We start from the raw sequence: 143,028 nt of genomic DNA, 5'->3' as shown, positions 1-143,028 counted from the left end.
AGATGTTAGGAGGGTCTTTGCTATGTATTATCTAAAGAACAGAAAAATATTCATCTGGTGAATCTTAAATTGCATTAGTCAACTAAAAAATTGCATCACTTCAGGGACATGTTACACTTTCTTAGATACAAGCCCTACCAAATTACCTCAATTCTAATTTGGGGGGTTAGGGGGTTCCCTTTGTGCTTCATATCAGTAAGGATGCCGTCAAAGTTCCAAAACATGCACTGAAAACCTGATGCGCGCACGTGCACACACACACACACACACACAGAAAAGAGGGGTTATCTTGCATAACTTCTCTCACCTCAGTATTCAAGTTTAAATTTTTTGGAGTTACCCTGGCTCCAATCACAAAGGAACTTAGATGCCTAAGTCCCAGTTCTAGGCTCCACTCTGATCCACAAAACTCCTGCCAAACGTTGTAGGCATCTAATCTCACTCTGCACCTAAATTTCTGCCTGTGGGCATGCACATGGGCTCTAGGCTCAGCATCTAGTCAGCTATCTCCAACTTAAGCCCCAGAACAATTCTTGAAGCAGAGAGGACAGGTGTTCAGATGCCTAAGTAGCATGTGGGGCCTGATCTGGTAGGCATGTTCAGAGGTTGCCTACCAGCTCAGATCTAATTCAAAATCTGGCTGCTGGAAGAGGAGGACGTGCTGCTACTGCCTCATAACTTTTAGTCCTATGGTTAGAGCATTCATCTGGGATATGGGAGAGGCAGGTTCAATTCCTTTAATAGTCATTGGGCCAGAGAGAGAGAATGAGAATGATTTTGTAGCCCAGTGGTTGGGGCACCTAGCTGGGACACCTAGCGGCCAGTCCAAGGGCGTAGCCAGGTGGAGGGAATAGGGGGAGCAATAAAAAAAAAAGGCGCTACCCGCTGTGGCGCTTTTACTCACCCAGCGGCGCTCCAGGTCTTTGGCGGTGGGCCCTTCACTCACTCCGGGTGTCTTCGGCAGCACTGAAGGTCCGGCTGCCTAAATGTCATCGAAGACCCGGAGCGAGTGAAGGTCCCACCGCCAAAATGCTGCCAAAGACCCGGAGCACTTCTGGGCTAGTAAAATAAAAGCGCTACAGCAGGTGGTGCCTTTTCTTTTTATCCCCTCCCCGAGTGAGTACAAAGGCACCAAGAAATTGACAAGGCACCACTTGTGCTCAGTGGGGGAGCAGCCACTCCTCCGCTCCCGCCCTAGCTACGCTACTGGTCCAGTCCCCTGCTCCAATCATTTTTCCATTATTTAGCCACAGTGGAACAGCTTCAACAGGAGAGACTAAGGAACCATCACATTAGAATATCCTATATCCCAGTGGTTAGAGCGCTGTCTGAAGAGGTGGGAGTCCCCTCTTCAAATCCTTTGTTCCCTTCTGGCAGAGCAGGGGAAGTGAACCTACATCTCAGGTGAGTGCTCTAACCACTGGGATAAAAGCTATAAGATGGATGGCAGAACCATCTCCTCTGGCTATTTTGTGAGGAAACAAGGCAGGCACCTAACTCATTCCCACAAGAAATAGTTGACCCAGGCTCTGAGACTTGCTGCCGCAGGGATTTTTTTGCAGTGTAGACGTACCCCATGCTACCCAAGGCACACAACTCCAGTCAGCAGTTTCCCATTTGTGGCTCTCTAAGCAGAGACAGATGCCTCCCTGTAGCCCAGACTGAGAGTATGTTTACACTACAATTGCTACAGTGGCACAGTTGCAGCTCTGCCACTTTTAGCTCTGTTGTGTAGACACTTGCTACAGTGATGGAAGAGATTTTTCTGTCACTCTAGTAAACTCACCCCCTCCGAAGGCAGTAGCAAGAGTGACAGAAGAATTCTTGTGTCAACATAATGGTGTCGATGCCGGGGTTTAGGTTGACTTATCCACTTCCCTCGGGGGTGGAAATGTATCATACCCCTGAGAACATAACTAGCTTGGCCTAAGGCCTGGTCTACACTGGGAAATTAGCTCAATACAATTGTGTTGCTGAAGGGTGTGAAAAATCCATACCCAAGTGACAGAGATAAACCAACCTAGCCACCAGTGTAAACAGCACTAGGTCGATGGGAGAATACTCCTGTCAACCTCCCTGCTGGGAGGTGGATTACCTACATGGACAGGAAAACCCCTCCTGTTGGTGTAGGTAGTGTCTTCATTGAAGCTCTACAATGGTGCAGCTGCAGCGGTGCCGCAGTGCCATTATTGTGGTTTATGTGTAGATAAGCTCTAAATTGTGTGGACTTGGCCTAAGGGTATGTGATCAATCTATCAGGGATCAATGTATCATGTCTTGTCTAGACACAATACATCAATCCCCAAACGCGCTCCCTGTTGACTTCAGAACTCCACCAGGGCAAGAGGCAGAAGGAGAGTCGACAGGGGAGCGGCAGCCGTCGATCCCACGCCACGAGGATTCAAAGTAAGTCAAGCTAAGTCAATCTAAGATACGTCAACTTCAGCTACGCTATTCTCGTAGCTGAAGTTGTGCATCTTAGATCTACCCCCCCACCCCCAGTGTAGAGCAGGTCTTAGACATGTATCACCAAGAGAGGAAGGGGCTTAGGACACACCCTTCTCATCAGAATCTCCAACTGGCTAGCTTAGACTGGCCCCTGCCTAGCATGTTGGCTTTTGTGGATCACATTCTAAGGCATCTGTGTCCCCCCATTCATTATACAGGGAGCCTAAGGGCCTAACTCAGGCTCTGTGGATCACCATGTCATTCCTGTGATTTTCTAAGCACCTAAAAGTTAGGTGCTATAACTCTCAGCATTGCAACATCTAAGTCCCTTTGTGGATCTAGGCACTTGTGCCTGCATTTCACATTGATTTTACTATTCCTCCCCTCCCCTACACACATTTCACTGCCAGGGGCATTTGTACTTGAAGGCATGTGTTTCAGGTAAAAAAATCTGCTTTCTAGGAAATTCAGAAAATCTGAATGATCTCTTCCTGAACTCAGTTGGGAACCTTTCTGATCACTTATTTTCAGACCTCTCTAGGTTAATAGTGTGGGAGGGGGGCAGTAATGAGGCATAAAAAACAAGGTGAGGGGGGAGAAAAACTGTGTGCACATAAAAAAACCCCAGAGAATTTTCCACTTCACAGAGATTGTGATACTGCTGTATCTCCTATTCCATGCTTAGGAAGATATTATGGTTACTGCATGGGATGGTGAATGTTAAGTTCTATACCTGTCCACTTTATGTGATTAGTGTGGCATATGTAGTCATGAACTGTGATACTCTTCTCTTTCCTCTATACTGCACCTTTACGTTTCTAAGTTCTCTCCCTGGGTGCACAGTTTAGCAATCATTTTGTTATCAGGGTTCAGTCTGTCTGAAAAGTCCCGGTGTGTGCTCTCACATAGACACTTTGTTCTTGTTGGTTCTTGTTTTGCTGTTCTTAATCTAAAATAAAGGTCATTCTGATTAAAATTATGTTTCTCCATTCACAAAGAGCAAGCAGATATTTTTGGTTTGTCATGCATCCTGAATTATTAAGCACCTGACTACATGTATTGTAGTTTTAATAATGAGCTCAACATTGTTCTCTTTGTCACTTTGAAACACAGCAATGTATCAGTGAATGTTTGCATTAACTTTATTTTCACCTTTGTTTCTGGAGAAGGGCAACTTCATAGGAAAATGTCTGCTACTGTGTATCCAAATTACAAAGTCACTTTCAAAGATCAGTCACTCATAATTCAACCTCCCATGTTCCTAGAGAACCTAAAACCAAAGCCCTTAGGCTAAATTCAGTTTCACCAGATCTTTGAAGTTTCTTAATAGAAGAGTATCTCCACAATATCTATTAAAATAAAGTTTCAGAGTGGTAGCCATGTTAGTCTGTATCAGCAAAATAGACAAGAAGTCCTTGTGGCACCTTAAAGACTAACACATTTATGTGGGCATAAGCTTTTGTGGGCTAAAACCCACTTCATCAGATCAATGGAGTGAAAAATACAGTAAGCAGTATAAATATTACAGCATGTGAAAAGATGGGAGTTGCCTTACCAAGTGTGGGGGGGAGTCAGTGCTAACAAAGCCAATTCAATTAAGATGAAAGCGAATTCAATTGGCCTTGTTGACACTGACCCCCCCAACTTGGACAAGGACTCATTAAAATAAAGTTGGCTACTCATTGATCAGTTGGCTGCAATACCCACATCCTGCAATTCTGCTGCAGTCATGCTGTTAGTCAGCAGCAATCACTTGGTGGCGCTGCTTTCTTTTTCCATTTGTTTAGCTACACATACAGGCATCAAACCCTGGGGCTATATTACGATGACAGTATACTGATGGCAATTTATAACATGTGTGTTACTTTTAAGGACTTAAATCTAAATCCGAAGATTACATCCTACCCTGTTGTATGCTATTTCAAATGGTTTAGTACAGAATATAGTGCATTGTGTACAGTAAGCATGTTACCAGCACGTGAAATTTAGTTATAACTGTGTCAAAGACTAAGCTTATGTCTACACTACAGTCTATGTCGACAAAAATTACGTTACTCAGCGATGTGAATATTCCATCCCCCTGAGCATGCTACGTCAACATAAGCATTCATGTACACAGAGCTATGTCAGTGGGAGGTAGATTTTTTATGCCGACAGGAGACCTCTCTCCTGTCGGCACAGAGCTGCTTCACTAGATATGCTGCAGCGGCACAGCTGTGCCACTGCAGCGCTGTACAGATAAATATACCCTAAGTGGAGTACTAGAATAATTTAGTCACATTTAACAGTCCATCAGTCCCCACACTTTTCCACTCTTTCAGGAAAGCAGAGTACATGAAGATCATCATTTTGTTAATTAACTTTTATAGAGATAGCTGGATTTTCTTTTTTTTAATAGAAAATACATTTACCAAAAAAAACCCCAAATTTTTTACCAGAAAACTTTAAATTATGTTAAAATCCTAAAATCCTTTGGTTTATGTTTCTTCTTTATTTTCCTCTCCTTTCTTTAAAAGTAAAATTTTATCAATTTTTCTCATCAAAAACTAATTCTGATTTTTAACTTTCAGGGTGGAAGGAATCAAACCTTTTTTTTTTTTAAGCACTCCGGCACTTTTATGTTCGTTAGTGTTTTGTTTCAGTGGTAGAGCATTCACAGTGCAAAGGGTATTTATTCCCCGGAACAATAGCTATTGCAAGTGTTCATTTGCTTTACTTTTCCTATGAGGCCTTCAGAGGTTCCCAGAAAACACAAAGATGAACATGCATGTCAACAACTTCAGGATTAAAAGCAAACGCGTCTTCAATTCCTTGGCTTCGTAGGGTTACCAGCCTTCCCGGATTGTCCTGGAGTCTCCAATAATTAAAGATTAATCTTTAATTAAAGATTATGTCATGTGATGAAATCCTCAGCTCAGTAACATTTCTTCGGCATTCTGGATCCAGGGAAAGCGAGACGGGCAGATTGTGGTTTCTTTGGCGGTGCTTGGATTGCAGCGGACCCGATAAACACCTCGATACCCTGGCGAGAACCTCCATGTGCAGAGCAACAAACGCTGGGCTGGGCGGATGGATCAGCCGCTCCAGGAGGGGTTGCGAGGCTCGGATGCGTGGGCGGATGGATCAGGCGCTTCAGGCAGGGCGCCCACAGAAGCCAATGAACAGGGGCGCTGCGGTCACGTTGCTGCAGCACGCGAGACCCGAGCTCGCCTCCGTCCGCCTCCCGAGGCGGTAGTTGCCAAGCCTGCGCGCGACGCGGGCCGGCATGCAGGAGGGGGGGACTACAAGCCCCAGCATGCAGCGCGACTGGCCCGGCAGCAGGATTGTAGTAACTACGCTTCTGTGGGGGAGGGGACCCGGGCCGCGTGGAGCGTCCGTTCGTGCGTGGGGTGAGAGGTCAGAGCAGTGACGGCAAGATGGCGGCCCCCAGGAAAGCAGAGAGCGGCCAGGTGGCTCCGGCGTCCAAGGGCCGGAGCAGAAAGAAAGCAGGTAAAGGGGAGCCTCGCGGCGGGATCCGAGCGGGAGTCGTGTGTGGCGGAGCGGTTAGACGGCTCGGCCCGGGCTCCGCGCGCGCCTAGGGGGGCGCGGTGCCGCTGCTGCATCCGCAGCCGCCGCCTTGTTCTGGGGGCCTGCGCGCGTTTGCCCCCCCTGGGCTGCGGGGAGGGCTGTGCTCGCGCTCATCCCTGTGAGCACGAGACCTGCTGTAAGGCAGTTGGTGCGGTTGGGGTGAGCTGCACATGGCGACCTGAAAACTAACACCCGCCCCCCACCCCCGATGTGCAACCCGAGCCGTGTGCGAAGTGCAACCTGCGTACCTGGCCTGTGCTGCTCTGGGACCGCTCCTGAGCACCAGCGGTGCGATGCCACGTGTTGTGCCCTACTCGTGGGACGCAGGTGAAGATTCAGTGGGCGGGAACAATGTAGTAGACGCCTAGTAGCAATATTTCGGTGCTCTTTCGCTATGTTGCCTCCAAGTGGCTGTTGCTTTTAAGGGGAATATTGTCTGACCAAAGCGGTGTGAAGAGTTAAGGGTGTTTCACCTTGGTGGGTGTGGGAACCCCAAGTCTTGGGCAGAATGGGGCAGGGGAGCCCCTTGTGGGTAAACAGGCTGAGTGAGCCTAACTGCTGGGGACAAGCTGAGGATGCTCCTTCTGTCAGCTTCATGCTCCACCCTGGCAAGGGATGGCACTGTGTGCAGCCTGCAATGGGGAGGGGAGAGAGAGGGAAAGGGGTGGTTCCTAGCATGAACAGTAGAGAGACCCCACAGGGTAGTGGCCTGGGGAGTGGGGGGTCACCTGGCCCCCCACTGCAAAACAGTACAGTCCCACAGTCCGCCACTCACAACCGAAATGAAGGGAACAGTTCAGTCCCTGATACTCCCCACTGCAGTATAGCAATTCTCTGCTGCTCACAAGCCATAAGCTGAGGAAGGGAGGAAATCTATCTGTGTCTGTGCTTCCCTGCTCTCATTTCTCCCCTGCCCCCCATCCTCTCTTTCAGACCTTCCCCCTTGCACATGCTCTCCATGCAGGCTCTGTCAGGCAGGACAAGTGGACAGGGCTGTGTACTTGGAGCTGTGCTGAAGGGCCAGGTGAGGAGGGGAGTGGAAAGATGCAGTTTTGGGGGGGCAACACCTCTATATGCCTCTGCATCTCCCCCCTGGATGTGACATCACAGCATCACAAATGTTGGTCTTATGCGGCAGTTATGTTACTGTTACCAACTGGACAATTCACAGTAGGGAAAATGTTTCCAGGGGAAATGTTGCTTGTAAGCAGTGGTTGCTCTTACGAAGTGTTAGTACAAACAAGTGTCTACTCTACATCCATTTGGGGCAAGTGTAAGCCAGAGTCACAGTGGCACTACACTTCTGTAGTCATGCCAGGAATGGGACATGACATAGAATGAGTGTGCACAGTGATTTGCTAGTAGTGGGTGTGGTAATGATACAAGGCTATAACTGGTCCAGGGTGGGTGGCTAGTAGGGATGCTCAGTGTTTGGTGGGCGTGGATGGCTTCCTGTTTTTGTTTCTTCCCCCCCCCCCCAAAAAAAAAGATAAACAGAATAAAATCAAAATGTGCAGCTGAATCCCTTCACCCCAGTTGCTTCTCACACAGACATCCCCAGATAACATTTATAGTGACTGACCCTTGTCCAGGGTCAGGCGCCAGGGGTGTGTCGCAGACCATGTCTACATTTAGGCAGCCTGTGTTTACATTTATCTCTACATATGTAGCTCCAGAAAGGGTTTCCAGATGTACTAACTGGAGACCAAAAGCCCAGTTACTGCGGGGGGCTGGCAGGTCATGAACTCATGCCAACCCCTGCTCAACCAGGGTTGCCTCCCCCAGAGCAGAGGGGATTCAGCTGGTGGGAGAGGAAGGAAAGTAGAGAGCAGCGAGCAATATGGGGAGGGGAGAGGAGTGAGCAGAAGGCAAGGCCTCGGGGGGCAGGGTTGTGGCCTTGGTGAAGGGGCAATAACTTAGTGGAGAAGCGGGATTGGAGGGGGGGGGGGTCTGATTTTCAAAAATCAGTAAGTTGGGAATCCTAACTACACACTGCAGTGAAAGGCTCTGGCGGGGGGAAGCAGTGCTGCCTCTCCCCTGCCAGAGCCTTTCACTGTGGTGGGTAAAGGCTCTGGCAGCAAGGAGGTGACAGGACACTACACAGATATGTCTATACTGCTATTCTTGGGATGCACTGTTGGGGCACATAGAGAGCCTTGTAGGGTACATACACTGAGGGTTCAGGCATACAGGGCATTCTGCTTGCTGAAGCTGTGCCTCGCCATCTCCCCTGCCATTTATACCTGTGCTAGCTGGGTGTGCTGTGTCTGTATTCTGCATACCACTGCAAGTATAGATATACCTTCAGATCATATCTAACACCAATAGTTGGTTACAGAGAAAGGAAGCAGGATGGGGACATAGAGACTAATGGATTTTGTGTCTTTCAAATACTTCCTTGTTACTTGTAAGCAAATAATACCAAGAATTTCAGATGTAAATGGGCCAAGAATTATCCAGTCCTCTGTAAACTAAATGTTAGGTGTGAAGGGCTGTCTTTAGTTATTTTTTATTACTGTCTGCTTTGTGCTTTTCTCCCTCATTTATACCAATTATTTCCCACTCCCAGTGTGGTGGTGATCATCTTTGCCAAACATTTGGGAATACAGTTTGTTTTAAAACACTACGCTAAATAAAGGCCTAGTTTTGCAGACTTAGGGCAGATCTATACTAGAAGTGCTACATCGGCGTAGTTGCAGTGTGTCTTTGAAGACGTTCTGTGCCGTTCTATGTCAGCACACTTAGTCCACCCCTGCGAGAGGTAGAAGCTGTGTCAGTGGGAGAGCATCTCCTGCTGACATAGCGCAAGTGTGGACCGCACATACGTCTCTGTAACTTGCATTGCTCAGGGAGGTTTCTTTTCCACCCCCCTGAGTGACACATATTAGATCGACTTAAGTAGAAGTGTAGTCCTACCCTTAGTCACATATATAATATTAAGCAATTTGAGTATTCTCATTGCTATCAACAATAACAGGTTTGACTGCTAGAGTTCTGTTGCACCAATTGCTCCAGTTATGAGGAACTTTTGACAATGTTGGTATGAATTATTTTGTAACATTAAAGTGAGGTGCTTAAAGTCAGATTGTCCTTTCCACCGCCTCTCTAAACTACTCCAGATAGTAAAGAAATGTTACGTCACTCAGTTTGAATAACACACTAAATAATGTTATTGTGCATTCTCACTCCTCAGAGCTCACCCTAATGACTAAATAAAAATTAGCCCACAAATGTCTGTCACCAAATCTTATTTTCTTGTTTCCTGCACAGAAAAATGTCTAATAACTACACACCGTCATTAAACTTGTCTGCCCGGTAATCATTTGTTTTTATTATAATATCTGCTAAGCAGAACAAATGAAATCATCTGTGCAAACAAAATGAAACAGCTTAAATTTTTCATAATATTTTTATTAGAATTAATCATCATGGAAGTTGAATGGCTCAAGTGATTGTTAATGGTATGTGACATTTCTCTGCTCAGGCTCCAATTCAGCAAGGAGTACCACTTGAAAGCTGAAAGTTGTGTGGTGTCTTGTATGAAATGAATTATTAGGCTCAGTCCATTTTCTAAAGAGCAGGTGTCCACGTCAATGGAATCACTATCAGGGTTTATTAGTGTCCTTGTTGGCCTCCATGCCGAGACTGCCAAACACTGAAGTCTCTCTTATCCATGGGTCTGCATTGCTGCTGACCTTCCTTATCTGCTCCTTGAATAGAGGACTTTAAGACCTGCATTTCAATATTCTTGAACATCTACAGCTACTCCTGATTTCAGAGGGAGTTGTTGTTACTCAGCATGCCCCAAAAATCAGACACACCCACTCAAAGATTTAGGACTGTTAACCTAGTTCCTTTTTTAATCATTAAATGGGAAAAAAAACTAGTCATTGTTGAAGGGAAAAGCACTCTAAATCAAGTGATTTTTTTTTTTTGATTTTTTTTTTAAATTTGTAACAGTAAATGAGTCAGAACTTCTCACTGTTCCTGATGGATGGAAAGAACCAGCCTTTACAAGAGAAGATAATCCTAGAGGGCTTCTGGAAGAAAGCAGCTTTGCAACTCTGTTTCCGAAATACAGAGAAGCTTACTTGAAAGAGTGCTGGCCATTGGTGCAGAAAGCCTTGAATGAACATGTATGAGTAATTCCTAGATATATATTAAGTAAACTTATTTTATACCATTTCAAAGATTTATGACACCTAATGTTAATTATTTAAAGCAAAATCATAGAGGAAAATTCACTACTTTCACATTATTTAAAATATATATTTCTTAATATACTAACTCATATTTTAAGAATTTAGAATGGAATCCTGCACTCTTATTTGAATGTATTAAGTTGGCAATCAGTTTAGAAATCAAACCTGCACACAGCATAAAAATAGTAATGTTTTATTCTGACGATGTACTACGTGTGATTGACCATTATTTTTAATTTCTATATAAATATTGCAGCATGTGAATGCGACATTGGACTTAATTGAAGGTAGTATAACTGTCACCACAACTAAGAAGACTTTTGATCCATATGTGATCATCAGGGCAAGAGACTTAATAAAGCTTTTAGCAAGAAGTGTTCCATTTGAACAGGTTTGTAACTAAAGCCACTAATTTATATTAGCTATTTAGTAGGTCAACTTTAATACTGCATTTATCTATATTAAATTATGTTAATTTTACATTCCTATTTTTAAAGAAGTTTATGATTTTCAAATAAAAGTCAGTTGTGGAGAATAAAATACAATTTTCAAAAAAAAATACATCTGGGAATACTGAAACTGCTTAGATCAGAGTGTTCAGCTGACTTCCATTTAGTAATAAGTGATGAATTTGGGCTCACAATGACATAGTGCTGATTGCCTGTATGTTTGCTTCTCTCTTATTTCTAACATAGCTTTGATTTTCCTTTTTAGGCAGTACGCGTCCTTCAGGATGACACTGCATGTGACATCATTAAAATAGGATCTCTAGTCAGAAACAGAGAGAGATTTATAAAAAGAAGACAAAGACTCATTGGGCCAAAAGGATCCACTCTGAAGGTACATCTTACAAGTGTTATAATTAAGATCTTAATTGTGTGAAGTTGTTTATCTGAGCACCAATTTATACTTTTTATTCCCTTTTTTGTATAGGCTTTGGAACTGTTAACAAACTGTTATATCATGGTTCAGGGGAACACTGTTTCAGCTCTGGGACCTTTTAATGGGCTAAAAGAGGTGAGAGAGAGAGAGCTCACTAGCTTTTTTAACAGATCCCCTACCACCAGCCTTGCCCTGCCCCCCCTCCACCTCCACTTACCTTCCAGCTAGGATCCGGCTCCTACCCACCCCCGCTGCTAGCTAGCGCGTAGCTACTTCTGAGACAACTCCTCATCCCAACAACCTCAGCATTCTTTAAACCCTCCAGCACCCACCCACTTACTAACCAACCCAAGCATCCCTAGATAGCCTCCATCTGACCTACCCCAGTACTCACCCGTCTTCCATTGCTATCCCTGCCTTTACTTGGGGCATAGAGTGTTTAACCGTCAGGTGAAGTTGATAGTTATATTCAAATTATTTGTTGGCATGAACATTAACTCATTGAATAATTTGCATGACTGTCACACGTGGATCTGCACTCAACTTGATCCCTTGCTGTTTTTAGCGGTCTGATCACGGGAAAGGTAAGTGGGTCAACCTACATCATACACAGTAGGGGCAGAAACAATGCAGAAATACATGTGTTTCATGAGGATGGAAATATTGCTCTGAGACATTTGCTTATCAAGCTGACCAACACCGCCTCATTGTTTCTTTGTACTGCTTTGTCTTTCTCTCTGCATCCATCTATTGTCTCTTACTTAGAGTGTGAGCGCCTTGGGGCCATCCTTTTGTTCTCTGTTCAGCAACTAGCCCAGTGCACTCCTGGTCCGTGGCAGGGGCTGCTAGGTGCTACAGTAATACAGATGATGATAATAAATATAAAGGTATATGAGTACTAGTATTTTTCAGAGTCAGTGTAACTGGTTTCATTGTCAGATTGAGTGCTGTTTTGAGTTGCGAACTCTGCAAGAGAATGTTACAAGAAGTTGTTTCCACTGGAATTATAATACAATTCGCGGAAACCTTTCTGTTGATTGTGGGTGTTGTAAGCCATTTATTTGATAAAAATCTAAATATGGTGGTAAATTGTGCCTTTTTAAAATTGAAGATATCACTTAAAAATTTAAAAATCATATTTCTATCTGAAACTTACTTTTGTTATGGGGAACTACTAAGTAATTAGTTTTAAGATAACTAATTCAAAAAGGTTTAGAGAAAAATATTTCTCTAAAGTTCCACTTGTGCAAAGGAGTTTGAAGAAATCATTGTATATTTAGGATTTTCAGTTACAATAATTTAGAATATTGATTGTGTTTTCCCTTCCCCTTGCTTTTTTTTTTTTTTTTTTTTTTAAACCTAGGTTAGAAAAGTGGTCCTGGACACTATGAAGAATATTCATCCCATATATAACATAAAGGTCGGTGTGGTCTGGTGCATTATATTAAGGCTAGTGCATTACTGTGCATTTTGTAAGGGGTTGCATCTTTGTCTATTTTTCTCTATTAAGGTATGTTCCTTGTCACAAGGTACCTTAATTTATAAAAAGCTGTATCAATTAAGTATTCCTGTGATACTTTATTTTGAGGGTTTCTCCTATAATGCAGTTTTTTAAAGAAACATTTGCAGTATATTGCTTTTGATATACTTCTGTGTATTAGGGTACACAATCAGTGTAATCATAACAGTACCTGACAAAGCACCAAAGGAAAAGTGCATATTCGTCTGTGTGTCTCCATGATTAGCAGATTGATACTTATTAATATAATGTCAAGGCAGCTTCCCTGGTACTGTTAATGTCTCTGAGCCCTGTTAGAATGAACTCCTTGAGACATAATTACCTCGCATGTTTGACTGCTCCTGCTTAAACCACCGAATTTCCTTGTGAGTGTAAGTGATTCGCTATATATTTAAATAACTGGACTTAGGAAGTATGTCACTTATATGTTTTAAATAATATTTCTTTTTAATATTGTGAAATGATTGAAGACTCTCATGATTAAACGGGAGCTGTCAAAGGACCCTGAACTAAGAACACAAAGTTGGGAACGATTTTTGCCTCAGTTCAAACACAAGAACTTGAACAAACGCAAGGAGCCAAAGAAGAAAAGTGTTAAGAAGGAGTACACACCTTTCCCACCTCCGCAACCAGAAAACCAGGTCAGTCTAAGCCTTGTGTAATTCAGCAGGAAAGCTAAAAGGTCCTGAAATCTTGCTCATAAGGAATTGGGAACAGTAATCCGTTGATGCTGGATGCTTCCTCAGTATCAGTCTCTAACAAACAAATATGTGTTTTACAGATTGATAAAGAGTTGGCAAGTGGTGAATACTTCTTGAAAGAAAGCCAGAAGAAACGAAAGAGGGTGGAAGAGATAAAGGTAAGGCGGTTCTGATTTGTTTCAGCCTTCAGCAAAAAGAAAATGAGTTTGGTTTTTTTGGTCAGTACAGTTCTCATTTTGTCTGATGTGACTTAAGTCAAGTGTTAGACTTTTTTGTTTGTATTTTAGGCAAAACAAGCAGAAGCCGTTAGAAGGAGACAAGAGGAAAGAAATAAAGCTTTTATCCCTCCCAAGGAAAAGCGAGTTGTAAAACCTAAAAAAGGTAATGTTTGTTTCCTATCTCTAGAATCCTTTCTACTGCTTTTATTTAAAGCTACTTTCTTTTGGTTGGTGGCTATTTAGCTAACCGAGGTATATGGAGCATTAAGTATGAAATTCACCTTGTGGGTGAGGAGGTTCAGTGCAAGGCCCCCTCACTATTTAAATCCATGAGTGGAGCTGCATGAGGCAATGGAATAGATGAAGCAGCCCACAGCAGTGCTGCCTTTGAAAGTTTGGTGTAACAAAGTGTCGACTCTAGAGAGTGACTCTGGGAGAAAAGCCAGAGGGGGTCTACTGGATCATCAGGCATACAGAAGGTGCATTGGCTACTTTAGTCTGTGCGCTAGAATAGGAGCTATAAAGGTTATTTTTACACTTTAACAGTTTCTTTAAATTAAAAGAAAAGATGGTTGATGTTTGAAAATTAAAGGCAGTACTTGGAGCAGAGGTGGGTAAACTTTTTGGCCTGAGGACCACATCAGGGTTCCAAAATGATATGGAGGACTGGGTAGGGAAGGCTGTGCCTCCTCAAACAGCCTGGCCCCTGCCCCCATCCACTCTCTCCCACTTCCCTCCCCCTGACTGCTCCCCGCAGAATCGCTGACCTATCCAACCCCCCTGCTCCTTGTCCCTTGACTGCCCCCTCCTGGGACCCCTGCTCCTGACCGTCACCTCCCCCCCCCCAACCCCACTCCCTATCGGAATGCGGCCCTGCGAACATGGGCAGAGGACTCAGGAGGAGCAGGGGCAGCTGCACAGCTGGAGAGAAGCAGCAGTTTCCCTGGAGAGAAGCAGCGGGTTCACCGTGCTCCCGCCACCCACATCACCCGCCTGCTCCCCTGCCCCTGCAGTGCAGCCCCTCCCCCCCATGGGGGGGTGCGCTGGTGCTGAACTGCCTGAGTGCCCAGCCCTGTGCCAGGGCACTCTGTGTTCACTGGTAAATCTGCCCCTGAGCCATGCCACCAAGCTGGAGCCAGCCACGCTGCCGGCACAGCGAGCTGAGGCTGCAGGGGTAGGGGAACAGCAGGGGAGGGGCTGGGGCTAGCCTCCCTGGCCGGGAGCTCAAAGGCTGGGCCGGATGGACCCGCCATAGTTTGCCCACCTCTGACTTAGAGGGAAAAAATTGAGATGCTGTAAAAGTATCCCATCCTGAACTGGAACTAAAGGTCACACACTAACATTTTTTGCAAATCGACAAAAAATTGGTTGAGATCTATCAAAATGTTTGTTTCAATATTTTTGAAACTTTTACATTTCAATCTTCTTTATTTTTAACATTTTACTACGACGACTTAAATTGCTAAACAAAAAGTTGTTTTTGACTGAAAATCAGAATTTTTCACTTAGAAAATGTTGAAATGGGAATTTTTGGCAACTTTGAAACTTTTTTCAACAAAAAATGTAGAAACAAATTCATCAAAACCAACCCTTTTGCACAAACAGTTTTGGTTTTGACAAATCGGCATTTTTCTCATGCAAAAAGATTGTGTCAAAAAATTCTCTACCAGCTCTACTTTTACCCACTGTGTATACTTAATGTAAATCTCTCAGCCTTCCCAAATAAATTACAAAAACATTTTTGAAGTTAAAGAGAAGAACTGAGATCCAAAAATGTCAGCTCAATCCTATGCTCAAGTAGGAAGTCGCTTATGTGAGATAAGAACACTTGATCCTATCTCATGATTTCTGTCCAAGAAAGATAGGGGCAGGAAATCCCAAGTTTCTGGTTTATATGGATATTAAAATCCTTTTATTAAAATCACTGCTTGCAAAGGCCACTGGCTGGGGAGGACAAAAACCTCCCATCCCCCCCATCTCTTTCTTTCTGTGTTCACTGTTAGACAGCTCATTGTGTATAAACATGGAATCATTTTGTAGACTGTTTCCAGTAGATACTGGAAAAAAATCAAGAGGGATGTTTCTCATATTTGTATGTTGGTTTTTATTGTGTAGCTTCTACTGAAACAAAAATTGATATTGAAGCAATCAAGGAAAAGGTGAAGAAAGCAAAGAAAAAGAAGCTGGGAGCTCTTCCAGTGGAAGAAGTTAAATTAAAGATTGCAGCAGATGAAAAGAAAAAGAAGAAGAAGAAATGATTTGCCAGCTGGAACACTTGCATTTCTTTTACACTTGCCAAGGAACTGTTTTTGTACTTTGAAGATTTAAGACGTGGGGTTATCAGCGTTGCAATACTGCCAGTGAACACTGATGAAAAGATTCAAAAACGTGTTCATGACAGAGAGACTATGTTGGGGATTTATGGACCTAAGTAAGCAGTGTAAAATCTTTGGAGCTTGAAAAGAAAATCATTTGGTATCCTCACTGTCACATCATAAACAACTGAAAAGGTACAATAGTATCTTTTCACCATTCACGTCATACGTGTGAGAGCAATTAGGAGTTTTAAACCTTACATGAAGATTTTCAGTATTGCATAATACAAAAAGCAAGTTGGGGAAGGGGGTTTGGTACAGAACGCTAAACATCAGGCCATAAGAATTTGTGAGGAATATGTTAGGGGATTGTTTGTTTTGGGGTTTTTTGAAGAAATGTTTCTCTAACAGTATAACATACTTCAAATATGGAGATGTTATATCTGATTACTTTTGTAAAAGCCACCAGTTGTATTTTTATATATTATATGTCATTCTGTTTATCAGAGCTAATATTTATTTTTCATACGTGTGGTGTGTATTTCTTAACTATTTGTCTTCTACACATTATAATGTGACTGCAGTGTAAGTGACATTGTTTCCATGTAGGATATGCAGATACCTATCATAAGACACATGTTTAATTTCTTCAGTTTATGGAAGCAGATTTGAAACAAACGAAGCATTATGAAAGAATGCAAATTTCGGTGTGCGACACTGACATTTTATACCCTAACTCTGGGCCAAGGGAATAAAATACTGAAGGAGAAGTAACTGCTGAGAAACATACTAATAAAAACTGGCAAGCCCACATGGAACTCATTGAATAATAGAAGTACTTATGTATATATTTTTCTGTTAAAAATAAAAGAATTTTGGAACAATTATTAAGCTGATCAAATTTGAACAAGGATATGGCAGTATCAGAGCAGCATGTAACTAAAATTTAGTTCTTACCCTTACTAATTAACTCGTGAAAATTAATGGTTACCATTTAATTTATTTTTCTTAAGAGTAGCATGCCTACATCAGGCAACATATGGTGCCACCATCAGTACTGCCCTTTATTAAGTCTCAATCCTTAATTTAACTTTCTGAGTGAGTAGGTGTGACTGGTTGCTTTGAGGCCCTGATGACCCAGAGGGAATATCTATAAACATTAGAAAATCTTAATGTGGAGATTAAACCGATCATATGACTTGATCAGACTGAACTTGAAGGAGAACGAGACATGATGCAGAGATTTGGCCGTTGGAGTTCATTGCAAGGTAAGTACCTAATTTTTTGAGCCCTGGTTGTAGACAGTTATATATAAAGTATCTCAACTTTAATTTTTAAGCCATTTTACTCCATTTTTTTGCTATTTCTAAGGCCTGGTCTACACTGGAGTGAGGAGGGAATTGATCTAAGTTATGCAACTTCCGCTATGTGAATAACGTAGCTGAAGTCGAAGTACTTAACTGTGGTCGACTGCTGACGCTCCCCCTTCAACTCTGCCTGCACCTCTTGCCCCGGTGGAGTTGATGGGAGAGTGCTTGGCAGTCAATTCATCATGTCTTCACTAGATGCAATAAATTGACCCCTGCTGGATCGATTGCTCCGCAAGTAAGTGTAGATATCCCTAAGGGACAATAATATTCGATACATTTTCTTTCAGTAATGTATGTAGGCCTTTCTCTTAAACCTTTTTTTTTGTAAACATGTTCCGGACCTTTTTATTTTATTTCAGTAGATGGAGATTGTCAGAGAAAAACAGAGTTCTCACTCTCAGCTTGGGTGCAGCAAGTCAGATACTTTATTATCTCTAGCAATTGTGTGGAGGGAGAGAGCTAAACAGGTCTCTCTCCAGGTAAATAATTACAGCAAGCATTTATACTTTTGTTACATACAATAATGGGCAACAGCTGCATTTTGTTTATACATAGGTCTTCCTGATATCTTATTTTTCACAGTCTACATTCCATACTTATCTAACACAAGGTCACAACAACTTCTCTCACAGTTCTTTCCCACTCGCCTCACACAATCCTCGCTTCTACAAGTTTCACGTTACTAGGGTTACAGCTAGCCTGACTCTTGCTCACTGAGGGGACTGTTTGCATTGAAATTCCCTTCACGGCCCTGTCTATTCTTTCTCTACTTCCACAGGATTAACTAGAAATAAAACTCCCAGGAGTAACCAACTGGCTGGCATTCCATTCATACTCTTGAGATTTGTAGATTTTAAAGCTAGAGGTGAACATCATTTAGGGATCATTTAGTCTGGCCACCTACATATCACAAGTAATAGACCTCATAAAAGTATATTTCTCCCATGTCTGTGAAAGATGAGATGGGATTTAGACCCATGATTACTTGCATACAAAGTAAGAACCATTCTACTGGACCAGTGCTGCTCAACCTCTTCAGCTTGGTGACCCCTTATTTGAAATTGAACATTTTCACAGCTCCCTTGCATGAACACCTATACCCTGATATAACGCTGTCCTCAGGAGCCAAAAAATCTTACCGCATTATATCGAACTTGCTTTGATCTGGAGCACACAGCCCTGCCCCCCTGGAGTGCTGCTTTACTGCATTCTATCCTAATTCATGTTATATCAGGTCTTGTTATATCGAGGTAGAGGTGTACTTTAAAAGTAAGTATAAAACAATCAGTCATAATGATAAGTCTAAATTAGTTGCGTGTGTGTTGACATGACAGAATACCTGACTTGGAAGGGCAAGGATGTGGTAAGAATGGGAGTGAGATTTTCTTTGGTTTAGATTGTAATAAAACTTTTAATACCTTCCAACTTTGTGACTCTGACATTCTGGAGTGCAATCTAAACCAGTGAGGGGTTTTTACTACTTGCTGTGCAACCTGGGGGGCCTCAATTTTTTGCTGCTGTAGCTCCCACTGTGGAGCAGCCAAACAGCATGGAGGTTACACTTGGAGTGTCTGTGTATAGCTGCAGCCTGACAGCACACACTGGCTTCCACCAGCCTTGGTGACCACTTACAGGATGACCCCAACACATTCCCAGACCTGAGTTTTCACTCATAATATGTATTCTGCACCGTCCAGCCCTTTCCTGGACAATTCAGATATGTTAGGTCCATTGCCCCTGTAAGGGAACAATAGCCAACAGTTTGCTAATTTAAATGGAATTACTCAAACAATTCAATGGGAATGCCACACTGGCTTAGTTTTGATTAAAGAATAAAACAAGTTTATTTATGTAGAAAGTATGAGTTTAAATGAGTACAAGTACAAAGCATTACAGTCAGAAATGGTTACAAGAGAGAAAAAGATAAAATGCTTTCTAATGCTGAAGTGTAACAAACTAGACTTAATTCAAGAGAAAATTCTTACAACATGGTCCCTAGTACCAGGACTGACCATGGCTTTCTCTGGAGGATCTCATTACTACTTCAAGCATTATCTGTATGAGTTTACCAGAAAGTAACATGAGTCACTCCTCCCCCACAACACAACCTTGTAAAATAATTGTAATGAGAGGACTTACGCTGGCCTCCCTCAGAATCCCCAACCCATCCTGCTCCTTTCCCCCTCACCGTCCCCCAGAGGACCCTACCCCTGCTCCCCGACTGCCCCGCTGAGTCCTGACAGACCCGGAACGCCCATAATCCAACCCCCCCCCCATTTCTTGTCCCCTGACTAGCCCCCAACCTCTGCCCCCTCCCTGTTCCTGGGACTCCCTGCCCCTTAGCCAAGCCCCCTGGCCCCGGCCTCTTACCCCTGGCTTCCCCCCTCACCTGGAGCCTCAGCGCATCCAGCACCTTCCCTGGACAGAGGCAGCCTGTCTCCGGCGTGGCCCCTGAGCTTCGCCCCGCTCACTGCCGTGCAGTAAGGGGGCGGGGCTGTGAGCTCTAGGCTGAGTGGAGGAAGCTCAGGCCCTGCTGGAGCTTACAGCCCCACCCCCTGACCACATGGCCCTGAGCGGGCTGGAGCATTGCATTGCATACTGCTTTATGATTGTTGTATCCTTGTAAACATTTGATTGGCTTATATCAAATTGATTGCTTTAAAAACCATGTACTGTTTTTCTCTTAAAATATATGTGTGTTCATCAAGTCTTGGCTGGCTTTCTCTGTGGAATGTGAGAGTGTATGAGGTCCATCCAAACTTTGGCACAGTGAAGTTGACTCTCCTAGAGTAAAGACAGTATGTGAATACCCAAAGCTGAATAGTACCACTTTGTACAGCTGCAAAGGAATATGTAGTATTACTCCTGGGGCAATTCTGTGCCACAGCGCACGTGCGTATTTCCTGTGCTGCACATATTTTTGCAGAAAAGTTGTTGCAATTCTGCATTTTGCCCACCAGAGGTCATTTGGTGCTAGAATGAAGCAGCTGCACCTGGCCAGCCCCAGCTATGATAGGGAAGAGAAAGAGCCTGCTTTCTTCACAGCACCTGTTGGGCCAGATCAGGAGGAAGGGATTAGGGGAGACAGACATTGTGGGGCTGCTGGGCAGTCAAACGGGCTCATAAGGACTAGTGAAGGAGGACAGACTGGGATGGGCTCAATGGGAGTGGAGGCACAGGGCCAAAAGGGTGGGAGGGAGGTGCAGGGTCACATGCATAGAGGGGAAAGGGGTCCAGAGTTACAGGGGGAGAGGAAGATGGCTGAGTAGGGGCACAGAGACACGTAGGGACAGGGGTGCAGGAGTACATGGAGATGAGGGGAGAGGGCTGGCTGAGGAGGTGCAGGGACAGGGGGATGGTGAGACTGGGTATTTATGGGTGGGGTGGTGCAGGACACAGGGACAGGGGCAGCTGTGCCTGACTGAATGGGATAGGCTAGAGGTCAACCAGAGTCTGCATGGGGGAAGCTCCTTAACAATCTCCCCCTGCCCCGCCCCGTTCCATACTTTTCCCACCCATACCTAACAACTCTTCAAGTTCACACCCAGGCTCCTTCCTAGCAATTACTTTTTCTTCTCCCTCAGCTCCTCCATTACCCCTGACTCCCCAGGCCTTTGCACTGCTTCTGAGGGGTGCAGGAAATGCATTTCTGTATTGTAGTTTAAATGAATTATTATTCAGAATTCTGTGTTAATATGCCTAGTAAGGAATCTATTTGTCAAAATACATTTCCTGAATCTTTTTTGTTGTCTATATTGTTATACACATACTTGCTGATAGGTATTTTGAAAAAAATTATCAAAATAATTGAAACTGGCAAAATTTATATTGTGTTATTTTGACAAATAAAATATGGAGAATTTTAAAATATTGTGTGCAGGATTCCCCCAGGAGTAACATAGGTTGCAAGGCTGTGGAGAATCAGACCAGCTAAATACAGGACTGGGCCAGCTGGAATGAATTATTAAGTAATGTGCTCTGAGCAATTAGAGTCAGCAGTTAACAAACAGCTCTTTCCTTCTGGGAAAGGACATTGCTCATTTATAAAGGTCTTTTCAAGTGTTGCTGGTCTAAAACAATTACTTTTTGATTAACTTCACTTAGAAATCAGCCTTTTTTAAGATCCTGAGATGGGGTAAGCCTGTCTATTCATTTTCAATGGCTTCTGTAAAGTCTGTAAATGCTTGTCAGTTAGACCTCAAAATACTCTGGTATTGATATTCTGGTATCTGATTGTCTTGCCTGCCTGGGGTTCTAACAGAGCACTGTGTAATACTTGAACCTTTGCATGTTTTTATCTCTGAGCTAAACCTGTAATTTGTGCTCTCACAGATTAGAGTCTGAGGTAACATTTCTGTTTGATTTTTCTCTAATGAGTAATGTAGCTGCAACTGTTCAGTGAGTTGAAACTTTTATTCCCACAAGTCTTACAATGTACTTATTTAGATGTTGTTGATAAGATGCTTTTAATTTAATCTTTCTTACCTAATCATGTCACTAACCTTACAGACTTCACATAGAGAGAGAGAGAAGCCACTTTCTCAACCATTCCGGCTTGTCTCCATTAATTGTTGGAGGTATTTGAAGCCACTGGGATAATTTCCTCTCAATCTTAGTTTGCTGTATGACAGAGGCAACACTTAAACTAGTCAATCAAATACAAAAAAAAACAAAAAACCCTTCTATAATAGAATAATAGAAACAAGAGTAAAAGGAATAAATTGCCAAGAACATATTCAAGGGACCCTGCCAACATGAAATCTAGTAAATTTAAAATATGAGTTCAAAAAGTAGCCTCGGGTACAGCACCTGTCCCTTGGCATCCCTGCTTGCTTCTGTGGTTTTACAACTGCACTTTTCCGGTTGTTAAACATACTTTCTTTTTTCCTTATGTTCAAAAGAGCCACTAAACAACAGTAGAAACTAACTAAAGCCCTACTACTCCAAATACTTATGAATATGAGCAACTTTATATGTGAAAATAAGCCCACTGATTTCAAATTGTAACTCAGGTGGGTCATTTCTGCACTGAATTTGATGGGACTACTCCCTGTCCTGAAGCAAAGTTACTCACATATACGTATACTGAATTGGTCCTTATTTACCTATATCAGGAACAATGAAATTAACTAGACATAAAATGCTGACCGATTCATTCATTAAAAAAAAAATCTGAATAGCTGTAACAACAGTAGATTTGAGGGGGAGAGGGAGGAACTTCGACAGAGTTGTGTACGTTTCTTTTGTTAAGCTGATGGTGTTCCTTTTTCAGCAAGAATCATGTCACCTGTGCTGAAATTTGGCTTTAGCTATCACTGCATTTTATTTAGAATGTTCGTATCCCCAGAGAAACTTTGATAGGTGAGATTTTTTAAAAATAGTGCATATATGAGAGAGAGTGAGAGAGAGCCAAGAAATGCAAAATTAAGGTTTTAGTAAAAAGGAAAAAATAAAGAAGTAGCCCTATTAATCTTAGGGTTTTATATTGCCACTCATCACTACAGTATGTGAGCACCCGACAAATAAAATCGCTAGCAATAACTAAGTCCCTAGTGAACTTCATGGAATCTCTGTCGCTTCTGTTTCAGAGTAAGATCTCTGCTTGGGGAAGAGTTTATGTATTTCTAAATTCATTATGTTTCTTTTATGGTTGCTTGTTCAGGGAGTTTGGGGTAGAAAGGTGATATACTGGAAAATCAAGAAATGCTTAATTATGTTTCTGTAAACAAGTAAAATGGATGCATATGCCTACCCAGTGTTCATTCCTGACTTATAACTGGTTGCATACAATCATTCTTAGCAAATTTTGTGTCTAATGTCAACAGAGGATGTGAGTATATAGCTCTAATGGTGTGCTATGTAAGGAGTTGAAAAGGGCAGGTATAGTGATTTTTTTTTTCCCCCCCCCCCCGGCAACAATCTACAGTGGTTTGGGCTGATAATCCTAACTGACTGGATTATAATGTTTATGGCCTAGACATACAGAGCAGCTGAAGCAGAAAAGGGGTTGTGTTTAAGGCTGATGGCCTGTATATGATTTGCATTTATTGTATAGAAAGTGAGAATTTGTAGTTCATAATGAAAATGTGGATGAGTTATGGTGACTTACTGGGATGGCTGGAAATGGAGTTTGGGTGTTTTGTGACCATTGAATGGGTGTCATCTGGTCAGAGTTTGTTTATTGATCCTTAACTTCTAAATGTCTTGGCTTTCAATCATTTGATAAATTCTGTATTTGGGGTCTTGCATCTAAAGTTTGATTTACAACCATCTTAATTAAGCTTTTTGCATGGGAATTTCCATAGGGATATTTGAGTGTGGAAATGTCAGGTGAATGTTCTAAACTTCTTAAACTCTTCCTGGGAGAATAAGGAAATGTAGTAAAATAGAGCACAAAGTAAGCTATGTCAGGAAGGAGAAATCTTGCTGTGTTTAACTTCACTTCCCACAAATTAGCACAAGACCCCATATGCTCCTCTTTTAGAGTAGTAGGAGCTGGGCTGCATATAATTAAATGTGCTCATAAAGGACACATCTGCATTTGACTTCACTCAAGCAAACACCACCGGGCTCCTTATGAGTTATGGGGTCCATCCAAGTAAAGTCACCTGTATGAACAAAGCCGAGGCCTGAATCTGACTAATTGAGTTCTGGAATCTAAGTCCAAAGATGTCGACTGATGCTAAAAAGCCCTGCTGAGATCTCAGTCAGTTCTCGATGTTCATACGATCACAGAGAGAACATGAAGTAAGTGTGTGTGTGTGTGTGTCTCTCTCTCTCTCTTTATGACCCCTCCAGTCAGAGTCCACCAGCTCCTGGCCTTACCAGCAGTCAAAAAGGTTTCCCTGCCTGTGTGGAAACCTGTTCCTCTGTCAGTCCTTCTGTGAGTACTTCCCCAACTTCTCAGCCCTCCAGTCTTTCGAGGGCTGTATCAACACCTGAGTCTCTTTGGTTCACTCCTGGGGATTTTCCTCTCCTCCAGAGATCTGAAGAGAGCTGGTTAGCTGAGGCTTCAGTCATTCAGTTATGTTCAGGCTCTGTCTATTCATTGCTGATAGCCCATCAGAATCTCATTCAAAGACACACAGTCAGGCACCATTCCCTTTGTGTTTAGCCCAAGCAGTATGCAATAAGAATACAGTTTAAAATAATCAGAAGGGCTTACAGAGTGTGCATAGCACCAAACAGTTTGCACATAGATTCCCCAAATCATTGCACAGTCCTGCTCTCTTTGACAGAGCCCCAGGATTTGTCACAGGTAGGGTGACCAGATAGCAACTATGAAAAAACAGAACAGGGTGTGGGGGATAATAAGCACCTATATAAGAAAAAGTCCCTCAAAATGGGACGGTCCCTTTTTAAAAAAATGGGACATCTGGTCACCCTAGAGGGGATGCTGAAAATCCTTCTTACTCACCCAAATGTTTTGGAAGAGGTGAGATGAGCAAGTGAGGGCCTTATCTTTTATTTTGGGGGCCTCAATGGACTGAGGCCCAGGCCTGCAAATACTTAGTGCATATAAGTAACATCATTCTCACAAGTAATCAGTTAAACTAATGGGATTGTTCACATAAGCAAAGCCACTCACATGCTTAAGTGTTTGCAGAATTGGGCCCATTGTATGTAAACACTGTTTAGGCTATTGAATTATGATGCACATTAATTAAAAGTTACCTGTTTCACTTTATGTAAAGTTTGACGAATTTTTTCTATTTGACTTGCTTTTAGACTTCATTAAACTCTAAAAAGCATGAGCCTATTGTTCTTTGTATTCTGGTATAATATAGTAGTACCCACAACATGCTAGGTGCTTTCCACCCAGTCCTTGTCTCAAAGAGCTCACAATCTAATCAAAAGATCTAAGTGAAGAAAATCTAATCAGTAGCTTTACAGTTATAAATGTTTACACTTTGCATGCTCTGGGAGGGAATGCACAGTTCAATAAATGTGCAGGTATATCCGGTGCTCAGCCCACAGTACTAACAGACACTAGTCACCTGTCACTAGTTGGTGCCTGTCAAGAATGTACATATGACTGAGGAGCAGGAGGATGTGGATGGGCACCAGATGGCCTGTGACTGGACTGAGGGTGCCTGCTAGCTAAGGAACTTGTTGTAGTAAGAGGAGGCCCTAAGATATAAAGCTTGGTATCAGAGGCCTGGTATGACGCCTAAACTAAAGTAATGGTCAAGACTTTGCTAACATAAAGCAAAGTTAAGCTGTGAACTAGAGGCAGGCCCTGCTCACAGAAGCTGGCAAGGAAAGGCCTGATGCTGCAAGAAGATATGTACCTAAAAGGTACCGAACACTAGATATCAGAACATTCACATACTTGCACATTCCACACAATAACAAGGAACAGGCTGACCCATCCCAATGACAGGGTAATATGATGGATAGTGTTGTCAGATGCTACCGCTGTGGTGCTCTTCTCTGTTCAATGTTGGTATCACTCGGCTGCGTGCGTGTGTTCCCTCTGTGTGCTGCCCCAGCTCTGCAGATAGCTGACACAGCAGACCCGAAGAGAACCCCCAATGACCACAGAGTCTAGTAAGGTACGAAGGCACATCGGCCAGGTTTATTGCCGTATGGACACGATAGTTCCCCTAGATTGTTACTCTAGTAAAAGGCATACTACTAATATGTGCCCCTTGACAATGGACTCAGCTCAGTTAGTGGCGGGACTTTCCACTGCCCCCTAGGCCAGACAAAGACATCTCCCCAGGGATGCATTCTTATACACAGGTACAAACAAGTTACACATCACGCCTGACGTATTGAGGTGCAACCCCTCGACGTAGCAAGGTGCAACCCCTCTACGCAGTAAAGTGACACCTCTCACCTTGTACATGTTGTTGGAACAAAACAACTCTATCCATCATATTACCCTTTTGGCCCTGTCATTGAGATGGATCAGCCTGTTCCTTGTTATTGTTCAGTACCTTTTAGGTACCTATCTTCTTGCAGCATCAGCCCTTTCCTTGCCAGCTTCTGTGAGCAGGGGCTGCCTCTGGCTCACAGCTTAATTTTGCTTTATGTTAGCAAAGTCTTGACCATTACTTTAGTTTAGGCCTCAGGCCTCATACCAAGCCTCTGATACCAAGATTTATATCTTAAGGCCTCCTTTTACTACACTTGTGCCTCTTCTCATCATCCCCTCAAACATTTAAACAAAAACTAAACACCTACAGGGTCAAATGCAAAAGGTTACAGGCCAAATCTTGCTTCATTTATTCACATAAGTAGTCCAATTGACTTCTATTGGACTACTCCTTTGAGTAAGGACAGCAGCAATTAGCTACATGTTAACTGCACAAGCTCGATAACATTAGGTCCTCAAATAACAGGGCACGTAAAAGAGAAGGGTGAATGTATGCCCTTAACTCTTAACCAAGCGAATTACAGTGAGCCTTCACCTATATTCAGATAGTTACCTTGGATTAAGGGTTGTGGGTGGCTTTTTTTGGATGTGATTTGAAAATAGATAAATGAACTCATCATTAATAGATTAGGCCTCATTCTACAGATCATTGTGTTAGATTTCCCCGCACTAATAAATCTGCCCATGGAATAGGGAAATCTGCACGTGGAATAGGAGTAGAATAGCCTGAAGTGTTCCTTCAACCTTTCAAACGCGTATTAGTCACTTATAGATACTTGGGGATAATGCTTCTGTAGAAACCAAACAGCTCCAAAAGTCAATATAATTAACAATGGCCTTAAAACTAGAACAGTGATACAGTATTGGTCACACATGGTTTTGTCCCAGTCTGGATACCACCCAGAGTTACCTATAAACAAAAGGAGGAATTATTTTTAAGCAGAACTGTACTTAAGGTAACAAATTCAAGAAACAATATCTGATTGTGATACATACTTATGACTTTCTCACGCTCTGGATTTTCTGGCAAGAGAAGAGAAAGGAACATAAGCTTATTTACAAGTTGGAAACCACTTAAATGAAAAATGATTGAGAACTTGAGTACATAATGAGACGCTCTGGGACCTTTGCTTTTCTCACCTGGGTGTAATACAAATATGTCTGTTTCACTTTAATAAAACATTGAAAAATGCCCAAAAGAGGAAACTTGAGAATAACTTATTTCCACAATGATACTTCCAGGCCTGGCTGAGACAGAACTTGCTCATACTCACCTGCTTCTTTTAGCCTTTAGTAGCTGAAATGGAGGAAGTGGGTATTGATAACTGCAACTAATGCTACTGCTGTTTACTTAGGCTTGGCTCCGCAAAGGGACATAGGAGCTGCAGTGCTGAATGTTGCAACACTTAACTTTTAGGCTTCTAGAAAATCACAGAACAAACACTGATCCACAGTCTCAGTTAGGCCCTATACAATGAATGGGGAGAGAGTAATGCCTATTAATACATTCCACAAAAGCCAATACACTAGATGGGGAGCAGCCTAAGATAGCCAATAGGAGATGCTGAATGTGTCCTTAGCCCCATCTCCCTGCAGCCTGGACTTAGGCCCTATCTTTGCTTGGTGATCCATGAATGGGAATCCACAGCCTGAAGTCAGGCAGTTTAGGCACCTTTGGCAGGAATGAGTTAAGTGCCTGCCTTGCTCCACCCAAAACAGCCAGAGGAAGAAGTGATGCTGGTGCTGCCACCCACCTTACAACTGTTAGCCCAGTGGTTATGGTGTTCTTCTGGGATGTTCAATTCCCCACTCTCCCTTTCTGAGGGGAGGGGAAGGATCTGAACAGGGGTCTCCCCCTTCCCCAGGAGCAGGTTCTAATTCCTGAGCTTTGGGATGTTATGGTGTTGGGGCTCCCTCAGTCTCTTCTATTGAAGTCGCTCCACAGTGGATGAATAACAAAAGAGAGATTGGAGCAGGGGAACTGGACCCTGGGTCTTCTACCTCCCCAGATGGATTGTAATGTTGTGTTCTCTGCCTCTGGCCCAATGACTATTAAGTATTTATTCACAGTGGTACAGTTACTGGGCTGAATATTTTCTGAAAACTTTTGCAGTCAGGCTGCTTCATGTTACTTTTGAAAAACCAGCACATTGCCTCTCTGCCTCCCCACCCCAAGCACATGCTGTGGAGCAAATCAAATGCTTACAAAAGATTGGGCCTAGCTGTGATCCCAGGCTGGCTAGCCTCTCCCTTGAGGCTTTGTTGCACTGGTGGGGGTATTAGCCTGGCTCCCTCCTAATGCTCTCTGGTGTGTGAAGAGAGTGTCTTGCTACCTGGGGTGGAAAAGGGGTTCTTTTATTCTCTTTTCCTCCTCCATGTGGATCCCCACCATACATGGCTTTTGGATGTAGATTCTCAAACGTACTTGAGAGCAAGCAACCACTGTCTTGTGACAATGGTCCATTGATATTGTGTCTTATATATGGGTCTTTCCATATGATATCATTCAGTTAGGGACTTTCCTTTTTACTTACCACATAGCTTATCAACACACTTCTCACCGTTGCATTTGCTGCATGCTGCTCCCATGTCATAAGGCCATGTTGGATAATTCCCACTGCAAAGAGGAACAACTTTGTTCTGATATTGACCTCCTTGGGAAGAATTTGAATATCCTGTGTTCATATTTTGTTGGAATTATTTTATCATAGGAAAAAACTACAGCAAAGTCCCTTTCACACAGAACATGCAGTGAAATGGAAGAGAGCAGGACTGACTGGACCCCATGTTTAGGAACTCAATTTTAATGAAGTTTTGTCTATCTTCCTTCCTGAACTTAACACTGCCAAATTTCAGCTTCCAGAGACTGAGAACTTTGGAAGTGTGATATTTAGCTATGTCACTGAAAGAGTTACTGTTCTCTTTTGTGCACACTGAACATTTTAATATAGAGGAATCCCTGCCAGGCTGGCTGGGAATCTGTAAGGGAGCTATTTTATTTCAGTTTATATGCAGACTGTTATAGGAATCAGTTGTCTCTTCCCCCCCTCCCCCATCTCTTTTCGCACCCTCCTTCCTTTCTAGAGACTTTCTGGGTGAAATTCTAGCCTAACTGAACTCAGTGGGGCCAGGATTTCACCCCATATTTCTTTGTTTACGTAAACCCTCTTGAGGACAAAGCACTCAAATGAAGGATTAAGAGGAATTTAAGTGGTCCTTCGCTTTTGTGCTCTCCCCGTGCACAGGGTTGAATGTCACTAAATCAAATGGCACACTCGAGGAACTGATGCCCAAATGAAGTATAGTTTGATTTGGTTAACTCACAGGCTAAAGGATAGAATTTGGGTGCACAAGAAACACAGCATATAGAGTTTCAATCCACTGTTCAGCAGTGATAAAGGACATCAATAGGAAGCTGGCTCACACAGTATTGAGATATATTAGAAGTCCAGGGATACTGCATTATACTTTATAAAGCACTGGTTTGACACATTTGTGGGTACAGTGTTGTATTATAGTCAGTCTTGGTTACCCTAGGATATGTCTGCACTGCAGTTGGGGGTGAGGGATGATTGCATCATGTAAACTAGCTAGCCTGAGAATTGAGAACAGTGAAGTCACATCAGCATGGGCTTCACTGTGGAATTGTACAAGCCTGCAAAAGACCCTAGGTAATTACTTGGCCTGTGAGCCTGGAACCCTAAATACTTCCTTGGGTGGCAAGCATAGGGCTAGACTCCTTGCTGCTGTAGCTTTACTGCTATTAGTACTTGTTCTCGTTAGATTAAAGCTAGCTCAGGTATGTCCACCCCAGCTACCGCCACACCTCCAACTGCAGTGTAGACATACCCTATGTGTAGAATGACATAGTTAAGTTGGAGAACTACTCCCCTCCGCCAAAGGGCCACTGAATAGATAAAAGGAGTGGAGAGGTTTACACAGATAAAGGCTCTGTGTTTTAGGGCTAAATCCCCTGAATTTAAATTTCAAAATTAGGATTGAGCCCCCCAAAAGTCTTAAATTTCTAAGCATGCTCAGAAGTAGTATCATCTGTATGGTTTGCCAGTGACACACCAGTCAGATCAGTTGCTCAAATATTCAAGGCAGTCCATCTTCCAACATCTCCCTTATTTTACCTTTTTCTTTGGCCCCATTATTGACTCCAGTGGATAGCTCTGTCCCCGATCAAAGAGAATTGGGCATGGCTTTCTCTGGAGGATCTCATTACTGCTTCAAGCATTATCTGTATGAGTTTACCAGAAAGTAACATGAGTCACTCCTCCCCCACACCACAGCCTTGTAAAATAATTGTAATGAAAGGACTTACGCTGGCCCATAGTTGCAAATAAAATGTGCTGCATTAGATCCACGAAACCCTGTTACTGTAGGGCAAAAGTGAACAGCACAGCCAACTTTGTAACTTGTCGCCCAAACAACCTGAAAAGAAGTGGACATAAGCTACAATAAAATACCTGATTTTTAACATTCATGGGACTACAGAGAGACTGCTACTGTGCTTGTGACACAAACACACAATTGCTGAACTAAGAAAAATGTATCCTAGGGACTCTTTACTTTTCCAGTGTGTCGGCCTGGCTTGACATGGGTGAGGCCTCATTTCTTGGGAGACAGGACTAGGGAGGTAAATGGATCAGCAGTCTGGAAACGGAATGTCTGTACCAGCTAAGAAAAGATGGAACATCCAGGGAGCCATTTACAATGGATAAGTCATGAACATAAAGATGAGGTACAGAGTTAAGCCATGTCTACACTAGGGACCTGACAGTGGCACAGCTGTACCGATGCAGCTGCACCAGTGTAAGGTTTCCCATGTAGCCACTCTATGCCGACAGGAGAGACCTCTCCCATCAACATAATTAAATCACTTCCAGTGAGTAGTAGTAGCTACGTTGGAAGGACAGCGTCTCCTGCTGACATAGCGCTGTCTACATTGGTGCTTCTGTTGGTGTAACTTATGTCACTCAGGGCTGTGTGTTTTTCACACGCCTGGGCAACATAATTTATACCGACAGGTGCTAATGTAGATATAGCCTAAGTTGTGTGTGGACAGAGAATGCTGTACAGGGATTGGCTTCTATAAAGTAACCAAGCCAGTCCCAAAATATGTAATACAATGAATATTCAATGCAATCTAATGTGTAAATGCATATAAAGGAGGAGACATTAAATTCTTGAAAACACTGGCAAACGGAAATTCTTTCCACTGATGCATTTTCATATGTTGATTTGTGTGACTAGGAAAATAACTTTGCCAAGGTAGTTGACGACTTCTAGCAAACATGAGGGTTAGGTGTTTTCAATCCGTCTCATTTACTTAATTGTAGTCCACTGACCAGCACTACTTTTCTATCTGGAAAAGTGTTAACAGTTCAAAGACATGACGTATAATAAAGGCCTAATTCAGCTCATCTCTCACTAAGCTCAATTATCCCATATGCTGAAGTCAGTCAGGTTATGTACATTTATCTAAGAGCACAGTTTGGCTCAAAGTACCTAAGTTACCCTTTATCCAATGAGAATGACAGGCTCTCAGCTGGATTCCTGCTTCTCAACATTCCAGGAATGTGACTTTCTGCTCGATAACCATTCCTCCACCCTATTTTAAACTTTTTTACAACAAGTTTTAGTGAATTTATTGCTCACAAAAAACGCTGGTATGATACTCTCAGAAACAGAAATCCTCTTTTTGTCTATAGGCAAAGCTCAACAGCTCAGCCTTCATGTCCGCATGATCCTTAGTGTCTTTTCGATGAGACTGCCAACAGGAGACATGAACTTTCTCTGGACATGAACTGGACTGATGCCACAAATTCATTTAACATATAGGCCATGGTACACTCAGAAGGCAGTTTTTAATGGGACTCTTTATACGTATTCTCTCACTTTTAGATAATTAATATAAAGCAAACCTACTTGCACATAAAAATGATGCATATTTTTCATAAATATAGGACCAATAAAGTTGTGCATTGCAAATAGCTTCTGGTTACACAGCTGATAACAGTAATAATTGTTTTATAGTCATTACCAATCTGAGCCTGGTTTTTTGATTGCTGACCGAAAACTGAAAGACCCTGTAGCCAATTTCCAGTCTTGCCCCATTATGATTTTGAGCAAACTCTCTCTTAAATAATCTGTATTGCTACTACTGTTCTGAGGGTCTGTATCTGATTCCTTGCTAGAAGAGAGTCTTTCTCAGGGAAACCAAAATAAGATTAAATTTAAAGGGTAAAAAAAAATCTTCTTTATTTCAAGGGCCCTTTCTAAAACAGTGAAATAAAAAGAGCATGTGCACAATGTGATTACAAGACTTAGAAAATAGTTTGTTGAATTGGAATAGGAATCTCTCATTTTAAATTACAATGGACAAAAATAATTCTGAAGTTGAGATGGAGAAATGTAGCAAATGACTTACCTGAGTGTAGTGGCCACACACGTTGGTGCAAGTGTTGGTGCCATAGGCATAGTCTTTGAACTCATCGTACCAACTAGTAAGGGCTGCAGTCACAGAAAACATGTGAAGAGAGCCAGTCCAGATGTTTTCTCCAACAGAAGTAAAGGTAGGGTGGGCCTTCCCGCGTATCTTGAGATAGATATTATGTTTAAACTGACATGTCTTTGCCCATGCTCTGGCTGTCTTTGCCAAATCTGGGTCCCAGCTCTGCCAAATGTAAAGACAGACACAAACCATTTTCAGCTACATTGGCATAACAGTAATGCAAAGGAATTTCCTAGAGGGGCCATTCACAGATGTGAAAATGTCCTATGTTCTGCATATCTATTCATTCCTGGCCTCCTCAGAAATTTCCAAGAAAGGGGTCTGGGAGTTTTATAGAACTAGCTGATAAACAGTCCTGTGAACTCATTTTTGATAAGTTTAACCACTCATTCAGACCGGCACATCAAATTTCTGTTTTTGCTGGACTCCTGGGTTTATAAGACAAACACTAAAATTGTCTGGAAAACAAATGTAGGCATTTAAGCTCTCTTTAATAAAAAATGGGGATTCATTACTGTGTTAAAGAACTAATTTTCAAGAGCATCGTAGGCATTTCAGAGCAAATTTGTGTTGGCTTACTGTCCATAAAACTGGACAGATGGCAAGTTCTGTGAGTGCAAATGTTGGCTCCAAATCTATATTTGCATAAACAAATCTGAATTTGTCTATGCAAATCGGACAGTCAAATGGCTGTCTATGACATTTGTGTACTCAAATGCCTATTTGCACAAGTGTTGGTTTGGTTTTGTTTTTTCTTCTTTGTGCACCCAAAGCCTCCTGGGACAAATGTAGAGTTGTCTTTCTGAAAACTCAACCCTGGGATCTTACCCTTGTATCTTTAAAAAGACCCCTTTTATAGTGAAAATTCAGTGACCCAATCAATTCCATGCTTGCATGAGGTATTCTGATTTTTAGAAAATTTTTAACTTGTGGAATTTCTCTGTTGCATCTTCTGATTGCCTAAGTTTCTATAAATAAACTTTCTTCTTTTCAAATTATCAATACTGACTGCTCTGTCAAGGACTAAATGATTACTAGAAATGTAAAACTAACACAATGAAATGTAGCTTATGACATTTATCTAAGTACAGTACTTGAAATGTGCTGAAAACTGTATTATGTCACAGTAGCATTAAACTGAGTTCATTTCTAAACATATTTTTAGAGAGACGTTTTATAACCCACTGCAAATATGTATTTCTTCTCTTTTTCTTTTTGTAGCTAAGACCGTAAAAGTGAATTGTGTATAAATCAACAAAAGCTAAGATAGTTTTATCTGCCATTTAGTCACTAAAGTTGAGGTGATTTCCTTTCAGACTAGTGAGTTATAATGGCAGTTTTTATGGTTTAAATTGTTGACTTTGCTTGGATTTGTCTCACTAAATTGATATAAAAACAACTTGCCTGAAAATATTAGTGATGTCTGGTTTTTCGCATTGACTGGTTTATCAAGCTTTTGTCGGTAATTTAGACAAACTGTTACTTGATATTTCCTTAATTTTTAAAGAGAACAAATATAATAGATCTGCTTGAACAAATATTTACAAGAGACTGCTTTCCAGTTCCAGCCTTAATATTATTGCAAGTTAAGAGTAATGCTCCTGTTTACACCTGTGCAACCCCTATGAGTTATAAGAAAGAGACCCAGTCACTGGTTGCGAGTACTGAATTTGGCTCAGAGAGTTTGGGGGACCTGTTCTGTAGTTTTTGTTCTTCTTTACAATTCGATTTTTCTCCTCTACCCCAAAAACAATCTGTGTATTTTTTTCCTCTTTCTGTGACTACTCCTAGCTAGAGTTGGTTGACTCCTGCAGAAACAGTGTTTGTAAACACTCAGATTTGTTTGACCATATTTATAACCCTTATTTGCTTTCCGTGTGAATGCATCTTTGTTCACATAAACAAAAATTGATTCATGTGAAAAGCCAGCAAGAGTGTATGATGAATGGCTGTTCTTGTACAAATACCACATGGAAAACATACTCATATTTTTCATTAATTCCTCATCACTTTTGTTCTCACATTTAAAAATAATTCACACATCAAATTAGAGAGCCGAAACAATGCCATATGACTTGGGTGACCAATGGCGCACCACTGTAACAAACAGGCAAAGAATATCACTACATGCATCTGGGAGTCCGCTTCCCAGTGTGGGCAGAAGGATGTGCTGGCTCTGCTCCTGCTAACAAGCTAAAAATAGAAGTGTAGCAGGACAACATGGACAGTGGCTCAGGCTAGCCGGCAGATTCTGTACCTTGGGGTTGTGGGCAGGTTTGCACTCAGGCAGCTAGCCCAAGCTGCCACCCATGCTAGGCCAGTTACACCCCAATTTTTAGCAAACCAGCTCGAGCAGAGCTAGCTCTTGTCTGTTTACCTGTGCTGGGAAACACGGTACCTGAGGAAGTGTCAACATACCCAAAGTGAACAGTTTGTGAACAGCTGAAAACTGCTGAATACTTGCAAGAAAGTTACAGATCCAAATCTCATTGCAGTCACTGGGAGTCTTTCCACTGATCTGAATGGCCTTTGGATCAGGCCCAAAAAGACGGTTACTCACCTTTGTAACTGTTGTTCTTCGAGATGTGTTGCTCATATTCATTCCAAGTAGGTGTGCGCGCGCCACGTGCACGTTCGTCGGAAGAATTTTCCCCTAGCAACACCCGGCGGGTCGGCAGGCGCCCCCTGGCGTGGCGCCTTTGTGGCACCGTATATATGCCCCTGCCGACCCGGCCGCTCCTCAGTTCCTTCTTTCTTGCCGGCTACTCCGACAGTGGGGAAGGAGGGCGGGTGTGGAATGGATATGAGCAACACATCTCGAAGAACAACAGTTACAAAGGTGAGTAACCGTCTTTTCTTCTTCGAGTGCTTGCTCATATTCATTCCAAGTAGGTGATCCCAAGCCTTACCTAGGCGGGTGGGTCGGAGTTGGAGACTGTTGAATACAGAACAGCCCAGCCAAGAGCCGCATCGTCCCGGGACTGCTGCACCAAGGCGTTAATGGGCAGACAAAGGTGTGCACTGACGACCACGTGGCTGCACGACATATGTCTTGTATAGGCACACGGGCGAGGAAGGCAATCGAGGACGCTTGCGCTCTCGTGGAATGAGCGGTAACTCACCCTGGGAGAAAGTGTGAGCCAAGGCATAGATGTTTTGATGCAGGCCGTCACCCAGGATGATATTGTTTGCGATGAGACAGGGTGACCCTTTCATCCTGTCTGCGACGGGCAACGACGAATAGTTGGGAGGTCTTTCGGAAGGGTCGGGGTGCCCGGTCAATGTAAAACGCCAGCGCCCCATGAGACGAACATCGAGTGAATGCAAGCTCTGCTCTCTGCGAGACGCATGAGGTTTGGGTAAAACACTGGAAGAAAATGTCCTGGTTTAGGTGGAATGGGGGAGACCACCTTGGGCAGAAAGGCCGGATGCGGACGGAGTTGCACCTTGTCTTTATGGAATATCGTGTATGGTGCGTCCGCCACCAGAGCACGGAGCTCTGAGACTCTCCTGGCCGATGTAATGGCCACAAGGAACGCCACTTCCACGATAGGTACAGGAGAGAGCAGGTTGCCAAGGGTTCGAAAGGAGGGGCCATTAGTTTCGAGAGAACCAGATTGAGGTCCCAGGAGGGGGCGGGATAGCGGACCTGGGGATACAGGCGCTCCAGGCCCTTGAGGAACCTCGAGACCATAGGGTGAGAGAAGGCGGAGGAAAGAGCCTCTCCTGGATGGAATGAGGAAATGGCCGCTAGGTGGACGCGGAGGGATGAGAGCGCGAGGCCTTGTTGTTTAAGGTGCCATAGATATTCCAAGTAGCACTTGGATGGGACCTGAGCCTGGTGACAGTCCTCGTGATTTGACACCAGCAGGAAAACCTCTTCCATTTTGCCAGGTAGGTGGCCCTGGTTGCAGGTTTCCTACTTCCCAAGGAGCACTTGCTGCACTGGGTGGAACAGCGCAGCTCTGCAGAGCTCAGCCAGCCAGGAGCCACGCAGTCAGGTGGAGGGACCGGAGGTCGGGGTGGAGAAGCCTGCCGTGGTCTTGTGATATCAAGTCCCTGATGGACCGGGCAGGGGAACCGGACTGGCTATGGACAGGTGCAACAGCGTGGGGTACCAGTGTTGGCGAGGCCACGCTGGGGCGATGAGAATTAGTCGGGCCTTGTCCCTGCGTAGCTTTACGAGGATTTTTATTTGTGCACCAAGGGAAACGGCGGGAAGGCATAGAGGAGGTGGGTCGACCAAGGTAGGAGGAACGCGTCCGACAGAGAGCCGTGGTCGAGACCGCGGAAGGAGCAGAACAGGGGCACTTCGGTTGGTGCGGGACGCGAAGAGGTCGATTCGGGGAAATCCCCACCGCTGGAAAAGAGAATGGACTATGTCCGGACGAAGAGACACTCGTGGGCTAGAAAGGACCTGCTGAGCCGGTCTGCCAACACGTTCTGGACTCCTGGAAGAAAAGAGGCTTCCAGATCGATGCCGTGGGTTACACAAACTTCCCACAGCGTTATCGCCTCCTGACAAAGAGGGAGAGAGCGCGTCCCCCCCTGCTTGTTTATATAGTGCATCGCGGTGGTGTTGTCCGTGAGCACTAAGACAGAACGGCCTCGCAGGTGAGGAGAAGAAAAGCCTGGCAGGCGAGGCGGACGGCCCTCAGCTCCCTGATGTTTATGTGCAGCGACAGCTCCCGAGAGGACCAGAGGCCCTGTGTTCGACGAGACCCCATGTGAGCTCCCCAGCCCAGAGAGGATGCGTCCGTTGTTAAGGAAATGGACGGCTTGTCTGGGGTGAAAACGGTAACCCCGCACACACCAGGGCGGGATTTCGCCACCATCGGAGGGAGTGTAGGACGCTTTCTGTGAGTGTGACAACGATGTCCATGCTGTCCCTGCGTGGACGGTAAACCGAAGCTAACCATATCTGCAGTGGGCGCAGGCGGAGTTTGGCATACTTGGTTACAAAAGTACACGCCGCCATGTGGCCTAAGAGGCTGAGACAGACCCTGGCCGAGGTCGTGGGGAAGGCTAGCAGGCTGTCTATGATAGTGAGTAGTGCCTGGAAACGGCTGGGTGGAAGTGAGGCTGTCGCGACCATAGAGTCCAAGACGGCCCCGATGAATTCTATCCTCTGGGATGGTACGAGGATGGACTTGTCGAAATTTATCAGGAGCCCTAGAGATTCGAACAGGTCCCTGATGATTGTCATGTGCGCGGCGACCTGAGCCTGGGAGGACGCGCGAACCAGCCAGTCGTCCAGGTAAGGGAAGACACATATCCCCTGGCGACGGAGGCAAGCGGCCACTACTGCCATACATTTCGTGAAGACACGTGGGCAGAGGACAGGCCAAATGGTAGGACCGTGAATTGAAAGTGCCGGTCCCGCACCAGAAAGCGAGAGAAAGCGTCTGTGAGGCGGTAGTAGATCGAAACATGAAAGTACGCGTCCTTCATGTCGAGAGCAGCGAACCAGTCTCCCGGATCCAAGGAAGGATGATGGACCCAAGGATACCATGCGGGAATCGTAACTTCCTTACGAAGGCGTTGAGTCCGCGGAGGTCTAGGATGGGACGGAGAGCCTCCTTTCGACTTGGGGATTAAAAAATAGCGGGAGTAAAACCCTCGGCCTCTGAGGTCGTGAGGCACCTCTCTATCGCTCCGAGTTCGAGAAGCGTGAGGACCTCCTGCCAGAGGAGGTGCTCGTGAGAGGGGTCCCTGAAGAGGGACGGGGAGGGTGGGTGGGAGGGTGGAGGCGAAATAAACTGGAGATGGTAACCAAACTCCACCGTGCGCAAGACCCATTGGTCTGAAGTTATCCGGGTCCACGCCGGGAGGAAGGGAGAAAGGCGGTTGGAAAAAAGAAAGAGGAGTCCGGGAAGGACTGGTGCTCTGCTCTCTGGCGCACCTTCAAAAGTTTTGCTTCGGTCCCGCCGGTGGTTGGCGGTACCGTGTTTTGCCCCCCTTGGGAACCGGACTGGCGTCGTCGGTTCACCGTCCCCGCCGTCTGTTGAAGTCTTGGCGGGGGGCGTGGTGGGGGATAAGGGCGCTGAGGTTGCTGTCGAAAGGACCTCCGCTGGGTCTGCGGTGTGTGCATGCCCAGGGAGCGCATTATTATGCGGTTATCTTTAAGGCTTTGCAGCCTTGGGTCCGTCTTCTCTGAGAAGAGGCCCTGCCCTTCAAAAGGGAGGTCTTGTATGGTATGCTGCAGCTCCGGAGGTAAGCCGGACACTTGCAACCAGGAAATCCGTCTCATGGTAACGCCCGACGCGATGGTTCTAGCTGCTGAGTCTGCGGCGTCGAGCGCAGCCTGTAAGGCTGTCCTTGAGATCTTCTTGCCCTCTTCCACGAGACTTTTGAACTCAGGGCGGGAGTCTACCGGGACCAGTTCAGTAAACTTGTCCATGGTCTGCCAGGTATTAAAATCATATCTGCCTAGCAGCGCTTGTTGGTTTGCGACACGTAACTGGAGACCCCCAGCGGAGTAAATCTTACGGCCCAGCAGGTCCATACGTTTAGCCTCACGCGATTTTGGGGCGGGGGCTGGTTGGCCATGACGCTCCCTCTCATTCACGGATTGGACGACCAGAGAGCATGGAGGAGGATGGGTGTACAGGTAGTCGTACCCCTTGGAGGGTACCATGTACTTTCTCTCCACGCCTCTGGCCGTCGGAGGGATCGATGCTGGGGCCTGCCAAATAGACTCCGCTTTGGCCTGAATAGTTCGTATGAAGGGCAAGGCGACCCTCGTTGGTGCATCGGATGAGAGAATGTCCACTACAGGATCCTCAACTTCCGGCACCTCCTCCGCTTGTAGATTAATGCTCAAAGCCACTCTGCGGAGCAAATCTTGATGAGCGCGAAGTCAATAGGGGCGGGCCAGAGGTCGAAGTGCCCGTTCCACTGCCTCATCTGGGGGGAGGAGGAGGAGGAAAAGACCGGGGACCGGGGGCTCCCCTGCAGGTTGTTGATCCAGAGCATGGCTCGGTTCGAGGGTGCCTCTGGGTCCTGTGACTCGGCACATCGGTTGCCGGAGGAGGAACGCTGATGGTGGCCTCTGGCAGTCGAGCTGCACCAGCAGATCTCGCCGGCGGAAAGTTTCAGGATCGCCTTGGGCTTGATGGTACGCCCAAGGCGTCCAGAAGGACCACTGCTGGGGCTGGTCCGGATCTTGGCCCACATCCCCATAGAGCGCGCTGTCTGGTCGCGAGGAGCCGGAAGGGTGTCTGGAAGGCCAAGGCGGGCAGACAACCCGTAGGACTGTGCCGAGTGACAGTCGGTGCCTGGGAACGGTGCCGAGAGTCGAACCGGTGCCGAGATCGGACCCGGACCTACGACCAGCGCGCGGTGCCGGGAGGTCGACCCGGGATCGGGTGCGCCGACGGTATGATGGACTTCGTCGGAAGCGGTGCCGAGAGCCAGAAAGCGACGTTGCTGAGCGTCGGTCTGTAGATCGGACCTGGACCGGTGCCGCGAGTACGACCGGCGCCGAGAGTAGGATCGTGCCGGACTGGAGCGGCGTCGGGATGGCGAACCATGCGTGAGCGGGATCGGTGCCGAGATCTCGATCGGACCGGCGCCTATCCAGTGCTCCAGAGATGGAGGTTGGAGCATCGCTGGCTTTCCCATAGAGGAAGCGCCCGCACCGGCGGTGCCGGGGGCTGAGGCAGGGAAGCTCAGTGAGCGCTATCAGGTCCCGCGCCGTCGTGAAGGTTTCTGGCGTAGTCGGGATCGTGAGCTCGACCACGGCACGTGCCGGGAGCTATCAAGCACCGGACTCGACGGCCCTTGCCCGGCCGGAGTCGACGGTATGGGAAGCACCGGTGCCGGGGCAGATAGTGGTGCGTGCCGGCACGGCTTTCCTGGCTCGGACTGCGGTTCCGGAGGCCGCGACCGCAGGAGCCTTCGCCTTCTTCGGCCGAGGTGAAAGCGAGCGCCGCTGGCTGGCTGCTCAGACGAGGACTTATGGTGCCGCGGTGCTGTGGCGGTACCGCTCGTCCCCGGTGCCGAAGACGGTGGTTTCGGGTGCGGGCCGGTGCGGTCGTGCCGGAACTGCCGGAGTCAGGGCGGCCTCCATAGGAGCTGCTTTAAACGGGAGTCCGCTCCTTTTTTGTCCGCGGTTTGAAGGACTTGCAGATGCGGCACTTCTCCGTCAGATGGGATTCCCCCAGGCACTTGAGGCAACGATCGTGGGGGTCTCCGTTGGCATCGGCCGACGACAGGCCGAGCACTGCTTGAAGCCGGGAGAGCCGGGCATGAGCCTGGGTCCCGGAGCGGGCGAGGAGGAGTATACCTCAGCCCACTAACTATATACAACTACGTTTAACAACTATACTTATAACTATTAACTATTAACAACTACCAAACAACACTAACTAACTAAGAACTATGTAGAACGGGTGAAACGCTAGGGATGTGGAGGTCAGCAAGCGCACTCCACGTTCCCAACGACCGACACGGGCGGAAGAAGGAACTGAGGAGCGGCCGGGTCGGCAGGGGCATATATACGGTGCCGCAAAGGCGCCACGCCAGGGGGCGCCTGCCGACCCGCCGGGTGTTGCTAGGGGAAAATTCTTCCGACGAACGTGCACGTGGCGCGCGCACACCTACTTGGAATGAATATGAGCAAGCACTCGAAGAAGAAGAGTGCCTTCTCACAAACTGAGCAGGGGAAAAGGGTTACATTTGTCAGTTAACTTGTTTGCAATGAAGAATTTGACAGTCTCTCTTCCTTGGTAATGCCACTGTAACCTCCCAGTAAGATGTGTATAGTTATTTTGAAATCAACTTTTTCTTTAGATGCTGAAGATACCACAAACACTGCCAGCAGCCTCTTCTTGTACTTTTTGTTGCTTGCGTGCAGAGAAAGAGGAAATGCTTCTCACATACGTATTTCCATTTAAAAAGGCTGTTCTCAAAAAGGTGGAATGTCTTGAGTTCATTCTCTTATGTCTCTAGATAGAAACCTGAGCCTCATCTGAGGCCTGGTCTATACTACAGAGTTAGGTCAACGTAAGCTGTCTTATGAAGATCTAACTCTGTAAATGTTCCCAATAATATGTAGCTCCCACCAATGTAAGTCGTCCTCTACACTGACTTAATTCCACCTCTGAGGGAGATGTAGCACTTAAGTTGATGTAGTTAGGTCGTCGCAGTGTCAGTGTAGACACGGTTTGCTTACATTGACTGTTGCTGTCTTTCAGAAACTGTCCCACAATGCCCCTGCTAGCAGTTAAATCAGTACAAGCGCTCCTGGTGAGGCTGCACACCACTGACACAAGGAGTGTAGTATAAACATGTAACATTGATTCAATTACTGTGGTGGCTATATATCAGTGTAACTTAGGTCAACTTAATTTTGTAGTGTAGATTTGTGCTGAGGTAAACCAGAGCTCCAAGTGAAATACGTGCATCTGACAAAGTGAGTATTCACCCACGAAAACTCATGCTCCAAAACATCTGTAAGTCTATAAGGTGCCACAGGATTCTTTGCTGCTTTTACAGATCCAGACTAACACGGCTACCCCTCTGATAAGTGAAATACTGTAACCCTCTTTAGTCATACTTAGCTTTTAATTGTTGAAGAGCTAAGCAGTATGTGGTTTTACACTATATTGCATTTCGCAATAGATTTTGGCACTTCCCCTATTGCTTCCTTCACATTAGATACCTCATTGGAGGGGATGGGGGGGTTGATTTAGTCTGACCTTCAGAAATAATGCTATCAAGGTTTTTAGGCCTCATGCTAGTTGTAATATAATCTTTCCCTTATAATCTGTGAGTGTAATTTTTCAGATTTTGTGTCTAATTTAAAACAAAGGAATTCTGCACTTCATTGCGGTAACCCTAATATACAACCCTAGTGCCCTTTCAATAAGACATACAGGACTCAGGATAGTGATAAGCACCAGTAAAAGAACCTTGACAGAGATAGCCAGATAGAACCTAGTGAGAAAGCCAGCTTTGTCTGGAAACTTAGAACCAGCACGTACTGTAACTAACAAACACTATTCTCATAACTGTAAAAAGAAAAACCATTTTCCAACTTCCAGTTTGTGGTGTTTATCCAGAAAAAAAGAATTGCCTCTCCAGTTGTTGTCTCAGCAAAGTCACTCATGGTTTCTGTGTGAAGAGGTTCTGCTGCTTAGCGGCCACCTCTTTCCTGGTGGTGGTTTCACAGTTGCTGGTCACTCCAATTGCCATATATGCAAATGAGTTTATTAGAATGTTGGCAGGGATCTTGCTGAGCAGGGACACAGTGCATCTTATGTGGTGGCAGATATTTCCCTGGAATATATTTGGCCACAGCTGCAATATATCTTCATTACTGAACTTCACGACAGGGAAATCAAGATTTCTCCAACGAGAAGATGCAGGAAGCATCACAGCCTAAATATTACCCATTCTAGCAAGAAAGGGAGCTAGGTAGGATGGAGTGTTTCCCAGGACTTTGAAATTGAAGAAAACCTCCAAAGGATTTGTCCCTCTGAATGGAACAGCAGGGTTTCTGTCACATAGTTATAACACATTTATCTATGTAGTTTGAGAGTCCCTTGAGCTACAGAAAGGGAATCACTGCTGCAGTTGACAAATGGGAGTTCTCCCCTTAAGGGGATTTTGTGTATTTTACCAGAATGCTGGATCTGTCTGTACCCCAGCGTGGGATGGGTAGACACTCCACTCCCAACGGTAATAATCAGGATGCCTGAATGGTCCCAGAACTGACAGCCAGGGACTTCTTTCCTGGTTAGATTTGGTTTAGTTTCTTTTAGGACTCTGTTGCTGCCCCAGCACCTCCAGCTTATAGGACCACCAGCAGCTGTGAATAATCCTCTGTTGGATGAAGTCCTGAGACAGCATTGCAGGTAACCGAACAGCTATAAACTCTACAAAGTGACTTGATGACAGTGTTCTCTTCCAGCGTAGATTTACAGCAAGCAACACTGAAGAGATGGGGGGAGGGGAAGAGGGAAACCAACTAACAGGCATATTTAGTGCTTCACGTGTAGCCAACGAAAGATTATGCTCAAATAAATTTGTAAGTCTCTAAGCTGGCACAAGTACTCCTGTTCTTCTTATAAATCATGCAGGGGCTGCTGAGCTGTGACAGTTTAAAACAAGGAGGATTTCATAGCATAAACCTCAAGCGTAGAAGTGAGGTTTGAAAAATCCATCTGAACCCCGGGAGAGGCACTGAGCAGGTATGTGTCCAGCTGTCATAACTGAAGCCTTACTGCAGTGGTTTGAGGCTTTGGGATGGTTTTTTTGTTTTATTTTTAAACTATGATTCAAGGAGGGTTGGCATAGCTGAGAAGCTTTCGTAGCCAGTTACAAAAGTAAATCCTCACAAGAACAGTTAACACCATTACAACGTTCACCGTCTGTGTGCAAGTGAGGAGTAAATATTGTTGAAGGTCCCCTTACCATGTGAAGCATGTTGCTAGCTGCTGGATTCACCCGGGACCGAAAATGGTTATGAGCCGTCACGCACTCCTCAATAAACTGTTTGTCTCTTGTATCAGGTAAAGTATTTGGCTCATAAGAGTAGCAGCAAACTGAGAGAGCCAGTACTACCAGCACAGGAAGGGACAGCGTGATTTTCATGATTCTCAAGTCTCTCTGATCTTTCAACTTTGAAAGCAGAATATTTTGGCTATATACGGTGCTCTTAGATCCCCAGACGGTGTTTTGGCTGGAAGGCTGAGTTTTATCTTCAAATTACAGCTGCTTGATAGGGTATTGCTAACAGGAAACGAATCAGCTTCAGCAGTTCCCCAAAAAGAATGAGGAAATTGTGGTAAATAAATTTTGCACTGACGCTGTCGAGTTTCTGTTTTAGTGAGCATTTGTATTGGCAGGGCAAAGAATAGGCCAGAGTAGGGAGGGGGGAGAGGAGCATGCGATGTTGCTCCTGGCAGGGGAGGGAAGGGAGGAACAAGCAGCATTGCTCCAGCTGGCGGTATGGGGGGAACCTCCCACCGCCTTCACCACCCCACTGGCACCCCTGTCCTCAATTTCTGGCAGAAACTTCTGGAGTTTAGACTGGCCCAAATTAGTGAACTCTATAGCAATGCACTTCTTACATAAACGTTAATTACCTGTATTGTAACTGGAGTTCTTTAAGATGTGTTGTCTGCATGTGTTTCATTTCTTGTTTCAGATTGAAAATAAGGTGTAACTTTAACAGATCTGCTCTAGAAATTATTAGGGGGAAGTCCTATGGTCCGTGTTATACAGGAGGTCTGAGTAGATGATCACAGTCAGGATTGTCCTCAGGCATACGCATCCAAAAATTTGGGGCACCCTGGGTCTTAGTGTCCACAGAGCTGCCCAGAGGATTCAGGGGGCCTGGGGCAAAGTGGGGGAGCGGACATAAAAAAGGTGCCACCCGCTACGGCACCTGTACTCACCAGGCAGTGCTCCAAGTCTGTGGCGGCGGGTCCTTCACTCGCTCTGAGTCTTCGGCAGCAGCGGGTCCTTCACTCGCTCCGAGCTTTGACAGCCGCGGGTCCTTCACTTGGTAACACTGAAGGACCCGCCGCCAAAGTGCTGCCGAAGACCTGGAGCGAGTGAAGGGCCCGTCGCCGAAATGCCATCAAAGACCCAGACTGCCACCAGGTGAGTAGCTGGGGAGGGGATTCTCAGCCAGGGCTCGCGGGGTCCCTGCGGGGCCTGGGGCAAATTGCCCACTTGCCCCCCCTCCCCCTCCGGGTATTTGTGTTCTGATCTCTCCTGCTGCAGCCTGGTGAGTCTTTCTCTGGAGGGGATCTAGTTCTTAAAAGGGAAAAAGCCTTCCAGCCTGCCAGACCTATTAGCACAACACTGAAACTGTTAGAGTCATTCAAGTGGTAATGAAGGATTTAACAGGCATTTGCCAACCCCCAGGTATATACTGTCAGTTTCTGAATGTACTGACAAAAACAGTTGTGCTTCTTGGACTCATGGCTAAGATCAAGTGTTCACTCGGAACATGTTAGTCTACAAGACCTTAATTTAAAATTTGCTTTAAAAATATTTCATTAGCGTGTTGATGAAGATTATAAAAACACACAACTAAAAAATCCTTGCATAGATTTTTAGATGCACAATCTGAGTATTCATCTTTTGCCTTAAACACTTGGATCTTCAGACATATTGTTTTTTAAATAAATCCTTCAAAAGACCACCCTTATCTAAAATACACCTGCAAGTCCAGGCTGCTGTTGGGCATAGGGCCCCACAAATCCTAAGGATGGCCCTGATCACAGTGGTCATTCTGGCATTGGAATCTATAAATCTATGCACAGTGTGTGCCAGAGATTGGAACCTTAGGGTATGGCTACACTCGAAACTTCAAAGCGCTGTGTGTGTAGTCGCAGCGCCAGTGCTGGGAGAGAGCTCTCCCAGCACTGCACGTACTCCACATCCTCATGGGGTTTAGCTTGCAGCCATAGGCGGCAGGTTATATGGGCTCGAGGTGCCCGGGCTCCAGAAATATTCAGGGCTGGGGGCTCTGCTCCAGCAATATTTGGAGCTGGGTCTCTCCCCCGGCCCTGCCTGGATCGGGTCCCAGCCCCGGCCCCCGCGGGTCTCCCCCTACTGCCCCGCCCTGCCGGGTCCCTGCCTGGAGCAGGTCTCAGCCTCCGCCTTCCACCCCTCCCCCTGCGTCCCCCCTCTGCCACATCCCTGCCTGCTCGTGCTGCCAGAGAACGGCTCCTGGCAGAACTGCTGTCTGCTGCTCCAGGGTCCTAGCTCCTGCCATCTGCTAATGGCAAGGCAGACTGCCCTTACCCTGCCCTTCTGCCCAACCCTGAGCCTCTCCAATGCCCCAAACCCCTCATTCCCAGCCAGAGCCCTCATCCCCCTGCACCCTAATCCTCTGCCACAGCCAGAGCCCTCATCCCTCCGCACCCTAATCCTCTGCCCTAGCCAGAGCCCTCATCCCCCCCGCATCATGAACCCTTCATCCCCAGCCAGAGCCCTCATCCACCTGCACCCTGAGCCTCTGCCCCAGCTCTGAGCCCCCCGTATCATGAACCCCTCATCCTCAGCCCCAACCCTCATTCCACTGCAGCCTGATCCTCTGCCCCAGCATGCACCACCTCCACCTTCCTACACCCCCACCCCCAGCCAAGCCTGCACCCAAACTCTGTCCCAAAGCCTGCACCCCTCACCCCCTCCTGCACACCCACCTCCTGCCCCAGCCCAGAGCCTGCACCCAGCACCCAAACTCCCTCCCAGAGCCTGCATCCCTCACCCCTTCCTACATCCCCACCCCCAGCCAAGCCTGCACCCAAACTCAATCCCAAAGCCTGCAGCCCTCACCCCTTCCTGCACACCCATCCCGTGCCCCAGCCTGGAGCCTGCACCCAGCACCAAAACTCCTTCCCAATGCCTGCACCCCTCCTGCACCCTAATTCCCAGCCCAGGACCTGTACCCCAGACCTCCCCCCTGAAACTCCGCCCAGAGCCTTAGGCAGGTGAAGGCGGAGTTTGAGGGGGCAGAGTTGGGGGGGTGGGTTCTGGGCACCACCAAAATTTCTACAAACTTGCCTCCCATGCTTGCAGCGCTGGAAGCCGCGCTCCCAGCACTGCGGCACTGTTTACACTGGCGCTTTACAGCGCTGTATATTGCAGTGCTCAGGGGAGTGATTTTTTCACATCCCTGAGCGAGAAAGTAGCAGCACTGTAAAGCGCCAGTGTAGCCATGCCCTTGCAGGCAGCAGTGTTCCTTGGGCCACACCTGTTCCCTTCATGCCTTTGAGCAAAGGGGGCATAAAAGAGGATGAAACAACCAACCGACCGACTCTCAGTTCCTTCACTAGTACCAAGTCAGTATGTTAGGGCATGGCTACACTTGCAGATGTAGAGCGTTGTAAGTTAAACCAGCCCTTGGAGAGCACAGGAGGGAAAGCGCTGCAGTGTGGTCACACTGGCAGCTGCAAGTACATTGGCGTGGCCACATTTGCAGCACTTGCAGCGGCATTGGGAGCAGTGCATTATGGTCAGCTATCCCACAGAGCACCCCTTCCCATTCTGGCGCTGTGGCTTGTGGGAAGGAGGTGGGGGCTGCGGGGCATTCTGGGTCCTGTTCCAATGCCCTGTGATGCATCGCTTTGCATCCCAGAAATCTTTATGCTTCCGTCCACATTTGGCGCCATCTTTCAATGTTTTTTGTACTGCGCGCTCTGCCTTGCCTTTCAGTCTGCAGGAATGGAGCCCGAAGTACTGAGGACTATGCTGATGGGTCTCGCCAGCACATCACATTTGGCAGTCGAGTTACTTCTTAAGCTGCAAACTGACAGTGATGAGTCCGACGATGTTGACTTGCACAACGCATATGACACGAGATGGCTTGTGGCATTCATGGACATGCTCACCACCGTGGAACGCTGCTTCTGGGCTTGGGAAACAAGTATTGGGTGGTGGGATCACGTTGTCATGCAAGTCTGGGATGATGAGCAGTGGCTAAGAACTTTCAGATGAGAAAAGCGACTTTCATGGGACGGTGTGATGAGCTCGCCCCAGCCCTGCAGTGCAAGGACATGAGATTGAGAGCTGCCCTGATGGTGGAGAAGTGGGTGGCTATTGTAATCTGGAAGCTGGCAATTCCAGACAGCTACTGATCGGACGCTAACCAGTTTGGAGTGGGAAAGTCTAACATTGAAATTGTGTTGATGCAAGTTTGCATTAATCGCGTCCTGCTCAGAAGAACCGTGACTTGGGGTAACGTGCATGACATTGTGGCTGACTTTGCACAAATGGTTTTCCCAAACTGTGGAGGGGCAATAGATGGGGTGCATGTTCCAATTCTGGCACCAGCCCACCTAGCCTCTGAGTACGTTAATCGGAAGTGGTATTTGTCTATGGTTCTCCAGGCACTTATGGATCACTGACATTAACACAGGCTGGCCTGGAAAGGTGCATGACGCACGCATATTTTGGAACACTGGCCTGTTCAGAAAGCTGCAAGCCGGGACTTTCTTCCCAGACCAGAAGATCACTGTGGAGGAAGTCAAAATGCCCACTGTGATCCCTGGAGACCCCGCTTACCCTTTAATGCCATGGCTCATGAAACCCTACACAGGGAGCCTTGACAGCAGCAAGGAGTGGTTCAAGAACAGGCTAAGTCAGCGCAGAATGACTGTGGAGTGTGCTTTTAAAGGGCCGCTGATGCTGTCTGTATGGGAAGCTGGACCTGGCTGATGACAACATCCCCGCGGTTTTATCCAAGCGCTGTATCCACCATAACATTTGTGAAGTGAAGGATGAAAGATTCACTCAGGCAGGGAACTCGGAGTTTCTTAAATTGGAGGCTGAACTTGAACAGCCAGAGAGCAGGACTATTGGAGGGGTCCAGCGCAGGGCTGCAAGGATTAGGGATGCCTTGAGGGAGAAATTTGAGGCTGAAAGCCACCAGTAATGTTTGGTGTCCTACACAGGAGTTAGGAGAGGTGGTTCCAATGTTGTTAGGAATCTGTTTGCTATACCAACTTGCCATGCCTGTTGCTTTCCTGGGCTAAGGTATCTTTTACTTAATGCAATAATAAAAAATGTTTCAAAGCCAAAAAATGCATTTATTGAAGAGAAAAACAACTGCTTGGGAAACAGAAAGGGAAAAGGGGTGGGGTGGGGAGAGGCATGTTTCAATCACAGATTTGTGTATGTCCTGTTATCATACTCAGCCTTCCTGTCTGGAGTGCTGTGCAATGAGTGCTGCACTTCAGGATGGCTAAAATGCATGGTGATGGGGGTTGAGTGCAGTGGGTAAGGGTTTTAGTTTGCAGGGCTGGGTGGTGAAGTTACAGGTGTTGGAGGCAGCTGGTGGCGATAAGAACCCGGATGTTGGGGAAAGTGGGTTGGTGGTGACATGGGGGCACAAGGGAAAGAGTTTTGGGACAAGGGCTGTGGGGGGGTGGCGCGGTAGTGCTCCACCTGCATTGCTGCAAGCGCCTGTATTGAGTCTGCTTGGCCCTCCATAATGCTTAGCAGCCGCTCCGTGCTTTGGTGCCAGCAATCTGCATTCTGCTGGTGGACGCTCCTTTCACTCTCCCACCACTCCTGCACTTTTTGATTTTCATTAAGGGACTACTGCATTACTTCATTACTGCATTACTTTGCTTCTACGTGGCCTCTTCCTAGTTCTTTGGAGTCTTTCGGCCGATGATAACAAGGATGGCTGAGATCTCAAGGTTGCATCTGTAAAAGCAAAATGCAACACTTAACAAAGGCAGCATTGTTCCCACCAGACAGAGGAATGATTCCCCTGTACTTAAAGACAAGCACACTCTACACAATAGCAGAATTTGCCCATCCCAAAGCGAGTACACATTACCCACAGGAGCCCCAAAATGGTGAGTAAGCACAGGGTCAAGGGGGACAGATTGTGTCACGGGCGTACTGTCCTCTGGGTTTCTGTGCCTTGGGGAGAGCTAACAGCTGCACAAGGCCCCTATACTGAACACTCTCCCCACATTTTCCACAGGAGTTCATCCTGGAAGATACCTCACTGCTGAGGGTGACCTGGGAAGCAAGGGAGGGTCTTCTTCTACAATGCAGCTTCTGCCCTGGCCCAGATGCAGTTTGCCTGTGTGCAGCAATGGTCCCCCTACCTGTCACAGCACAGTGGCGAAGACATGTTAGCCTGACTGAGACTAGGAGCACAGTAGTTCTCCCAAGGAACCTGTGCAAGCGGATTGCCCAGCTTCTTCATGAGACCTTTGAAGAGATCACTGACGCCAATTACCATGATATGAGAGATCACGTCAATGCCCTATTCTGGATCTAGGCATGCATGCAGCCCTAACCCTCCTCGTCTCAAGAGCCCGCACTGAACAACTTCCTTCCCAAAATAAAAGCCGTTTACCTGGCACCTCCTCTGGTGTTTGTCCTTTCCCAATCACCAGCCGCTGCGACTGGCTACCTTCCTCCTGGCTTGAGGACAGTTCCTGGATGGATGCATGTAGGAATGCCGGGCTGTCTCCCATCTCCTCAGCACCCTCGCTCCTGCTTTCCTCCTCCTCCCGCCTCGTTGAACTGGGCTCTGAAGTGTCCATGGTGCTCCTCGGAGTGGAGGTGAGGTCACCCCCAGGTATTGCGTGCAGCTCTTTAGAAATGGCAGGTCATGGGGGCAGCACAGGAGTGGTGGTTTGCCTCACAGGCTTTGTGGTAGGCATTCCGCAGCTCCTTCACTTTAACCTTGCACTGCAGTCATCCCGGTCCTGGTACCTTTCCATCATGTCCCTTGATATCTGTCTGAAGGTATGTTAATTCCTATGGCTGGAGCTCAGCTGGGACTGGACAGCTTCCTCCCCACAAACACTGATGAGGTCCACCATCTCACCATTACTCCATACTGGGGATCGCCTGGCGTGTGGAGGCATGGTCACCTGGAAAGATTCACTGAGAGCACTCCATGCCTTGCTGAGCAAATAGGAAGGGGATTTTCAAAATTCCCAGAGAATTTAAAGGACGGGTCTCACGGTTGGTCACCAGAGGGCAGAGCAGTAGAGTTCAAAGTGATGACCAGAGTGACTAGAACAGGCATTGTGGGGCAATTCTGGAGACCGATCAGAGAGCATTAACAGACCAACGTGTCCACACTGGTGCTGTGGTGCTCCAGCTGGGGCACAGCAAACATTATTCCACTCACTGAGATGGAGTACCAGGAGTGCTCCAGCCACGGAGTCCGGGCACTCTACGTGCCTTGTCATTGTGGATGCATCATGAGTTAGAGAGTATTAACGCAGCCTTGGGCACCCTAACTTGCAAGGGTAGCCAAGCCCTTAGACTCAGCAGTTGAGGGGAAAAGAGAGTGGGTCAGACAACATATCAACAGACAACATATCAACAACTGCTGTTATGTACAGAGAGATACGTAACTTCCCTTTCTGCTTAGTGTGGCTGTCTGTATGTGTTCCACTCCTAGTGACTCAGAAGCACTAGTCAGTCAATGGTGGGAGGTACTTGGAGTCTAACTAAATAAAGACTGCGGGTAAGTCCTGCCAAAACAGCATCAGATCGATATTCGTCTATGACCGAATGCTTGTGAGGTTAGGTATAGTCTTCCGGGTATTTGTTTTTTATGACTGTCAGCTCTAGGACTGCTTCTAAAAGAAGCTGCAGCAGTGTGTGCTCTGGCAGAGGATGTTTTACTCTTCCCAGGATGTTTTAGATTTATCACACATCCAAATGCAATCTGACACCCACAGGTGACACATTATGGCGGGGATAGGGGGAGGGAGAGGCATGCAGGATCACTGTGCCTGGCCAGATTTCTGCCAGGGTTTGCTGGCCCCAATCAGTTGTGTGTTGCGGCCGGGCCTCCTCTTTGCGTGTTCCACAGGTTGATTGTGCATTGTGTGATGAAGTATTTAATTTGGTTTGTTTTAAACCTGCTGCCTGTTAATTTCATTGGGTGACCCCTGGATATTGTGGTATGTGAAGAGGTAAATAACACTTGCTTATTCACTTTCTCCACACCAGTCATGATTTTTATTGACCTCTATCAATCCCTCTTTAGTCATCTCTTCTGTAACTTGAACAGTCCCAGTCTTATTAATCTCTTGATATGGAAGCTGTTCCATACCCCTAATCATCTTTGTTGCCCTTCTCTGTACTTTTTCTGATTCTAATATATCATTTTTGAGATGGGGTGATCAGAACTATACACAGTATTCAATGTGTGGGTGTACCATGAATTTATATAGTGGCATTATAATATTTACTGTCTTATTATCTATCCCTTTCCTAATGGTTCCTAACCTACTGTTAGCTTTTTTTGACTGCTGTTGCGCATTGAGCAGCTTTCAGAGAACTATCCATGATGGCTCTAAGATCTCTTGCTTAAGTGGTCATAACACTGGCAGACCAGGTGCCAGATCATGTCAAGGCCTCTAGGCCTCACTGAACATTAACAAATGCATAGCTGGAAGCCAGTCTGGCTCACCTGTGGGTTTGTATTGTTAAAATAGATATTAGAGTTATAAGAATGTCTTTGGACTTTATGAAACGCTTGTGAGTTGTTGCATATGTTAATCTCACTTACAATATCTGTATCCCATTGTCACACTGTCTAGAGTGGTTCGTGACTGTGAATGCCTACCTCTGGGCAGAGATTAAAAAACAGGGCAGACACCTCAAACTGGTGGTGTGTTTATTAGATTTCACCAACCCAGTAACAAATGTAAACTTTTGCATCACTATAACAGTCTTACCATGGAGTCACAGACAGTCCCCATAGAAGTCTATCCTGCCATCCAGACAAACTGGACTTCGGGGTAAATGGTCTCTTACACCAAAAATCACACTATATTCAGGTTGCTCCCAGTCCCAAGAGAGCAGTCATTTACCCCAGATCAGTTGGTACTCTAGATCCTACACCAAAGCTAACACCTGTAGTTTTATCACAGGATTGGCTAGCTAAAGGTTTATTACCCTCTTGTTTCCTATCTTTTAACTAGTTGCTGATACAGGAGAAGACCTTCCCTCTTATCCCATGACTCCTTACTTTGCTTCAGAGCCTTTGGTGATGGACCTTGACAAAAGTTTTCTGAAAGACCTAGTACATTATATCCACTGGATCACCCATGTCCATGTTTATCACCCTCCAGAATTCTAATAGATCGAGGCATGATTTTCCCTTTACAAAAGCCATGCTGACTCTTCTTGAATGCACCATGTTCCTCTCTGTGCCTGATAATTGTGTTCTTTACTATAGTTTCAACCAATTTGCCTGGTATTGAAGTTAGGCTTACCAGCCTGTAATTGCCAGGATTGCCTCCGGAGCCTTTTAAAAAAATCAACATTACATTAGCTATCCTCCAGTCATCTGGTACAGAGGCTGATTTTAAGCAATAGGTTACATACCACAGTTAGTAGTCCTGCAATTTTACATTTGAGTTCCTTCAGAACTCTTAGGTGAATACCATCTGGTCCTGGTGACTTATTACTGCTTAAATTATTAGCTTGTTCTAAAATTTCCTCTACTGCCATCTTAATCTGGGACAGTTCTTCAGATTTGTCACCTAAAAATAATGGGTCAGGTGTGGGAATCTCCCTCACATCCTTTGCAGTGAAACCTGATGCAAAGAATTAATTAGCTACTCTACAATGGTCTTAAGTGCTTCTTTAGTAACTCAATCATCCAGTAGCCCCACTGATTGTTTGGCAGGCTTCCTGCTTCTGATCTACTTAAAAAAAAAAAAATTGCTGTTAGTTTCATCTTTTGCTAACTGCTCTTCAAATTCTTTTTACCAGGGGCTGAGGAGGAAAATCCTCCTTTCTCCTGCAGTGGTGGAGCAGTCCTTATTGGAGTTTGGAGGTAGTGCATTGGAGAAGCCTTCCAGACTGGTACTGAGGATACCTTTGGTACAAACATCTGTGACACCTATGAAGCCAGCATAAAGATTCAGAAAAAGTAGAGGTGGCCAAATCCTCTGGTGCCATAAAGCTTGGCAACAATTATTGGGGTGCTGAGACAAACCATGACCCCATTGGTACGGGAGTTGGTGGCATGCGGGTGATATGTGCCAAAAGCATTTGTGATGAGGTAGATGTGCTACCTATCAATTCTGGGAATCTCCTGAGCGATCCCAAAGAGGCTGGATACCACCAATTCCAAATGTCCAGCTGCTAAGTCCTGTCAGACACCAGAGGGGTGACAGATTGGCTTTGTGCTGCCTTTTTAGCAGAAGTAGAGGAGATTTCCCTTTTTCTTTTAGGAGCATCCTTACATAGAGATCCATTCCAACACAACTGTGCAGGGATTTACCCCTCTCTTGGAATGAGATGAAGGAACAACCAGCAAGGTAGTAGGGGAGTCCTTCAGAGAGGCAGCAACAGCCTTGGAGGTTGAATAAACAACTGCTGGAGTGCTCTTATTTGAAAAGTGCTGAGGACTAGATGGATCCTGCCTGCTTCCAGGTTCTGAGGCAGGCCTCACTTATTTGTCCATGGGACACAGTTTTAATCTGCTAAATCCATGGATGCTAGTTCTTTCAGTAAAATCTCTACAAGAACTGCATTTGTTCTTAACTTGTCCCTGTCTGAAGCAAAATAAACACATTAAATGTTCATTGCTGAGGGGTTTAACCACCTCAAACAACGAACAATATTTAAGCCTGGGAGACTTCTGGCCCCACATGGAGCTAATTCCTGGTACTGGATGAGGAAAATTGAAGAGAAAAATGTTCATCTTAATTAAAACCGAATGTACACAACATTATCAACTAGTTACAAAAAACTAAATGAGGAGAAGTATAAGTGCAAGAGACTGGATGCTGCTAACTGGCTCCATCTCATAGCAGGTGGTAAGATGAAATTGAGGGTTGGTTAATTGCTTTGCCCCCGTTATGCTCTTGGATGGGGGACTCCAGGGCAGGAAGGGTGTAGTCATGGCCTGGTAGACATGGCTGGCTAAAGCGTTCCAATCTCCAGCACACTTAGTGCATGGGCACCAGAAGTGGAATACATACAAAGTGCTTGAAGAATTTCAGGTGCTAAAACAAACTATTTTAAAAATGAATGGGGTTTTATTTAGGTTTCTAATGTAAAGTCTTTTTGTATATCATTTTCTGAAACTGACAAATTAACCACTGTAAAGGGGCTTGTGTGTGCAAATATAACTTTTAAATCTCTTCATTGTTCAGTATCCAGATATGTGAACAGGCTTATTAGTGGACGGGGTGCATTAAGAGTAAATAGTGGGAGAAGAGAGTTGAATCCATCACAACTTTGAGTGACGAGTCTTCCCCAAAAATGTTAGGCTCCGCTATCCAGGATGGACTCTTCCTCTTAGCTCACTTTCTCCACCCCATTCTATTCCTCTTCTCTCAAGGTTGAACATTAGGAATGCATTGTCATCTTTACATTTTGAATTTCCAGGCTTTCCATGGTATATCACACAACCTAAAGTTAAAGTTCCAGTTTTTCTATTTACTAATGGCATATGCCGGAGTTTTCAAATCTGCATCTATCCAACCTACAATCCAATAAAGGCCACTTCCCCACTGTTATGTGCTCTCACACACTCCTCACTAACACAAGTATCTCTTTCCCTGAGGATAATGATGCTACTTCTCAAGACAGATTGTGCTATAGGAGGCAAAATATCTGGCACCAAAATCAAAATAATAAGAATTAAAATGCAAAAATAACTTTTAGTGTACAGTGATTAAAAGGCTAAAGATAATAAATGGCAGATTTTCTTTATTATATACAAAAGCAATATATGACAAACACAACTAAACTGTTTTTGTAGCTGTGTGATTGTCATTCTTATTTCAGAGATGTAGCAGTAACAATTCATGAGTATCTTCAATGGATTCATAGAGTCCAAGGTGAGAAGAGATCATTGGGACCTCCCATATAAAACAGCCAACCATAGAACTCCCCAAAATAATTCCCAGAACACAACTTTTAGAAAAACACTCAATCTTGATTTAAAAATTGTCAGTGATAGAGACTCCACCATGAACCTTGGTTTTCTCTCTGACTGGCGAAGAATCCATTTACAGCCAATAAAAAAGAAATATTCCTTTTTTCAGGGTAATATCAAACTCTGCATTTCCCTGCTGCAGACAGTTAACAGAACAATGCTTTAGCTGTATCTATATTTTTGAAGGGCAATACTGACTATCATTAATTTTATGATCCTTGAGAATACTTGTACCGTAGCTCAGCATGAGAAGTGCAGCCAAATGTCATACTACAGAGCTCGATCTGATTGCCTTGGGGGCCAGGGAGGAATTTTTCTCTTGGGATAAAGCATTGCACAATCAGCCAGGCGCATAATGGGTTATTTTTCTGTAAATAATTGGATATGGGCCATTGCCAGAGTCCTAATATAAGACCATTAAGTCTAGTCTGGTATCACAAAAGAACACTGGGCTTGCAATGTGGTGGCTTACATTTTAGGTGAGTAATGTCATGTATAGCCCATTTGGTATGTAATTCAGTGTTTGTGTATTAAATAGATACCTCTCCTGCTCTTTCCCTGTCCCCACCCCCTCAACTAGAACTGCAGGGACTTGGGGGGTTATTTTAATCCAAGCTCGTTGCTAGTTTAATGTCAAATCCAACCCATCGGTAATAAGTCTTTTAAGGCCTCTCTCTGTCCTACCTCTGCTGCAGTCCCACTTGTGCCCTTGTGCTGAATCAACACTTCTGGAAGCAGCACCAGAGTGACTGAGCAGAGGCTGCCAAGTGAGCAAGACAAGAGCCTCATGGCAGTGCTGACATTTATTAAAACCTTATGTATGGAAAAACAGCTTGGGGGCAGAAATAGAAGGTAAGAGGGGAGTTCCCATTATTCTATAACCCAGTGTTTCCCAAACTTGGGATGCTGCTTGTGTAGGGAAAGCCCCTGGCGGGCTGGGCTGGTTTGTTTACCTGCCCCGCTGGCAGGTTCAGCCGATCACAGCTCCCTCTGGCCGTGGTTCGCAGTTCTGGGCCAGTGGGAGCTGCTGGAAGTGGTGGCCAGTATGTCCCTTGGCCATGCCGCTTCCCGCAGCCCCCATTGGCCTGGAGCAGCAAACTGGGGTGATTCTCATGATGTGTTTAAGGGACATCATTACTTGACAATGGTGATGGTTAGGAGAAGGCAGTTATAGTGAAATGTCTAAAGCTGCCACCTTCTGGCCTTAAGTTCTCAGGTGTTTCTTAGGGAAAAGAATGGACAACGAAGAGGTACGCCTGGGGTGCAGAGAGGTACAAAATCTCTGGCTTTGATTGAATAGTTAACATGCACACCTCCTCCTCCTCCTCCTCCTCGTCCCAAACAACTATGAGCAGCCCAGGAAAACTGGCTGGTACTAATGCTTATGTACACTGACAATAGGAGGCAAATGGAGATTACTCATATATAAATATCTGGGGATACTGCCATTGCACTAGTAAGACAGCACCAAAAATCAGTAACACAAACAGTAACCTTACTACTAAAACAGTAATACAGTATTGGTCACATGAGGAGCGTGGAGGGTTGGGGCGTGGAGCACCGGAGGGGTTGGGGCGTGGTGCACCGGAGGGGTTGGGGTGTGGAGCACCGGAGGGGTTGGGGTGTGGAGGTATGTCCCAGTCTGGATACCAACTGGAGTAACCTAGAAAACAAAAAGAAGATAATGTATTTATCAAGCCATATGATATGTAGAAGACTCTAAATAATTCAAGTAACAATATACGATTGTGATACGTACTTTTCAATGTCTCACGTTCTGGATTTTCTGGTGAGAGATAAGAAAGAAATGTAAATATGGCTATTGTTCAGCTTTATTTATCAGTGAAAAATGGATAGCCCATTGGTGCTGATGATATTCTGAAAAACAGTCTAGGATTTGTGTTTTCTCCTTGTCTGGACAGCAGGTAATACTTAAGGATCCTCCTCAATTTTATAAGAGTGCTAAAGTACGAAGACCAACAACTGCAAATTTCTACAGAGATTTGTTGAGTTAAAATGTGGTCATCACCCACTTTCAGCCAAAGTGGCAGGGAATTGAGCCAGATCACTCAGCAAATCATATAAAGCAACCCATGATGTGAAAGGCACAAGAGAAGAGCAGCAAATGCCATTTAGATGACTAACTCACTGATTGCATCTGCACTCACACCCCAGATAGATTTCCAAATGTCCTACAAAAATGACTTGTGTCAACAAAACTGTACCCCCTGCGGAGGGGTATCTAAAAGTTTGGCACTGACTGTGAACTGATTTAAAAAAAAAATGGTGTAAGATGCAGTAAATAAAATTGGTATCACAGAGATGAGGGAAACCCCAAATATAAAAGGTGGGATTTATTGTTTTAAAAAAGTCCTGGCTTTACATAACTTTAGAAAGTGCAATAAGGACTGACATTTGTGCTGAAAACCCCCACTGGGCAGGGTGTGGGGGAAGCATTTAGCACAGAAACAATTTTCATTAATGGCTGAATCCTGTAAATGGATCTGACTGGGCATAACTCATGGAAGTCAGTCATACTCTATATCAGAATGGTGGATATATTTGTAGGATCTAGCCTTAAATGTTTGAAAATTCTTTTCATATTCTGTGAAATGTTTCTGGTAATCCCTTGATGCAACAGTCTGTGACATCAGATGCCATGGATTGCAAAACATGCCAGCAGGATTTCACAGCCAGGAAACAAAAATCTAAAGGTTTAGGTATTTGTGTGGTTGGAGCACTCCTGAGCCTGGTTAGTGCGACTTTGCTTTCCACAGAATGCCCTTAGCAGATTCCCTTACACTTACCACAGAGCTTGTCCACACACTTTTCACCATTGCAGTCACTACATGCTGCTCCTGTTTTATAAGGCTGTGTTGGATAATTCCCACTGCAAAGCAGAAAAATGTTGTTTTAATCTTTTGGGGGAAGAATTTAAATACATCATGTGATTTGAACTGTTACAATCATATAAGAGTATTCTGGGGCGGGGCGGTGGAGGGGGGGCAGCCCTGAACCCAGAAATATGTAACTTTCTAAAACAATTGATTTTTATTTTTTAAATTTCTTTTGGTCCAGACTATGAATCTCTCACTCACATTGGGGGCTACTCACATGACTCATCCTATTTAAATGAATGGGACTTCCTAGAAAGCAATGTGCTATTCAGGGTCTGGGAATCTGGCTCTGTATTATTATAGCCTGTTTTATTTAAAGAATTTATACCACAGTTCTGGAAGACAGTAACTTGAGGGTATTTCTTTAATGGAAATTATCTTATTTCTGGAGTTTGAATTTACAGTAGCTGCAAAGTTTGAGTGGCGCTGTAGCAGGATTGCAGTGCTAGCCTGGTGGAGAACTGCTCCCTTTTCCCCCGGTTTTGGCTGGTTTGGGGTTACAATTCACTTCAGTATTGAATGCGGGGCAATGAAACGTTATCCTTATTGTATGAGTAAAGGGCATCAGCATTGTACTTAGCATGCCCTGATAGACTGGGTCACTTTACACTGAACCTCACTTGCTAAGAAGTGGGTAGGGATGCCAAATCCCAGTGAAAATGAGAGGGACAATGACAGGTGTTCTCAGCTGATGATATGCACTCTACCCAAAGGGTCTTATATACAGCATTTGATCCTCCCCTCCCCACTCCAGTGTTTAAAGACAGAAATGACCGGACTCAATTGAAAGTCCTTGTTTCTGTTCAGTGGTTACTATGGCTGACATTCTTGATGACCTGTTCTAGTGGCTTAGTCTTATGTTTGGTGTGGGAACAGTGTTGCGGTGAAAGACCACAGAGGCAGCAGCTGAGAGATTCCCTGCTACCCAGTGAATCACTAAGAGCAGGGCTGGCCCTCAGAATGCAGCGGCAGTGAGCCGCAAGTGAGCAGCAAGCGGCGGCAGAGGTGAGCAGTGGTGGAGATAAGTGGCAGCAGCAACAGAGTGTACCTGCAGAGATGGCCACACTGGTAGAGATGGTAGCAGCAGGCTCACTTTTCAGGGGTGGGATGTGTGAACCCACGTGAAAGCACCTCTGAATTCTGGGTCCTCTAAGGACTCCTGACTATGAGCGGGATGAGACTAAAAACTGAGTGATTTTAAGATGGAAAGAACATTAGGTCCGTTTAAAACTGGTTTTTGCTTGTCTGTTTTTATCAACACCTAATTATTATCAATGTCTAAAACAGCTGGGAAAAAGGAGAACTATGTTGAAGATTCAATACTCCTGTTCATTCATAGGTACACGAGAGCTACTGATACACAGCTGAGATCTCCAACAAATCTTCCAGCAAAATCAAAGAAGCACAAATGTGACATTCCTGAGATTTGAGTTAAAGCAGAAACTGCTCTCCCCACAGCTTTTCAATTAAACATACAATACTCTGTAATTTTGTTACATTATCAAGACGCTAAAAGGGGCACAAACCCCATTTTAAAAAATCCCTTGCAGGTTATCTTTAAACTACTAACTTTTTTTGCATTAAAAATGATATTTGTGAAGGGCCCCCTTTTGTACACATTTTAGCATATTGACAGCAATGAGACTTACATAATTGTACAGATCTTGGTACAACTGGAACTACATTAGACAGGTATTGTTATGGAAACAGAGAGCTAGTGTGGAGGAAATAAGAAGTCTCTCAGGAAGTGAGCTTTTGTTGGCTCTTAGCAGATTATTAAGGAGTGTTAAGGACTGTATCTGTTTTGGTGTGCTAGCAATGGGTGAACCTAAAATGGTTTTGTGGGGAAGTAACTTTTTTTTTTTTTAATTGGTTCTTTAGTGGTTTTAACCAGAAGTACAATAGAATAGTCAGACTGAAACAACAACAAAAAACCATGACTACTGGGTTGCTAGCCAACACATACTAAAGTGAAGGGCAGTATCTCTCTCTTGCCTTCCTGTAATAAAGACCCAATAAATAATCAAACTGGAAATACAGAATAGCCACAGAACTTACTGTGCCTCTTTTTCGCTTGAGGACCGAGTTATATAAAAGATCTCCCTCCTGGGTGGATTCATTTCATGCCCAGCATAGGTGTGATTGGGTGGTATATTTTTATTAGAAATTAGTCACGCTTACCCCTTGTCAGAAATGCTGTAACACTGGCTAGTTTACAATTTGCCAACTTGTACTAAAACGAGTGCACTGTTCAACCCTGGCTTCCTCATGGAGAGGGACACAGTGAAACAAATTGCCAACTAGAGCATTTCAAACTGGTTTACTTCCTCCCTCCACTTGCCCCCCCTCGACCTCCCCCGGTGCAGTTTTTATATCTTCTGCATCTGCATAACCTCTAATCAGTTTTTTGAAAAGGCTATTCTGCAGACTGTGAGCAGAGGAGGAGATGATGGGCATATCCTTTTATGCCTCCATACCAAAGGCAACTGTTTCTCAGGTTAAGGAAACCTGGGTGCAGCTCTCTGGCTGGACCACTCCAAACATCAGCCAGAGTGGAATTGATCACCTGCTCTGGGATCTTTTAAAATATCAACTTACGCTGGGGCATAGTTGCAAACAAAATGTGCTCCATCGGTGAGTCCTTTGAAACCTGTAACTCTAGGACAGAACTGAACTGCACAGCCAACTTTGTAACTTGTGGCCCAAACAACCTAAAAGGAAAACCAAAATACATTAAACTTTTCCAGGACTACCCAGAGACTGCAATTATGATATTCAACAAGAAACAAGTAATTGAAGGTGTGTGTGTTTTGTAACAGCAACCACAGAAGCATTAGTTACAGCCTAGGGAGCCATTTAGATGAAGAATTCCTGTATTTACTATTTGGTGTGTGATTTTGTTATATTGGAATCTTTCTTAGACTCAGATCATCCCCCTCCTGCAGAAAAATCCCCCAGGGCTTGTGAGGACAAAGGAGAAAAATCTAAATATCCTCTCACTGAGTTCGCCCTAGATGCCAGAACCAGCCATCTCATGAATCTCTCCCAGGCCTGGTCTACACTACACATTTAAACCGATTTTAGCAGCGTTAAACCGATTTAACACTGCACCCGTCCATACAGTGAGGCCATTTATATCGAGATAAAGGGCTCTTTAAACCAGTTTCTGTACTCCTCCCCGACGAGAGGAGTAGCGCTGAAATCAGTATTACCATATCGGATTAGGGTCAGTGTGGCCGCAAATCGATGGTATTAGCTTCCAGGCGGTATCCCACATCACCATTGTACTGAATCTACAGCAACCGAACTCGATGCAACCGGCCAGGTAAACAGGAAAAGCCCGCGAATTTAATTTCATTCTGTTTTGCCTAGCATGGAGCTCTGATCAGCATGGGGTTGGCGATGAGTCCCAAATCCAAAAAGAGCTCAGCATGCCGTACGGAATAACTGGATCTGATCGCTGTAGGGGAGACAAATCGTTCTATCACAGTCGTTACAAAAGACGGAAATGAGAAAGCATTTGAAAAAGTCCTCCGGCTATGATAGACAGAGGCCAAATAGCACACTGCTGTGGAACAAGCGCTACGAAAGCCAAAGAATCAATGATCTCAATGGAGGAGGGAGGGGTACTGACGACTCCAGCTATCCCACAGTCCCCGCAGTTCTCCAAAAAGCATGCATTCTTGCTGAGCCCACTGCCTGTAGGTCACACACGGTGTCCAGGGGTTTAAGGGTATATATCATCAAAATTACCCGCCCCCCACCATGAAGAAAAGGGAAAAAATTTTCTGACTTTTTTAATGTCCCACCCTAAACTACTGCATGCTGGCGGTAGACATGGTGTGCGCAATGAAATAGCAGCATCCTTCACCTCCCCTCTCCAGTGGCAGATGGTACAATATGACGGCTATCCATCGTCATCATAGCCTGTGAGTGCCTCCGGCGGCTCAGGTGAGGTCGGGCGCGCGGCGTGGGTAAAAATAGGAATGACTCCTGGTCATTCCCGGTAGATGGTACAGAAGCTAGAACCGTCCTCATCATAGCAACTAGGGGCTGAGTTCTATCAGCCCCCTCCCTTTCCTGTGTAAAGAAAAGTTCTGTACTCCCTGGCCTATCAAGCAGTGGGATGCTGGCGCTCCTCTCCCCTCTACCGTTAATGTCCCCTGCCGGGATTATCAGCACGGAGGCTGCCTCCTCCTCACTTATCGCACGAAAAGTCAGTATTGCTATTCCTCATTCTTATTACTTCATCACACAAAGGGGACACTGCCCATGGGTAGCCCAGAAAGGTTGTGGGAGAAGGTGACTCAACGGGTGGGGTTGTTGCAGGGGGCGACCCCCGTGATGGCATGTAGCTCACTCATTTCTGCGGATCTGACACGGAGCGGCTGTGCTCTCGGGTTCTCTGATGCACCTGGCTCTCTAGTACACTTGCCCTATATTCTAGCAGTCTGACTTTATTATTTTAGATAAACCATAAAGGAGGATGACTCGGGGAGTCATTCCCATTTTGTTTTTGCGCCCCCGGCCGACCTCAGCTAATTGCCAACCAGGAGCACCCATGACAGCAGCAGACGTTACAGAACGACTGTAACACATCTCATCGCAATTTACAATGGTCAGCAGATGGTGCCGAACAACTGGTAATAATCTCTGCTACCTTTTCGAATAGCAAATGAATGCTGCTGTGTAGCCTGCAGTACCGCCTCTGTCAGCGCATCAGTACCTACGGTGACAATGACAAAAGGCAAAACGGGCTCCATGGTTGCCATGCTATGGCATCTGCCATGGCAATCAAGGGAAAAAGGGAGCTAAATGATTGTCTGCCGTTGCTTTCCCGGAGGAAGGAATGAGTGACAACATTTACCCAGAATCACCCGCGACACTGTTTTTGCACATCATGCATTGGGATCTCAACCCAGAATTCCAATGGGTGGGGGAGACTGTGGGAACTACAGGATAGCTACCCACAGCGTAACGCTCCAGAAATCGACGCTCACCTCGGTACATGGATGCACACCGCCGAATTAATGTGCTTAGTGTGGCCGCGTGCACTCGACTTTATACAATCTGTTTCACAAAACCGGTTTATGTAAAATCGGAATAATCCCGTAGTGTAGACATACCCCCAGAGAGGCAGAGGAATATCTGCATGGAGGTGCTCTCTCTCCACACCAAAACCAAGGCCAGTCAGTTTCTTGCTGCACAGCATCCTCCTGACTCTCCCTTTTTATTTTTTTAGCACAAAGTTCTCCTAACCCACACTTTGTAAATCACAATTTTGTAAGTGATTTAGGCAAAATGTGTGTTTTTTTTCTCTTCAAAGACATGTAGAAGGCAAAATGTGTGTGTGTTTTTTTCCTCTTCAAAGACCCCAACTCATTTGAAATTAAGATGGAGGAAACAGAAGAATCACCTGGGTGTAATGGCCACACATCCTTGCACAATAGAGGGTCTCAAAATTGTAGTCTGTGACTTCATTATACCATTTGCGGATAGCTGCACTCACAGAGAAGAGAGAGAGAGAGCCAGTCCAGATGTTTTCTCCAACTGGAGTGAAGTTAGGGTGCACTTTTCCTGGTATTTTAAGGTAGACATTATGATCAAAGTGGCATCGCTTTGCCCATGCTTTGGCACTCTTAGCTAAAGCAGCGTCCCAGGACTGCAGAATGAAAAAGACATGAAAATTACTTGAAATGCAGTGACTTGCACAAACTCAAAATGTCTTTAACAGAAACGTTTCTCTTAATCCTTCCTGCCTTCCAGGCCTATGATCTTGGACTCCTCTGCTTGTCTCCCTGCCGCACAACCTGTCTTCCCTAAAATCCTGTCACTCGTTCCCTTTCACTACAAAATCCCCTCTTTCCTGCCTGTCCCTCATATATTGTAAGACATTTAATATTTGTGCACTCATCCCTGATGTGCTGTCAAGCTATGACAATCTGAATGGGAGAAATTCTAAGTGTCTTATTGAAATACGCTGCAAATTCTGCCCTCCATAACTGAACTAATTTAAGGCAGCTTTTAAACAGTGAGGGCTCAGTCATGAGCTCAGCTGTGCACCTGCACAGGGATTAGGTGTCACAAGAAGCCTCTTTACCTTCTCAAGCTACTCACTCATCAGACTGTGTGTGTGGCTGTGACAGGACAGTAGCTGCTGTCACCAGGGGGAGGAGTGGCTGGGCAGGGGAAAGAAGTGGGAAGAGCCTTAATTTTGATACGTCAGCATGCTGTCCCACACACTTGAGCCAGGACAGTGGGGGAACTAAGCTGTGCCAGTATTACAAGGGCACTCAAAGTCTATTTGGTCCCTCTCTTTCTCCTGAAAACAGCACAACAATGCAATGCCCTCCTGACTCAGGCAGGACTGCAACTTGGCAATCCAGTCTTAAATGAAGGACTCACCTTCCAAATGAGGAAGACTGAACAAGTCTGTACCCAGCTATAATCATTAATTGCCTTTTTTTTTTTTTTTTTTTTTTTTTGGTATTTACTGTGAACTACTAACAAGTAGCTAAAATATTCACAGAACTAGTCAGAAAAGTACAAGGCAAATATATTAATTCAACAGCACAATCCAATTTCCATTACAAATAGATGGTGAAGGTCTCCTTACCATGTGAAGCATGTTTCTGGCTGGTGGATTCACCTTGGACCGAAAGTTGTTATGAGCATTCACGCACTCCTTAATAAACTGTGCGTCTTCTATATCAGGCAAAGTATTTGACTTATAAAAATAACAGGAACTTAAAAGGTCTAGTAATAGCAAAACACCAAGGAACAATCTGACTTTCATGATTCTCAACTGTTGTTTTCGATTTCTCTCAAAACCTTGTACGAAGAATCTCTTAAGTGGATATGGTGCTGTTTGCCTCCCACAAAGTACTCTGCCGGTGCAGTTTCAAACTGGGTTCTCTCTTCCGCTCGTCAGTTTCTTAAGACAAAATCATGCTGATTCTTGCCCCTGTGATAACAGGAAATGAATTGCTTCAGCAGCTTCAACACAAAAGTAAGGGAACTGGTTTGTCACTTCAGTGTTGCTTAATTTAAAAAGAAAAAATCAAGTTGCCCTCTATGGAAGATGCCGTCTTACCTTTATGAGACCACAGTTCAATCCCTTCCTACAAGACCTCATGTCACATTATTTTTCTTTACAAATGAGGAAATGTGGCTGGGATCCCTAGGTCAGCTAATCTTTGGAAATCAAGGAGGCACTATCTCTTCTCCAGGAGCTTTGTGATGCTGCCCTCTGATTTACAGAAGAATCCCATGGGAAGTGCTGGATTTCATGACCCCAATCTCAGAAATTGGTGTGGTTTGTCAGTTTGTGGGTAGTGCTTAACCAATAGGGGTATTAGCAGAATTAGCTAATGTTTATGCAGGCCTACTCTTCCAGGTGACTAGAGGAGGGCCACGTATTTACACCAGGCATTTCTAGAGAAGCCCTCTCTCACTGTGAATGGGAGGGCATAATATTGTACATTTGGCCCAAAGGTTCACTGTTAGGCCTCAGCACTGAGGCAGCACGGAGGCTATGTTGACTTTATTCCCCAGAAATGGTATGGTTGGCTACAGTGTCTATAATGGTCTGGTTGGAGAAGCACCCCATTCTGAACTGTCAGGGATCCCCAACATGGCCACTGGTCTCCTGGGAGGGGAAGAAGTCTCTATCTCCAGTGCAAACAATATTTGCAAACTCATGGATGACAGCAGAGGTTTTGGCTGCAGGCCGCTTTTGGGGGCTACACAGCTCCTCCGACAATACCTGCCTGGACCTTTCCCTCACCAATGGGTAGCTCAGCACCTTCTTCCTCTGACAACTGTCTCTTTCTACCCTTCCACGCTTCAGACACTCCACAAACTCAGCCAAAGCCCCTTAGCTTTAGAGCGCCTTTTGAGGGCCGCAGCTTCTCGGGCCTGCACATCCTTCCTTTCAACACGTGGTGGCCAGACATTCGAAACACAGTCGTTTCCAGGATGGAATATGCTGCTTCTGAATGTTGGTGCTCAGGAAGAATTCCTGTTACTCTTCCCTGCTACTCTTTTTCTGATGGATTTACCAGATTGACTTTCCTTTACCAAGGAGAAACTAGGGACCAGCTGCTGGCTCTTTGAAAATGGACGGAATCAGCCTGAGCCACTAGACGTGTCAGAAGATCCACCACTAAAAGCAATGCTGTCACTTGCTGCAGCAACAGCACAGAGTACTAACCACAATATGATCACGACCAGCCACCAGGTGACACAGCAGCTCAGGGGAAAATGCTCAGATCTGTGCTCTTGGGGTGGCCACCTACCTCACCTATGGCCACAGGTATTTCTCAAGTTTCCCCATTACAGTTAAAATCGTAACAAAAGGAAAACAGACAGGAGGCCAGCCTGTTGCCTCTCCGCTTTTCTCTTCCTTACCCTTTGACCAGCTTCCACCCCATTTTGCTGAGCAATTGTCCTCATGCCATTGGCCAGAGTATTTCCCTTTGTGACCCTGAACCGTGCCCTGATATGCAGGTCTCGAAGTTGGGCCCAGTGGCAGAAGGCAATATAGAGACTTTCAATAGGGAAAGCAGCCAGAGGTGGCCTTGAGTGCTAATTCTCTCTCTGGAGGTGAAAATCAACATTGCTGGGTGTGAACAGAAGTTGCCATAGAAGCAGGCGGTGAGGAATGTGCTGGCTGGGTAAGGCATTTCTTTCTACCCATTTGAAAGGTGTTGTCCTCCCCATCAGGGATAACTGAACCCTGGTCTCCCACGTGACAGGTGGGGATACTTACCACTATACTAACAAGGAATGAGGCAGGGCATTCTACAGCATGGAATTCCAAGAGACCAGCTGTGGCCAGCTTACACCACTCCAGGGGCCCCACCAGGCAGCAACACCCCAAAGGCTTTGGTTTCAGGCTGCCTTTGGGGGCTACACATCTCCTCCCACAACACCTGCCTAGGACCTTTCCCTCAATGATGGGCTGTTCAGCATCTTCTTTCTCTGACAACTGTCTCTTTCAACCCTCCCCCTTCCACACTTCAGATGCTCCTCAAAGTCACGCCATCACAAACTCAGCCAAGGTCCCTTTGACTTTAAAAGCGCCTCTTGAGGGCCACAGCTTCTCAGGCCTGCAGATCCTTCCTTTCAACGCACAGTGGCCAGACATTTGAAACACAGCCATTTTCAGAATGGAATATGCTGCTTCCAGATGTTGGTGCTCAGGAAGAATTCCTGTTACTCTTCCCCATTACTTCCCCAGGGCTGACCGACAGCGCCAGGAGTCCCGAGAAGCAGAAGAAGCATCTTTTTTTTTTTTTTTGGCTCTAGAGATATGGAACAGTGCTGAGTATTACTAATAGAAGCCAGAGAACTTCTTATTGAGGCTAAAGTACTCAGTGGTGAGTAGGAGTGACTAGGCTCCAAGGGAGGGCGAAATGCTGCCTCCATGAGAAGCCTGGTGTCCCTGTCTGTTTTTTGGTGCAGGGCCAGAAGCGCCTGCAGATTTTGCAGTGCTCCCACAGGTGAGCTTCCACCCAGACACTTAAGGCAGCTGCAATAGGGGTCACTAACAGGCATAGGCTTGTGGCATGAAGCACAAGGCTTAAACCCTTGAGACCGAGGCATGCCCCAGCAGGGTTCGCTAATCTAAACTACCCTAAGTCAACAACTAAAATTTAACTACCTTGAATAAAATAACTATGCACAATCAAAGAATCAAAGTCCACTGAGAGGAGTACTGCAGAAAATGCAAGGAAAGCTGAAGTTCCAGTGACCTTCACAGGCGGTAAGAAGGAACCGAGGGGGCTATGGGTCAGCAGAACCCTTTATATCTGCACTATATGTGTGCAACTCTAGGGGCACCAGAGCTGACTCAACGGGTGCCACTGAGGGAAATACTTTCCAGTGGTGGTGCTCGGGGTGAGCACACACGTACATTGGAATGGACATGAGCAAGCACTCTAAGAAGAACATAAGGTTAAAACACATCTGAAGACAACTGAGGCTACCGGATTCAAGTTAAAGTGAGAAAAATCTGTGCTATAGCAAATTACAGTAGGGCACGTATCCAGAAAAATTCAAACTATAGTTTAAATCCTACCTAAAAATGTATCAGAACTGCTTGATTTTCCCCAATATAATAACATGTCAAAGGAAATTCATGCATTTGTTTCCCCTTCCTTCATATTTTAATCCAAAATACAATCAACACAGGTACATTAGGGAAGAGGCTCCTGCAGCCTAATGATGGGGGTAATATTTCTAGGAAAAATCTGTTGAACAAAACCAAGCATGAGCATGCATCCGATGAAGTGGGTATTCACCCATGAAAGCTCGTGCTCCAATACGTCTGTTAGTCTATACAGTGCTACAGGACTCTTTCTTTGCTGCTTGTCCAACCACGCTGCTGATGCTTTACAAATAATTAATGCTTTAAAATACAATCAAAATCACATACACTGCAGGAGTGTCACTACACAATTCATTACTGCTAGTGTAATTCTTTCTTAGATGTCTACAGTGGACACACAGGCTATGGTAAAATAAAATGCAGTCTGTGAAGGTGAAAAGAATTTATTTGAAGCAAACAAACATGGAAATAAAGTGGTCATCTATAGTAAATAAAACCTGTGTTGTCTTATACAATTTTAGATACTAACACTATATTAACAAACATACAAATAGCAGAAAAGTTGGGATAAAAACTCAGGACTCTTAGTTAATCTCTCTTCTCATCTTTTGAGATGGCATGTGCAGGGCTCAGAAGATGTGGAGGCCTTTTTAGGGTGAGTGTCTTTGGCCATCCATTTCAAATTTTGCATGCTCACAAAGGTGCAATTCCATCTGGAGTATACAATCCCATTCAATATGAGATTTGAATTGAACATGGAATGATTGTCACAAAATGGTATGTTTCCCCTTCAGAAAAAGCTTTGTTAGCTGACAACATGCATTGTGTAAAGCATGTCAATCATATCCTAAACCCCATTTTGATTAACCTGTAGGCATCTTCCAATCTCACTCTTTATCTTCACTAACAAAAAAACAATTCAGCTGAAAACAGCTAAAGAACAATTACATGCTAGAATCAGCATCTGAGATGTGAAAAAGGAGCTTCACGCATACAGAAAAACTTACCCACTGAAAAAGGAATTGATGGTAAAGTAATTGTCTCCTAATCAGGTAGGCACCGCTATCTGCTGGTTAAGCAGTAGTATGACTCACATGTTTTTGTTCAGGACTTTGTAACTAGAGCTCTCCAAGAAATGCATAGCAAACCTCAAACCCACTTAAGCTGTGCCTTGAGTTTTAAGGTTTACAAGCCTAAAACCATGCTGGCAGAAGTCTGGCCAATATGTGCTGAGGGTGTTCACACAACTTGGAAGACAACAGATCTCCTCCCTCCCTCCTTTGCTTTCAAACTAGTTTCTTTTGTTTTCAGAGAGACATATGAGATAAGTTGATTCTCAAATTTTGTTACAAGGGGAGCTACTAAGTGATGATGGAATTCCCCCTGGTGGTTTGAGTAGGTATAAGTATTCTCTTCCATAATTGTATTATCTTCCACAACAAGGATTTCCATGTTGAGTAATGTTTAAATATTACTGGATTTTTGTTGTTGTTTGCAAGAAAGGTAGTGCCTTAAAGTTATACAATAACATTAAACAGAAAGCTTAAAACTTTAAACAGCTTTATTACAAATATAAACCTCTGTACGTTAGGGGTTAAGAACTTTAAGGCACATTTTCAAAGGTGTGAGCATCTGAAGCTCATTGAAGTCATTGGGAGCTACGAATGTTGAGCAACTTTGAATATTGGGTGACTTTTATTTAGATACCTAATTATGGCTTTGTCTGCCCAGTTTTAGGCATCCATTTGCGAAAAATTTTGCCAAAGTTTAAGAAAATTAGCAACCTTCTCGGTAACTTTACCTTTGAAATAGATATGTTCCAAAAGTTTAGAAATTTAAAAGAATTTATGTCCAATAACTGTTTTAAAATAAGTTTTTTTATGAACAGATTCACTTTTACTTTGGGATATTCTATAAGATGAATCAGTACAGTTCTGAATATAGTATTATATGACAAGTATAATGTTTTAGAACTACAATGAAATAATAAAGGTATTATGGGCCAATTGTTGCCTAAAATGAACATGTGTGAAGGTCCCATTAACTTCATCTTGAGTACTGGGCACGAAAACAGGGCAGGATTTGACCTTGTGTTTAAATAAATAAATAAATAAATAAAACCCTATCAATAAACCTTTTGAACTAATATAGATCCCTGAGACAATACACATTTTGTAAAAAGTTACATATTTACCATGTAGACTAGAATTACTTTAAGCAATATCAGTGCTTGTCTACACAAACACTTTAGTCTGCAGTGAGCCGGGGTGTAAATCTATCCTGTGCTAACCTGCTGCACACTGTGTCTGTGTGGGCTTGCTGTTGTGCACTAAAAATTCTGCAGCACACTTTAATTTACTCCTATTTCAAAGCAGAGAAGATTAAAGCACACTACAGAACTTCTAGTGTGTGGCAGCATGGTCCTCATGGACATTTAGTGTGTAGCAGGCTATTGCTGGGTAGATTTACACCCCAGCTCACAGCAAACTAGAAGTGTTTTTGTGTAGACAAGCCCTCAGTAAATATTAGACATATTGGACCAATCTTGGCTCTAGAATTTACTATATATCAAAAGAAAAATTCTTTAAAATCCCTGAGTCAATACATGTGCTCTTTTGCAGCAATTCAAGTTAACACATATCTAAATAGGATACCTTTAATGCCTTTAAAGTCTCTTGGATAAAATACAGGTAAACATACACCTCTACCCCGATAGAATGTGACCTGATATAACACGAATTCGGATATAACGAGGTAAAGCAGCGGGGAGCCCTGGGCCTTTTAAAGTGCCACCTGAGCCCCGTTGCTTTACCACGTTATATCCAAATTTGTGTGGAGCCCTGGTCCCTTTAAATCACTGGCCAAGCCTGGCTGCCAGAGCCAGCCGGGCTTGGATGGTGATTTAAAGGGTCAGACGCTCTGGCTGCTACGGAGAGCCCCAGGCCCTTTAAATTCCCACCCGAGCCCTGCTGCCGGAGCTCCGGCAGTGATTTAAAGGGTTTGGGGCCCCCCACAGCAGCTGGAGCACCAGGCCCTTTAAATCACCGCCAGGGAAGCCGGTCCAGTCCGGAACAGTGTACTGGACCGAACTCAATATAACTCAGTCTCACCTATAAGGCGGTGAGATTTTTTGGCTCCTAAGGACCATGTTATATCCAGGTAGAGGTATATATTTACCAGAGGGTTTGGAATGGTTCTCAGATAAAATTCTGTATTTGTTTTACATTAAAAAACAGATTAAATATCCATATTTAAACAACAGTGGTTGTGACAGCAAACCAGAAACTACAAGAAAAGTCTAAACTGGAGCATTTTACTCTCACTGTTATTTTTTTCCTAAATTCAAAACAAGTTAGGAACAAATTAATTGAAGGATAATTATTTTTAATAGTTGAAACCTTAACGAATAGCTGCCATTTACAAATTTATATACATTTTTCTAGAGCTATATTAGTACTACTGAATATTTATAAAATGCTTTCTTTTTACAGAAGTGGTATCTAATTCTGTTCCCATTTTACTTGGAGTTTTGACTGGACTCCAGAAAAGTAGGATTAGGTCCATAACAGTATGATTCTATAGACAGACATCTAAATGAATTAGTCACTACTTCAAATATTTATATAGTGGAAACTACAAATATTATCAAGTGGAAACATTGTTTTAATTTACTTCTTGAATTCTAGATGCCAGGTGTTCCCCTTTATTTGTTAAAATTTCATCATGGAAAAGCCATTTACTAGATATCCCTCTGATGACTCTTGCCAGACTGTCACCTTTAACTTAAAATTTTGCCTTTTTTATTATTTTCATATCTTTAATATAATATATTTATCTGTATTTATACATAAGATATGTAAGGGCTTAGAGCAAAAATAATTTACTCTTTATAACCCATTAAACATCCACAGCCCTTTATGACATGTTTTTTAAATGATCAAATTCACTGTAAAAACATCAATCAAGAGAATTCTCTTAACAGGTAGGTGTGATATTAATCTTTTAAGGACTTGTCATAACTTTTCATGAAATATATATTTCTAACAGATTATTTAGATATCCTCATATCTGAATAACGCTTCTGCATAAGAAAAACAACTAGAAAAGCCAATAACATCAGTGACGGTCTTAAAACCACAACAGCAATACAGGACTCGTCACAAACGATCCTGTTCTCCCAGGGTGGATACCATCTTGTGTAACCTATAAACAAGCATAGAAACAGAAATTCTTATTGGGCACAACGTGCTTATAAAGAACTAAACTTCAAGTAATAGTGTAGAATTGTAATACATACGTATAATTTTATCACGTTTTGGATTTCCTAGGGGGAACAAAAGAAAGAAATAGTTTAATCAGCTAGGAACAAATAGTTACTCACCTTACAGTAACTGTGATTCTTTGAAATGATTTACGTGGATCCCAGTCTTGCTGCACATGCTCTGCATGCACAAGAGTTCAGAATTAATTGACCAGCAGTATCCATTGGGGTTGCCCACTCCTTTGCACTCCCTCACCCAAGGGCAGAGGGATGCCAATTGCTATTTAGGTGTTTCACCACCCAGAATCCAAATGAAAGACTCCAAGCTACAGGGAAGGAGAACAGGTTGTGGGATCCACACGTACAGAACATCTCAAAGAATCAATTACATCTCAAAGAATGTACAGCTGGTGCCCGACCCCAGAGTAGCAGGACGCAGTTATTGACTTTTCATGAATTTACTCCTACTAGAACAGACAGAGGTAGAGCCGTTATCAGCTTTTCATTCCCCTGTAGGGTTGCAGGAGTGGGGAAAGAGACTTGTGGAGAAGTTTATGTACACAGAGATATCATACAATATCAGGGTTAGAAGGGACCTCAGGAGGTCATCTAGTCCAAACCCCTACTTACAGCAGGACCAACACCAGCTAAATCAACCAATCCCCAACTAAATCAGACTTAGGTTTCTCTATAATCAAGGGACCACAGATGTCCCAACACCACTTTAGCCCACTGCACATTGGGCTAAAGGCTATGCAGCCTCTGCCTAAAGAGATAGGAGAGGCGGGCACAAGAGGGAAAAGAGAAAGGACCCAGAATGAGGGTGTAGAGAATAGGAAAGAAAGGAGGACAAGGGGGATAAATAGGAAGGAAAAGGGGTAGGAAAGTCAGGACAGGAGAAAGAAACTCAGCAGGAATAAAGGAGCTGTTTCCCACCTTCTACTCACATCCTACCCTGCATTTCCTTTGAAAGCATCACAAAAATCTTCTCACAGCCAGCGCAGCCCCATTCCCATGTTCCCAGCAAGTTCAGCCATCCTTCTAAGAGGCAGCATTTCCACTCAGTCGCTAACAAAGTGCTGCTGCCTGCTAGCAGCATTGCCAACTCCTAAACAGCTGGAAGACAGTGCAATGTTGGAAAGGTGCTCATCTGCCAGTCTGCGCCCAGGCCCCTCCCTGGCGTGCAGTTCCAGCAGCCAAGTGGAAGGCAGCGAAGTGGGATCGCACAGCTGTGAGAAAACTGCATCCAGTTCCCTGTTCCACAAGTTGCACTTACATAATGGAAAGTGGCAAGCGGCTTGCTTACAGCAGCCCCCGAGAACAGTATTTTATAATAGCCTTGCCAGTAAAATAGACTGTTACTCACCTTTGTAACTGTTGCTTTTCGAGATGTGTTGCTCATATCCATTCCAATTAGGTGTGCGCGTGCCACGTGCACATTCGTCAGAAAATTTTTACCCTAGCAATGCTCGGTGGGTAGTGACGCCGTTATGGCGCCGGATATATACCCCTGCCAACCCAACAGCCCTTCAGTTCCTTCTTGCCGGCTACTCCGACAGAGGGGAAGGAGGGTGGGTTTGGAATGGATATGAGCAACACATCTTGAAGAACAACAGTTACAAAGGTGAGTAACCGTCTTTTCTTCTTCGAGTTGTGCTCATATCAATTCCATTAGGTGATTCCCAAAGCCTTACCTAGGCAGTGGGGTCGGAGTGAGATGTTGCAGAATGCAAAACTGCTGAGCCAAAGGCTGCATCATCTCTGGACTATTGAACCAATGCGTAATGTGAGGCAAAGGTGTGAATCAATGACCAGGTAGCTGCTCGACATATTTCCTGGATGGGAACATGGGCCAGGAAGGCGGCAGATGAAGCTTGAGCCCAAGAAGAATGGGGAGTGAGGTGGCTAGCCAGAACATGAGCCAAATCATGGCATGTGTGGATGCAGGATGTTACCCAAGATGAAATTCATTGGGATGAGACCGATAGGCCTTTCATCCGGTCTGCCACAGCTACAGAGAGCTGAGGTGATCTTCAGAAGGGTTTTGTACTCTCAATATAAAAGGCGAGAGCCCTGCGAACGTCTAGGGTGTGCAGCTGTTGTTCCCGACGCGATGGGTGCGGCTTCGGGAAAAAGACTGAGAGGAAGATGTCTTGATTGACATGAAAGGTGGACACCACCTTAGGGAGGAAGAAGCTGTACCTTGTCCTTATGGAATACCATATATGGGGGATCTGCTGTCAAGGCCCGAAACTCAGATATTCGTCTTGCCGAAGTAATAGCAACGAGGAAGGCTGTCTTCCAGGAAAGGTACAGCAGCAAGTAGGTGGCCAGTGGTTTGAAAGGAGCACCCATAAGCTTGGCCAGCACCAGGCTGAGATTCCAGGTAGGGGTTGGACATCTGACTTGAGAGTAGAAACGTTCCAATCCCTTGAGGAACCTTGAAACTATGGGGTGAGAGAAGATTGATCAGCCATTTTCCCCTGGGTGGAAGGCGGAGATGGCTGCCAGACGCACCTTTATGGAAGAGACCGCTAGGCCCTGTTCTTTCAGGGACCAGAGGTAGTCCGTTCCTACTGTCCTGGACACCTGCCTGGGGACTGAGTTACGCTGAGCGAACCAGCAAGAGAAACGCTTCCACTTGGCCAGATACGTCATCCTAGTGGAAGGCTTCCTACTGCCCAAGAGCACCTGTTGGACCGAGGCAGAGCAACACAACTCAGACTGGCTCAACCACGCAGCAACCACGCTGTGAGATGAAGAGACTGCAGGTCCGGATGGTGAAGCCTGCTGAAGTCCTGTGTTATGAGATCTGGCCAGAGTGGCAGGGGAATCGGGTCTGCCACTGAGAGGTCGAACAACATGGTATACCAGTGCTGCCTCGGTCACGCTGGAGCAATCAGGATCAGGTGGGCATTGTCCCTGCGGCGCTTGAATAGGACTCTGTGGATGAGCGGAAATGGTGGGAAGGCATAGAGTAGGTGCCTCTTCCATGGGATCAGGAATGCATCTGAGAGGGAGCCCGGGGAGTATCCCTGGAAGGAGCAGAGCACCTGGCATTTCCTGTTCTCTTGGGAGGCAAAGAGGTCTATGTGGGGAAACCTCCACTTCCGGAAAACAGAATGGATGACGTCCAGACGCATCGACCACTCGTGAGACAGGAAGGATCTGCTGAAGTGATCCGCCAGAGTGTTCTGGACTCCTGGGAGAAAAAACACTACCAAATCCATCGAGTGGGCTATGCAAAAGTCCCAGAGGTGACGGCTTCTTGACAAAGGAGGGAGGAGCATGCTCCGCCCTGCTTGTTTATGTAAAACATGGCCGTTCTGTTGTCCGTGAACGCTGATATACAACGGCCTTGGAGATGGTCTCGAAACACCTGGAATGCTAGATGGACCGCTTTCAGCTTCCGCACATTGATGTGTAAGGCCAGCTCTTGAGGCAACCGGAGGCCTTGAGTGCGAAGGCCCTCGAGGTGGGCACCCCAACCCAGAGATGATGCGTCCATGGTTAGGGCCATCGAGGGTTGCGGTGGGTGGAATGGCATCCCTGCACAGACTAGAGGGGGGTTTAGCCACCAGGTTAGGGAGCCCAGAACCTTCCAGGGAATAGTGAGCACCGAGTCCAGGCTGTCTCTGCGAGGTTGGTATATTGAAGCAAGCCAACTTTGAAAGGGATGGAGGCGTAGCCTCACGTGCTTGGTCACGAAGGTGCAGGAGGCCATGTGACCTACTAGGCTGAGGCAGGTGCGCACTGACGTTGTCAGGAAGGTTTGAAGACCTCGAATAATTGAAGCCATTGCTTGAAAACACAACTGCGAGAGGCAGGCTCTGGCTAGATTGGAGTCCAGAACTGCTCTGATGAAGTCTATTCTCTGTGTGAGTGTAAAAGTAGACTTCTCTGTGTTGATCATCAGGCCTAGGCTCCCGAAGATGTCTTTGACAATGCACAGGTGCTGGGACACTTGTAACTGGAAGTCCTTCGAATGAGCCAATCGTCACGATACGGGTAGACGTGTACCCGACGACGCCAGAGGGAGGTGGCAACTACAGCCATGCATTTTGTGAACACACGCGGAGCCATAGAAAGGCCAAACGGAAGTACAGTGAACTGAAAGTGTTGATGGTTGACCACAAAACGGAGGTACCGTCTGTGTGGTGGGTAAACTGCAATGTGGAAATACTCGTCCTTCATATCAAGGGCGGCATACCAGTCTCCCAGATCCAGGGACGGGATAATGGTCCCCAGGGTTACCATGAGGAACTTCAGCGTTATCATGAATTTGTTGAGTTCTTGCAGGTCTAGGATCGGTCGTAGACCTCCCTTTGCCTTGGGGATTAGGAAGTAGCGGGAATAAAACCCCTTGCCCCTCATGTCTTTTGGCACCTCCTCTATGGCTCCCATGGCTAGGAGTGACTGGACCTCTTGTAAGAGGAATTGCTCGTGAGAGGGGTTCCTGAAGAGGGACGGGGAGGGAGGGTGGAAAGGCGGGGTTGAAACAAACTTGAGGTGGTATCCCACTTCCACTGTGCGCAGGACCCAACAATCTGAAGTTAGCTGGGACTAGGCAGGGAGGAATTGGGAGAGGTGGTTGAAAAAGGGAGGAGAAGGATCCGGTACAGCAACTGGTGGGCCGCCCTTGGGCATCCCATCAAAAGTTCTGCTTGGGCCCCGCTGGTGGTTTAGGGGGCACCTGATTTTGACCTCCTTGAGGGCCAGACTGCCTCTGACGATTCCCTTTACCACGCCTTCTGCCAAAGTCCTGATGCAGCCTAGGCAGGGCGTAAGGGCAGTGTGGCTGGGGCCAGAAGGTCCTGCATTGGGTCACTGGCGTGTGCATACCCAGCAAGCGCATTATAATGCGATTGTCCTTCAGACTTTGCAATCTGGGGTCAGTCCTATCTGAGAACAGGCCCTGGCCTTAGAAGGGCAAATCCTGAATAGTTTGTTGTAATTCAAGGGGAAGGCCTGATACCTGGAGCCAGGAGATACGCCTCATTGTCACTCCTGACGCCAGAGTTCTGGCTGCAGAGTCCGCTGCATCCAGAGAGGCTTGGAGGGAGATTCTTGCTACCTTTTTACCCTCCTCAAATAGGGCCGTAAATTCCTGACATGACTCCTGGGGAAGAAGCTCCGTAAACTTCCCCAAGGACACCCATGTGTTAAAGTTATATCTACTTAGGAGGGCTTGTTGGTTTGCCACCCTAACTTGGAGGCCCCTGGCCGAGTATATTTTGCAGCCTAGGAGGTCCATGAGCCTAGCCTCCTTTGACTTAGGAGCCGGGGCTTGCTGGCCACGACGCTCCCTTTCGTTCACTGATTGCACCACTAAAGAGCAAGGAGCTGGGTGAATGTAGAGATATTCATACACCTTTGAGGGGACAATATATTTTCTCTCTACTCCCCTTGCTGCTGGTGGAATCGAGGCTGGGGATTGCCAAATGGTGTTTGCATTAGCCTGTATGGTGCAGATAAACGGAAGGGCCACTCTAGTAGGTGCATCAGCCGATAGGATGTCCACGACAGAGTCTTCTATTTCAGGGACCTTCTCCACCTGTAAGTTCATATTCTGAGCCACTCGTCTCAAAAGGTCTTGATGGACCCTGAGATCAATTGCTGGAGGGCCTGAGGAGGATGTTCCCACCACCGCCTCGTCAGGCAAGAAGGAGGAGGAGAGGCTCCTGTACTTGAGGAGCGTCATCTGCCTCAGGTGGAACCTGGGTGTCTGCAGATGGTATCGGAGCCTCATCCGTGCCCGTGGGGGGAGGGGGAGGAAACTTACTGTCGCCTATGGTACCCAGTGTTCTGACGGGGCCGACCGTGGAGCCATTGATGGAGCATCCTGGGCTTGGTGGTATGCCCACGGTGTCCAGAAGGACCAGTGATGAAGTGATGAGGCCCTTGCTCGTGGCTCTGGCTCTCTGGAAATATATGGCTGGGGACGTCAGAGTCACGCTCCTGAGGATAGGATGCGCTACCAGCCTGCGATGACACCGATGTGTGTCTCGATGGCCACAGCGCCGCTGATAGACCCTGGGAGGGTGCCACTGTTCTGGACGCTCGATCCTGGGGCAGTACCGGGGAGTGGTACCGGGAGCTATAACGGTACCGCGAGCGAAACCGGGACCTTCTACCATAGCGGTGCCGGGAGGTCGACCAGGATCTCAAGTCCCTTCATCTGCAGCGACTGCGGGATACATGGTACCGAGAGCGGTGCCATGAGTCGGATCAGTACCGGGAGTATCTGGCCGACGAACAAGATGTCGAACAGTGCCGCGAGTGCGACCGGTACCGCGATGGAGAGCGGTGCTGGGACTGCGAGCGGGGCCGGGAGCGGGAACGGCGTGATCGAGAGTGTCTGTGAGACCGTGATCTTGAACAACGTCTCTCTGTTGGACCAATGGAAGGTGGCCTTACTAGGGCCGGTTTCCCAATGGATTGTATGACCCGCACCGGCGGTGCCGGGGGTTGAGGCTGTGTCGACTCTGTCATGGCGATGAGCTCCCTTGCCATGGAGAAGGTCTTCGGTGTAGAAGGGAAGGCAAGCTCAAACACAGCATGAGCTGGGGAGCTGTCAGGCACCGGACTCAACGGCCCTTGTGGGACCGGAATCGACTGTGCTGTGCTTGGTAGAGCTGCAATCGGCAGTGCCACAGTTGACGGTGCCGCGGCAGATGACGGTGCCTGACGAACCGTCTTTGAAGAGTGCTCCTTCTGTGGAGCTGAAGCAGCTGGAATGCTATGTTGTTTCCTGGGTTTTGGGGACAGGGAGCAGTGCCAAGCAGATGTTGGAGCCGGTAAGGGTCGGTGCCGGGGCTCCTTCTCAATACTGGAGCAGTCCAGGGCCAAAGGGGCACTCCTTACAGAAGCAGTCTTTTGGGCACTTGGTACCGACGCTGCAGGACTAAGTGCCGACTCCATGAGGAGCTGTTTCAATCGAAAGTCCCGCTTCTTCTTCATCTTTGGTTTAAATGACTTGTAGATGTGGCACTTATCGGTAATGTGGGATTCCCCTAGGCGCTTGAGGCAGGAGTCATGGGGATCCCCTATTGGCATCGGCTTTTGGCATGCCGAGCACGGTTTGAATCCCAGTGCCTTGGCATGGGCCTGTACCGGGGTGGAGGAAAGGGTCTAATCCCCGATCCCCCCTTAAACTATATACACTAACTATAAATACAACAACTAATACTAACTATAACTACAAGAACTTGAACTATACACACAATAAACAGCAAAGAACTACGAATAGCTAGGGACGTGGAGATCAGCAAAGCCGCGCTCCACAGTTCCAATGACCGTCATGGGTGGTAAAAAGGAACCGAAGGGCCATTGGGTCAGGAGGGGTATATATCCGGTCCCATAACGGCGCCACTCCTGGGGGCGACCCAGCCGACCCACCAAGTGTTGCTAGGGTAAAAATCTTCCAACGAACGTGCACGTAGCATGCGCAAACCTAATTGGAATTGATATGAGCAAGCACTTGAAGAAGAATCTGTTGCTACCAAGGCAAATTACAAAGAGCCCAGAGACTGAACCATGCAGTGACACAGACTATTCTGACTCCTAGATTCCAGGATTTAGATGCAAGATGCAAGAAGAAGTGAAAACACTGGGAGGAATTTTCAGATAGGGTCTGACTTGATTGAATACATTCCCAAAAGCCTAAGCAAGCTTTGTTTGTTTCATTTAGGACAGGTTACATAAAAGGCGCAATCCTATATAAATCACATGCTGGCTCAATTTTATATTTAAATATGGAAAAAAATCCAGGAGGCTCATACAGGGAAAACCATGCAGCTGCTCCTACAAACTCCAAAACTGGTCCTTTACCAAACAAAGCCCTATCCCTGTTCTTTTGACTTCCGTGGTCACCCTTGAATCCTTCTGAGAACTCAATGAAACTTTCATGGAGGTACTCTGCAATCATCTCTCAAAGATTTCTAGGAATGGCAGCATTACTTTTCTTTGCAATAGGACACTTTCCCATGCCAGTCCATGATGACTTTGACAAGCACCATTACAGTAAACTAGCTAGCAGCATGCGGGCCTGGGCAGCTTGGGACACTATGCAGTCTGTGCCTTTCTCTCTCTTCTGAGGGTATCAGCTAAAATCATCACTGCCTGTGGAAAAGAGTGGCAGTACTCAGTGCCATTGCCCTGAATATATGCCTATGGAACTAAGGACCAAAAGTTATTGTTTTGTGCAACCAAATAATTCCTTCCTGATTTCCCTTTCCTCCCTGCAAACCTATGCTGGGCCATACTCGCCATCACCAGGGCTAGGGCTGGACAGTGGTGCCAAAGTTGAAGTGTCAATAAGCATATCTTGTTTACAACTTTAGGGGAGCAATGGAAGGGAATTCTGAAATTTAACTTTCACTTTCCATTGTGACTGTATACATAATCATACCTCTGTATGTTTTAACTGCCATTGCTGCCTCAGGGGGTTGCCCCTGCACACCTGCGGAACACCTGACCATAATAAGGAAGAGAAAGAACAGGACTCGGGAAGCTATATTCACTGAGATTCTGCAAACTTGGAGGGTGAATACTGCAGATGTTATGGACAAGGAAAGATTGGACAAGAAAAAGGCCCAGCAGGAAAAGGAGAGAGAGATGCACCAGGACATAATGGGGATCCTCTGGCAACAAACATAAAAGCTGCAGACTCTCTTCTTGACCTACAGATTCAACAATCACAGGCTTGCCTCCCTTTGCAGTCAATGGAGAATTCCATTTTAGCACCTACCTTCACCCCCCAATGTCCCACATAGCATCATGGGCCATATCCCTACCCTAATGCTAGATGATCGGGGACAATAAGGACAACCACAGCTTCACACATAGCAAATGTGAGGCTCACAGGTCAGTGTCTGTATATCCAAAATGAACTAAAATGGACATGAATGTTCTTTCTCCTTGTTAAGTTCTGTGCCATTAATTTCAGAAATTTTTATTGTATTTGTTTTTTTAATTGCATTTTTTTGCACAGGTTTTGCTATGCAATAAAAATCTATTTTTTGGAAAATAAGTCATCTTCAGAATGCCTAGTGCTACTGAAAGTGCCTATTAGTAATTGTTGTACAGGGTGATAGAACCTATAGGATCAGTGACAGTGTAAAAATTATATGTACAGCAAGAACCACACAATTAACAGGTGCATTAACAAGCAGTGTTATTCAGAAGTGTACACTAAGCACCATACAATACCTAACTGTCCCCAAAACTTCAGGGTCTGATAGAACACAGTCCATCGCACCACATTACTGTGGCTGACTGTTTAAAGTGCTCTTTCAAGACCTCCCTCAACCATATAGCTCTGCGTTGTGCTTTTCTAATAGCCCTTGTCTGGCTGTTCAAACTAAGCAGACAACCATTCCAGCAGCAACTTTTCCCCCTTTGTCTTGATATTCTTCAGGGTACAACAGGCAACTGTAACCATGGGGCCACTTTTTGCACTGAAATCCAGTCTTGTGAGTAAATACTGCCAGTGTCCCTTCAATCTACAAAAAGAACATTCAATGTCATTCTGCACCTGCTGAATCTTTCCTTGGTGCTGTTGAGGTGACTGGTGTATGACTTTGTGGGCCAGGAGAACAAGGGGCAAGCTGGGTCCTCCAGAATCATTACTGGCATTTCAACATTGTCAAAGGTAATTTGCAAGTCAAGAAAGAATGTCCTTGCTTGCAGCTTTCTCGACAGTCCTTTACTGTTAGCAATGTGAGCATCATGCATCTTCCCTGACAAGCCAATGTTGTTGATGATGAAATGTGCCCAATGATCCACCAGTACTTGCATAACCATAAGAAATTATCGCTTTCGGTTGATCTGCACTATGGCAAGATGGTCTGGTGCCAAAATAGGGATGTGTACCATCTATTGCCCCACTAGTTTGGGAACCTCATTGCTGCAATCCAGCCATGATGGCCTGCATGTTACTGAGAGTCACAGTCCTGCATAGCAGGAGACTATTAATGGCCCTGCACACATGCATAACCATGGCCGTTATTGTGGATTTTCCAACTCCAAAAATGATTTCCCACTGACTGTTAGCAATATGGCATTGCAAGCTTCCACTGTGTGCTCATCACTTGCTTCGCAGCTGTTAGTGCAGCTCTCGTTCTGGTGTCCCTGAGCTGGAGGGCTGGGGAGAGCTGGGCACATAGAGCCAGGAATGTGGCCTTTCACATCCAAAAGTTCTGCAGCCACTGCTCATCATTCCAAACCTGAATTAAAATGTGGTCCCATCAGTAAATCTTTATTTCTCAGTTCCAGAAACAGCACTCCATGATCTGTAGCTGCTCTGTGAATACCAGCAGCAACCTGGAATTAATTTTTGCTATGTCCCACAGCAAGCTTTCCTCCACAAAACCATCATGTTCCCTGTTGCTGTGGTTGTTCTTGCAACTACCAGAGGCTCATTTGTCCCGTATTTGCAATGCTCATGAAAATAGTACAGAGCTGTGAGGGTTCCATGCGTCTGGCAGAGATGGCAGAGAGACAATTTTCTGGGATTTTTTTTTTTAAGGGCATGAAAATTATGGGCTATGAATGGCAATATGGTTTGAAGAAAATTACATGATGGGAACTTGACCCCTTGCTCCCAGTCACCCCTGCATGACTTGTTTCTGCTCCACCATTCATTGCCAAAATTTACCAAAAGAAAGTGTGCCAGACAATGGTGAGTTACACTCTCTGGGATACCTACTCATGGTGCACTGCTCATCGACACAAGCTCTCCTAGTGAGGTTGCACAGCACTGGTGCAAGGAGCCAAGTATGCACACAACTGATATACTAACTGTGGCAGCGTTATGCTAATGTAACCTGCGCCAGCCAAAGTTTGTAGTGTAGCTATGGCCCAAGATAACTAAAAAATATCAAGAGAAATTAAAATAAACATAGTAACTACTGTAATTACTATCTAAAAAGTGTAACAACAAGGATGCTGATGGTATTTTGACTTGCTGCCACAGGAAATACAAAAGATCTGAACAGCTACTGGGGTCACTCAGCCCTTTTTGCCTTGGGAGGGGGAACACAAAGGTATTCAGGTGCACACACAGCCCCAACAAATACTCTGGTCAAAAGATGCTGAATACTTGCTGATGGGGTGCATGCATACCAAGCATCGGGACCACATGTACAGATACTCCAAGAAGAAATTTTTTTCTCTTTATATCTTCATTAGATAACAAATGGAAATTGTGCATGGCAATCAAGTTATTAGAAGTTAACCATTTTTAATGACAAAGTTTGTTTAAAAAATTGAGATCTAAAGTGCTGAGAATTATTGTTTAATTTTTGTAAGAGCATTTTATGTGGTTCCCTCCAGCATCCAAATGAGGCAGCTGTATGTGTCTTCTACACTGATAACTATTCCTAGTTGAAAAAATGTTGTTGGAGTGGGAAGGAAGATAGTACCTTTTTATTTTTCAGTTAGTGCACTGGCCTGATTCATTTTTAAAAACAAACAAACAGTAAACACTACATAATCTTCAATATACTCCACAGATTTGGTAAATATCATCCCTATTATACAGATGAACAAAGAAAGACAGTAGTTTAGGCCAAAATTTTCAGAAATGTCTTCTAGTTATGTGTGCCCCGATATCTGGGTGCCTACTTACTGCCTTATGTCTGATTTTCAGAGGTGCTCAGGAAAAAACGGTTATTCACCTTCTCGTAACTGTTGTTCTTCGAGATGTGTTGGTCATGTCCATTCCAATCAGATGTGTGTGCGCACACATGCACAGTAGCGGGATAAGTCTTCCTTTAGCACAGTGGTTCCCAACCTTTTTGGCTGGCAGGCGCCAGCCGAAGGACCACTGTGGCGGTGGAGCACCCGCTGAAATGCCGCCGAATTTCGGCAGCATTTTGGCAGCGACACTGTAATAAACGTCTGTCTCAGATCTGGACTTAGAGTTCAACATCTGAGTGTTTACTGGGAACCTCCCCCAAGCTTATACCCAGCTTGGATTTTATCTCGCTGCCACCAACTAGGACTATTTAGGGTTCCTAGTTACCCCAAGTCACCCCAACCTTTCCTGGGGGACCCCCAAGACCCAGAGCCCCTGGGTCTCCCTATCTCAACGGGAAAACAAGCTCCTCCCCCTTGTCTCCTCGTTATCTGCTCCCCCCGCTTCCCCCTCCTTTTTCTGGGTGACCTGGGCGATGCAGTACTTAACTCCTTGAAGGCAAAACAAAGAGGGAAATCACCTCCCTGAGGCGATGCATTCAAATCTAGTAAAGCTAATATAAAAGAGTTTTCCACCCCCCTTCCTGTAGCCTCACCACCGGAGAAACCCCAAAAACCTCAGCCAGGTTTAAAAAAAAAAGAACTTTATATAAAAAGAAAGAAAATACAAAACAATATTACTGCATTAAGAGTCAATACAGGCTCTTGCTTATAAGAAAATATGAATAAACAGTCTGATTTAAAAGATAGCCAAATTAAACCAGTCCAGCACATCAACACACATGTAAATACAACACAAAGCATATAACAGCCTATTTGCCTTGTTGCCTTTGTACTTACACTTTGTAGGAGAAATTAGAAAGAAATAGGAGTTAGCAGGAAAGTTGTTTCCTCCATAGCTGAGAGAAACAAAAAGACCCAGAGTACACAATTCCCGCCCCTGACTTTTAAAAAATCCAGTTCTCTGATTGGTCCTCTGGTCAGGTGTTTGGTTCCCTTTGTTTACTCTTTACAGGTAAGAGAAATTTAACCCTTACCTTACCTATCTACTTATGACAGACACCTCTCGATGACACTGCTTGCCATCGACAAGCGGCATCAGCGAGAGGCGTCGCCGCTGAAATTCGGGAGCAATGCCTCTCGATGACGTCACCTGTCGACTGCAAGCGGAGTCATCGAGAGGCGTCCCCGCCGAAATGCCGGCGGGTGCTCTCCTGGGGAGCCAGGACGCGGGCGCATTAAGATGCTCCCATGGGTGCCATGGTGCCCGCGGGCACGTTGGGGACCACTACTTTAGCACCATCTGCCTGGGCGCCACCTTGAGTTCCACCTTCATGGTGCTCAATATAGAGCCCTGCCGACCCACCACCCCCTCAGTTCTTTCTTGTCGGCTACTCTGAGAGAGGGGTAGAAAGATGAGTATTGGACTGGACATGAACAACATACCTCAAAGAACAACAGTTACAAGAAGGTGAGTAACTGTTTTTTCTTCGTGTGCTTGTTCATGTCAGTTCCAGTCAGGTGACTCACAAGCCTAAGTTCGGGAAGGTGGGGTCGGAATCTTCCACTGATTGGAGCACTGCTCACCTGAAGGTCGCATTGTCTCTGGCTTGCTGAGTAATTGCATAGTGCATAGTGAAAGTGTGGATGGAGGACCATGTCGCCACTCTGCAGATTTCCTGAGCAGGGACCTGCGCCAGGAACGCTGTTGATGAAGGCTGCGCCCTGGTAGAATGAGTAGTGATTGGGGGTGTGGGAACCCCAGCCAGGTTGTAGCACTCACGAATGCAGGACGGGATCCATGATGAAATACGTTGTGATGACACAAGCAGCCCTTTCATTCTGTCCACCACTGCCACGAATAACTAGCCCCATTTTCTGAATGGCTTCATTCTCCTGATGTAAAAGGCGAACATCCTGTGGATATCCAGTGAGTGAAGTCTCTGCTCCCTGCCACTGGAGTGCAGCTTAGGGTAGAATACCATGAGAAAGATGTCCTGGTTGATGTGAAACTGCGACACAACCTTCAGGAGGAAAGTAGGGTGAAGCCTGAGCTGAACCGCATACTTATAGAACACGGTGTAAGGAGGCTCTGATGTTAAGGCCTTGAGCTCAGACACCCTCCTAGCCGAGGTTATTGCTACCAGGAATGCCACCTTGTAAGAGAGGTAGAGCAGGGAGCATGGTGCCAAGGGTTCAAAGGGTGGTCCCATGAGTTGGGACAGGTTGACTGATGTGAGGGTATAGCCTGTCGAGCCCTTTTAAAAACCAGCTAACCATAGGGTTAGCAAACACCGAGCAGCCCTTCTGGCCTGGGTGGAAGTCCGAGATGGCAGCTAAGTGTACCCTTACTGACGACACAGAAAATCCCTGCTGCTTCAGCTGGAAGAGAGAGTCCGGAATGAGTAGTACTGAGGCGAGCGTTGGGGATGAATGGTGCTGTGTTGCCCAGATTGAAAATCTCTTCCACTTGGCAAGGTAGGTAGCTCCTGTAGAAGGTTTCCTGCTGCCAAGGAGGACCTGTCTAACCTGGTCTGAACAGGAAAGCTTCATTGGGTTCGACCATGGAGCTTCTATGCCATGAGCTGAAGTGACTCGAGGTTCGGATGTTGAAGATGACCGTGATCTTGTGTCAGGAGGTCCGGGAAGAGCGGCAGCATGACTGGAGCTTCCACGGACATGTCTAGGACAGAAATGTACCAGTGCTGGCAGGGCCAGGCTGGAGCTATCAACATGACCTGAGCTCATTCCCTTCTGATCTTGAGGAGCATCTTGTGAACGAGCGGTATGGAAGGAAATGCATATAGGAGACCACCTCCCCAGTGGAGGAGGAACGCGTCCACTCTGGAGTCTGGGCTGTGATTTTGGAAGGAGCAGAACTGCTGGCACTTCCTGTTGTGTCACATGGCGAATAGGTCTATCTGCGGAACACCTCACTTCTGGAAGATTAAGTTTGTGATGTCCGGGCGAAGGGATCACTCATGGCTGTGAAATGACCTGCTGAGGTGGTCCGCCAGTTCGTTCTGTACCCCAGATGTTTGCAGGTGTATTGAATGTTCTACACAGAAATCCCACAGCATGAGTGCTTCCTCGCACAGGGGAGAGGAGTGTGCACCCCTGTTTGTTGCTATAGAACATTGCTGTTGTGTTGTCTGTCAGGACTGATACACACTGTCCCGTTAAGTACACCCAGAAGGTCTGGCATGCTAGGCACACCATTCTCACCTCTCTGATGTTGATGTGGAGAGGTCCGCCTAAGACCAGACACCTTGAGTCCTGTGGTCTCCTAGATGTACTCCCCAGCCCAAGTCTGATGTGTCCATCACAAGCGAAAGAGATGGTTGTGGACTGATGAAGGGGACCCCTAAACATACTTCCTGAGGGTTGAGCCACCACAGGAGGGAGTCGAGGACCAGGCGAGGCAGGGTCACTATCCTGTCCACGCTATCTCAGGCTGGGTGATACACTGACACGAGCCACGACTGAAAAGGTCGAAGCCTGATCTGGCGTGCTGTAACATATAGGTACAGGCAGCCATGTGTCCCAGAAGCTTCAGGCAGTTTCTGGCTGTGGTGGTGAGAAACTGTCCTGAGGCCTTGAATGATGTCAGCCAGGGCCTGAAACCTTGCTTCCGGCAAGTATGCCCTGGCTTGGGTTGAGTTCTGTACTGCCTCTAGAAACACAATCCTCTGGATAGCGGAAAAAGTCTGTTTTGCTTCATTTAGAAGGAGACCTAGGCTGTCGAAGATAGCTCTGATGAATTTGACATGAGGTTCCACTTGGGTCCTGGAGAGGCCCTTGATCAGCCAGTTGTCGAGGTATGGAAACACCTGAACCTGGTGCTGCGCAGGAATGTGGCAATGACTGGCATGCACTTGGTGAAGACTCGAGGTGCTGCTGGCAGGCCAAAGAGAAGGACTGTGAATTGGTAGTGGGTATCGTTCACCACAAACCTGAGGTACTTGCTGTGGGGCTGAGTGATTATGATATGAAAATACGTGTCCTTCCAAGTCTAGGGTGGCATATCAGTCTGCTGGATCCAGGAAGGGGATGATGGAGGCCAAAGAGATCACGCGGAACTTGAGTTTCTTCACGAACTTGTTGAGTTCTTGCAGATCCAAGATGGGCTTGAGGCTGCCTTTGGCTTTCGGTATTAGGAAATACTGGGAATAGAAGCCCTTGCCCTTCTGCTACTGAGGAACCCCTTTCACTGCCCCTAGCGATAGGAGCAAGTGCACTTCCTGTATAAGGAGCTGCTTGTGAGAGGGGTCCCTGAAGAGGGACAAGGAAGGGAGCTGGAAGGGCGGGAGGGCACAGAATTGCATGGAGTATCCCCTCTCTACCAATTGGAGCACCCAGCAGTCTGAAATAATATGGGACCATGCACGGTAGAAAAGGGATAGTCGGGACAAAAAGGTAAGGTGGGGGTGGATCCAGTTCTCGCTCTGGTGCATCGTCTTTGACCGCATCATACACGGCTTGGATTGTCCCAAGCCCTGGCCAGAGGTTTGACACGACCTTCTCTTACCACTCTGATTTCTCCTTCTGGAGCCATCTTGGCAGTTCTGATGATCAAACGGCCTCCTCAGCCGTTTGATCATCTGTCTATGCTGTGCTGAAGGTGTATAGAAGCCCAGGGACCTGAGGATGGCTCTGAAGCCTTTAAGGCTGTTTAGCCTTTCATCAGTTTTCTCTGAGAAGAGAATCTCACCCTCGAACAGCAGGTCCTGAATGGTTTGCTGTACTTTGGAGGGGAGGCCAGAAAGCTGGAGCCATGAGCCCCTTCTTATAGCCACTCCTGTGGCCATAACCCTGGTGGCCACATCTGCCCTGTCAAGTGCCGCTTGAAGGGACGCCCTTGAGATCAGTCTCCTTTCCTCAACCAACGCCAAAAACTCAGCATGGGAGTCCGAGGGGAGCAACTCTGTGAATCAACCACCAGAAAGTCAGGCTGGGGGTAGGAATAGAGATGTTTGTAGCCCTTGGAGGGACAAAGTATCGGCACTCATTATGCTTTGCAGTAGGTAGCAGCAAGGCTGAGGTCTACCACAAAGTCTTATGTCCATAATTGTTTTGATTAATGGCAAGGCGATACGGGAAGGGTCAGAGGGGGCCAAGATGCTGACCATATGGTCTACATTGTCTACAACTTCCTCTGCCTTAATGCCCAACCCCTGGGCGACCCAGAGCAGCAGCTGCTGCAACACGCTGGAGTCTTCCAGAGCTGGGGCCACTGAAGTGCCTGCCAGGGCCTCATCTGGTGAGGAGTGGAAGGAGGCCAGCAGGGGAGGTTGTTGCTCCCTACCATCCCAACCCAAGGGATCTCGTGAACCCTGGGGGGATTGCGATAGGTTGGCCTGGTCCCAGTGCTGTGAGAGGCATGGGGGCTGATACTGGCACCGGCCCCCACAAGAGTGCCGGTGTTGGCACTTGGTGTAGCATGTGTGCCGGGGTTGTTGTAGGGGCCATCACAGCGAGCGCTGATAACGAAGGCAGTGCCGGTGCTGTCACTGATGCTGAAGGCACATCGTACGCCGACGGTTGGGTTGCTGACACCTCCGGTGCCAAAGGCGTGGTCAAGGTCAGCGCTGCGGTCGGTGCTGATGCCAAGGATGGCACCACAGCTGTTGGTGTTAATGACCGAGGCAATGGCGCCGTCGCTGATCATGGCAGAATGAATGTCACAGAGGCCACTGATGCTGCTCCTGAGCGGGACCCATGGCTCTGATCCTAGGCTTGATGAAAGGCCCACAGAGTCCAAAAGGGCCACTGAGCTGGATTTTGCCAATGAGGGGGCCACTGCATTGGGCATCCTATAATGCCAAGAGGTGGATCTTCTGCTCCTACTATAGTCGGAGTGGTATGAGTCCCACTCTGACTCGGAACAGGAGGACCAGGGTGGCACAGCTCCTCTCAACGTAGAGTGTCAAGAACTGGGGAACTGACTGCACTCCTTTGATGGAGGAGCTGGCGTGGAGGGGTGCTGAGATGATGGGGATAGATGAGCCATCATCGCCAACTTTCGCTTAGACTATCCAGGGTGCCAGGATGGAGCCTGCGGTACCGGCACGCCCTCCTGTCTTGGCGGCGAGAACAGCGCTGTGAGTCTGAGCAGGTCCTGCGCTGCCACAAAACCCTCTGGGGTGGATGAGAGTGGCAGGTGTTCTGATGGGCTCAGTGAGTGAGACGGGCCCAGACTCAACCGCCTCACCTGGGCAGGAGTCAACATGGCCCCATTCTGAGCCTCGGAGCCATGGCCCAACTGAGGTGCCCCTGGTGGCTGGTCCGCAGGTCTTACTGAGGGGGATCTGCCTCTCTCTAACCTCTTTTACTTCTGCGCCGGCGACTGGGATCGGTGCTGAAGGCTGGAGTGCCCCTGAGGAGCTCCACGACATTGCCAAGCTTCCTTGCCGGTGTCTTTCTTCAACGCTGTCTCTTTCAAGGATGGTGCTGGAGTGCTTCGTGTCAAAGATGACATGCTGGAAGCGGGATCCCCAGCACCTGGATCTGACAGAGGTGGGAGAGCTGCCTCCATGAGGAGAATTTTGAGATACTGCTCCCTCTCTTCAACAGTTCTTGGTCGGAATTCCCAACAAAACTTGCAGCAATCTTGTTTACGGTGCCTGAGTGAGGGTCACCAAAAAGAGGTGTGTGGGTCACTTTTGGGCATGTGTTTTGCACAGAGATGGCAAGTCTTAAAGCCCAAGGATTGCAGCATGCTCTGGTAACAAATGGGGGTGAAACAGGGGGACCCCCCCCAACTGAAAATTACAGAAGAACTACTCTACTATACTAACTAACTAAACTGGAAACTAACCATGTATAGCGTAAGTAAAGAACTGCTGAGCCACTTGCCAAAGCATGAGCAAGGGGAAGTTCCAGCTATCGTCACTGGCGGTAAGAAGAAACTGAAGGGGTGGCAGATCAGCAGGGCTCTATATTGAGCACAGGGCTGGCTCCAGGCACCAGCTTGCTTGAGGTGGCACCTTATAAGGGGTGGCCAATCTTAGTTTGGTGGGGCGGCGCTCGGGTTTTTTTGTTTGTTTTTGGTTCGGCGGGGCAGCACTTGGGGTGGGGGGGGCACTGATTTTCTTTTTGGTTTGGTGGGGTGGCGCTCCGGGGGGTGGTGGTGGTGGTGTGATTTTCTTTTTGGTTTGGGGGGGCAGCGCTCGGGGGGAGAGGGGGTTGGTTCGGCACATTTTTTTTTTTTTTTGCTTGGGGCGGCAATAAAGTTAGAGCCGGCCCTGATCGAGCGCCATGAAGGTTTGACTCAAGGGGGCACTCAGGCTGACCCACGGATGCTGCTAATGGAAAAATTATCTGGCTACTATGCACGTGCAGGTGCGTACACCTGACTGGCACTGACATGAACAAGCACTCGAAGAAGAACTGTAGTTCACGTGTCTCAGGTTGGCCACTTAATTCAGGTACAAAGGATTAGTGACTGATTCTGAAAATAAAGCTAATCTGAGATCTTTCTGTCCCCTGAGCAAAGGAAGACAGAAGGCATAAGATTTTGGAAGTGAATCACTGCCTAAATAAATGATGTAGCATGGAGGGCTTGGGTTTTATGGAGTGCTGATCCATCTTCTGTGGGCAGAATGGGTTATAAAGTTTGGATGGCTTCCACCTCAGTAGAAGGGAGATCAATTTCCTTGGGGATAGACTGACTAGAGTAGTTAGGAGGGGGTTAAATTAATAGCAAAAGGGGAGAGTGAAAAAAAGAGAGAAGATATGAGAACTCAGCACAAACTAGAAATGTTGAGAACAAAATAAACCAAGGAACCAAAGGACGTGAAGAAATTCTTTAACTGCCTATATACTAATCCTAGGAGCTGGGGTGACAAACAAGAGGAACTGAAATATGTTAGCATAAATTTGATCTAGTTGGTATTACTGAAACCTGGTAGAATGAGTGAACAATTGGAATGTTAAAAATCAATGGTTATAACCTATTTATGAAGGATCAAATGGCAAAAGGGGAGAAGTAGCACTTTGTCAAAAATGGTATTACCTGTCTGAGTCACTGATAGCTTGGAAGACAATTATTTTGAATCATGGATCAATGTCTTAACAGATAAAGCACAAGATGAGAATACCAGTTGGTGTCTGCTACAGACCACCAAATCATACCAGGGAACAAGATAACTACCTCCTTATGCACCATTTATAATGTGTAAGGAGGCCAAAAACAACAAATATTGAGTGATCAGGGGGAATTTCAATTTGAGTGACACATGCTGGAGATCTCATGCTGCCAGTACTAAAGCATCCTTAAAATTTCTAAACATTATAGATGACAATTTTCTAACTCAAAAAATGTTGCAACAAACACAAGAGAATTCTATATTAGATATTGTCCTAACAGATACAGAGGAACTGATTACAGAATTAAAGGTTAGTGGCAGCTTAGGTACAAGTGACCATCACTTGATCACATTTATAATGTGCATGCAGAATAAAGTCCAGACCAGTAATGTGCATATATACACACTTGGTACTTTAAAAGATCTATTTTCACAAAGCTGAAAACAATTATGAGCCACCTCAACAGAGAAAGAATTTAATCAGAAAAATGTGATTGATATTTGGGAACCATTTAAGAACACCTTACTAGATGCCCCAGTGCCACAACTGAGGAAGAAGGCTGTGCAGGTTTAAAAAAAACCAATCCTGGCGTAGAGGGGAAGTGAAGGCAGCTGTAAACAATAAATATATAACAAACAGAAGAATGGGGAAGTTAATAATCATTAATATAAATCAGAAGTTAGGAATTGTGGGAAGTTAAGGGAACTGGAGGGATGTACAGAGAACTCTCCGGAGAGCACAGTTAAGGGGCCATTTAGAGATCTGGGGCAAAAATTTGTCTGGGGATTGGTCCTGCTTTGAGCAGGGGGTTGGACTAGATGATCTCCTGAGGTCCCTTCCAACCCTATGATTCTATGAAATGTAAGTTAAGGACAATAATATATTAGGAACAAAAAGAATCCTGACAATAGTATTGGTCAATTTCTAGGTGGAAGTGGTAGAATTATCAATAATAATGAAGAAATAGCAGAAGTGTTCAATGAATATTTGTTCTGTATTTGGGGAAAAAAGATAACATTATCACCACATGATGAGACTGTCTTTCCATCCACTAGTATTTTGGGGGAACGTTAAGCAGAACCTACTGAAGTCAGATTTTTAAATCAGCAAGTCCAGATACCTTGCATCCAAGAGTTTTAAAAGAGCTGCTAAAGGAGCATCCTGGACCATTCATGTTTATTTTCAATAAGTTTGGAACACTGGGGAAGTTCCAGAAGACTAGAAGAAAGCTAATATTGTGCCAATTTCTAAAAAAGAGTAAATAGGATGACCTGGGTAATTATAGGCCTCTGAGCCTGACATTGATCCTGGCAAAATAACGAAGCAGCTGATATGGTACTTGATTAATAAAGAACTCAAAGAGGATAATGTAATTAATATAAAAGAACATGGTTTTTGCAAATAGATCCTGTTAAACTAACTTTATTTTTTTATGAGATTACACGGTTGATAAAGATAATAATATACTTAAATAATAATAATGGTTTGATGTAATATACTTAGACTTCTGTATAGCATTTGATTTGGTACCACATTACATTTTGAGTAAAAACCTTAGAACTATATAAAATTAACATGACGCACATTAAATGGATAAAAACCTGGCTAAGTGATAGGTCTCAAAATGTAATTGTGAATGGGGAATCAACATTGAGCAGGTGTGTTTCCAGCAGGGTCCTACTGTTCTTCTCCCTACCCTATTTAATTTGTGATGGATGCCTACCCCACACCAAGCCTGAGTAGAGAGAAAGGACCAATTAAGCCTGCAACAGGCTGCACCTGGGGAAGAGTCAGGGCTGATAAGCTTTTAATTGATAAAGCCCAGCTAGGCAATGATCAGGCTGAGCTGTGATAAAACCAGGAAGTGGAGCTTAAGAAGTGGGGGCTGCAGCAGAAAAGGTCTGTAGTCACTTTCTGGGCTTAGAGAAGTATAGGAGGAAACCTGGGGGACAACAGAACCTTAGGATCCTGGTCTTGAGAGAAGGGTGTACCTAGACAAGGGCAGAGAAGGAGCCTGATCAAGGCTAGGGGTACGTCTACACTATGGGATTATTCCTATTTTACATAAACCGGTTTTATAAATGAGGCCACACTAAGCACATTAATTCGGCGGTGTGCGTCCATGGTCCAAGGCTAGCGTGGATTTCCAGAGCGTTGCACTGTGGGTAGCTATTCCATAGCTATCCCACAGTTCCCGCAGTCTCCCCTGCCCCTTAGAATTCTGGGTTGAGAGCTCAGTGGCTGATGGGGCAAAAATCATTGTCGCGGGTGGTTCTGGGTAAATGTCGTCAGTCATTCCTTCCGTCCGAAAGCAAAGGCAGACAATCATTTCGTGCCGTTTTTTCCGTGGATGCCTGCTGGCTAGACCGACATGGCACGGGCAAATGGGAGCCCGTTCAGCGTTTTTTTTTTTTTTACAGTCCCGATGTGTACTGGAATGCCATGGACACAGGCGATACTCCAGCGCACACCAGCAGCATTCATTTGCTTTTGCAATGATAGCAAAGACGGTTATCAGTTGTTCTGTACGTCTGCTGCCAGCGTAAATGGGCAATGAAGATGACGGTTATCTATCCTCTGTAACTGTCTGCTGCTATCATGGGGCCCCTGGCTGAGATCGGCCGGGGGCGCAAAAAGCCAAAACGGGAAATGACTCCCTGAAGTCATCTCCTTATGTTCTGTCTAAAAATAGTCAGTCCTGCCTAGAATATGGGGCAAGTGTACTAGAGAACCAGTGTATCAAGAGAGCACAGCTGCTCCGTGTCAGATCCTGCAGAAATATGAGCATCATCCATTCACAGGGGGTGCCCCTGCAACAACCCACCTGTGCTCCCTCCTCCCCCAACCTTCCTTAGCTACCCGCAGTGTCCCCCCCCCCCATTGTGCATGAAGTAATAAAATGCAGAATAAGAAACACTGAGTTTTTAGTGACATAAAATGAAGGAGGCCAGCCTTCCCGGTGTTATGATAGTCCGGGAGGACATTAAGGCGGTGTGGGGGAAGGAGCCCAGCATCCCAACTTGCTATGATAGTCCCAGGGCAGTACAGAATCTTTTTCTTTACACATGAAAGGGAGGGGCTGATTTGAAGCTCAGCCCCCAGTTGCTATGATGAACAGTTACCAGCCGTTCTTAAAACCATCTACTGGAATGAACCAGGAATCAATTCTATTTTTACCCAGGCGCCCCCCCGCGGCCGGCCCATCTCAAGGCCAGCCAGGGGTATTCAGCAGTTATCAAAGAAATTAGGAGCACTCAGGGTTATAAGGACGGTTACCAGTCCCTACTGACCATCTACTACAGGGAGGAGAGGAGCAAATACTGCGCCTTCAACTGCCTGCAGCATCGCGGCTTCCAGCAGCATTCAGTAACATAGAGTGACATGAAGAAGTCAAGAAACGATTTCTTCCCTTTGCTTTACGTGGTGGGGATGATGCGGGAGTAAATTTGAGGAGCTATTCCCTGAAACCATCTGGACAATTGTATTTGAACCTACAGCATTGGGAGCTCAGCACCAAGAAGTCAAAGCTTTTCAGATGCTGTTCGTGATGTGGGATAGCTGGAGTCCTCAGTACCCCGCCCTCCATGAAGCGTCCATTTGAGTCTCTGTCTGTCCCGTATGCTTGTCACGCAGCAACTGTGTAGCCTGGAGATTTTTTCAACGCTTGGCATTCGTCTTCTGTAACGAGCTTTGATGATAGATTTGTTTCCCCAACTACAGCGATCAGATCCAGTCTCCTGTATGTGGAGTGCTTTTTGGATTTGGGACTGCATTGCACACCCATGCTGATCAGAGCTCCACGCTGGCCAAACAGAAATGAAATCTAAATTTCGCGGGGCTTTCCTGTTTACCTGCCAACAGCATCCGAGTTCAGATTGGCTGTTCCAGAGCGGGTCACAGTGGTCACTGTGGGATCTCTGCCGGAGGCCAATGCCGTCGAATTTGTGGCCACACTAACCCTAATCCGATATGGCAATACCGATTTTAGCGCTACTCCTCTTGTTGGGGAGGAGTACAGAAACTGATTTAAAGATCCCTTTATATCGATATAAAGAGTGTTGTAGTGTGGACGGGTACAGCGTTAAATCAGTTTAACGCTGCTGAAATCGGTTTAAACGCATAGTGTAGCCCAGGCCTAAGTAGAAAGCTGCCCAGGGAAGCAGCAGCAAGGTTTGGGACAGTGCAGCTTTTGGCTGCTGGTTGTAGTATCCTAGGCTGGAACCTAGCGTATCTTTTAGGAAAACCCACCCTTCTTGATTTGAAAATTACCAGTGAGGGAGAATCCATCCAATGGTTAATTACTCTCACTGTTTAAAATTTACCTTATTTCCAGTCTGAATTTGTTTAGCTTCAACTTCCAGCCATTGGGTCATGTTATACCCTGCTCTTCTAGACTGAAGAGACTATCATTAAGTATTTGTTCTCTGTGTAGAGTCTTATAGATCGTAATCAAGTCACCCATTAGCCTTCTCTTTCTTATGCTAAATAGATTGATAGATTCAAGCTATATGGCAAGTTTAAAAAAATATATTTTTGCCTTTAACCGCTTCTTTTACTTTGTTTAGTCATGGTTGCATTTTTTTTGGCCCTCTTTTTGTGGTGTGTGTTTATTTTTTATTTGGGGTATACATTTAGTTTGAGCCTCTATTATGGTGTTTTTTAAAAGATTTCCATGCAGCTTGTGGGCAGTTCTCACTAGTGACAGTTTCTTTTAATTTCTGTTTAACTAGCCTCCATATTTTTACATAGTTTCCCACTTTTGAAGTTAACTACTACTGTGTTGGGTTTCTTTGGTATTTTCCCGCCTACAGGGATGTTAAATTTATATGAAATAGCCCTGTGAAGGATGGTCCACTCCTATAGATTGTGTGCAGGCTGCACATCTGAAGGGATAGGTTACTCTTTTACATCTCCGTCACAACTGTTTCCCAAAAGTGACTGGATACTATACTAGTGAACAAGTAAATGTCAGATATACTGTAAGCTGCCCAAAGAGTGCTTAGCTGGAACTCTACTTTCTTGGATCAGTGATTTTAAATTGCTTATTAGCCTTTAACAGATAGTCAGTGATTGGTAGCATCTTGTCCCAATGGCAGTAATAACTGGCTATGACCAGTCTGGTAGTTTGCAATCCTCACTGAGATGCTAATTCAGTAAGACATGAAGTACTTGAGTAGGTGCTTTATGGATAGGATTGGACTTGAGTATTCACTAAAGTGCTTTGTTGAATTGCAGCCTGAGAGAGTGCTGAGATGGCATAAAGAATATAAGGAACAGTTTATCAGTAGGGTGGATATGGTTTGCCTCTTCTTAGTGCCTAATAAATTCACTTTTACTTACTACATAGGTTGTCCACACAGGTGTCCTCTTTTGAGCACAGACTACATGACGATCCTGCTTTATAAGGTTTTCTTGGGTAATTGCCGCTACAAAGGCAGAAAAAATTCTGTTAGATGAATTTCACTTTGTACAATTTTAATAAGATCATACATTTAAGGTATTAAACACATTCAGGGCTCGCCTTAGGGAAAATGGCACCCTGGGTGAACTTGCATTTTGGTGCCCCTGGCCCTATGGGTGTGGTGCCCCCCATTCCTGGTTCTCCATCGGCTCCCCACCCTCCCTTCCCCCCCCCAATGCCTACACTCTACCACCTTCACCCCTAATCCCTGCACCTCCCTCCTGAGCCTCTACCCCTGCATCCCCCTCCTGCACCCACGTGGGGAAACTGACCCACCTGGATGCACAAAGCAACTGGCATTGCTGCTCACTCCGCAACTGGACTGCTGCTCCTCCGCCCCATGCACCTCCAGAGCTGCATAAGAAGAGGGCAGGACAGCAGTACCGGCTGATGCCTCAGCACAGCCGAGGTGGAGAAGTGACCTGAATGCAGGGAGCCCTGCTGTCGTGTGTGTTGTGTTGAGGGGAGTGTGTGTGTGCCTGGTGGGTGAGTGTGGCCGGGAGGCAAGGCATGGGGGAGTGGGTCTCTGTGTGGCTTAGGGGGGTGCTGGGCTGTGAGGAGGCAGGGAAGATGCGTGTGTTGGGGCACTAGGGAGTGGGAGTTCTGGGAAGTTGTGGTGAAGGTGTGGGCAGAGAGGTGCTGGGCGGGGATGGTGGTGTGTAGGGTGCTGTACATTTGTGAGGGGGAGTCTGGGGGAGGTGCAGGGCATAGTGGGTCCAGTGGGTGGCCCTCTGGCCATAGGGATTGGGTGAGGGGCTGTTGCAGAGGTGCTGACTTTGACTTCCCCAGGCGTGCTTCATCCCTGTTCTGCTCCAGGCCCTGCCCCCACTCCACCCTTTTTCCCCCAAGGCCCCATACCCACCCCATCTCTTCCTGCCCTATCCCACATCCTTTCCTGAGTGCCCCCCCCCCGGTCTTCACTCTGCCTCTTTCTGCCCCTGCTCCTCTCCCTCCCCCCAAGCACCTCCTGCCCACTGCTGAACAGCTGATCAGTGGCACACTGGAGACGCTGTGGGCAAGGGGGAGGAGCTGATTGGCAGGGCTGGTGGTGGGTTCTCAGCACACACTTTTTTTTTCTATGGGTGTTCCAGCCCCAGAGCAAGCACGAAGTTGGTGCTTATGGGTTGTCGGGGGGGGGGGGGTGCTATGTAGCATGGCATGGGCCCAGCCCTGAGAAGAAGGGGCATGCTAGCAGCACAGGGCCAGGCGGGGGGGGGGGGGGCGCTGTGCATCTGGATACTGCCGGTTTGTAAATAGTGCCCTCGCACTGCACTCAGCAGAGCGGGGCTGCCCCTGCCATGCCCCATTGCCCTGGCTGGTGCCTCACTCTGGGGATTGACATCCTCACACCATGCTCCATTGCTCCCATGGGGGCCCACAAATACGTTTGATGCTGGGCCCACAAAAGGTTAATCTGACCCTGGCCCTCTTTGGCGAGCTTCCCTGGGCAGGGGCCCAGACAGCCAAAGGCTGGTCCTGAATACATTAATATAAACTTCTCGGCATATTTTACCAACTGGTAAAACCATGTGGAAAACAAACATTTTTGAAACCATTCTTTGTGTTCACTCTTCTCCTTCCTCTATTAAAGACAACTGCATTAAAATGCTACCTTTTTCTCCAAATAGAAAAAGCTAATGATTTATAAATCAAACCCTGTATAAGTGTACAAAATTTCTTTAAAATGAAAATCTAGCAGTAGAGCTTGGCTGCAACTAAGGTAGATATAAACTGAGAAATTTCTGTAGGCAGGAAACTCAATACACTCCCAAAATAACTTTCAGCAAAAGATTTGCATGCTCTTTACAACTGATTTAAATTTCTGAGATAGACTTTGATTCATTAAAACATTTAAGAACTTGCTTAACTTGAAGTGAGTAATCCTACTGAAGTCAATCGGACTTAAAATAAGAATATGATTAAGTGCCTTGCTTAATTGGGACCAAAGTGCTTAATAAAAAAAGACCAAACCAACAGCACTGACTTCTCTCAGATCAGTGCAGGCTCTGAGTTGAAAATTAGGATATCATCCTAACTCTTGATGAATGATTCATATGAAGGCTGTTTAACTGAAGTATGCTGGATTTGATAAATTCATCTGCCTGTAAGATTAATGCCTGACTATCACTCTGGAAGGCAAAGTGGAAGTAATTTCATACAAAGCAGATACCTCTAGAAATGAAGTGGTGAGACTGAGAGGAAAGCTCAGATGGTAAAAATCTAATGTATTATGAAAGCTTGTCACAAATATAAAGCCTCTGAAAGCAACATCCTTCTAGAATAAGGGTAACAAACTCAAATTTGATTGCAAAATGATTTGTTGAGGGTACCAATGAAACACATCCACACACCTTCCGATTAATGGAATAATTCCAGGCTACTTTCCTAGTCTTTTATTTTAAAGATCTAATGTGTACTGTAAAATGCTTTAGAATCCCTATGTAAAAACCAGGTCCAACATGCCTTCAAATTCCTGATTTAGTAGGACCTTCTCCCACTCCCGCCCCGCCCCCCCTTCATATTCTTTGGCAGCCAGTAGGCCATTTCACAGTTATGCTTCTCAAGCTCTTTCAGTCTAGTGACATGTTGGCTAAATTATTCTCTGGAGAAAACAATGCAGCAACCTCCTGAACTGTAATATTTGTGCCCCTTGCTGCCTGTAGATGTTCTTCCCCACTGCCTCCAGTGGTTGGATACCTGGAGTCCCAGACATTTCCACAAAACTGGAGATGAAACAATATTATCTTTGTTTTCCAGGTGTATACCTTTACATATTCTGGGATAAGAGAAACAGGCTAACAAACAGCATTAAAGTGTCTTCCCTTCCCAGATACACTGTAAAGACAGGAACATTGGCTAAATTAAAGTATTTGCACTTTTAAAATTCACCAGAGAAGTTTTTACATATGGATAATTGATGAGTCCTGAATTACTGCTGCTTGGTCAGAGACTAGGCTTAAGATGTATTTTTCTGTATGCTACAAAATAATAAAAAAAAAACGGTGGCACCTCTGCGTGTAGATATGGAAACTATTAGGACCTAACTCCTAGCATTATGCTGTTGGGAAATCTTATGGGGCCAAGATACTTGCTTGTTTTATGTTCACTGACGGTTGTAACTTTTCCAGTCTCTCAAGGTCCAAGTGCCTCCCCTCTTGTCCGTTTCCTTTTCCAGACACCTTTCCTTCTTAGAGTTCTATAGCTAGGCCCAGGAGTTCAATAGCTTTGCATTCTTTAATGGAAATGTTTCCCTTGGTTAGGTTACTTTTGGTCACAGAAAACAGGGAAATTGCCCAGCAATTTTTTAAAATGATCCAATTTTACACTAGTATAATTTAATAGAGCAGCATTTTAATAAGCCATACAGGAAGTGGAGTATTAATGTCAGTTTATATCCTTATAGTGAAGTATGCTTTAACAGTCCCTCTCCCCCACAGAGACTTTCATTGTGCATGTTCTTATAGATGTTGTCTTTTCTCAGGCTTGACACAGTTAAGGCACCCAAACAACCTTAACTTTGCCATACAGTGATACCAAGGGAGGGGAGGAGGGTTGACAGAAAAAGAAATTGTGAAATTTAATCTAAGACTACAAACACTAAAAATGCATTAATCATAACTGTATGGTTATTGCATGGTGTCCCTACAGGACAGAGTTAAGGCTATTTGGGTGCCTTAACTGTGCATTTCTGTGACTCAAGATGTTTGCATTTATTTTAAGATTAACCTTAACTTTGAATATCCTGGTTTTAATTGCTTGTTTTGGGGTAATCACAATTCCTCATTACTCTAAATCAGTGTTTCCCAAACTTGGGACACCACTTGTGTAGGGAAAGCCCCTGGCAGGCTGGACCAGTTTGTTTACCTGCCCCGTCCGCAGGTTCTGCTGATCGCGGCTCCCACTGGCCGCGGTTCGCCGTTCCAAGCCAATGGGAGCTGCTTGCTCGGGAGACAGGGGGAACCACCCCCCAGCACTCACCAGCAGCATGGCTGGGGCTGGGCCACTGCACTTCCCACCGCCGATGAGTGCAGGCCCGGCCCTGCTTCTGTCCTCAGGGGAGGGAGACCAGGAAGAGGCGGGACGGAGCAGCAGCAGAGACAGGGGCTTTGCGGAAGGAGTGGAGTGGGGGCAGGGATGGAGCGGAGAGGCGGTGGGAAGAAGCAGAGCAGGGGTTGGAGCAGCACGCAGTTGCACATGGCACCAGGAAATTTCCTGGTGCACTACGCAGCTGCATACTTTGCGTATGGGTAAGGATGGCCCTGCTCTGAGGGAAGCCACTCCACCTCACTACACCATCTAGGAACTGATAGCCAACAGACACGTTTAGCAGAGTAAGTGTCTGCAAAGAGTCTTGGGCCCTGAGCCATTGGGGTAGGGCAAGGCAATTAGTCTTTGTCATGAACATACAGCTAAGGGTAGCATAAAATCCATCCTTTACTTGTAAAAGGTTAAGAAGCTCAAATAACCTGGTTGGCACTTGAAGAAAAGGACCAATAAGGGGAGAAGATACGTTCAAATCTGTGGGGCAAGGTTTTTGTTTTGTGCTGTCTTTGTTGCTCTCTGAGACAGAGAGGGACCCAGGCAGGAAAAATACATCTCCTAAAGCCATATCTGAAATAAGCATCTAAGCTTACAAAGCGTAAGTAATAGCAAGGAAATGTGTTAGGTTATCTTTTGTTTTAGCTTGTGAATTTTCCCTATGCTAAGAGGGAGGTTTATTCCTGTTTTTTATAACTTTAAAGTTTTGTCTAGAGGGGACTCCTCTATGTTTTAACTCTTACTACCCTGTAAAATTATCTTCCATCCTGATTTTACAGAGGCGCTTCTTATACTTTTTCTTTATAAGGAAGTTCTGTTTTTAAGAACCTGATTGGTTTTTAGGAAAAGGCCTGGTCTGTGCTCACATTGTTTACCTATTTAATTGGTATATTATTCTCCAGTCTCCCCAGGAAAGGGATAGAAGGGGACTGAGAGGACAGGAACTCCAAGTGGTCCTTTTCCTGAATCTTGGTGGCAGCATACCATCCAAGGACAAGGAAGAATTTGTGCCTTGGGGAAATTTTTAACCTAAGTTGGTAGAAATAAGCTTAGGGGGTCTTTCATGCAGGTCCCCACAGCTGGACCCTAGAGTTCACAGTGGGGAGGGAACCCTGACAGTCTTCAATCCAGCTCCTGGGCTGGAGCAGACAGAAAACAGTCAGGCTCAAGCCCTCTGGACATGACAGTGCAGTAGCGGTCTCTGGCCCAGTTCCATGGCTGGGGCAGATATCAAGCAAATGCAGGGCATCCAGCCTAAGGTGGGTAGGCTGCTACCTTAGGCGTGGGGTTGGCAGCAGGAGGTAGGGGTCCACCCTACTCCATCAGATCCCAGCCCAGGACCTTAACAGTGGTGCAGAATCCCACTAATGAGTCAGCAGGGATCCAATCGAAACACACAAACTGGTTTCAGCAACACAACAAGATTAATGTCTGGTTTCCCTGGGCTACTTCCTACCCCTATCTGTAGGGCTCTGTTGCTCGTGGGTTCTCAGTCTCCTCGGCAGCCAGCAGATACTCAGCAAATGGCAGTTCCTTCCCTCAGGGTCGTACTCCTCCAGGGGCAGGGTTGGTACAGCTCACTCTCTGGTGCAGGGGCCAGCAGCAAGGCAGAAGTGTCCAGCTCCTGCTTTGGCTCAACTGAGCTGGAAGCCTCTCCTCTTATACTTCCTGTTCCACACCTTCACTTCTGGCATGAGAGGTGGGCCCAGCCTGGCTCGGCCCACCAGAGAGTGGTTCCTCCCTGACAGTCTCAGAGGGGGGCCACTCCATCTTGCTACAGGCACTGAAACACCCATCTACCTTTGAACCAATTATCTGTGTCATGCATTTAGAAATTACTCCACACAGAGAGCCTACAATATAAGGCCTCTCCTAGTGCAGAAGTTCCCTCCTCTGTTAGAAGGTGTAAGATTTACTAACAAAGCTCACAAAATTAAAACTCCTGACAGGTGGTATTATATGGGGCCTTTATCCCTTAGCACCCCTTTGTGGCAAGATGGGAAGTTACACCAGCTGACACCATACCCCTTATGCCATCACACTCAAGTGTTCATCTTCCAGCCCTCTGCATAAGTTTTTCATAGTCTCTGCCCCCTTCAAGATAATGGGGAGTTGGAAGTTCCATGGTTCTAGGGGTGGCTAAATAGCCCTAGATCTTCTGCATTTAGAGCGTTCTTCCTCAAAGTCCTTCTTCAAAGTCCACTATGCTGCGTTCCAGCTCAAGCTCTCTGCTTGGAACAGCCACAACCAATCCTTCAGTCCCTGGCCACTCCTTGAGCTATGTCTCCTCCTCTGTAGACTTCCCAAGCCTCTTACTCTTCTTCTCCCTCTTTGGAGTGTTGCTTCTCAGGCAGTTTCTTACCAGTCTAAGGGAGGGATCTTCTTTCTGGAAACTGCCTTTGTCCTCAGGAGTTCCTTCTTTGAAGTCCTTAACCTTTTATCATGCCTAGATGCTTCCCTGTCTAATTAACTACCTCCAGGTGAACCTGAGTTACCCCATTCTCCCCAGAGCAGCCTGTCAGAGGTAGGCTGGTCCTTGGGTCAGCCAACCTCTGCCAGGCACCATTAATCAGAGTTAATGGGTCTTTAGATCCCTGAATTAACTGAGTATTGAATCATTTCCCTGATTCCACACACTAAACTACTGATGTGTATGGATTCCAATTTATTTTTAGAAGAATAAATATTATTAATACTGTCTTCATTTTAAAATGTTTTAAAAATAACTTACCTTGGTACATAGTTGCATACAAAATGTGCCGCATCTCTTATTCCGGCAGCTATATGACAAAAAACAACAGCGCAGCCCACCTTATGAGAATTATCCCAAACAACCTAGAAGAAATAAGATTTTTTTTTTTTTTTAACAAAATAAAGATTAAACTGTGCTCAATGTGAACTGTTCTAATAGCCAGGAGAATCTCAGTTCTCATGAGAGTTCTTTGATTTATTTGCTTTGTACAGCCACCTGTTACAGTACAGAAAAATAAAAATTACTTACCACTTACTGGAGTTCTTCAGGATGAGCTTCTGCACATTTGCACTTGTCGGATCAAGGAATGTGTACCAGAAGTTTCCAGAATTTTCTACGCAGCAGTGTCAGTTGGTCACTCACTCTCTATTTCCCCCTCCCCTTATGTAGGGTTCCCACAGTAAAAAGGGGGAAGTAGTCCCAACTACTCCTCAATTCCTTCCACTAATTTTAGGAACTCTTAATCCAAGCCTCCAGGAAAGTAGGTGAGATGTGTAAATGTACACAGGCTCATCTTCAAAAACTCGTTACTGGTAAAAAACCTGACCAGTCTTTGAGCTGTGATGGACTGATCCCTGATTTCATTCCCGTAATAGTGTAGGGAACTTGTGGCTAGGTTTGTTGTGTAGGAGAATGCCAGGATTGGATGAGGGGTCCCAGGTCCCAACCACACATCTTTGTACAAACACCAACCCTCCTTTTGAGTGGGTCAGAGATAACCACTGGAACAAATACCACAATAACAATATGACAGCCCTTTTACTTAACCCAGGCAAAGCCAAGAACAGGCCCAGGTCAGTAACTGTGGCAGGGGCTACATAGACTTCTTTGCCCCCGATACAGTATACAGCACACTGACACACACACATACCCTGCCAGCTAGACACATACTGATTGTCTGCTCTGCACCAATAAAAATCTCCCCTCCCCCCAAACCTGTTTGTGCACTTTGATGCTGGCATGCATTGGGAGGATGGGTCTTGCTGCGCAGTCTCAGCAGTCCTGTTGACTTCAAGCTGTAAAAGTCCTATTTTGCAAGCCCCAGTGCAGCAGCTGGCTTTCTTCCAAGCAGCTCCTAGTTCAGGCTCTGCACTCCTGCACTCTGGTAGTGTCTCCGTCTCTGCCCCAGCTCAGAGTTGCTGCCTATGTTCGTTCTTTCTTTTCTTTTTCTTTTTCTTCTCTTTCTAAATCTTCCCAAGCTTGTTCCCTGTCCTGCCTCTCCCCAGCCATTGCCTCACTAGCTCAAACCCTCCCAGGAGGTCTGCAGTTAATTCAGCGGCCTTGGTTTGGAATGGCACTCCCTCCAGCCAATCAGGTCTGTGCAGAGTAATGGAGAGGAAGGAAGGGAGAGAAAGGAAGGGAAAGGGAGAAGTGGGTCTATCCAGTCCCCCAGGTTGGTTCCAGATGGATAACTTAAGGATCTTTGGACATTCAAGTTATGGTGCCTACCTCTCTGGATGTGAATGTATCTTGATGAAATAGTGAGGCTAGTAACCTGAAAGCAACTGAAATCAGACACCTTTTTAGACAGCAATTAAAGTGATGATGCAAGTAAGACCACATTTTCCATATAGATAATGGCATATGGAGGGCTAGCCACCTGTTGCCTTTGGATCAAAGTAAAGTAGTATTTGTGTGTGTGAAGTTCCAAGGACTAGAAGAACCTGCACACTGTCTTGAGGGCCAAAGTTTGGATATAGATTTGGATGTCCTGACATTTGAGAAAAAATAGTTATGTCAGTCTGGCAATTGGTGAAAACTCTTGGTGCTGTAGAAAGGCCAAAGTGTAGGATTCAGCTTTATTGATAGAGGTCTCCTACTATGCAAACCAGAGTACATTCATTGGAACAGACGATTAAGATATAAAAATAGATGTTTTTTCAGGGTGTCTCATCACATGTGCTCCTTTTAGCTCAATGTGATTGATGGGCAGACACCATAGGCAGAAGAAATATTTCTGATTGGAAATAATCAAGAGGTCTATCTCTGGCATCCACAGAAAAGTGACATTGTCTTGAATCACCTCCGTGAAAGATGACATGACAGGGTAACGCATCCCGAGGAAGTCATATAGCCAACTCTGCTTTATAGCAGGCAATTCTCTCCTGCAGAGGGGGGTGGGGGGCAAGGAATATACCCTACAGACCAATAAGCCTGGGTAACTTGTCTTTACCGCTAAGTGTGAATCAAAAAGCTCCAGCCTACTGTTTTTTCCCACTGGGCAATGTCACTACCTAAGTTCAAGTGAGTGTAAAAATATTCATCACTTTTCAGGGTCCAGAAACAGAAGATCTACCACCTCCAAGATGGGGGGATTTGAAGCTGGGACCCTCTCAGATGTGAAGCTTGTTTACTCCTCACTTCCAAAGAAGGGTTCAGTGAAGGCCCAGGATGAGAGGTCTTAGGTGTCTGTAGCACCAAGGCAGGGCTCAGCAACACATGAAGCAGAACAGATGGTAGTAGCCAGTATCAGATATTAGGTATTCTATTCTATATATTTTTTTGTATCAACCTTATCACTGTAGTGTTTGAACATCTTGCAGTAATGCATCAAGCAACATGGCTAACATCTGTCACATGTACTACATTTCCTCTCTTGTTCTCTCTTCTGGGGGGAAGCTGTACCTGTACTGATGGAAGAGGCGGCTGGGTCCTGTGAGGGAAAGGGTTTCTGTGTAGGGTTTCAAAAGTGATACATGAGTCACCAGATTAATCTTCAGAGAGCAGGGTAGTTGGAGTTCAAAAGTGACTGGATTAACCTGTTGAAGGATCTTAAAAGGACGATGGAACCAAAGTAAGCACTGAGGATATTGAGGGGCAATTAGATGATCTGGCACCCTTGGCAATTAGAAGAAACAGGCAGTTGGGACAACACCCACTTTTATAACCTCAGAACTCTACATGAGGGAAGGGAAGAGGTGAGTGGTCCCCACTGACACTGATTCTGGAAGCTCACAATACACCTGCCTTGGTCCCATAAGTGTAGAAGCCACCTCATGACCTGTCAGTCACTCTGGTGGCTGTTAATAGGTTTCACTGCATGAAAAAATGCAAGATCAACATATAAGCATAATTCACAATCTGGTGTTTCATAATTAAAATAAAGGATGAAGTCTTTCATTTAAATACCCACTTCTATTGGCTGTTCGCTAACAATTTGAGCCTTACAAAAGTAACTACTGCTTCAGAGAGGTAAAATGTGACTACATTTGTCATACTGGAAAACAATTCTGTTTCAAAGTTCATGTGGATTCACAATCATTTAAAATTTTCATAAAGCTTATTTACCTTTTTGATACAAATAAAAGAGTTATATTTCTGTCAAATAACAAGTTATCTCTTTTCTTCCCCTCTGTGATGGGGCATCTTCCCTACACAGGCCTGTAAGGGTTAATAGAGCCCTAGGGAGGCTGAGAAAAAAGCAGCCGATAGGAGAGGGGCTGCAATGAGCAGCCAATCAGGGCCTGGCAGGCACTTAGAAGAAGACTGCAGGGCAGAGCGGATTCAGTAGCTGCCTGGAGCTCAAGGAGGGAAAATCAGGCTCCTATTCAGGCAGAAAGAAGCTAGCACCCTAGACAAAGCAGTGCTGCTAGCAGGGACCAGGAGAGCTAGAGAGAGCTTCTGGCTGGCAGCTGGGATTTGCAGGCTGAGGCCCTGAAGCAAGGGCAAAGGGGGTGCTGGGGCCACAGGAAAGTGGTCCAGGGAAAGGCACTGATGAATTGGAGGGGATGCAGCATGTGGCTGCCACCTATAGGGTCTCTGTGCCGGGACACGGAGTAATGGGTGGGCCCGGGTTCCCATACCCTCCCCCATTGCATAGAGCATGATACAGCCAGAGGGCTGTGTCATGAAGAAGATGCCGCGGTCCTTGGAGTGACGTGGGTCCAGGAGCAGAAGTGACGGCGGACGAGGCACCACTGGTAGTGGGCATACCGACCTAGGGAGCTAATCCCCAAGGCGGCCAGAGGAGTCACCAGTGTGGTGAGTGGAGCTCCATCACACTCCCCATTTTCCCGTACAGAATTTTCTTTATTTCTTATAAGATTGAAAAACTTAAAAAAGAGGACTGAGGTGCCTCAGCTAGATTCAACGCCAAGTTAGAGAAGATTTTTGTTTACAAAAGTTAACCTAATCACAGTACTAGCTAGGAAGTTTTTCACAGTTGTTGTGTAACCCAGGGTGATAGTTTTCAAACTGTATCTTAAGAGTTAGCAGACAGTATGATGATGGGGCTGTACAAGTATTTAAATGGAACACTGAAAGAAAGTGGGAGTATGGGTCACTCATAACAGCTATTTTCCACTAACTGGTAATTATTTATTGTCTCCACCAATTCCAGTTCTTGGGATTATGCTTTGAGCTGTGTAAACTGTTTTAGCAATGAAAATTGTTACCTGAGTATAATGACCACATGTTTTAGTACACTTGTTAGTCTGAAGATTGTAGTGCTGGACTTCGTCGGTCCATAATTTGATGGCTTCAGGGACACCAAATAACCCGTAATGTCCAGTCCAGATATTTTCTCCAACATGCCCATAATGAGGATGAGACATATATTTTTCCGTTAAATATGGACTATGTTTAAAAAGGCATTTTTTTGCCCATGCCCTGGCAGTCCGTGCTAAAGCTGCATCCCAAGTCTGCAAAACAGTAAAGTTGAAGAAGCTATGCAGAGAGTTAAATTACAATGGCATTTATATCCATCAGACAAATTAAACTAGAAAATGAATAGCTATGAATTGAATTTGACTAAAATTGTCTATACATTCTGTAAAACTATACAAATATTTTGTTCCCCTTCTGTCATCCAGTCATGCACTCCAAAATCCTGTCTTTAACTTACCAGTGAATTTTAGGGTAGCTGTATAGAAATGTAAACTGACTTACTCATAGAAGAGCGACAAGGTGGATGATTATTGAATCAATTCCTGCTGGTGAAAGAGACAAGCTTTCGAGCCTACACAGAGCTATTTGTAAGGTCTGGGAAAGGTACTCAGAGGATATGACTACACAGAAAATAGATGTCTGCATCTGGATCATGCCAACTGACTCGGTCTTGCAGGGCTTGGGCCACAGGGCTGTTTCATTGCTGTTTAGACTTGTGGGTTTGAGCACAAGCCCTGGGACCCTCCTTCTCACAGGGTCCTAGAGCCTGGGCACCAGCCAGAGCCTAGAAGTTTATGCAACAATGAAACATTCCCACAGCCTGAGCTTTGTGAGCCTGAGCTGGCTGGCACGGGCCAGCCACAAGTGTCAGTTGCTAAGTAGATATATCCAGAGTGTGTCAGCTAAACACAAAGAGGAACAGATTGTTGTTAAGAGACCATTCAAAGTGAAGTGGGCAGTTAACACTTCTGCAGATGTAGAACAAAAGAGTTGTGTTGTAGAATGAATCACCTACGACTCATTGCAACATTTTATTTTCTTGTGTTGCTGTAGAAAACTTAGGTCTTGTCTACACTACAAAGTTAGGTCAACACAAGGCAGCTTATCTTGACCTTGTTGTGCATGTCTCTACACTTAAATTTGGCTCCCACCAACATGAGAGCCCTGTTACACCAACTTAATAATGCCATGTTCCCAAGTAATATAGAGCCAAGGTTGATGTACTTAGGTCAACGCAGTGTGAGTGTAGATACTGCATTACTTAAGTTGACCATTATTGTCTTCCAGCAGCTGTTCCACAATGCCCAGTGCTGACTGCTCTGGTCACCATTGTGAACTCGACTTCCAAAGGTTACAGAGACTGGAAGGCGCCCCCCTCCCCCGCCCCTTAAAGCCTTGTTAATTTTTAAAAGTCCTTTTCCTGATTGCCTGGCTTGGCGAGCACACCTAGTAGCTCTCCATTGTTGAGTGCAACTGCCCAGCTGACCATGCCAGCTACATGCTCCAGATACACAGACAGGAGGTATTGGATCTCCAGCCATAATAGAATGGTGGATATCTATGAGCAGATTGCTTGGGGATTCAGGACAGGGGCTACAACAGGGACCAGCAATGCTGCGTGAAAGCCAAGGAGCTTTGGTAGGCACACCAGAAGGCTAGGGAGGCCAACAACTGGTCTGCAAACCTGCCTGCTTTTACAAAGAGATGCATGCCCTACTTGGCAGAGCCACCACCACCAACACTCCAACAGCACTGTGGATACATCCAAAGAGCCCGAGTCACAGGCCCCTGCCGTGAACAGGGAGGAGGAGGTGTATGGAAGAAAGACAACCAGGGAACCAGCTGCCCAGTGAGCCAGGATCTGTTTTTGACTCCACTGCAGTCCAACCAGTCCCACCATGGATGAGCCCAATGCAGGGGAAGGAACCTTGGGTAACTCTGTGTAAACCCCCACCCCTTTTCTTCCTGGGTTACTTGGTAGCAGGCAACACTCACCTGTGTGCCTGGGTGCCTGATGTTGACATTAAAAGAGATCTGGAGTATCCCAGTGGTGGCAAGTGGCAAAGTGAGATACGTACCCATGATGCACCACACTCTACATCAATACTAGCACTTCTGGTGAGTATGCACATGGACAACAGAAGGAGCCAAGTATGCATATGCATAAGCAATGTACTAAGTGCAGCATGAGTGTAGATATCGCCTTAGTTTTCAAGATCACTTAATAATCATTCTATAAAATTTAAAAAATACATTTTTATTTTTAAGTAAGAAGTGACTGAAATCATTTACATTACTTTACACATAAATGGTTTTTTTTTTTGTTTTTTTTTGTCAAATAGTTTATTTGGGAGTTTTAGTGTCTACATATCAATCAAACAAATGTCAAATTGCATAAATACCATAGTTTCAGTTCTATGTGTATTACTTCTTTAAAAACACATTTTCTGAAACAGAGCCTATGGAAACAGGTAAATACACATAAAATCTTCCAGCCAGTGGCACATTATCACATGGGCCAACAGGCCCTGTGCCCAGGGGCCCCAGCCAATTTGGGGGCACTGCAGGAGCACCAGAACCAGGACCCAGCACCTGCTCCTCCTCTCTAACTGGTGCCACACTGCTCTGTTCCTTTTCTTCCCCCTGAAACCTCACCCTGTGGCTGGGCTGGAAGATGGAGCCTGTGGCAAGGTAAGCATATTCGCCCCTTCTGTGGAACTGCTCACCAAAGCCCCGCACAGAGCTGGCAGAGGGGCCCCCTTCCCGCATGCGACGTGGAGCTGGCCTGAGGGGCCCATATGGCACATAGCTGGCCTAAGGTGGCCCCCATTTTCCCATGCAGCACGGCGCTAGCCAAACCCCTCTCCCTTGCTTTTATGTGGGGCTGGCCTGAGCCACTTGCCCAAGCCACCCTCCCCTAACTTTTTTGCTTGTGCCCCCTCTTACCAGTCCACACCCCGCACCCAGGATCTGGGGGCCAAGGTTGGGGCCAGGAGTGGGGCCATGCCTGGGAGTGGGGCTGGAGCTGCAGCTGGGAGTGGAGCCATGGCCAGGGCTGAGGCGGGACCGGAGCACAGCGGAGATCAGGGCAGAGTTGGGCCCCACTGCTCCCCTCAAATGTTTTTCCATACCCCCTTGGGGGGCATGCCACACAGTGTGGGGATCATCACCCTTCACTGCACTCCCCCACCACTATATTAGTTACTCTAATCCTTTGTTTCTTGGAGAATAAGGATTGGCTTGTTTGTGTAGTCTTACTATGAAGAAAACTAGCTTAAATGAATGCAGTCCATTAGTTGTAACTGAAATGATGAAAATACCAGGAAATTGTGTCCAGAATATCCTGGTATCTGTCTACTGAGATAAATGTTGTTGTTGATTAAGGCACATTCAAAACTGACTCCTCCACAAGTGACTGACTCTGGTTGGGATAATTCTCACAGGTGGAATATTAATGTTAGCTGCACCCTCACCAATGCACATCTCTTTGAACACTAGGTTTCTCTCCTTTGCTGCCAGATATGCATTAAATGGAGAGGATACTTTCCTCCCCATGGCTCATGTTACCAAGACCATGAGTGGAGGGATTAGGTTCCTGAAATTCCTTACTATTCAGCACTTGTCCTTAGGGAATGAGAGATTTTTGTGGAACATCTGTGTGAAACCATACATACAATAGTTTTCTTAAAAAACAGATTTATTAATAGAGAGAAAGAGGTAAGTTATAAAACAAAAGAAACAGTTTGCCTATCTGCAAGGGCACGCCTCACACTGGTGTGGAGGAGGCTAATGAGTTCTTCTGGGCCTGTTCTGTAAGAATAAGGCCTTTGTCTGCAGCCGTATTGTAAGGCCTATTGTAAGGCCGCAAGACAATTTGTTTACATTTACCATCTTCAGGCACGTCCGGCCGCTGCTTCCCACCACTCCCATTGGCCAGAAACAGCAATCCACAGCCACTGGGAGCTGCAGGCAACCATGCCTGTGGACAGTCAATGTAAACAAACTGTCTCACAGCCCGTCAGCGGATTATCCTGACGGGCTGCAGGTTGCTCACCACTGGCCTATAAGCTGTGGCTATATTAAAAGAGCAGCCGAGCAGCAGCCATTAGCTGAGAAGGAGGAAGTCACATCCTCACACTCCATCTAAACTACATTAAAACAATGTAGTATCAGGCTGCTAAGGAAACCCTGTCCTAATAGCACCCACTATCACCAGATAAAGAAACAGATCTTAAGACGGTTAAACAAAACTTAGTTTGATAGCATTCTATCTGTCAAGAAATCACTTATCAATAGTTGTGGTTGTGAAATCCTCATTTCTTTATTGTTTTGTCATTTTATGTTTCTGTCTGTTACATAATTAATTTTGCTAGGTGTAAATTAATTAAGTTGGTAGGGTAGCACTGGTTAGAGAATTTTGTTATATTGTTATGATTGGTTAGTAAAATTTTAGTATAATGATTGGTTAAGGTATAGCTAAAAAGGACTTAAATTTCACTATGTAAACTGGGGTCCAAAAGGAAGTTCTTTGGGAACCAACTCCAGGACACAGCCTCAAACAGAGCTGCCAGACCTCAACACTCTGCCAATGACACCATGCAGAACCTGGAGTCCCCCTGATGAACCTCATCTTGACTGGCCATCAAGAAAAGTTCATCTGTCTTATTGGGAGTGGTAAGCATTGTATAGATAGTGTGTGCATTCTGGTTTTGGTAACTGTTAATAAATAGAGAATAAAGATATTAGTGTGTAAGGCTCTTTCACCGGTAAAAGACCCCACAAACCTGAAGAGTGTAAGGTTACACCTGAGCCCACAGAAGGGTCAGAGTGGGTGTCTAAATTGACAGGGTTATGCCTGAGCCCTAGAAACAGGGTAAGGGTGGTGCCCTAAAGTGTAAGGCTATGCTTGAGCCCTAGGAACGGGGTAAGGGTGGGTGCTGCAATTAAGAGGGTTACGTCTTGAGCCTTAGGAAATGAGTAAAGGTGAGTGCCCCTAGAGACTGTGAGTAACAGAGAATTTTGTGCAGGTAACAGTTCCACACTAAAAAGATGTACTCACAAGACTTGTTCAGCCTGGAGGAGGACCTTAAAAGGGGGAAACTTACCACAGGAAGGAGCGATGAACAGGAAGAAGGCTGCTCTATGCAGAGACTGCTAGTAACAGAGGTAGTCCAGCTGAGGAGAAGACAGTTGCAAGATGCACCACTCCTAACACTGCCCTGACTGATAGTGAGGCAATACACCCCAGGAAGAGGGGTAAAAGGTAAACGCCGCAAAGAAGCAATAGATTCTGGGAGCCTATGCCCTTAGAACTGAATATTCTGGGGCTGTCTGGCCCTTTTTCCAGGCAGATCCTTATCCCTTGCAAGGGAAAGGGATGAGGAGGAGCCTGACCCTCTGCCTGTGTGCAGTTGCCACAGAGTCATGGAGCTCCCCACAGTGCTGTCAATGGCAGTGTTGGTGTCACTAAGCATAACCCTAAGTAACTTGGAAAAGTGGAAGGCAATAAGGATATGGAGTCTCCCTGTTTTAGGCCTCAGGCGAGCAAAAGTCCCTCCATGTTTGAACTCTAATCGACCTAAGAGGCTGGCAGATGGGAAAGGCCAGGTGTAACGGCCGTTATCAGTTGCAATGCAGCTCAAACTGGTATGAAGCAAAAATAATGAGGCCTGCATACCTCTGGCAAAAGGGAGTAAAATAATACCTCTCAAAAAGACAGGACAAGATAGTAATTCAAAGGAATGGGCCTAACAAGCTAGACCTGTAGTTGCCAACTTTGATTAACTGTTTAGTGTAACTGCTTAATGTAACTGCTACAAGGGGGAAAAGGGGAGGGAGGGAAGAAGGGAAGAGCTTAGCTAAAGTAGAGTATAAAAAAGGTAACCTGCTTGTATTGTGTGTCCTGGATCTGAGGCATGCCAAGTCTCCCAGCACCGCTTTGAGATCTCAAATAAACATTGCTTGCTTCTCCACCCTTGGTGTGTTTACTGGCACTAAGCACTCCGGGCACGAACCACTGTTGCTTGCCTCGGGCAGCCTCTGTGCCTGCAACAGCAGGAGGAGGAAGCAAGGATAAACAATGGACAGTGGAACCTGGGGAGGGACTAGGGAGCCCTGCTCCCCACAGAGCATAACATACCTCACATGAATACTTTGCAAAGCCTGACTTTCCTCCGCTTTGACCTTCTCCACATTCAGTTTTTGCACCGATTTAATTATCGGATTAGAAACAGTTATGGTTAAACCAGTGCGATCCTCTAGTGTGGATACAATTCTACTGCTCTAATGATGCTTATATTGGTATTGCTTATTTTTGAAAATTTAGTATACAGCTTTACCAATATAAGCACCTCTATATAATTGTGGCCATGCTAGCAGGCTGCACTGAATTAACTGTGGCATCCTCTAAATCAATCTAGAAAAATCCGTACAAAAACTGTGGCCACGTCTACACTACACAGAATCACAGAAGTATAGGACCAGAAGGGACCTCCAAGAAGTTATCTAGTCCAATCCACTGCATTCAAGACAGGACTAAGTATTAACTAGACCATTCCTGACTGGTGTTGTCTAACCTGTTCTTAAAAACCTCTAATGATGGAGATTCCATACCCTCCCTAGGAAATTTGTTCCAGTGCTTAACTACCCTGTGAGGAAGCTTTTCTTAACATCCAACCTAAACCTCCCTTGCTGCAATTTAAGCCCATTGCTTCTTGTCCAGAGATTAATGACAATAATTTTTTGCCCTCCTTCTAACAGCCTTTTACAGTAAAAACTTTTTTATTTGGCATGTTGGGGTAATGAGGGTGCTGGTAAGTGAAAAATTCTGGTTAACTAAGAGGGAGGGAGTTTGGGTATGGAGTGCAGGACTGGTAGTTGGGATGCAGGAGGGGATGCGGAGTGCAGGCACTGGAAGGGAGTTGGGTGCAGGAGGGGGCTCTGCGCGCTGCCCCCATCCTGTCCCGAGCTCTGGCTCTACAGCTCCCATTGGCCAGGAACCATGGCCAATGGAAGCTGTGGAGGTGGTGCCTGCTAGAGGAGACAGCACGTAGGGCCACGTGCTGCACCTCTGCCTAGGAGCAGCAGGAACAGGTTGCTGCTTGCAGGGAGCTACCCAAGGTGAGTCCCCCCCGGATCTGGCACCCTACACCTCCTCCCATGCCCCAACCCCCTCCCCCGAGCCACCTCCTGCACTCAAATTCCCTCCCAGAGCTGGCGCCCCGCACCCCTCCCACACCCGTTCCTTGGCCTACAAGCAGCAGAGACATGTCACTGCTTCCGGGGAACCACATGGAGCCAGGTAGGGAACCTGCCGGCCCCGCACCAACCGTACTATAAACCAGACTTTCTATGAAGATTAGAAATGTTAGTTTATAGAGCTTTCTGGTTAGTAAAGGGCCACATAACTTTTACTGTATGTACTTGAAAATTGTACTATATGTACTGGAAAATTGTTATCATGTCCCACCTCAGTCTTCTCTTCTCCAGACTAAACAAACCCAATTTTTTTCAATCTGTCCTCATGGATCATGTTTTCTAGACTTCTAATCAATTTTTGTTGCTTTCCTCGGGACTTTCTACACTTTGTCCACATCTTTCCTGAAATGTGGCACACAGAACAAGATCCAATCCTCCAGCTGAGGCCTTTTCAGCATGAAGTAGAGTGGAAGAATTACTTCTCATCTCTTGCTTACAATATTCTTGCTAATACATCCCAGAATGATGTTTGCTTTTTTTTTTCAAAAATGTTACACAGTTGACTCATAGTTAGCTTGTGATACACTATAACCCAGATCCCTTTCTGCAGTGCTCCTTTCTAGGCAGTCATTTCCCATTTTGTATGTGTGCAACTGAGTGTTCCTTCCTAAGTGGAGTATTTGCATTTATCCTATTGAATTTCATCCTATTTACTTCAGATCATTTCTTCAGTTTGTCCAGATCATTTTGAGTTTTAATCCTATCCTCCAAAGTACTGGCAACCCCTCCCAGTTTGGTATTGTCTGCAAAATTGAAAAGTGTACTCTTTATGCCTATCTAAATACTTTCTGAAGATATTGAACAGAACCAGATCCAGAACTGATCCCTATGGGACCCAGCTTGATATGAACCCAAATTTCCTGGTGCCCTACACAGCTGCATACTTTGTGTATGGGTAGGGATGGCCCTGCTTACTGGGAACTTAACCTGTTTTCCATGAGTTTTTAAAGACCCTGAGCCATTAGCAGTTATATCTCCTCAGTCAGCTCCTTCAGTACTCTAGGATGTATTTCATCAAGCCCTGCTGACTAGACATCTAACTTGTCTAAATAATCTTTAACTTGTTCTTTCCCTATTTTAGCCTGAGATCCTACCTCGTTTTCTCTGGCATTCACTATGTTAGACATCCAATCACTACTAAATTTTTTGCTTAGATCTGACATTTCCACATTTTTGTTATTGTCTTTCCCCTTCACTGAACACAGGGCCTACCCTGTCCTTGATCTTCTGATTGCTTCTAATGTATTTGTGGAATCTTTTCTTGTTACCCTTTATGTCTCTAGCTAGTTTAATCTTGTTTTGTGCTTTGGCCTTTCTAATTTTGTCCCTACATGCTTGTGTTATTTCTTTACATTCATTTGACCTAGTGTTAACTGGCCACTTCACTTTGAACAGTCTCTTGAAATGTATTAACTACTTATGGTAAATAATCTGTTCCACCTTGTACTTAGCTGTGATGCTGGAAGTACCTTTCTGAGACCTGAAGAAGAATCTCTGTGTAAACTCCCCTCAAAAGCTTGTCTCTCTCACCAGAAGATGGTCCAATAAAAGATATTATCTCACCCACCTTGTCTCTCTACTATGCTGGGCTCAGAATGGCTACAGTAACAATACACACTTTGATCTCTAAACATTTCTCACCAGTCAAGCTGCTTGACATTTGATTTTCACATCCACTGTTCTCAGTGATGGGATGCTGCCCCCATGTTGGATTTATCTAGTTTCTGTCTCACTGGCCACAGATGTTCCCAGGCCAGCCTGTGCTGTGAGGAGGGCAAGGAACTGACGGGGTGGGAGGGTGGGTGTGTGCGTGTGACACCATCAAAGACTACAGTCCCCATGATGTCCTGTGGCACCTCCCAGTCCCAGAGGTAGCTTGAATTTCCCTCTCTTAAGATCTCTCTTGTCAAGTTTCCTTGGCTGCCATTAAATAAGATATTTAAATAATTAAATATAATTATAAATGAATCACTCCCTCACCCTCAACCCTGATGAATGTAATGTGTGGGCCTGCAGCTTCCTCTGCAGTAAAGGAGAATTGCAAAGGCCTGGCCCCTTTGCAATATCCCTTTCTAAACAAGAAAGGTCCTCTGTACGCTGCAAATCCAACAGGCCTAGGGGGAGCCCAGTTAGAACCGGGTAGCCCCTGGTACCGAATGGTTTACTCTTGCAGTGAGAGGGTTGAATAGTGTTTCTGAACTGGGCAGCAACTCTACAAAGCTCAAGGCTGAAGCTTTATGTGATGGAAAAGTTAAAACTTGTTTTGGTCCTGTCCACAGCACGCAGTTGATCTGTATTTAACAGTAGTGTAAATGGCTCCCTGCCTGCTGGATTTACACTGTAGATGAGGCCTTTTTGTCTAATCTGTAAAATAGGAACAATTATACTTCATCATTCCCTTTATAAAGTGCTTTCACAGCACCAGCCATTTAAGTGTTAATTATTCATTAATATTTTTATTTTTCCATTTCCCACTCTTAGGTTGCTTCCAGTCTTGATCTTTCAGAGAGGCTATGGGACAGCTCCGCCTCCAAAGTCTCCCGTGGGGCAGCGCCCCCTCCAATCAGCCCCTCCTCCAATGTCTCCCGTGGGCAGAGCCCCCTCCCACCACTCCTCCTCTTGTCTCTCACGGGGCTGCAGCCCGCCCAGCCCCCGAGCGGCCGCTCCCTACCATGTAGACCATGTTGGCGGCAGCGGGCCGGACGACGCTGCGGTGCTTGTTGTGCTCCCGGACGCACGCGTCGATGAACGTCTTGTTGGTGATGATGGGCAGGACCGGCCTGGCCCTCCGGCGCTGCGCGCGGCACACACCCGCCAGCACTCCCAGCCCCAGCACGGCCAGCAGCCAGAGCCGCATGGCGCCGCCGCTCCGAGCGAGGCTGCAGTCACGGGCGGCCTCTGCCCGGCGCCTGGCGCGGCCCCAGTCAAGTTCCCAAACGGCTCCCCGGGCGCGCTCGCGCTGTGACTGTCTCTGCAACGGTCACAGAGAGAATCTCCCGCCCCTGGGCGAGCCCGACCCCCTGCTCTGACTGAGCCCCTCCGGGGACCCGTCCAACACACAGCATTGACTGTGCCCCCTCACAAAATTCATGCACTGACAGTCTCCCTCTCAGTCGTTCCCGCCACTAGTCCACAGACTCTAATCCTCAGCAGGGTTCCTCCCCAGCAGTGCTTTCTGTATCCCCCTCAAAGAGTCACCTGTAACATAGCCCCTCTTCCCTCCCATTGGCATCTAGCCACAGCACCTGCTGATTTCCTGGAACTCACACATAATAGCATCACTAACTCTACTCCTCTCCCTGAAAACCATCCCTTCCTCAAAACTGTTATTAACTGCCCCTAAGCAGCATTGCCAGTCTCTGCAGCTGCAAAGAGCCCCTTCCCCTGTGCATTTGTCACCCCCCTGGTTGCCACCAAGTCTGTAGACATATGAATGAGAATATACTGTACTTTGTGTCCTTGGAGTGCATAGATACCTCCTGCATTTTGGTAAAAACATATAGCTCCTGACAAATAGATGTCAGGAGGAGGAGTTACATTTGCTAGTGGCTTTAAAATCAGAAAGGGCTCAGACTCTGGAGATCTTGCTTGGAAAATGTTTGAAACAGGTGCAACCTGGAAGCATCTCATAGCCTCCAGAAATGTGTCAAGTCCTCTCTGGTATTCCCAATATACTTGTTATAGCGCAGAGATTTTCCATCCCCATTCTTTCTAACTACAGTTCGAGTTCTTGCCTAATTACATTTTTCACTGTTGAGTAATAAAGATATATGCTGAATTAAAAGTGTGTGTGCGTGTGTGTAGAGAAAGAGAGGAATTATTTTGAAATTGTAAATGATATTTCCCATTACGTAATGAAATGTCTCATTTATTCAGCTACAATAGGCCAATGAATAACAATAGTTATTTTATTTATTAAAGACTTCATCTATCTCAATCTAAAACACGCGGAAAGGCATTTGATGTTACTAAATCTTGTTTTTGGTGGATAAGGCATATGTATAATGTCTTAATTTTTACTTTTAATTAAAGGATGTGTGTTTAGTATAATTGTACTGCACTGAAAGGCTCAGTATTGTGGTGTTTTTGTGTGACCTGATTGTGGCATTAAGTGGCTCCTATAGTGGTGTTTCAGTGGTGGGTGTAACAGGACTGTACTGCACCACGTGGTGTTCCTGTGGCGGGTATCTTAGGAGGACTGTAAGGCACTCATTGGGTGTTTTGGGGCTGTGTATATTTTCTCTGTTTTGCAGTGAGGGAGCGGGACTCCCCGTCTCTGTTCTCCCATGACAGGGTTTGAGGACAGCCACGACTGCAGCGCTTTCTGAACCAGGACAGATCCCGCCGCTAGCCGAGGAGAGGCTGGAGCCCGCAGGGGGCGATACCGACAGGGGAGGAGGAGCCGCAGCACTGCTGGAGCCGCCTCTCATCCTGGGCTCCTTGGCAGCTCCTCTGCGGGTCCGACTCCTTCTTCCTCCTGAAGGGGCAGCAGGCCAGGGGTTCGCAACGGGCTTCGGGCGCGCTCGGCCAAGCCATGGGGGTCTCCGCGCTGCAGCAGGGCATGGTCTCGGTCGTGCTGCTGCTTTGCCTCTTCGTGGCGGTGCCCAGGCTGTTCGGGGGCGGAGGAGGAGCAGGGAAGGCCTTGCGGGGGGGCAAGGCGGGCCCCGGTCGCTACGATCCCTATCCGCCCCCCACAGGTACAGAGTCGTCGCCTGATCCTCCCTTCTGTCCCGGCAGCGGGGGAGACTAGTGGTGCCGGTGGGCCGGCTTTGGGTAACAGTCTGGTTCCCCCCTCCCCCGCACTTGTTCCCCTGGTTGGAGGAGGGGTGGTGGGAGAAAGGGTTATAGACCGCGACCTCTCTTATACTACCCACCCCCGCTTGGGAGGGTAAGCTTATGGGTGTGAGAGATGGCGCTGCCTGGTCTCTCTGCCCCCCCCCCCCCATCCTCTGTCAGGAGGTGCTGGGGAAGGGGGGTGATGCCACAACTTGTTTACCAGGTCTACTCAACAAAATTAAGTCAATCTAATTTACGTTTGTTATTCAGCCACCACAATTATGATCGCTCCTGTGTGTTCAGCTGCTCCATGTATGTGGTGTGGGTCTTCAACACCACCAGGGGTGCTCTGTACCTTTTTATTGCCATTGTAGGCGGCCTGAAGCACCTAGTGTTGATGTAAGCAACTCAGTTATTATACTGATGCTTTATTGACCTGATTACATTGACCTGATTTCTAGGCTGCTTGTGGAGGCGGTGATTGTACTAAATTGGATGTTAGCAAGGCACTTATGTCAGCTGGAGTCAATTAAGTGAAACACTTCCACAGCTAGGTGATGTAAGGCAATTGTGTCAACGCAACCTACAGCGTAGACTAGGCCTTAGCCTTTGCCTCTCTCTTTGTTCAGCTTATCTGTGGCCATATTGGAATTGCTATGTTATTCTTCATGATGTTTTACAGAGCTACCACGTCAGAGGCTAGTTTGAAAAGAATCTTTTGAGGTCAGCTCTAGGATAGTCAAACTTCTAACTTCCTACACTCACACAGTGTTCTGGTGCATAAAATATAGCATAACTATATTTGCAGTCAACAGAATGAAGTCGTGATAAAGAATCACAAAATAGAGATAATAATAAGACACATTTTGTTCATTTAATAGAAAAAGAAGTAACTGGGAGCGTTTCCCCTGTCCTAAAAGCGTGTATGATCGTCTCTCAAAAGCACAGATTTTATTTAGGCTAACAAGACTATTGCTTGCACCACCTGTGTCTCTTTTACCTTTTTTTTCTTCTCATTATTTATTCCAATAATTGGTAAAACAGGATGCAGGGAAGTGTGAAAAGCTGAGTGTACGTCTAAATAAGGAAATCAAATAATGTGGTTGATGGGTAATGTGCTAGTAGTTACTTGCCAAACAGGCATTGGGATGATGTTTGTTTAAACTAATAATCTTATCTGTGCTGAGATTCTAGCTGTTCACTAAAGCCAAATCCTTGTGGTCTAAATTGGTATGGAACGGTGCTAATTTATGCCAGCCAAGGATCGGCCCTATATTTTACTAAAGGCAAGTGGTCCATTTTAATATTTGTAAAAAGCAAACAAAGAGTCCTGTGGGACCTTATAGACTAACAGACTTATTGGAGCATTAAGCTTTGTGGGTGAATACCCCTTCGTCAGATGCAGATATTCGTCAGATTTTAATATTTGCAATTAATTAGATCAATTAACTTCTTGAGACAGACTCTATGATTTGAATAAGTTGAAGGCAGTTTTAAACCAGAAGAATAATATAAACGAGTATATTATTTCTAATAATTCACTGTGAATATCTGAGAATAAAACGGCAATTTATGAGCCTTATATATGTTGTAAATCTTCATGTGCAGTTCAGCAGTGACCCTAAAGCTTAGGAGTACTTGTGGCACCCTTAGAGACTAACAAATTATTTGAGCAGAAGCTTTCGTGGCTAAGTCCCACTTCAATCGATGCCTGTTAGTGAAAATAGAGTGGAAGATGTATATAGTGTACATTACAGAGAAACATGAAACAATGGATTTACCATGCACCACTATAAGGAGCACGTGATCGCGTTAGGCTGAGCTATTATCAGCAGGAGAGAAAAAGCACTGTATTGTAGTAGTAATGAAAATGGCCCATTTCTAACAATTGCAAGGAGATATGAGGAACGAGGGGTGGGAGAGGAGAATAAGCATGCTGGAAATAGTTATACTTTGTGTAATCCTATCCACTGCCAGTCTTTTTCAAGCCTAATTGATGGTGTCAATTTGCAAATTAATTCCCAATCAGCAGTCTCTCGTTGGAGCCTGTTCTTTGAAGTTCTTTTGTATTAATATGCGACTTTTAGGTCTGTAATCAAGTGGGCCAGGGAGATTTGACGTGTTCTCCAACTTGTTTTGAAAAAATGTTTTTATAATTCTTGACATCTGATTTGTGCCATTTATTCTTTTACATAGAGACTGTTCGTTTTTGGCCCCAACGACCATGGTAAGGGAGCATTTGCTGGCATATGACTGGCATATATTCACACGGTAGATTGCAGAGTGAACGAGCCCTGATGCATTGGCTGATGTGTATAGGTCCTATGAATATCCCCTGAAATACGATATGTGGACAGAGTGTGCTAGGGCTATTGTTGCAAGATAGGTTCCTGGGTTAGTGTTTTGTTGGTGTGTGGTTGCCTGGTGTATTTGCTTCAGGTAGGGGGCTGTCTGCAAGCAAGGACTGGCCTGTCTCTCACAGATTGTGAGAATGATGGATCCTCTTCAGGATAGGTTGTAGATCCTTGATGATGCACTGGAGAGGTTTAGTTGGGGCTGAAGATGATGGCTCTGCGCATTCTGTTACTTTCTTCGTTGGGCCTGTCCTGTAGAAGGTGACTTCTGGGTACTACTTCTGGCTCTGTTCAATCTGTTTCTCACTTCAGCAGTTGGTATTGTAGTTGAGAACCGCTTGGTTAAATCATGTTGGTATTGAGCAAATTTCGATTGTATCGTAGACAATGGATCAAGTGTGGGTCTGGATGAAAGCTGGCGCATGTAGTAAGTATAGTGGTCAGTAGTTTCGGTATATGGTGGTGTGTGTTTGGCCATCATTTATTAGTACTGTATTGTCTTAGGAGGCCAACTTCTTGTGTGGTGCAAGGTTACGAGCGGGGGTTGGGGTGCAGCAGGGACTCAGAAGCAGTGGTTTGGGGTGTAGAGGGGTGTGGCAAGGGTTGGGGTGCAGGGCGCAGCAAGGGCTCAGGGCAGGGGGTTCGCCTGCAGGAGGCAGCTCAGGGGGCAGGCTCTGGCCAGCACACCACTCCGGAATTCGCTGGAAACATGGGGAGGAAGGGCACAGGGGTATGTGTTGCCTGTTGCTTCAGGCACCGCCCCCAGCATCTCCCACTGGCTGGGAACCGTGGACCAAAGGTGAGCTGCTGGGAGTGTTGCTTGAACAACATCAACACAACCCCTGTGCCTCCTCCCCCACGTTCTTTCCGCTTCCCGGAGTGGCGTGGGGCAGCGGCAGCAGGCTAACTGTATCGGAGCACCTGAAGGACTTGTTAGGATTTTGGCCTTTAGGAGGTTGGTGACTCGTTTGTCTGCTTGCAAGGCACCAAACGAGGGTGACCTTGGCTCCTCCTGCGGGCAGTGCTCTCTTCTGCCCATTGGAAGATACTGACACTGAAACAGTGCAGATGAATGGGGCCTTTGAGAAGATGTGACCCAGGACCTTGGGGTGTATTTCTGTAACGGGGTCCCTAACAGAGAACTGATGAGATGACTGCGCCTGGCTGTGGCCTCACTTGGTGTCCAAGAGTTTTCTGGTTGATCTCCCAAGGAGAAATAGATTCATGCAGGCTTCCCCCATTCTTGGAATGGAAGAACATATGGGAAAGAGTTGCTTGGTATATGTCCCTCTCTAGGCAGAGTAGGCATTGAGATGCCATTGTTAATAGGCATCAAAAGCATGAGATACATCTTGAATCCTGGAGACCTAAGCTTTTGCTGTCTCTGTTACAGGGGTGGGGAATCGTGTTTAGCCTAAAGGAAACCTACTGTGAAGAGGTTTGGGGTTTTTTTAAGCAGGGGAATAATAATAAGAGTAACAACTAACTGATTAATTAAAAAAAACAAAAACAAAAAAACCATGGGTTCTCAGAGCTCGTGCTCCAGCCCAAGCCTGAACATCTACAACTGCGTTTTGTAGCCTGCAGCATGAGATCTCAAGGCCCACGAATCAGCTGACATAGGCAGCAGTGATGTTTTATTGCATGGTAAATATACCCCTGTGTGAATCTTTGAGGGTGTGAGGACCTCTGGGCTCAAAGACGCTGCTGTGCCAAAAGAATCTGGTCTCAACATATGGGGATATGGCATACCAAGAATGAATCCATTGTGGGCAATTCGACTTGAAGAACTTTCTCTTAGCTATATCCAGAGGGGTAGCCGTGTTAGTCTGGATCTGTAAAAGCAGCAAAGAATCCTGTGGCACCTTATAGACTAACAGACGTTTTGGAGCATGAGTTTTTGTGGGTGAATACCCACTTCGTCAGATGCATGTAGTCTACATGAATCTGACGAAGCGCGTATTCACCCACGAAAGCTCATGCTCCAAAACGTCTGTTAGTCTATAAGGTGCCCCAGGATTCTTTGCTGCTTTCTCTTACTAGGTGCCTCTGAATCCCTTTTGGAGGTTTGACAATTACATCTTAATTTGGTCATCATCCCTCTGGCCAAGAAGAACTAAAGAACAGAACATCTTTTATAGCTCTTCAACCCTGATAATTAATGTTAGGGGTTTCCACTGAACTTCAAGAGATCCCTGCTGCATCTGAGTATGTTCCATGTCCAATTACTGAAGATGAGTTGGCTGCAGGATGGATAAAAATCAATACTTATTTTTAAAATTTAAATTACATTTTTTAAAAATTATTCAAAATTAAATTTGAGATTGACAACCTGTGTTAAGACCTGAACTTATTATAAGCTTTAAAACCATTTAAATTAAATTTAAATTATTCAAATTTAAAGAGTCAAACTGCTGAAATGTTGGAAGTCATTGGCTAGGCACCTGGAATCAGAGTTTGCTGAAGTGCTAAACTACCTTTTGACAGCAGTAGTCTCTTCTTCAGATGTAGAGAGACCACTCCATTTCAGTTTATTCATGTAATTCATTTAAATGACTAATCCATTCAAAACTGAGTTGCTGATTGGCAGCTGAAAAAGCAGGAGAGCTTGTTTTTTCTCTTCAAATCTATGAATAAAATCGGGATGTGATCTACTAGTTTTAAAATCTTGGAGTACATGATGACCAGAAACAATTGGAACTATAGCTAATACTTCCTTTATTTAATAAATACGTTAGTTTGAAATGTAAAATATATCTTGATAAACTTTTTTTCTTGCCTATCAGTGAATTTAAGATGGGTTTTAGTTAACAAAAAACACGAAACCCCACCATTTTAAAGTTATCTTTAATTCCAGTTTCCATCTACGTGCAGCTGGAAAAAATCTCAAGCAACATATGAATCATTTAGTAAATAAGATGCCATAATTAAAATAAAAAATAAGAATCTGACTAAATCTCTTAAGCTATATAATTAAATATAGCATTTCCTCTTTGTGAGCAAGAAGTACCACCAAACTTAAAGACTATATTTAATTACAAATCGATATATTGACCAACCAATGAGGTTCAACTTTTCATTAGAAGGACTAAAAAGTGCAGATGCAAAATGAGATTAATATTCTTTATTTAAATAAAGATTTCCAGCTTGCTGATTTAAATCCTAATCAAAATCAGTGAGTTAAATCAAGTCATCCTGTTTGACTGGACGCCAGGATCTGGCCCGCAGTTCCTGTGCATTACCTCCTGGAGCCAATGTTTGGTATAATAACAAAGTAAAATGAACTCAGTTCCCTATGCCAGTTCAGAATATATCCAAACTCTGACCCATACGTTAGGTAACACCCTTGCGCATCTTGAATGTTTGGCTAGTAAATCATGCTGCCTATTTTCCCATTGGTTATGTATGCAAAAGAAAGAAGACAGAAGAAAGTGCTTTAACTTGTCCGTGTGTGTTTCAAAGGTCGCAGAAGTCATGGATTCTGGAACAGCTCTGCATCCAGCTGCTTGGGCGGCCCCCAGCCAACTGCAGAGGCCGCTGTTGGAGTGGTGTCCCTGCCTCCCAGCAGCAGCAAGCAGCATGCACTGCTGCCCCTCCTCCCCCCCCCCGATTTTAATCATGGATATTTTAGTAAAAGCCTCAGACAGATCACTGATCGTGAATTTTGTTTATTGCCTGTGGACTGGTCGTGACTTTCACTAAAAATACTCATGACTAAAGCAAAGCCTTAGCCAGAGGACTACACAAGATGATGATCTAAACAAAGTCTAACTAATAACCATAAATGGCTTTTAAAACAAAAAAAAAAGATGTAAAGTAACTTAATGTTTTAAAACAAATAAATCTGAAATAGGTACAAATGGTATACTGAGCACAAGTTAAAACAACAAAAATAAAGACAACTATAATGGGGAAAATAATTAGGTGAAGGAAAATATGTATTTAAAATATTATTGCATGGTATTTTTTCCATATACCTTCCCTTTGGTTTAAGACTAAATTCTGTCATCCATATGTAGGAAAGAATCTAGTGACTTTGGACGCTGTATTAAAAATACGTGTGTTCTATAAAAGCAGGCTTTCTCATTTTGAACACTGATCCATTAATCAGAGCTATGCCAAAAGTTCGATATACTAACCAAAATCTGCCTGGTCGATGTTAAAAACAAATGGCCCAAGAGTTCATATGTGTTCAAATGTGTTTGGCTACCTGCAAGTGTTGTCTTAAACTCTAGCCTATCTGTTATCCATGAACTTGATGAGGTAGCGTTGTGTTGTCTTGAGTCGTCTGCATTAGGGTAGTAGCTCTTGTGATATCTTTATATGGTACACCAGCTCTACTTCATGTCCAAAGAACAATGATGTAAAACTGATCAAATTGAGATGCTGCAAACTGATTAATATGACAGAACTTGAAAGGTTGTAAGAGACCACTCCACTGAAGAGCCGATATAATCTAATTAAATTCCAGTTCATCATTAGAGGTCTGAACGTTTTGGAGAGGCTTGGAATTTAAGATCATTCTAAACCTTAATCATTCTCACATAGACATTTCTAGATTGCAAAATATCAGGGTTGGGGTCTTCCTTGCATCTAAGTCATATTCTTCTTGACTTAAAATCCATATCAAAACCACTCTCTCCACGTAAAGGAATCTACTTAGTAATCTCTCCTTTACTGTGACAAAATGCAAGTCTATTTTTGTTAAGGCTTGAATCCCACTTGTTGTACATCACTGGACACGCTGTCTTGAGTAAGATAATACCACGGAGTGTGTTTTTAAAGTACCTTATCACTGCCTTGAAGTGGTTGAATGAAACAAGTTCACATCTCTGGAAAATAGGCACGTTCAAAGGCAGCAAATATATGGCTATAGGCTAGCAACTATTGGCAGAAATAGTAAGCTTACTATGATCACATGAGAACTGGCTGTAATTAGTTCTTCATCTCACTAGAAATCCTCAGCTGTGTTGGTGTTCAGCATATTAGAGTTGTAGCTCAAGTGCCACCACAGTTAAGAATGCATTTACTTATTCGGTGCGGGGGGAAGAACACGTGTATCGAACTCATGCTTTTTGGTCTTAAGGGATATATTTGTTAGCCATGTACGATTACTAAAATTCATTGCCATTCTAGATCAATGGTATTTGGAGGCAGATTTTCATGCTCAATACTATTCTTGCTCCCTCATTCAAATTTCAAAGATACTATTTTGAAACTTCAGACTGTGTGTTGATTCAGCATCAGTAGGACATCTAATTAGATATATTTAATGTTGGAAAATGTGTGCTGCACATGTGTAATACTATACTTTCCACAAATATTAACTCTACTGAGTATGACACTCTTACACGTGTAAGAGCATTCATAATAACACTAAACCTAGAGCTAAAACCTGTATTTACATGCAATCTGGTCTGAATGTTCTGCTCAGACAGGAAACATTAAATTTCTGTCTAAAGGTAGATAATACTGAAATCAAAGCTCTTATAGGAAAAATTACTGAAAGTTTGATGCTAAAATAAAAGCAGTTCCGTAGGTTGAGTTCAATGCTAGAATATTGTATATTTTAATGTCAGTGATATGGTTTATCTAACTTAACTGCAGTTTGCAATTACTGCTAGATTTTTTCATGTTTTATTGAGTACTTTGAAGAAAGAGTATCTTACTTGAGAATTTTTTAAATATACCCTTACTGTGCATATGTGAAAGGTGGTCTTGTAACCTTGTATTGCTGTTCTGTAGAGCTTTCAGTAACACAATATTAAGAAATGGTGAACTACAAGGAGGAAAATCTCAGAACATCATATTGAAATTAACTACAAGGCTAAACTTTTTTCTTTTAAAATATTCATTGCAGTGCCTCTGAGAGAGTTCATCAGTCTCATCTGAATCAGGAAGTTTCAAAGTAAACATACCAAAGCTTTCAACAGATGAGGAACGTAATGGAAAGGACAGGAAGAGTGAGAGAACTAAGGCAGTGGCAAGACTTAGCGTTTACCCTCAGCCTGTATGCGATGTGTGGGTGTTGGCAGCATACAAATTCCTAAAGTAATATTAAATATCTTAACCATAGAGTGAGAGATGGTAAGACCTAACAGGCTCGTTTGTTTCTCCCTGTGTCCATGCAGATTGTTCTTTAACCACCACTTGGTTTTTGCCTAGTGGTTTCAAAGATGAGCTGTAAAGTAACACTGTGCTGTTTACTGCTTTTTTTTTGGTGTATGAAGACTTCTAACTCTCTTTTTCCTCTTGTCTTGTACATTTCAATCAAGATCCTAACTTCCGTCTGGGCTTGGACAACATTGGCGATTCAGCCTCATACAACAGTGCTATCATAACTAAACAGCGGCTCAGTCTCTCTTCCCCGTGCAGAACATGTCCCCTGCATTCTCTTTATCCCTGCAGAAAAATGGTTTCTGGGGGAAGCCAAAGAGAAGCTGCACAGTGCTTGCGCACTCCTCCTTGCAGTGGGAACATCTGCCAAGTATCTGGAGCAGCTCAGGGAGAGAGTCCCTGTGGGAGGAAAGGTGTTGTGTGTGGTGTGTGGTGTGGGGTGTGCGCGTTGCGCCACGGAATAGCCCGCTGGCAGAGGAGGAGGACAATGATGGAGATGGAGTTTCCCCTCTGGGGGGTCTGGATGCAGGGGGTGAGGCTTAGTGGGTAGGGAGTTCTGCATGTGGGAGAGTGAGGCTTGGTGGGGGGTTTGGGGTGAGTCTAGATGTGTGGGGGTTGGTCAGACAGGGGGAGCAGCTCCTTGTACAGGGAGCCATCCACCCCACTTCTTAGCCTCACTGTTCTTCCATGAGGGGAGGGGTCCTGTATGGGGAGCTGTTCCACATGTCTGCCCAACCCCTGTGCACCTGGTCCAGCCTGTGCACCCAGCCCCCCTGCCTCGGGAGCCCCCCACTGAGCCTCTCCTGAAGTCCCACCCTTCCAACCCTCACCCCTGCATCAGGAGCCCCCTCAGTCTGACTTCCCTGCACCCAGAACCCCCACACCCCTTTAAACCTCACCCACTGCATCGGTAGCCCCCCACACCTGGCCCCCTACTCCAGCATGCAGACCACCCTCCCCGTGCTGAGCCCTAACCATCTTTACCTGTACTCCCCTGCACCCAGAACCCCTCAATTAGTCCCTGTGCATACAGATTGCCTCTGCACCTGAATCTCCCACAGGGCTGCCTGCTTCTGAATTGCACCTGGTACTCTTGAGGGAATTCTTCACCTAAAACTAAAAATTCTGTGTCTAAAAACTTTAATTTCTGCAAAATTCTGATGTTTTATTTCTCAAAATAACACAATAACAACAATATAATCACACCATTTTCAGTTATTTTGGTAATTTATTTCAAAATACTTGTCAGAAAATAATTGAAAATGGTGTGATTATAGTGTTGTTGCCATGTTGTTTAGACAAATAAAATAGGTAGAATTTTTTTTTGATGCAAAATCTTTCTCAGGAGTAAATCTACCTGCTCTGTTTTAGGACATGTCAGAAGGATCTAAAGGTACCTAATTCATGTAACGAGGTACCTTCTAGAGCATACTAGCAGCATTGTATAGACACACCCTGAAATCTATAGCAGTAGGAGAAGTCTAGATTCTTTTTATTTTATATTTTTTATCCCAACAGTTATGCTGCAACAGTGGGGAATTTTTGTTTAAAAAACATAACACCACATCTATTTTTAGTGCTGAAAGAGAAGTAGAAATCCAGTTTTCTAGCGAAGTGAGGTCCTGATATTTATTTGCATTGTGTTAGCTACTAAGGTCTCCAGTCCTAGAACTGGACAACAGCATTCTGGGCACTATACAAACACATAATAAAATAACAGACTCAGCTTTTCTGAGGCGATTACAGTCTAAATGAGACCAGAGACTACAGGTGGGTACAACAAGCAAGGGACATAAGGTAATGAGTCAAAACTGGTCAGCATGAAAAAAGTAGTTGTCACATTACACCAGCTGCCTGACTGCTGTGGAAGTTTCTGTTGTGGGCATCATGACAGAGGAGAGTTTTAAGGAGGCTGATCAGCTGGCCTTGTGGGTGTTTATGGGGAATCTCCTCCCATGCATAAGGAGCAATATGGGAGAGAGCGTGAAGGTGCTTGTTTGTAACCCATTTGTTAAATTTTACAAAGACTACTGTCATTTCAGCAGCATCCACTTTGGCAGTTGACATCTTCATGTCTATAGGAGATAATGGAGGACAGGCCTCAAAAGTACTTCTGGGGAATTCTGCGCCACTGCACACGTGCAGAATTAATGCCCCCCACAGATATTTTTTTTCTCTGCAGAAAATAGATTCTGCTGGAGAGGTGCTTCAGTTACACCTTTTACCCACCAGGGGCTGCTGTGATGCCAGAACAGAGGGCAATTGGCTCAGGGGCTGGAGCAGCCAGCTGCAGATAGGGAGAAGGGGAGACACTTTATTCCTCACAGTGCCCCATCAACAGGGCCAGGTGAGGAGACACAGGGTATTGGGGGGACAGACAGAGTGGGGCACAAGGCGGCTGTGGGTCACATAGACTGGGGTTCTGAAGGGCAGGAGGACAGACTGGGGTGGGGGCACAGGAGTTGTGGGTTGACAGCATTGAGCCAAGATCTGAATGGGAGTGGGGGTCCAGGGTGATTAGGGCCAGGGGAAGTGGGACTTGTTTGCTGTGAGGAGAGGGAGGAATGCAAAGGGGGCTGACATAGTCAAAGCAGTGAGCCATGAAAACTATTTTTGCAGCAATATAAGTAGAGCAGACTGCATTTCTCAAAGCTGGAAAAGAAGAGGTAGTGGTAGTTGAGACTCAGGATGAGGGCCTATGCTACAAGAGACTTAACTGTATGGTTGGAGAGAGAAGGTCATTGCTAGAGGTTGCTTATCCAATATAAAAAGAAAAACCTTCCCCCCAACGCAATTTGCCTTTTAAATGCCCCAGATATATTTGAGTTTTCCCCAAGAAAAATGGTGGAAGCCTTAGGTATAGATAGGGCTTCCACCATTTTTCTTGGAGAATTCCAGGGCCCGAAAGGCCTGATCAAGAACATTTTTCCTGATATTCAGCATACATTTTTAAAATAATGTTATCATGCCTAATGAGATTTCTCTCTACCACTCTATATGCTGGCATTCTTCAGCATCCTTGGTGTTTATACTGTTCGCATTCTTGGAGACTGTCATCACTTAGTTAAATATTGAGCTTTATTAACATACTGTAGTTGATGCAGTTAGCATACATTGATATGTTCAGAAACTTGAGTCTTAATTGTCTTGCATAATTATATGGTCTAGGACAGGGGTCAGCAACCTACAGCATGCGTGCCAAGGCGGCACGCAAGCTGATTTTTAGTGGCACTCTGCTGCCGGCCTGGCTTTCATCTGTAAATGGCTTTCCATTTTTTGCAATGCACTGTGCAATCTTGTAACTTCCTTCTGTATCTTTGGCTGTAACACCTTCTCTAATTTCAGTTGCTGATGATTTATGACATGCAGGAGACCAGGCTAAATAAGCTGGTGGTCCTGTCCAGCCCTGGACTCCCTGGCTTATCTGGCCGCCATCATTGCAGTAGCTGAGCAATTTGCTATTTTTAAGACACTTACCCTCCCAGCAGCCATGCAGGGCAGGGCAGTTGTTCCCATTGTACAGAGGGAAAACTAAGGCACAAAGGAGATATCCACACCGTGATAAACTCGCTGCACCAAGTCTCAGCCTAGGTCGACTGACTCAGGCTTGCAGGGCTAAAATTAGCAATGTAGATGCTGCGAGACCCTTTCTGGGATCTCAGAGCCTAAACATCTACAGCACTCTTTTCAGCCCCGTGAGCCAGAGCCAGCTGCTGCCTGTTTATTGCAGCACAGACATATTGAAACAGGCTGAGTGACTGGCCCAAAGTCGCACAGGAAGCCTGTAGCAGAGGAAGGCAGGGGTGGTGAGTTGTATGGGCCTGTGGTGCCCGGGCTCCAGGAATACTCAGGGCCTAGCTCCACCAATATTCGGAGAGGTCAGCAACTGATCACTCGGAAGCCTATGTGCAGCTTAAAGTATCCAAATATGTGCCAGACATTGGAAAACTCAGCAAGGAAAAGCAAGGCCAAGGATCACACTAAATTGATAAGATCTGCATTTTAATTTAATTTTAAATGAAGCTTCTTAAATATCTTAAAAACCTTATTTACTTTACATACAACTATAGTTTAGTTGTATAATATAGACTTGTAGAGAGAGAGCTTCTAAAAACATTAAAACGTATTACTGGCACGCAAAACCTTTAAATTAGAGTGAATAAATAAGACTTGGCACGCCACTTCTGAAAGGTTGCCGACCCCTGGTCTAGGAGGTTACGTTTCTGAAGGTTTTTGTGGTTAAATATAAATTGAAGATGTTAATGTGTCTGCTAAAACAAATTCCCCTTAATAGCAAATTCACCAATTCAACAGCCTTATAGCAATTTTCATGCATTGTTCATATAGTGACATGAGAAATTCTGTAAACTGTTTTGACTAAAATGTGGCACCTAGTTTAAGATTGCACTGTAGATCAGTTTTTTTTTTTTTTCTATGTGCTTACAATGACATATTTGAGGTAGAAGTCAAAATATTGTGCATTGATGAACATATGTAAGATCTTGAACATAGTTTTATATACACAGCTTTGTTATCCTTGGCTTGTTTTCTGGTAGCCTTGCAATAAATTGTCTCATTTGGAAGTGGGTACTTCTGGTGAGATTATATGAAACAAATAAAATTTTGTTTTATATAATGTATCTGCTGAAAGCAACAGGACACCTGCTATATTAGCAAAACTAGAGTGATTTGGATAAACATTTTATGGATATTATTTCACAAATGTTAAAATGTCACTTTTGGCAAAAAGCTTTGGATAGTTTCAGTGAGAGCTTTGCTGCATTTAACTTTAGTTTGAGGAGTGGGAGGGGGGATCAAGGGTGAATGAAAATATCACAAAGTAAATAGTAGCTGAAACTTTTTTAATACATTTAGATGCTTAAATAAGGTTTCTATCTTCTAAAACACGTGTTAAGCTATTATATTATCTTAAGAATAACTTCATTTTTTTTCTTTAAGATGAAATCTCAAGGAGGAAGCTCTTCCAACAAAGAGAAAAATACAGAAGAAGATAAGGCAAAAGAAACAGGCAAGGCATCAGTTCAGAACAGGCATCATTGCAAACTGCTTAGTTTTTCCTTCTAAAACTCCCCCCATAAACATTCATTGATAGGTTGCAGAACAAAATCCAATCCCTTAGTTTATTAAAATGCTTTGAAGAACATTAGCAAGACTATTAATTTAAAATTAGGTGTTTGGGTATGCGATAGGCATAGAGCAATGCTCAGTAGTGGCAAATTTAGAATCCTAGAAATGTGGGGCTGGAAGGGACTCGAAGCAGCTGTCTAGCCCACTCACTGTGCTGAGGCAGCACCAAGTATACCTAGATCATACTGACAGGTGCTTGTCCAGCCTGTTCCTAAAAGCCTCCAATGGTAGGGATTTCAGTCTTCCTTGGAAGCCTAGTCCAGAGCTTACTATCCTTTTTAGTGACATTGTTTTTCTTAATATCCAACCTAAATCTTCATTGCTGCAGATTAAACAATTTACTTCTTGTCCTGCCTTGAGTGGACATGGAGAACAATTCATCACTGTCCTCTTTATAACAGCCCTTAATATATTTGAAGACAGAAGGCCCCCCTCAGCTTTCTTTTCTCAAGACTAAATATGTCCTGTTAACTTTCCTTATAGCTCTGGTTTTCTAAACTACTTCTTATCCTTTTTGTTGCTTTCCTCAGACTCTATCTTGTCCACATATTTCTTAGTGTGGTGCCCATACGGGATACAATATTTTAGCTGAGGCCTACCATTGCTAACTAGAGTGGGACAATTACCTCCTGTGTTACATACACCACTTCTTAATACATCCCAGAATGATGATAGACTTTCTTGAAACTGATTCACATTGTTGGCTCATATTCAATTTATGATCTACTATAATGGCCTTATCCTCTTCTGCAATACTACTGCCTAGCAAGTTATTTCCCAATTTGTGTTCACATATTTGATTTTTTCCTTCCGAAGTGCAGTACTTGTCTTTATTGAATTTCATCTTGTTGATTCCAGACCAATTCTTCAATTTTGTTTTTAATTCTAATCCTGTCCTTCAAAATGTTTGACATCAAGCTGGGAGGAGTTTCATCCTCAGACTTTACAAGGATGTTCTCCACTTTATTCAAAGTCATTAATGGAAATATTGAATTGTAATAGACCCAGGACTGACCCCTGAGGGACTCCATTAGATACACCCTCCCGGTTTGCCAGTGAACTAACTGTTGATAACTACTGTTTGAGAATGGCCTTTCAACCAGCTGTGCATCCCCCTATAGTAATTTTTTCTAGACTACATTTCCTTAGTTTGCTTATTAGACTGTCATGTAGGACTGTCAAAAGCTTTACTAACATCAGGATCTATCACACATACTTCTTCACCCCAACCAGTGGGCCAGTAACCCTATCAAAGAAGGAGCCTGTCAGGATTTATTTTTGATGAATCCATGTGGGCTATTACATGAAACCCTATTATCCTGTAGGCACTTACAAATTGATTGTTTAATTTGTTCCAGTATTTTTCCAAGTATCAAAGCTAGGCTGACTAGTCTCTCATGTCCTGAGTCCTGTTTGTTCCTCTTTTTAAAGATATGTACTATGTTTGCTGTTTTCCAGGCTTCTGAGACCTTACCCGTCTTCCATGAGTTTTTGAAGATAGTTCCAAATGGTTCTGAGATTGCTATGTCTAGTTCCTTAGGGTAAACTTTGTCAGGCTCTGCCATCTTGAATGCATCTAATTTATCTAAATATTCTCTAACTTGTTCCTTCCCTCTTATTGTTAATATTGTGTTAAGCATTTGGTCACAGTTAACCTTTTTATGGAAGACTTAAGCAAAACAAGCATTAAACACCTCAGCCTTCTTGATGTCACTATTGTTAGATTTCCTTCTCCCGCTAAACAGCGGACCAATGCTTTCTTTTACTCCTAATATATTTCTGGACCCTATTCATATTGCCTTTTGTTTCTTGGTAGGTGTAACACATTGTGTTTTAGCAGTTCTGATTTTTGTCTCTATATGCTTATGCTATTCTTTTGTGTTCATCCTTAACAATTTGCCCATGTTTCCACATTTTTAGAATTCCTTTTTTTCATTTTTCAGGTCATTAAGGAGCTATTTGTGTGCCTTTTACACACGGTCAAAATGCTGAGGGCATGACTTGTTTTTGGTTGGCTCGTTCTGTTAAGCAATGAGGACCCACCATACACTTAGAATAACTTGCTGTAACAGGACACTCTTGGTTGATAAATGCAAAGTAATGCACACTGGAAAACCTAATCCCAATTGTACATACAAAACAATGGGATCTAAATTAGCTATTGCCACTTAAGAGATCTGGAATCATTGTGGCTAGTTTTGTGAAAACATCCACTCAGTGCAAAGTGGCGGTCAAAAAGCTAACCATGTTAGGAATAATTAGGAAAAGGATAGATAAGAAGACACTAAATGTCATAATACCACTATATAAATCCATGGTATGCCCATACCTTGAATACTGCACGCAGATGTGGTCACTCCATCTCAAAGATATATTAGAATTGGAAAAAGTACAGAAAAGGGCAACAAAAATGATTAGGCCTATGGAACAACTTCCATATGAGATGAAATTAATAAGACTGACATTTCAGATTGGAAAAGAGGAGATGAAGGGGGAATATGATAGAGGTCTATAAAATCATGACTGGTGTGCAAAAAGTCATTAGTCAATTTACTTCCCCCTCATTTTTCTGATAACTGGAGTTTACTTTTTCTGAACTCCAGTTGCTCCTTTTTTTGGTAAGATAGTGCCAAGAGCTGAGCAACTTTTACACACAGTCACTCCAAAGTTTTACAGAGAAGGGGTTACTTTATTTCTTTTTGATAATGTCTGCCTAACCAAAAACATAATTTGGCTTTTATTTCTTTGCTGCCATTTTGCAGTGCAAACACATGTCTAATACTCTGTCTTCTCTTCTAGAACATCAGCTTTTGGAACTGGAGCAGCATCTAGCACAGACAGAGAAAATTTTAAATTCTTTATTGACTCAGTTAGACCCGCTGTCCAACTGGTGAGTAATTTCAGGATAAGGAATACAGGTTGTGCCTTAAATAAAATTATACTAATTGACCCCAACTTTTTAGGGAGTTACAAATATCTCAAAAGATCATCTTATTTATGAGGTGAAAGGTACCAAGAAACTTTGTTTGTTATATAGCATTTGTATTCTGTACAGACAGTAGCCAACACTGCAGATTTAAACAGGCATTACTACACACAGCTCCCTTGTTGACATACAGATGTAAGCAGCATAGTAATGGGATGATAATACTGCAAAGTCATATTTTTCCACATTCAAAACACCCCATGTAAAACATTTTCACCAATTTTGCTTCAGTTCTTTAGAAACAATACTATTACCTTAAGTACTAAGTAAAATTCCTGGTTTCTCAAATGATTTTTAATAAAGATTATGGGAAGCCCAGTTGTAGAAAAACTGATCTTAATTGAAACTTCATACAGATTCTGAGGAAGGAGAAATGAGTATAGTTTTTAGTGAAATCTCTTCTAAATACACTGTAAACCTAAATAGCATTTGAAATTCTTTGCTGGGGATTGGATGGCTCATGAATGTTAACATAATATAGAGTTTCTTCCCCTTCCTATCATGGGTAGTGACCAAAAGTAACTACCATTTGACAGCTACCATATTTGGCCTTTATGAACTTATCTTATTTGGTTTAGGTGGCCATGAATGTATATCATAGGGACTGATCATACTTTCTGATACATTGGTAGTCTCAGTAGAAAACTAGGGAATAGCTAACGAGCTACTTATACTTCTAGAAAAGTACCGTCCCTGAAATAGGGTTGAGGCACACTAATTGGGAGTGTTGTAAATCAGCAATCAAGAGTACTCAGTTCACACACAAATAGGGACCATGTGTTGATCTGACACCTTTCATGAAAACTACATTATTAAATTAAAACAAATGTATTACCTTGGTGCTGTTCTTGAACTTAATAACTTTCACTACATTATTAAATTTAATAGGTTGAAACTCCGTATTAAATCAGAAAATTAAATGACAAACTTGCAGCTGGTTAATACTCTAACAGCAATCTCTTCAAAACAAAACATCTTGATAACACTCTTTTATCTAAGCTGTAATGTTCTCTTTGAGGTCTTATTTAGCCAAGTTGTCTAGAATAGCTTTCATTGTTAATTCCATCTTTCAGTGGGAACGTCAACTGGAACACCCATCAGAAAAATTCAGTAATGAAATCAGCCAGTAGCCATATTTCAGTTTTTTTTGCTTTTTTTCCTCAATCTTCAGAGAAAATGTAGTGATGGTTGCCAACAAGTTTTAAAACTGGTTTTAGTCACTCATCCAACCATGTGATAGTAGTAATTCACCTGGAAAAAATAGTTTTATCTGTTCTGGAGTCAGAATAATATTTTTGGTGCAATTTTGACAAGTATTCATTTCCAGTTGTAGCTCAGGTGAACCTTCAGCTTCTTGTCTCTTCATTTCAGTGTTAATGCTTTGGCTTGTGAACAGAAAGATGAAATAATGACACAGCTCCAGTCCATTAGACAGCTGATGAAGGAAAGTGGATTGGATAAATCAGAGATGAAACCAAAAGGTACTTCTAGTTTTCAGTCAATGTTGTAGATCCTTATTACAGTAAATCAGTGTTTAGCTTACTTAAGTTGTAAAGAATTGAATGTTCAATTCATATATCCTGGGTGCAATATGGTTCTTACTTCCAGACTGGTGGATATTATCAGATGGTATTTTAAAATCTTATTTTTTGCCACTAGTTGTGTATAAAAGTAGCAGCTCACTTCTTACCTGACAGGTACCTAGTTACAAATTGAGATGTTGGATCTTTAGAGGTGGGAGCACAGCTCAGTCCTACCAGAATACACTGCTGTATTTAGGGCCAGAAGTCCTTTGCTGCTTTATTAGTGAGATTGGAATTGACTGAATGCATCGTGAGCTCTCAACCTCAATATGCTGCTAATGCATTAGTCAGACTTTTTGGAGGAATTAAACTGAAACTTCTAAAAATGACTTCTGAGACTGAGAACCCTAACACTAATCTTAAATCTTCATTTTCTTTTTTTGTAAACTAAGATGTTAATCGCACGTGTAATGAGAAACTTGAAGATCTCATTCAGTCATTTGGCAAACACACTCAGGAAAAAGCAGATGACAATGAAGATCATAGTATTGAAGATCTGCTTGAAGATACTGATGGTTGTTCCAGAAAGGAAGAGCATGAACTATGTGACTGTGAATTCACACTTAGTCAGTTGATTGAGCCAAAGGTGATAGAAGTTCAAGAAATAATAAATAGAGAGATACTGGAACTAGAAGAGACTGAATTAAGGAGGCGTAATAAATATGAATTAAATATGCATATATAATGTTCAAAATTAAAGAATTGTTGCACATAACATTGTATGCACTTTTAAAATATACTGTCACTGCTATATGCTTTAAAAGTAGAGGTGAAATCTTGCCCCACTGAAGTCAATGGAGTTCTGCAATTGACTTCAGTGGGTGACAGGCTTTAACCCAGAATGTTTACACACACAGTTCTATTTATTTTTTCCTATAGAAAATATTTCCGTACTATCTGTATGTAATACACTGAAATTACACATGGTGCTTCACTAAAGCATCAGGATTTCTTAATACAGTATTTGTTTTCATACCTAATTAAAACTAAGAGGAATGGATATAACTCATAGTGATTATTTTAAATATAGAAATCATAGAATAATTGAAATGTCTTTTTCTGGAGTTGCACATGCAAACTGAAGAAAGTGTGCTGCTGGGGGGATTCTGGTGCCTGCAGAAAATAGCTCCCTTGTAGAATTCCTGTGCTTCCCTACAGGGAAGCAAAGGGAAGCCATGCAAGACAAAGGGGGGTGACCGTGGGTTCAGTTTTTTGGGGGGGAATTTCCCCCTCCAAACAGAGGTGAGGTTTGGGGGGAGGGAGGCACAGAGTTACATGCTACTGGCCCCCCTCATTTCTGCAAGCGCACAAATACCCAGCTGAAGGAGGCTGCCTTCCGCTCTGCTGCCTCTGCAGCTGAACACCACCTCCTGGGTCCTAGTGCTGATCGCACTCCCCTTCTGTGTGCTGGGAGCTTTTCCTGTTTCCTGTGCAACAGTGAGTGCCTGCAGTGGGCCTGGGTAAGCAGGGGTGAGGGAAGAGGCAATGGGGAAGGAAGGGGGTGGACTAGAACAGGGGGAAGGGAATGTGGGAGTGAGGGGAGGGGGATAGGGGAATCATGGGGACGAAGGAGTCTGGCATGCAGTGTACCCTCGGCAGCAGTGGGGGCTCCCCTGTTTAAGCAGGCTCATCAGACCTTCACCCTGACAAACCTTACTGCCGTACACCTGGACCCCACTGAGCCCACCCCACCCCACTGATCCCCAACCTGCTGCACCTGGATCCTCACCTTATCAAGCCCCACTCCCCCAGAACCTAGACCCTCCACACCCAGACCTCCCTGCTCCAACCACCTTCACCTGGATCCCCTGCTGAATCCCATTGCCCTTGCACCTAAAACCCCCCAATGAGTCCTGTGCATCCAGATCTCCCACTGAGCTGCCCACACCCAGATTGCCCCACACAGAAACCTCTTACCCCATACCTGGATCCCCACTCACCAAGCCCCAAATGCTTGGATCTTGCTGGGCTGAGCCTGCCCACCCATACTTGGTGCAGAGGAGCAGGACCCCAGAGTGTTTGTGGGGCAGGCTCAGCCCTTGCACTGTGCAAGGGTCAGGTGCAGTTTCACAACCAAGTCCCTATACAGGGGGGCTTCAGGGTACTCTCCCACCTCTATGCAGTCAGTGGCCTATGCTCCCCACTGCCATGCTGGAGCCATATTTATTTATTGACAAATAACATTTGCAGAATTTCAAAATACTGTGCACAGAATTTTTAATATTTTGGTGCAGAATACCCCCAGGAGTAAAAATAGCTATTCTGTGCATACTGAGAGGAACTCAAACCAGTTCTGACTGTATTCCTGTACTTTAACAATTCCTGGAGACATACTATCATATTCTCTTGAAGGAAAATGGAAGTAACTATTGTAGGGATGTCCTTTTAAATAGTATCATTTTAATAACTATTTTCTTTATTTGTAGAATTTTATATTAAAGGTAATTCTCTTGCATATCCTATCTAAAAAAATTATAAGGTCAGTCCTTCATTTGCATTATTGTGGAAATTGTGGATTCCCCAATATTAGGCTTCCACCCCAATTTTGTTTTTAAATTAGCTTACTTTGCACAGTTCACAATTTTGCATGCATTTTGAGGTTTGCAAGACACTCTTTCCCCCTCCCCAATTAGTACATGAAATGATCTTGAAGAGTTTTGGACAGGACTGTAACCAGGGTTGGGGGAGTGAGTGCAAAGCTGCGGATAGGAGGAAAAGGAGGGTGTGAAAAAATGGGGAGCGGGGGAGAACAGCAAGGAGTTCAGCCCTGCAGCGGGCATAGTATTGCCCCCCCTTACTTCTGCATTGCTGCTCGTGGCAGTGTTTGCCTTCAGAACTGAGTGCCTGGGGAGTGGCAGCTGCTGGTCAGGCACCCAGCTCTGAAGGGCAGTACCACACCAGCAGCAGTGCAGAAGTAAAGGGGGCAATACCATGTCTCCTGCAGGGCTCTACCCCCTGCTGTTTTTGTTTTTTGTTTTTCTGCCCCACACTTCCTGGTTCTGTGCCCTGGATGGCTGCCCCGCACCAGTTGCAGCCCTGTAGTTGCACCAGATTGTCTGGGTATCAATTTTTTTTGAAGGCAT

The 143,028-nt window shown here is 45.1% G+C and overlaps 5 protein-coding genes across 6 annotated transcripts; 2 read left to right on the top strand and 3 right to left on the bottom strand.

Moving 5' to 3' along the window:
• The first annotated feature begins 5,812 nt into the window (after nt 1-5,812).
• On the top strand, nt 5,813-15,896 carry KRR1 (KRR1 small subunit processome component). 2 transcript variants are annotated; one of them, XM_032790804.2, is made up of 10 exons: nt 5,813-5,937; nt 9,976-10,151; nt 10,474-10,608; nt 10,932-11,057; nt 11,151-11,234; nt 12,463-12,519; nt 13,089-13,259; nt 13,400-13,477; nt 13,607-13,700; nt 15,653-15,896. In XM_032790804.2, the coding sequence occupies exons 1-10, from the start codon at nt 5,865-5,867 to the stop codon at nt 15,793-15,795; spliced, it is 1,137 nt and encodes a 378-aa protein (XP_032646695.1). In that variant the 5' UTR covers nt 5,813-5,864; the 3' UTR covers nt 15,796-15,896. The 2 variants fall into 2 exon arrangements, with proteins under 2 accessions (XP_032646695.1, XP_032646696.1); XM_032790805.2 differs by lacking the exon at nt 11,151-11,234.
• Nucleotides 15,897-23,131: 7,235 nt separating this feature from the next.
• LOC142045713 (glioma pathogenesis-related protein 1-like) lies at nt 23,132-44,428 on the bottom strand. Its single transcript, XM_032790808.2, has 6 exons — nt 44,042-44,428; nt 32,540-32,785; nt 30,431-30,540; nt 28,638-28,720; nt 27,100-27,126; nt 23,132-27,013 (listed from the first exon to the last, which is right to left on the bottom strand). Exons 1-6 carry the CDS (start codon nt 44,219-44,221, stop codon nt 26,862-26,864), a joined length of 798 nt encoding a protein of 265 aa, XP_032646699.1. The 5' UTR covers nt 44,222-44,428; the 3' UTR covers nt 23,132-26,861.
• An 11,358-nt stretch (nt 44,429-55,786) lies between these two features.
• On the bottom strand, nt 55,787-65,838 carry LOC116831058 (glioma pathogenesis-related protein 1-like). Its single transcript, XM_032790806.2, has 6 exons — nt 65,547-65,838; nt 64,347-64,592; nt 61,529-61,641; nt 58,841-58,923; nt 57,793-57,819; nt 55,787-57,696 (listed from the first exon to the last, which is right to left on the bottom strand). The coding sequence occupies exons 1-6, from the start codon at nt 65,724-65,726 to the stop codon at nt 57,449-57,451; spliced, it is 897 nt and encodes a 298-aa protein (XP_032646697.1). The 5' UTR covers nt 65,727-65,838; the 3' UTR covers nt 55,787-57,448.
• A 3,630-nt stretch (nt 65,839-69,468) lies between these two features.
• LOC116831056 (glioma pathogenesis-related protein 1-like) lies at nt 69,469-120,088 on the bottom strand. The gene is made up of 6 exons (XM_032790802.2): nt 119,653-120,088; nt 109,733-109,978; nt 105,318-105,421; nt 98,428-98,513; nt 73,339-73,365; nt 69,469-73,244 (listed from the first exon to the last, which is right to left on the bottom strand). The coding sequence occupies exons 1-6, from the start codon at nt 119,836-119,838 to the stop codon at nt 73,090-73,092; spliced, it is 804 nt and encodes a 267-aa protein (XP_032646693.1). The 5' UTR covers nt 119,839-120,088; the 3' UTR covers nt 69,469-73,089.
• Nucleotides 120,089-121,425: 1,337 nt separating this feature from the next.
• On the top strand, nt 121,426-140,660 carry CCDC107 (coiled-coil domain containing 107). Its single transcript, XM_032790809.2, has 5 exons — nt 121,426-121,678; nt 135,188-135,257; nt 138,176-138,266; nt 139,734-139,843; nt 140,338-140,660. Exons 2-5 carry the CDS (start codon nt 135,188-135,190, stop codon nt 140,628-140,630), a joined length of 564 nt encoding a protein of 187 aa, XP_032646700.1. The 5' UTR covers nt 121,426-121,678; the 3' UTR covers nt 140,631-140,660.
• Nucleotides 140,661-143,028: the final 2,368 nt, after the last annotated feature.

This window comes from Chelonoidis abingdonii, chromosome 1 (assembly GCF_003597395.2).
Source record: "Chelonoidis abingdonii isolate Lonesome George chromosome 1, CheloAbing_2.0, whole genome shotgun sequence".
Lineage (NCBI taxonomy): Eukaryota > Metazoa > Chordata > Testudines > Testudinidae > Chelonoidis > Chelonoidis abingdonii.
The sequence above is the reverse complement of the archived record's forward strand: the minus strand, read 5'-3'. Positions and strand labels throughout refer to the sequence as shown.

Excerpts from the sequence above, each read along its gene's own strand:
- KRR1 (XM_032790804.2), top strand. The coding sequence starts at position 5,865 with ATGGCGGCCCCCAGGAAAGCAGAGAGCGGCCAGGTGGCTCCGGCGTCC. Across the intron at positions 5,938-9,975 it reads CCGGAGCAGAAAGAAAGCAG|TAAATGAGTCAGAACTTCTC; the intron begins GTAAAGGGGAGC and ends AATTTGTAACAG. Across the intron at positions 10,609-10,931 it reads GAAGTGTTCCATTTGAACAG|GCAGTACGCGTCCTTCAGGA; the intron begins GTTTGTAACTAA and ends TTTCCTTTTTAG.
- LOC142045713 (XM_032790808.2), bottom strand. The coding sequence starts at position 44,221 with ATGAAAATCACGCTGTCCCTTCCTGTGCTGGTAGTACTGGCTCTCTCA. Across the intron at positions 28,721-30,430 it reads ATTTGCAACTATGGGCCAGC|TGGGAATTATCCAACATGGC; the intron begins GTAAGTCCTTTC and ends TCCTCTTTGCAG. Across the intron at positions 27,014-27,099 it reads AGAGCGTGAGAAAGTCATAA|GTAACTCTGGGTGGTATCCA; the intron begins GTATGTATCACA and ends TTTTGTTTATAG.
- LOC116831058 (XM_032790806.2), bottom strand. The coding sequence starts at position 65,726 with ATGAAAGTCAGATTGTTCCTTGGTGTTTTGCTATTACTAGACCTTTTA. Across the intron at positions 64,593-65,546 it reads CCAGAAACATGCTTCACATG|TCCTGGGACGCTGCTTTAGC; the intron begins GTAAGGAGACCT and ends TTCATTCTGCAG. Across the intron at positions 57,697-57,792 it reads AGAACGTGAGACATTGAAAA|GTTACTCCAGTTGGTATCCA; the intron begins GTACGTATCACA and ends TTTGTTTTCTAG.
- LOC116831056 (XM_032790802.2), bottom strand. The coding sequence starts at position 119,838 with ATGCGGCTCTGGCTGCTGGCCGTGCTGGGGCTGGGAGTGCTGGCGGGT. Across the intron at positions 105,422-109,732 it reads CATGTGGTCATTATACTCAG|GTTGTTTGGGATAATTCTCA; the intron begins GTAACAATTTTC and ends TATTTCTTCTAG. Across the intron at positions 73,245-73,338 it reads AAAACGTGATAAAATTATAC|GTTACACAAGATGGTATCCA; the intron begins GTATGTATTACA and ends GCTTGTTTATAG.
- CCDC107 (XM_032790809.2), top strand. The coding sequence starts at position 135,188 with ATGAAATCTCAAGGAGGAAGCTCTTCCAACAAAGAGAAAAATACAGAA. Across the intron at positions 135,258-138,175 it reads AGATAAGGCAAAAGAAACAG|AACATCAGCTTTTGGAACTG; the intron begins GCAAGGCATCAG and ends CTTCTCTTCTAG. Across the intron at positions 139,844-140,337 it reads ATCAGAGATGAAACCAAAAG|ATGTTAATCGCACGTGTAAT; the intron begins GTACTTCTAGTT and ends TTGTAAACTAAG.